Source organism: Cynocephalus volans, chromosome X (assembly GCF_027409185.1).
Source record: "Cynocephalus volans isolate mCynVol1 chromosome X, mCynVol1.pri, whole genome shotgun sequence".
Taxonomy (NCBI): domain Eukaryota; kingdom Metazoa; phylum Chordata; class Mammalia; order Dermoptera; family Cynocephalidae; genus Cynocephalus; species Cynocephalus volans.
This window is the reverse complement of record NC_084478.1, coordinates 35,501,064-35,645,242: the sequence shown is the minus strand read 5'-3', so window position 1 is coordinate 35,645,242 and position 144,179 is coordinate 35,501,064.

The window sequence follows — 144,179 nt, the reverse complement described above, 5'->3', positions numbered from 1 at the left end:
TTCCTTCAGTTCATGACTTACTGGATCAGCTGAAGACTCAGCTGGAAACTTGTCATTGTGGACTGGACCTTGCAAATACTTTATTTTCTCTTTCCCAGTCTCAGCTGATAGCCAGGATCAGCTTGCCTTTGTCTGGGAAGGAAGACAATGAACTTTTCAAGTGTTGCTCCAAGGTTATCTGAATAGCCCAACTATCTGTCATGGTTTGGTGGCTGGGGACCTAGCCAAGTGGACTGGGCCCAGCATGGTTACAATGTTTCATTACATTGATGATGTCTTACTAACCTTATTCCTTACTAACTTACTAACCTGAATTCCTTGCAAGTTTAACCCAAGCAGTTCTAGTGCTACTAGGCCATTTGGGACAATGTGGGTGGGCTGTGAACACAACCAAAGTGCAAGGACCTGGGCTGTCTATCAAAATCTTGGGAGCCGTTTGTTCCAGTAAGACAGGAGTCATCCCAGGAGCCATTATAGATAAGACACAGGCATACCCTCGGCCCACAACAGTAGCTCAGTTACAAGCTTATTTGGGACCTTTGGCGTATTGGAGAGTTTTTGTATCTCATATAGGCCAAGTGGCATGCCCACTGTATGCATTAATAAAGAATGAGTTCCTTGGGATTGGACTGAAGAAGTAGAACAAGCTTATCGTGTTACTAAGAGGGAAATATAGCAAGTACAGGCTGACCACACTAGGCCTTTTGAATTAGATGTGCATATAACTCAAGAAGGGTCAGGATGGGATTTGTGGCAGAGACAAGACTGATTCTGAATGTCTATAGGATTCTGGTCTCAGCTCTGGAAGGGCATTGAAGTACATTACTCTCTGATAGAGAAACAGTTAGCAGCTGTGTATTCTGCCCCGATGGCCACTGAAGCTATTATAGGAACTTCCAAGGTCCTAGCTAGGACAGCATACCCCATTCTAGGATGGCCACACATGTGGACAACCACCCCTAAAACTGGTGTAGCTCAGACTCCCACTCTGTCTATATGGGGAGCGTATACGAGAAGTACTGTGTCTACAAGTCCTTTGTGTAATGAATTTCAAACTGTGTTAGGTCTAGTAGATGTTGTGGAGGAAACTTTAACATGACCTGTACCCATGGAGGTGGAGACCACACCTTTCCATGAGGGACAGGGACCTATTGTGGAGCAAGCCTGGTATACAGGTGGCCCTAGCATGGGACCCTAAGCATTGTGGACAGCTGTTGCTGTCCAGCCCTTAACCAATACCTTGTGGTATGAGAATGGTATAGGGAAAGTAGCCAATGTGCTGAATTAAGAGGAGTATGGATGGTGATAAAAAATGAGCCTTGGCCATTAACCATCTGTACTGACAGCTGGGCTGTATTCAAGGGTTTGACCCTTTGGATCTCAATTTGGAAGTATCAATTGTGGCTGGTAAGTCACCGGCCCTTGTTGGGGCAAGCCATGTGGCAAGAGTTATGTGAGTTAAGACAGGAAAAGGAAGTAACTCTTTTCCATGTCACATGGCATTCCCCCTTAGCCAGTCTAGGCAATGATGAAGCTGATGTGCTGGCTAAGGTAAGGTGGCTGGAGAAAGCTCCAGAAGTTGATGTAGCTAGGTGGCTACATCAAAGAATGCAGCATGCTGGCTGCATGACCATGTGGTCGATGGCCCACCAAGTGCTGCATAAACCCAAGAAGGAATGCCTCTGATAGGCAGATGTACTGTTGATGGCTTGCCAGGTGCCACATGCAGATAGGCGGAAAACCTGAGGAGGATTCTCCTGACATGGTGGCAGGTGGGTTTTGTAGGACCACTGCCAAAGTCAGAGAATTACTGGTCTGCTTGTATGGCCTTGTGGCGCCCCAGACCAGGTAAGCACTGTGAAGTCATTGAGTAGCCTTATGGCCATGTGTGGTCTTTTGAAAAGGAGATCAAGGCTGTCTGCCAGCTCCCTGTCTTTGAAGGGATGGACATTTTGTTTGTGTCCAACAGTCAGAATGATGAATGAGAGACCCTGCAAGGAGAGTCCTCTCCAGTAGAGGCTCTGTTGCAGAGCTGCAGCACCTATTCAATTGCAGGTTACTTCTAAAGATGATCTCCTGAATCCTGGATATGGTAAGAAGGGAAATATTCTCTTACTGGCCCCAACCTGTTTACAACAGGAGCAGATACTACAATGACGATGGCCTTGGAAAGTAGAAGCCCCCCCATGTAAGCTGGGTAAGCCTGATTGGACCTTGGGGGAGAGGATTAGAAGAAGAGTTGCGAGTCTCACCTTGTGTAAAGAGTACTTGGCCTCCCCAAGTGAAAGTAGCATGGCCTGGAACAGATAAACCTTCTATTTTAAAGGGTACATTTGTACTATCATTTTGGCCAATTATGAGTTCCCCTATACTGTTAAATGTAGAGCCTACAGATCCAACAGTGTTAGCTGATAATGTGTGGTATTGTAGACCAGGTAAGACACCTGTTCCTGCAACTATTCTTTCTCAAGATGGTAAATCAGCTGTACTGGGAGGCAGCACTTGTGTTTTAGCAGTATGTTGATACAGTCAATATTGCTGCTGTGGCCTATGGATGCAAGGGCCATCTATTCTTGCTAAGGGAGCATGCAGAAGATCAAATGCATAGATTGTACCTTGAGTGACCCTGAAGGGGTGGACTGTGAGGAAAGTAGAAAAATTTAGTCAGGATTTCTCACCTTGCATCTGTTACAAATGGGCAAGATTCAGCACATTCACTAGAAACAAGTTATAAAAGTAGTGTAACTCTGCATGGGTGCCCATTTACTGATTCAGCATGATTGTTGTGATTCAAGAATGGCCACCTCTGCTGGTTTCCTTGAACATACTGCTTTAGGAACACACAAAGCAGGGGCATCTTGGGACTCTGTTATGTGGGAGCTTGTCTAAATTATAACTTGTGATATTAACTTTACTCTTGACCAGTCCTGATTCATCCTTTTGCTGACTTGAGGCTGCCCCCCTGCAGACCAGGCTTTTTACACCATAGATTCCAAGAGGAAGTAAGGGTCATTAAGCCTAACAGCTGTGCTTTGAGTCAACCATGGTTAGTAGTGGAGGGAGGGCAGGAAAAAGGAGGGTGGGCCTCTGTTAAGCCACCTATGTTCTGGGGGGAGTGTGCCCCCACAGTTCCAACAAAGGATACTTAACCTTAACATCTGTCCAATCCTAGGACTCCTCCCTCTGGCCACACCTCTCAGACCAAGGCCTGCTCCCTCACAGCCTGGTGAGGCAGAAGTCACAGTTATCCACTTCTGGCCACGCCCACCTGCCCCTCCCAGCTTAACAGCAGGAGTTGCACTCTGGCTGTTTCCATTTGTTCTAAGGGAAGGGGGATTTCCAGAGAACCCACATAAAGTTCTTTTTTCGATGTTTTTCCTTTCTGCTGAGCTGACTCAGCAAGACTCAGACCAATTGCCTCATTTTCCTAAGAATCCAGAGTAGGAAGTAAGGTGGAGCCCAAACCCAAATGCAGTGCCTGGGCCTTCCCAAGATTGACAGTGGGAGCTGCGCTCTGTGAGACCTCCTATTCTGGGGTGGATGCTGCCCTCAGTCCTCATTCATTGTCTCACCTTGGCTCCCTATAGGTGCTGGGCCACCACCCCTGTACTGACTTGAGGCCAACCACATCAGGTAAGACACTAAATCTGTAAATTAAGGAGAATTGACATCTGTACAATATTCTGTTCACCATGAATAAACAGTATATTGCTCTATTTGGGACATCTTTTACCTAAGTCTATCAGTAAGTTTTTATATTTGATCTGATAAAGATTGTGTATATTTTTGTTAATTCTCTTTTTAAGTATATTTTGGAGGTTGTTGCTGTTTCAAATGGTATATTTTTCTTTACATATTCTAATTAGTTATTTATTTTGTGTGGCTAGATTCCTGATTTTGATATAATGATCTTCTACACATGCTTTTTGAAGTTCCTTATACATCTGAATTTTTTGTGGGCTGATTTGTTTATAATTATTAATTAGAAGATCATTTTATTTCTTTCCTTATTTTTCATAAGTTTTATTTTGGTATTTTTGTGGATGACTGTATACTGAATATACAATCCAGTCCAAGTTTAACAAGTAGAATTGGTGCTATAACTCGGTGTCTTTTTCTGGACTTTATTGGGAAAGCTTTTAAAATTTCACACTTACATAAGTTTGCTGTTGATTTTATGATATGATCAAGAAAGTTTTCTTCTTTTTTTTTTTGGCAGCTGGCTGGTACAGGAATCTGAACCCATGACCTTAGTGTTATAAGGCTGAGCTCTAACCATTGAGCAATTTGCCAGTCCTTGATTTTATGATATGGAAATTTCATTCTAATGTATGCTTGCTAAAAGTTATTACTATGAACTTGTGCTGAATTTTCACCAAAGGTTTTTTCTTTATCCCTGCACACAATCTTTTTTTCCTTCTGTTAACATACTAAATACCAATTCACATTTTTTCTGATGTGGTATGATCCTTGCATTCCTTGGACACAGCCTGTTTCCTTATTTCTTCGTTTAATTTACTGTTGTATTAGATATGCTATACATTTTTTTTGGAATTTTTGTCAGTCTCTATGAAGGAGTTTGGCCCAAGTGTTCTTTCCTTGGGGCATCCTCATCTAGTTTTTCTGTCAAGGAGAGCTAGCTTGTTAAAGTGGTCGAATAATTTCCAATCTTTCTGTATGGTTTGGAAGAGTTTACTTTTATAGTGATGAATTTTTTCTTCAACATTTGGTGTAATAGGCTTCCAAGCCTGGCTGGTCCTGGAAGATTTGTGGGTGCCTAGGGCTGGACTATAGTTTTAGTTTGCATTGTTTGATTAAAGTTTTCTTTTTTGATGGATCTATTTAGTGATTTATATTTTTTAAAAAATTGTTCTGTTTTACATGGGTTTTCAAATTTAAAGATACAATATTTATAACAAAATCATTTGATTATAGAAATTCTCAATTATATGCAACATTACAGAGAATAGAATAATGACCCAATGTACCTGACACTCAGCACGATAACCTTTAATAGTTATAGGAAGAAGTTTTACAGGTTAAGGTTTCCTTATTTATTTGTCTGTTCGCTGGCAAGACCACTCCAGAGGTGGTGTTGTACACTTCCATTAGGAGAAGTACGGCCTGTGCTGTCTCCTTTATGGTGATGTTGCAGTCACTCACAATCATCATCCTCATCCATTAGTAGCTGCACAACTAGTTCTCTAATCCTATCATTTCTTTTGAGATTATTAGCTGAAATATAGCTATAGATAAAATCTGTTGTTACTCTCCATTTGGTTTTCTTGACGTGAGCCTTACAATTGCCCCATTTTACTGCCTAGACAGATAAACATTAAATCTCTCCTTCTGTAATTACTATTAGAATGCTCTTTAGTTCAAAATTTTATTATTTTTTGTAATTTCAAATAAAAAAAGTATTGCTTGAGAACTAAACCAGTTGATAACTGGTTGAATAATTCATCTGTTATTAAAGATTTCTAATGAGTAGTATTGGAATAATCAACGTCCAGGCCCTAGTCTTTTTCAATGACATGTTACTTTTACCTATAAATAGTTATAACTTTGGAAAATATAGAACATTTTACTATGATTTATTTAAAGCTACTTTTCTTTGAAAGAATATATTTTCTATATTCTTTCTACATAGCTAATCAGTGTGCCAGTTGTGTTTTACTTTTTTTTTTTTTTATAATTTCTAATGTGGATATGGTAAGTGACATGAGCATTATTTTTGTCTTAGCTTGTATGCATGAAGACCTAAAAAATAAATTGTGGCACTCTTTCCTCTAGGTTCACAAACTTATTCAATTTAAGGCTGTTCTAATAGGCTTTACATCAAGACTCTATTCATTAATGTGGAGAATGCAGAAATATTTGTTTGAATAAATATGCTAATATGTTCTCAGCTTATTAAAAGAAATTTTCCAACTTTTCACTTCACTTATTAGTAAAGTCAATATTTAGACTCTTCAATGAATATTTACTTCTTGAGCACATAACTTTTGGGACATGTTTCTAGGTTACTAAACCTGGGGATATAGAATGATGTAGAGCAAAGATACTAAAATGCGGATAAGGAGTCTTAGAATATAAACCCAGGTTTATCACCATTGAGTCATTAGAGCTAATTTTAGAGCATTTTATCTTTATTTAGAGCATATAACTTCCCTCTCTTCCTGTCTCCCTACCCATCCTGCTCCTTCCTGAATAATATAATAACACCTTCTCAAGCAGAAGGAGGCATCTAGAGTGATCTGGCAACAACTTAAGCCTTTTAGTGGTTGAAGACCTTGTTCACATTTACCCTGATACCGCTTCAGTGCAACTTGGACTAATTGTCCATCCTTAAACCTGCTGTTTCCAATGTCATTTTAACCATTTCAGTGGCCACACTGCCAATGAACGACTGAGATTCTGATGGCTTCCTCATCCTCATGCCTCATTCTCTTGATTACCGAGTTTTTTGTCTTCCCTTACCTTAAATTTTGAGCTCAACTTTAAGAAAGTACTAAGGAAAGTTTTACATGTATTTTGGGATACCGAGTGTCTGAGTTTTCTATTGCTGCATGACAAATTATTACAAACTTAGTAGCTTAAAATAATACCTGTTTATTGTCATACAGTTTGGGTACAGCTCATCTGTGTTCTCTGCTCAGGTCCTCAGTCTTAAAGTGTCTTGTTGGCTGGGCAGCATTCTTATCAGGACTCTCCGGGCAAGGATCTACTTCAAGGATTCAGGTTGTCAGCAAAATCAAGTTCCTTATGGTTGTAGGACCAAGGTCACTATTTTCTTGTTGGATGTCAGACAGGGGCCACTTTTAGCTCCTAGAAGTTGCCTACATTCCTTGCCATGTGGCCCTCTGCATTTTCGAAGCCAGCAATGAAGAATCTACTTCATGCAGAATCCCCAACAATTTGAATCCCTTTCACCAGGAAGAGTTTTGTCCCTTTTAAGGGTTCACCTGATTAGGTCAGGTCCACTAAGGATAGTTTCACTTCTTAAAGTCAACTGTGCCATGTAACATAACCTAATTGAGGGAATGAAAGCCCATCATATTCACAGGTCCTTCCTTCATTCAGTGGGAGGTGATTTTACAGGGGTGTGGGTCATTAGGGAGAATCTTAAAATTCTGCCTATTACACTTAGTAAACACAAATCATTGCAGAACTTCTGACCATAACAGTAGCTGGAATTCCTAAGTTGCATATACTGTACTAAATTTAGAATGAGAAGTTTTAAAGTCTCTAATACTATAGATTTATTTTCACCCTCCGTGAAACAGTTGTGCCTGATGGCTGCTATCATCTATCAAGCAACAGTTATAATGGAATATGTGCCCCAGTAGCTAAAATTCGGGCCTCTGATTTTGCAACTGAAAGTAAACAGTCAAATATTGAACTTCACAATGTCTGTCGTTTATCACTAATGTCTTCATGGTGTTTCATAAACTCAGGAGCTACTTTCTTTCTGTTTATCATTTATTTAACAAATACATATACCAAGCACCATGCCAAGAGTGGGTATGCAGTATGAATGAGCCCACATATGTTTTCAGTGTACTAAATGGAAATCAGTAGGATTTATAGCTCATTCATTCTTTCCATTACAGTAATTTGAAATGTAAAAAATAATAAATTACTCTTACATCCCAGTATTTTCAAAGGCATAGCAATGGTAATATAACACAATGAAGAGTGATGCACAGAATACTAAACTGGAATCAGGACACCTGGGTTTCAGTGATGGCTGAGCTTCAGCATGCTTCTGAACTTGACCATATTTTTACCTGCATATGCCTCAGTTACCATTGGACTAGCCTGTTTTGAGTATTTACTTTTTGTCACTAGTGCTTACTGAAAACAAAAAAGAAATTTAGATTCTGTAGGAAATCCATAAATAATATGAAATAAATTTCAAGTGAAAGGGCATTAATTCATTAAATATAATAACAATATATAAATAATAATAATATGGTAAGTTGCTACTAGATAGTTGCTAAAATTTTCCTGGGATGAAAAGGGGAAAATTAAAGGGAGAAAAAAGGATGCCAACCGAACAAACAGACAAATTTAATTAACGTAAGCACTGGGGGCTTGCATATTTTACCTATGAAAGAAGTATTATTAGAAAACTCTGAAAGAATTTTTTTAAAAATTAAAGGGCTCCTATCAAGCACAGATAAAAGTTTGGTTAATTTTGAAAGTATTGTTTGAAAACTCTGAATGGATACGAGGGCATTTGTTTTTTTTTTTTTTTTTTTTTAATTTTAATTTTAATTTTAATTTTTATTTTTGTTTTGTCGATATACAATGTGGTTGATTATTGTGGCCCTTTACCGAAACCCCTCTCCCTCCTCCCTCTCCCCGCTCCCACCCAACAATGTCCTTTCTGTTTGCTTGCCATGTCAACTTCAAGGAATTGTAGTTGTTATGTCTTCTTCCCCCCCCACCCCGGTTTGTGTGTGTGTGTGTGTGTGTGTGTGTGTGTGTGTGTGTGTGTGTGAATTTACTTATATATTTTTAGCTCCCACCAATAAGTGAAAACATGTGGAGCATTTAAAATCTGATCAGCTAAGACCGTTTGGTTTGGTGTTTATTTGTTTTCTTTTTATTTTGACTCAGTGGAATGTTAGATCTAACCCTCTAAGGGTACGAATGTGCACTCATGGAGCAAGTAAAAGAGATTGAGAATACAAGTTAGCAACTGCTACAAAACAAATGAGATGTGTCTTAAGAAAGAGAAAATTTTAATTAGCCTAGTATCCCAGACTGCTTTGTAGATCTAAGGTATGGCTAAATTATGGAGTAGACCCACAGGTATCCTCACCCCATTCTCTAAAACATTTGTCTGTTATTGGGATACGGGAATATGAGGAAAAAGAGTAAGGAGGCATGACAAATATTTTAAAAAATAAAAATAATAATAGCTTATTTATTGAGGACCTATGATGTACAAGGAATTGTGTTATGTGCATTGCCCTACTTAGCCTGTAGTGTGGGTTTTATTAACGATTATACAGACAAAAACTGAGGCCTATAAAAATTAGGGAGCTTCCACTCATGCATATAGTTTATATTTACTATAACTAAGAACTTGACCAAAGTCATGAAAATAGCACAGGCTTAGCCTGAACAAGAGATAGAGAAGTGGGTTGTCAGAAATGATTTTTTGGTCAGAAGTGAGAAAGATTCCTTGACAATGTATAAGCACCTTTATTTACTTTCATATATGGCAATCACCCTTTTCAGTACTTTCTGTTTAGGCCTTTTCTTTTCCCTGTTTTTTTGGGAATATTACTCATTATTTTAATTATCACAATGATGGTTAAAAATTAGTCCCAACTGTAAACAGTATAAAAAACATTATAAGGAAAAAATTAACATGATATTTATTGTGAAGATGTTGTTCATGATAAAATCATCTTAAGCATTCATTTGAAAGGGACTTGGAGGAAATGTGGTCTTAGCTCTTTTATTTAACAGAAACTGTACTGTATTTATCTGGTAGAAGATAAGTTGTCTTTTGTCCTCAAGTCGAATGGCAATCTCAAAGTCATATTTATGCATTCTTTTAGTAAGTGAACATGATTTGACTCTACACACTTTGAATACCAACTCAAGTTCATATATTTCATTCCCATTTTAATATTTTTTATGAATACTAAATAAATAAATAAATAATACTTAATTCAACAATTATTTATTAGTAATATAGTTTGGCCATGCACTGGGCTAGGAGCTAAGGATAAAATGGTGAATAAAGTGTGAGCAGATCCTGCCCTCACAGAACTTATCAGCTTATCATCTATTGGAAAAGACAGATATAAATCCAATAGACACACACATTCATATTACAAATTGTTAAAGGTTATGAAATAATAGGACAGGGACATATAATCATGGGATATTACCAGATTCAACAAGTTTGGGAAGGCTGTCCTAAAAAAATTACTATTTGAACCTAGAAGAATGGGTGTATATGAGTTAGATTGCCAAGGGTGGCATAAGATTTGAAGACTATTCCTTTAAGGAACTGCCTGTGTGAAGGTCTGAGTGAAGAATAAGCCTGGTCCACTCAACAGGGGAGGGTGTAGTAAAGAGTTGGGTTTCTTGGATACAAAATAAAACCACTGAAGGTTTTAAAGCAGGGGAAAGACCTGATCAGATATGCATTTTGTGAAGAGCACTGTAGCTGCAATGTAGAAACCAGATTTAAGGGAAAAAAAATAAAGTAAAAAATGAAAAACCACCCCCAAGAAAACACACACACGCAAAATGATGTAGGAAAAATAATTTAGATGCTTTTATAGTATTCCAGGATGGTAATATTGGAGATGGAGAAATTTGGATAGATTAGAAAGCCATGTATGAGTAGAAGTTTTCGGACTTACATGCCACTTTCAATATGGATAGTATGGGGGAGAACAGTGTCAAAGATGCCTGCTTATACCCTTAGCATATGCAAGTACATTCAAAGTTGCATAACCTACAAAAATTGGGAATTCTGCAAGTGTACAATTTACTGAGAGTGGGAATATGAATGGATATAATTTGGAGGTATGATTATGAGTTCAATTTTAAAAGGGTTGTATTTGAAGCACCCTTGATTTTTTGATAAATATTCAAATAAAGATATCAAGTAAGAAGAAATAAATATGCAGCTGAATATTAAAGGAGATGTCTGGGTATGAGATGCACATGTGAATTCATGTGCAGGTAATTGAAAATGGAAGCGATAGACATGAGCAATATTGGCAAGGAAGACAGTACAGAGTGAGATAAAAATATGAAGGAAATCTAATATTTAAAGAATAAGTAGAGAAGTGTGCTCATGTAGAAGACTTAAAATGTATAAAAAAGAATTTAATCACCCATAGCACTATTGCACATACGTAGAAATCATTAACATTCTTCTTCCAGAGCTTGCAGCCCCTGTGACTATCCAAAAAATATTTTTTCTCTTAATTAGCAGACAGTAAGTTCTCATTTAATGTCAATGAATAAATTAATCCACTTAGGGTATTGTTAAAGTACAAGCATAATAATGTTATGAATAAATAAATACATTATATAAATAATTAAGCCTATATAATAAATACCTCTAGTTATGGCATCTGGAGAATTTGGCTAAGTACAAGGAAACGTGGAGTTCTGTACTGTATTTGTTTCAGAAAAAACTGATTATCATCATTTGAAAAACAGCACAAAACATGTTCTGTTGATGGTGGCATCATCTTGCTGTGTGAAGGACAACACATTAAATGCACATTAGAATAGAGTAGAGTATTAGAGTAGAGTGAGTAGAATAACTCACTATCGGCTTTTCCTAGACTAAGTCATTTGTGTTTCTATTAAAACGAACATTAACTTGTTCTAATTTGATTTCAACTTGAACAGCTTTTAAAAATGTCAATGTCTACAGGCATAATATGTTTTTTAACACATGTAAAGTTCATAGAAAAGAAAATGGTTGTGTGCATTGTACTTATATGTAAATGCAAGACATGACAAATATTCTTATTAATGTGTAATATTTGGCATTCACATTAAAGAATTACTTTTCTACTTTCAGTGGTACATAGTTTATGGGGTCTGTTGGAATCATATTACATATGATGTAAGACACAAGCTGAGCCTCAGAATGAGTATGATATTTAAAAATTTATTTTCTCAGAATGAATAAACAAGCTTTGAAGTAATTAACTTCTTCATTGCTTAGTTACAGTTATGTTTTTCCAGAATTTAAAAACCCCTTTTTAGCATTATTAATTTCAGGTTCCATTGCATGTGCATTTAATGTTAATTGTGATAACTATTGAGGCATGTGTACATTTATTGTTATTTTAATTTGTTGTTAATAAAGGACCTTGGATTTTTAAGAAAAAGTAAATATTTCCTACTAAACTAGATTTAATCTAGGTCTTTAAATATAGATTTTGTCTTAGCAACTAGATAATGTTTTAACTCGATTTTTATTATTTTACATTTTTAAAGGTATATGTGAATTTGACAACAATGTAAGAAATTTCTGAGATACTCATGGCAGTGAGGTATAGGATATATAGATAACAAAATATACACAGAGAAGTATATAATACAGAGATAATATTTTAAAATATCAAAAATAGTTTTAACCAACCTTTCCTTTTCATGCTACTACTATGCCAAACAATTTACTATTTATTTTTTGTTAGTTTTTCCAAATTATGCTTTATTAATATCATTTTTTTACATTCTATGATGTTGTTTCAGAGCAGTTTGGAGGAAGGGGAGAGGAGAAATGGGAAGGAAATGGGACAAAAGAAGGAGGACAAAGGAGGGGTGGGATTGAGGCCTGTGGCAAACCCCTCATTCCCACAGGGGAGACCAGGGGGCTTCCAGCAGTGGCTTGGTCCTTGCTGGGCTGGGTGCAGATGTCAGGGGGTGTGGCAGAAGCCCTTGCCCTCCACCACCCCAGCTCAGGAACCTGGGGCTCTTCTTTCTGTGGCTTGGTGGTCATCACTGGGCTGGTTGCACATGTTGGGAGGGCACGGCCAAGGCCTGCAGCTCAGGAGAGCATGGGGCACTTCCTGAAGTGGCTCAGTTAAACTATTTACTATTTAAATGAAACTATTTTTTTTCTCTTTCTCTGGTTCTTGGATTGATGACTGGATTACTGGCCAAAAGACAAACATCAAGAAAGCAAGGTCATGTAACAATAACCAAGCTATAGCTAAATCAGACACATTCAATTCAAACAAAAACGTCATGGAGAAAAAAAAATGAACAAAACCGAATAAAACAAACAAACAAAAAGCCATTTACATATTTTATGAAACATTTACAACCCTCGTGCAATAAAAAAACCCAAGATCATAATAGAAATATGCTCATTGACAGGATTTATTTGGGGCCATTTGGACAATTATGTAGTGATAAACTCACTTTCAAGCATGTGCTAATATCAGTATTAGAATAGAAAAATTTTAAAAAGTTTTACCATGTAAGGATTCTCTCTTGCTTTTGTAAAGAGTACTTTTTAAAAAAATTTAGTGGAAGAATCTGTAAAAGAGATGCATTATTGAAATAGTAAAAGCCAGGATTTTTGTTAGGAGAAAATTTGATATGGCTGAAAAGTGCCTCTAAGTAAAAAGGAGAACAAATGATAAAGTACTCAAGTGTCTTCAGACACATCATTTGATCATCTTAATGCTGAGGAGCTTGGGAATATACTGTTATTTCCCCATCTTGTAGATGAGGAAGGAAATTGAGGCACAGAGAAGCTAAGTCACGTGCCTGAATTGGATAGAACATACAATTCATCAAGTATAGTGGTAAAAGTTAGAATATTTTACCATTGTTTTCTCCTTTTTTCAGAAACAAAATCACTTAGAAAGATGAGTTTTCAATTTGAAAGATGAGTTTTCTAAGAGAAATTTCTTTTTAATGACACTTTATTTAAAATGCTGTAAAAACACAAAGTAGTAATGAAGAGGTAGAGAAATGAACAGTAATAGTATAACTTCTGGAGATAGCCAAGTCAGCAGTAAAGAGTATAGTAACCTACTGAGACAACATGAGATAAAGGTGATGGGGACAATGTGTCAGAAAGCTCCCAGATGGATCTTCTTTTCTGTGCCTACTGGCCTATTGAATTGTTGACAATTCCTTGTCCACATCTGGTTTTGGGTCCTAAATGATGCTTACGTGTTCCTGGTAACTTATGACAGATATTACTAAATATTTGTTGAATATCAGGATAAACATATAGTTGTTGGTTACATTAATCAGTATTCTCCAGAGAAACAAAACCAAAAGGAGACATAAAGAGAGAGGGAGAGAGGCAAGGGGGACAGTGGGAAAGAAGGAGGTGGGAGAGAGAGTGACATAAAGAGAGAGAGAGAAAGAGAATGGGAATTGGATCATGTGATTATGGAGGCCTAAAAGTCCCACAATGGCAGGTTGGAGAGCCAGGAAAGCTGGTAGTTCAATTTAGTCTAAGACTTAAGTCTTGAGAATGAGTAAAGGGTGGAGGGCTGATGGTGCAAGTCTTGATTCAAGTCCGGAAGCCCAAGAACCGGGAGTGCCACTGTACAAGGTCAGGAAAAGATGGATATCTCACTTCAAACAGAGAAAGTGAGCAAATCCACCCTTCCTCTGCCTTTTTTATTCTACTTGGGCCCTCAGTGGATTAATGACACCCACTCACAATCTTCCTTTTAGTGTGTGTGTGTGTGTGTGTGTGTGTGTGTGTGTGTGTGTGTGTGTTTTGAGAACAATCTTCTTTACTCAGTCTACTGATGCAAATGCTAATTTTTTCTGGAAACTCCCTCACTGATAATTCCAGAAATAATGTTTTACCTGGAATCCCATAGCCCAGTTAAGTTGACACATAAAATTAACCATCACAGTAGTATGCAATAAATTTAGGTGTATTTTAATACAAATGCTTAGTAATTTTGCATAAATAATATTTTCAGAGAATGTTATTTTCAAGTAATCCCACATTGTTATAAGGTCTCAGTTTAACAATTCAAGCAATAAATCTAATATGCGTTGCCCCAGTAGATTTTAAATAAGATATTACCCTGGAAGAGTTTAAAAATACCTGTGTAGTTCTTTGAAAAGTTCACTGACTTCAGTTAGCTGTTGCCACAATTGTACTGTGTAAAACAATTCCCAAATTCAATGCACACAGCAAGTATTCATTTCTTTCTGCTGTTATGTATGTTGGATGGTGTTTAGTGATTTGGACTGAGTTTGTTCTGACTTGACCCCATACTGCAGTAAGGGTCCATGTCTGCTACATGTGTCTCTCATTCTCCATGCACCAGGGGTTACCTGTGCATTGGCATCTACTTTTTTTTTTTTTTTTTGCTTATAATAATTGTTCTTTTCTTTTCTTTTCTTTTGATGTTCAAATCAGGATAATTAGTATATTTATCATTATACAATGTAATTGATTTTTGTGGCCCTATAACAATTCCTCCCTTCCTCCCCTCTCTCCCTCCTCTTCCCACCCCCTGCAGCCTCAGTTCTGTTCTCCTCTCTTAAAAAGCTTAATATTATTGTGATTGTTGTATCTCTCCCTTTTCTTTCCTTTTTTTTATTAGCTCCCACATATAAAAGAGGACATGTGGCATTTCTCGTTCTGTGTCTGGCTTATTTCACTTAACATAATTTTCTCTAAGTTCATTGATATTGCTGTGAATGGCAGCATTTCATTCCTTTTTATGGCAGAGTAGTATTCTATTGTATAGATATACGACATTTTCACTATTCACTCATCCAATGACAGACATTTAGGTTGGTTCTAACTCATGGCTACTGTAAACAGAGCTGCAACAAACATGGGAGTACAGGTGTCCCTTCAACATGATGATTTCCATTACTTTGGGTATGCACATAGAAGTGGGATCGCTGGGTCATATGGCGGTTGTATTTCTTGTTGTCTGAGGAACTTCCATACCACTTACCATAATGGCTGCTACCATTATACAATGCCACCAACAGTGTAGAAGTGTTTCCCTTTCTCCACATCCTTTCCAGAATTTGTTATTCTCTGTATTTGCGATGATACCCAGTCTAACTGGAGTGAGATGATATCTCAATGTGATTTTGATTTGCATTTCCTGGATAATGACTGATGCTGAGAATTTTTTTCCTAAGTCTGTTGGCCACTCATATATCTTCCTTTGAGAAATGCCTATTCAGCTCCTTTGCCTATATTTTAATAGGGTTACTTGTTTTTTTACTGTTAAGTTGTTTGAGTTCCTTGTATGTTCTTGATATTAACCTTTGTGGGAAGCATATTTTGCAAATATTTTCTACCACTCTGTTGGTTGTCTTTTAGATCTGTTAATATTTCTTTTGCTGTGCAGAAGTTTTTTAGTTTGGTATAATCCGATTTGTTTATTTTTCCTTTTGTTGCCTGTTCTTTTGGGGTCATATTCATGAAGTCTATGCACAGTCTTTTGTTTTCTTTTAGAAGTTTTATAGTTTCAGGACATTCATTTAATTATTTGACCCATTTTGAGTTGATTTTCATGTATGGTGAATGGAATGGGTCTAGTTTTATTCTTCTACATATGCATGTGCAATTTTCCCAGTGCCATTTATTGAAGAGGCAGTCTTTTCCCCAGAGCATGTAGTTGGTGCCTTTGTCAAAGATCAGTTGGCTGTAGGTATATGGGTTGATTTCTGGGTTCTCTACTATGTTCCATTGGTCCATGTGTCTGTTTTTATGCCAGTACACTGCTGTTTTGGTTAGATAGCTTTGCAGTATTATTTGAATTCAGGTAGTGTTTTGCCTCCAGCTTTATTTATTTATTTATTTATTTATTTGCTCAGGTTTGCTTTGGGTATTCTGGGTCTTTTGTTGTTCCATGTGAATATTAGGATTATTTTTTTCTATTTCTTTGAAGAATGTCATTGGTATTTTGATGGGGATTGAACTGAATCTGCAGATCACTTTGGGTAGTATGGACATTTTCATAATGTTAGTTCTTCCAATCCAGTAGCATGGAATATCTTTCCATCTTCCTGTGTCCTCTTTAATCTCTTTCAACAGCAATTTGTATTTCTCATCATAGAGTTCTTCCACATTTTTGGTTAACATTATTCCCAGGTATTTTATTTGTTTGGTGACTATTGTTATTGGGCTAGCACTCTTTTTATTTTTTATTTTTTGGCATTTAGAATTTTCACTTTTTTTTTAGTTTTATTTTATTTTATCAATATATTGCAGCACTCTTAACAATAGCTAAGAGTTGGAACCAGCCCAAATGTCCATCATCAGATGAGTGGATACGGAAAATATGGTACATCTACACAATGGAATACTACTCTGCTATAAAAAAAGAATGAAGTACTGCCATTTGCAACAACATGGATGGACCTAGATAGAATTATATTAAGTGAAACTAGTCAGGCACAGAAAGATAAATATCACATGTTCTCACTTATTTGTGGGAGCTAAAAATAAATAAATAAATACACAAACAACCTGGCGGGGGGTGGGGGAGGAAGAAGATACAACAATTACAATTCCTTGAAGTTGGGCTAGCACTCTTGATTTCTTTTTCTGCTAGTTCATTGTTGGAGTATACAAATGCTACTGATTTTTGCATGTTGATTTTCTACCTTGCAACTTTGCTGAAATTGTCTGTCAACTCAAAGAGTTCATTTGGGTAGAGTGTTTAGGTTTTTCAGTATATAGGATCATGCCATCTGCAAACAGGGACAATTTGACTTCATCTTTTCCAATCTGGATGCCCTTTATTTCTTTATCTTCCCTGTTTGCTCTGGCCAGTACCTCCACTACTATGTTAAACAGGAGTGGTGAGACTGGGCATCCTTGTCTTGTTCCCCATTCTTAAGGTAAAATTTTTCAACTGTTCCCTGTTCAGGATGATATTGGCAGTGGGTTTGTCATATATGGCTTATCTCAAATGTGTTGAGATAGTTTCCTTCTATACCTAATTTGCTGACAGTCTTTATCATGAAGAGATGTTGAATTTGTTCAAGTGCTTTTTCTGTGTCTATTGAGATAATTGTATGGTTTTTGTCTTTGATTTTCTTGATGTGGTGTATTACATTTATTGACTCATGTAAGTTAAACCATCCTTGCATCCCCAAGGCTGAATCCCACTCAACCATGGTATATGACTTTTTTGATGTGTTGCCATATTCTATTTGTTAATATTTTATGGAGAGTATTTCCATCTATATTTGTTGTGAGGCACCCTCTTGCAAGAATGCACTTACATGCCATTTGTGAAGAAAAGGGGAGTTTATTCACTCCAGCTGGCCACTGACCATCTCTCAAGGAGCAACCAAGGGAGAATGGCCCCGGGTCTTGGTCTTGTGGGGTTTTTAAGATAAAAACTACATCCCATTGACACACGTGTTTGTCCAGGTGCACAAAGCAAGCTAAGGAGCTAGGTTACAGAAGCCAAGAATGAGCCATTAGAGTAATCAAGCATACAGATTTTCATTGTGTATGGTACCTTTTCCCATGTAATAGTTCACTGTGTATGGCTCCTGTTTCTATGTAACAGCTTTTGTTTCTATGAGAAGGCCAATGGTTTCTCATGCAGAAGGCGGGGTAGTCTACAGGTCAGACAGGGAGTAAAATGGAGTTACTTAGGTTACATTATGAGGGTGTAGGGAGCTCTATTTCATACTCATCAAAGATATTGGCCTGTAGTTTTCTTTTTTCTTTTTTTTTTTTTTTTTGTTGCATCTTTGTCTGGCTTTGGTATCAAAGTGATGTTTGCCTCACAGAATGAATTTGGGAGAATGGCCTCTGTTTCAATTTTTTGGAATAGTTTGAAGGAAATTGGTATTTATTCTTCTTTAAAGGTTTGGTAGAATTTGGCAGTAAAGCCATCTGGTCCTGGGCTTTTCTTTGCTCAGAGACTGCTCATTACTGCTTGAATCTCATTGCTTGTTATTGGTCTGTTTAGGTTTTCTATTTCTGCTTGGTTGAGTCTTGGTAGTTTGTATGAGTCCAGAAGTTTGTCCATTTACTCCAGTTTTTCAAATTTATTGGCTTACACTTGTTTATAATATTCTCTAATTATTCTTTGTATTTATGTGACATCAGTTATAATGTCTCCTTTTTTCTTTCTAATGTTTGTTACTTGTGTCTCTTTACCTCTTTTTTTTTTTTTTTGTTAGCCTAGCTAATGGCTTGTCTGTTTGTTTATCTTATCAAAAAAAACAAAAAAACAAAAAAAGACTTTTCATTGCATCAATCTCTTGTGGGTTTTTTTTTTTGGTTTCTATTTCATTTAATTCTGCTCTGATCTTAATTACTTCTTTCTGTCTAGTAACTTTGCTATTGAATTGTTTTTCTAGTTCTTTGAGGTGTAGCATTAGGCTGTTTATTTGTGATCTTTCTATTCTTCTGATGTAAGCATTTATTGTGAAAAACTTCCCTCTTTTTACTGCTTTTTCAGTATCCCACAGGTTTCATTGTGACACAGTATTATTTTCGTTAGTTTCAATAAATATTTTGATTTACTGTTTAATTTATTATTGGACCCATAAGTCTTTTTGGAGAATATTGTTTAATTTCCTAGTATTTGTATAATTTCCAGAGTTTTTTGCATTATTGATTTCTAGTTTTAAACCATTGTGGTATGAAAAAATATGTGAAATACTTTTAATTTCTTAAAATTTGTTTAGACTTGTTTTGTTACCTAATGTGTGGTCTGTCCTGAAGAATGTTCCATGTGCTGGTGAGAAGAATGTATATTCTGTAGTTGTTGAGTGAAATGGATGTCTGCCAAATCCAATTGGTCCAAAGTGCAGTTTAAATCTTGTGTTTTTCTGTTGTTTTGCCTAGATGATCTGTACAATGTTGAGAGAGGAGTGTTCAGTCTCCCACTATTATGGTATTGGGGTCTATCTCTTTCTCTTGGTCTAATAGTGCTTGATTTATGTATCTGTCTGCTCTGATGTTGGGTGCATATATATTTATGATTGTTATGTCATTTTGCTGGATAGATACCTTTACCATTATATAGTGGCCTTCTTTGTCTCTTTTTTTCGTTTTTGCTTTAAAGTCTATTTTTATCCGGTATAAGAATAGCTACTCTTGCTCGTTTTGGGTTTCTATTTGCATGGTAATCTTTTTCCATTCCTTCACTCTTAGACTGTGAGTGTCTGTGGAGGTGAGGTGAGACTCCTGAAGACAGCATATAGTTGGGCCTGTCTTTTTAATCCAGTCAGTCAGTTTGTGTCTTTTGAGTGGAGAATTTAATCCTTTTACATTGGTGTTATTATTGAAAGGTGTTGATTTACTCCTGACATTTTATTGACTTTTGTTTGGATGTTTACAATATCTTTTGTTCCTTTCTTTTCATTTAATTGTTTATTTGCTGTGTTTGTTGGTTTCTGGAGGTGGTTAGAAGTTGCTTTCTCTTTATCATTTGAATTTTTTTTCCTGGATGGTTATGTTCTTTCCTGTGTATTCATGGTAGTGATGGTTGTTTTTCAGATATCAGTACTCTCTTGAAGATTTCCTGTAGGGCCGGTAGTGTGGTGGTGAACTCCAGCAGTTTTTGTTGTCTGGGAAATATGCTATTTCTCCTTCATTTCTGAAGGATAGCTTTGCTGGGTATAGTATTCGTGGCTGGCAATTTTTGTCTTTTACTAATTTGAATATATCATCCCATTCTCTTCTGGCCTTTAGGGTTTCTGATTAAAAGTCTGCTGTTAGTCTGATAGGGCATCCCTTATAGGTATCTTGAAAATTTTCTCTTCCAGCTTTTTTGGACTCTCTGTTTTTGAGCTTTGTCAATTTGAGTAAAACATATCTTGAAGAGGACAATTTCAGGTTGTATCTGTCTGGGGATCTTTTAGCCTCCTGGGTCTGAAGGTTCACATCTCTCTCTATACCTGGGAAATTTTTCACTATTATTTTTTTGAATATGTTTTCAATGCTTTTTCATTTCTTCTCCCCTCTGGAACACCCATGATTCTAATATTTGCACCGTTAATGTTGTCTGCTATCTATTGTAGATTTTCTTCATTTTTAAAAACTTCTTCCTTTTTTGTGTGTGTGTCTACCTTGATTATTTTGAAAAGGCCATTTTCAAGAGCAGACTTTCTCTCTTTTGCTTTTCTAGATTGCTTTTTACTCTCTCTGTTTTGTTTTCTATTTCACTGAATGAATCCTTCAGCTCCACAGGCTATGGTACATTTCTTTTTAGTGCCTTATTTTCTTTAAGCCTTTCTTCCTTCAGGTACTTGATACTTTTTCTCATTTTGTTGTGTTATCTAACTTAGTCTTCCTGTAGCTCATTGAGTTTCCTTAGTATTGTTACTCAAAATTCCTTTTCAGTCATTTCAAGAACTTCTTGTTCTATAGGCTCTGGTATTTAAGAATTATTGTGTTCCTTTGGTCAAGTCATATTTTCTTTCTTTTTTTTCATATTTTCAGTATCGCTACATAATTGTTTAGATATATGGTAGAACAGTTGTTTTTTCTAGTAATCCGGAGTGGGGTTTGAGGAGAGGGAGTTCCTTTTGTACATGTGTTTTATAATGATTGTTGACTGGAGTGTTTTAGTATTGTTTTGAGGTATATACAGTCATGTAGCCTCTGTTTAGATACTTTGTCCAAATTAAGTGCTGGAGTTATGTGAGAGTGCCTCTGTGGCCTAGTCCCTAGGGCACTTAGTATTTCCTTGCTGAGGTTGATGACACTATATTAGTTCATCAGGACCTGGGTAAGCTCTTGAATTTTGGGGGGTAGTCCTTGGAATCTTGTCATTCTTAGGTTATGGTGGGTATTCTTGGGCAGGCATGTTCACACCCTGGCTAATTCCTCCTGACCCTGATGGGTGCACTGGTTTATACTAGTGCTCCTCAATTTGAATTGGTGACCCTTGGTGTTTTTTCTTTTTTCTTTCCAATTTCTCTGGGTGCCACTGGTGACTTGCCTTCTCTCTATGTTGATGAGTAGTCAGCAACCATATCTCAAGGTAGTGACAATTGCTGGTGTGGCAGTAAGCTGCCTTTGTGGTGGGAGCTGCTGTGGCAGTAGCTCACATGGCCCAGTCATTTAGCACTGGTGTCTTCAGCCATTACAGGCCATGTAGCCAATGGCACAGCTGCCTGTCATGCTGGCACCCTTGTCAGCAGCTTGGTTGGACTTTCACAAGGGGAGCCTGCTTACTGGGGTCCCATGTGGCTGCCTGTCATGTTGGTGTCCTTTGAAGCAGCTGGGTCAGGCTCTCAGGTGTGGAGCCCGCTAACCAGGGTCCTGCATGGCTACTTGTCACACTGGCACCCTCTGTGGTGGGTGGGTTAGGCCCTCAGGGGTGGGGCTCACTTCAGAAAAACGAATTTCTGGTAGTTTCTGAGACTGGGAAGTCCAAAGTCCAGGGAACCCATCTGGTGAGGGTCTTCTTTGGTGGTGGCTGTACAGCAATGCAGGGGTCTCACATGGCAGAAAATAGTGGAGCAGAGAGAGACTGTGGCATATACGTCTTATGTCAATGGTAAGTTATGCATGAGAACAAACCCAAGTCCACACTCACATCATCATATTTCAAGTCTCATGCCATGTCCACTAACATTGCATTGGCCAAACCCAACATCAGTGGCTTGTGGATATATATTTTTCCCATATAGGTGGGGGCATAGAAGCTAGGGAGTGACTATTCACTCAACAATAGTGTAATCTACCATCAATACCTTAAACAAAATGCAATCTGCCTTTAAGCTTTTATTACCGATACCCAGAACACAAACTATTTTCTACTTTTTGTTGCACTAAAAAAATAGTGAAGTAGCTAAAAGTGTTTTAATGGCAAAAGAGCTTCAAGTTTTTTTTTTTTTATTCATAAATAATAAAAAAAAAAACTTGACTGCATATGTACACCACAGGCCTATGTAATCACAGTTGTCTCAAATATATACAGACATTTTGTTTTCTGGAATTCTTTATCAACATTTATAAAAGGTGGACAGGACTCTCTAGATGCTGGAATTTCATATTAATATTTAGAAACAAGAAGTTATAAACTGTAATCCACTGCCTTAATATCATAGTCGAACCACTGACTTTTTAATTAGAGATTTGTCAGAGAAATGAAAAAAATAGAATTCAAACTGTAGGTTTCTTGTCTGGGATTAACAAAGACTTGATATTTTTGAATAAGTTGAATATTGGCAATTTTGCTACTGGGGCTATCATTACGTACATGAAAACATTCGGTAATCTGTTTTATGATGGAGAATTAACTATCAAAGACACAATGAAATTTGATTTACTAATTCATATTTTCGAAGTCTATTGGGAACCATGAGACCTTCCTTACTATTACAGCCTCTATTGATTTGCTTAATTTGATCACTTGCTTATATTTTACCTTTTTAAGTTTCAAAATATGAAAGTTTTTAGTAGTCCCCTGATGTTCTATATCAATATGTTTCTACATCAAGAATTACTCTAATTTGTTAGCCGAAGGAATTCTAAAACCACGTACAAAAATAAAAGAGAATTTCATCATTTCTACAACTCAAATACTGCTATTATACTTCATTTTATTTGTACAAAAGTGAAAAAAAACTGTTGTTTTTTTGTCATGAAGATTGCTTTTGGCAGTAGAATCATTTTATTTTGCATAATCAAAATGATTTTTCTGACAGAAAAAGTACTGATCTTGGCTGCCGGAGCACATGGAGAACTGAGTTGGCCACAAAATGAAAAAAAGAGACACTTCAGGGTTGACACTTAGGGAGAACACTTCTACATGTTCCTGGTCTCCTATGAATAGTTAATAAGGAGCTTTATAGTGAAAAGCATTCTTTGGTATATGTGTCTGAGGAATCACAAAACTTCTTGATCTTTCTCTCCTCCTGAGAAAATTATATACAATAATATAATAACTAAATAATAAACTTATAAAATAAAGTAATAGCATAATATATCATAATATATCATAATAAAGCAATAGCATAATATATCATAATAAAGATATAAATCTGCCCTTAATATTTCTTTGCTGAATTATTCAATGGCATTTTGTTTATGAATATTTTATATATGTGTATATTTACTCATATGCACATACAAATAAACATATTAAACTTTTATAATCAGAATTAATACAGTTCAGTAGTTATTGTTTGAATGTATCTCCCAAAAAGCATGTGTTGGAAACTTAGTCTCTCATGCAGTAGTGTTGGGAGGTAGGGACTAATGGAAGGTGTTTAGGTTATGAGGGTTCCACCCTCATGAATGGATTAATGCCAATTATAAAAGGACTTGAGGTTGCAAGTTTGCTCTTTTGGTCTCTAGCTCTCTTTTGCCCTTCCACCTTCTGCCATAAAGTGACTCAGAAAGAAAGCCCTCACCAGATGTGAGCCCCTTGATCTTGGACTTCCCAGCCTCCAGAACTGTGAGCCAAATAAATGTATTTTATTTATAAGTTAAAGATTCTCAGGTATTCTGTTATAGCAGCAGAAAATAGGTTAAGACAGAATATTGTTACTGAGTATTGGTAATGAGAAGTGGAGATGTCACTATAACAAATACCTGAATATGTGGAAGTGCCTTTAAAATTAGGTAATGAATAGAGGCTGAAAGAATTTGGAAGAGAAGGCTAGAAAAAGCCTAAATTTCTGTGAATAGAGCATTAAGGGTAATTCTGGTGAGAAGAGAAGAAATGTAGAGAAATTCTGGAATTTCTTAGAGATTACTTAAGTGTTTGTAATCTGGATATTGGTAGAAATATGGATGGTAAAGGCTATTCTGATGAGGTCTCAGATAGAAGTGAGGAACAAGGTATTGGAAACTGGAGTAAAGGCAATCCTTGTCAAACAGTTGCAAAGAATTTGGCAGAATTGTGTCTGTGTCCTAGGATTTTGTGGAAGGCACAATTTAAGAGTTATAAACTAGGATATCTGGTGAAAATAATTTTAAAGCAAAATAATGATGGGGTTGTGTGGCTACTTTTAACTGCATGCAGTAAGCTGTGAGAAGAAAGAAATGATTGAAAGACAAAACTTGCAATTAAAAAGAAAGCGGAACCAAAAGTTTTGGAAAACTCTCCATCTGGCCAGTTATAGAATAAAAAAGCATGTTGGGGAGAGAATACAAAGGGTGTGGCTAAGTAACCAAGCAATCATTTGCTAAAGAGATTAGAACAGATAGAAGGGAGCCAGGTGATATTCATTAAGACAATGGTAGAATTACCCCCAAGACATTTCAGAGATCTTTGAGGCAAGGTAGGCAAGTCAAGGGCAAGGGTTCTACAGAGGCACCCACAGGACCTCAGCATTCACTGCCAAGGATGCCTCAGGACTTTGCTCCCCACATTACAGCACAGTGCTCTTCTGACTCCCCACCTGTGGCTCAAGAAGGCCCAGGTGTGGCTTGGGTTGTTGCTCTGGAAGGTGAAAGTTGTAAGCCTTGGCAACATTTACATGGTACTGATTTTGCAGACACACAGAATGCACAAGCTGTCAGGGCATGGCAGCCTCCACCTAGATTTCAGAAATGTCATGTACAGCCTGGGGTGTTAGGCAGAGACTTGCATAAGATGGAATCACTGCAGAGAGCCCCACTAGGGCAGTGCCTAGTGGAGCCATGGAAGTGGGACAGCCCCAGAGACCACAGATTTGTAGGGCAACCATCGGGCAACTCCAGCCTGGGAAAGTTGTAGGCATGACACTCTAACCCTTGACAGCTGCTGGGGAACCTGAGCCCAGCAGAGCCATAGGTGCAGGACTGCCTGAGGCCTTGGGGGCTCAACCCTCACCCTATCATGCCTAGGATGCAGGGCATGGAGACAAAGTAGTTTATTCTCCAGAATTAAGACTTAATGCTGTCTACCCTGTTGGGTTTTGGATTTTTTTTTTTGGGGGGGGGCTTCTACTCCTTTCTTTTTGACTCTTTTTCCCTTTGGAGATGATAACTTCTAACCTATGCCTATCCCGTCATTGTATTTTTGAAGTAGATCATTTGTTTGGATTTCACAGGCTCACAGCTGAAGAGAATTTGACTCATGTCTTTTGTCTTACCCATATATGATTTAGATGATACTCTTGACTTTTGAGTTGGTGCTAGAATGAGTTAAAACTTTGGGGCTATTGGGATAAAATCAATGTATTTTACATGTGAGAAAGACATGAATTTTGGAGGCCAGGGGTGGAATTCTGTGGTTTGAATTCATTCTCCAAAAATAGTATAATGGAAACTTAATCCCAGTGCAGCAGTATTGGGAGGTGGTGCCTAATGGGAAGTGTTTAGGTCATGAAGGCTCCACTGTCATGAATAGACTAATGCCAGATACAAAAGAGCTTGAGACTGTGAGTTTCATCTCTCTCATGCATTGGCATGCTCTCATGCCCTTCTGCCTTCCACCATTGATGACACAGCAAGAAGTCCCTTGCCAGCTGAAGGCACCTGGATCGTGGACTTAGACTCCAAAACTCTAAGAAATCAATTTATTTTTTATAAGTTACCCAGTCTGTATTATTCTGTTATAGCAGCACAAAATGTATTGAGACAATAATTAAAAGTATGTTGAAGTCAGAACAAGTTGCATAACTTTCCAGGCCCAGTGAAAAATAAAAATGTAGGACCCCTTATTCAAAAATTATTAGGGATTTCAAGTTGGTGACAGCAGATCTTAAAGCAAGCATGGGACCTTCTAAATATAGGTCCCTGTTCGACACCACAGGTAGCATGCCCATAAAGCTGGTCCTGATCAAAGTATGTGCTATGTGAAAGCTACTTTTAAAATGTTCTTCCTTATATAGAATAAAAATAATAGACCATTATCTTTTGGAATGTTAATAGAATGAATCATTTTTAACATATGTATACACTAGTTCCCCCCTTATCTGTGGGGGATACATTTCAAGACCTCCAGTGGATGCCTGAAACTTCAAATAGTACCCAAACCTATATGGACTGTTTATTCCTATACATATGTACCTGTGATTAAGTTTAATTTATAAATTAGCATAGTAACAGATTAACAATAGTAGCTAATAATGAGAATAATCATAGCAATATATTGGAATAAAAGCTCTGTGAATGTGGTCTCTCTCTCCCTTTACATCAAAATACTGTAATATTTTTGGACTGGGGTTGACTGCAGATAATTAAGATAATGGAAAGCAAAACCCTGAATAAGGGGGGACTACTGTATGTATATGCATATGTATGTTGTGTATCAGATAAGAATATATACACATACTTATGTATTTATATCATATATATAATATTTCCACATGGAGAATCTTTTTATATAATTATATTACTATATTAATATATTATATCACTATTATGTAACCAAAGCATTTGTTAAGAGTTTTGTAGTATACTGTGCTACATTTTTCCTTTTAAGATTTGTCTGATTTCTATGTAGAAGGGACGTGAAGACTAGCAATCAGGATCAGCCTGAAATTCTGAGTGTGTGGTTTATTCTTAATTCTCCAAGATTTCCTCCCATTTAAGAGTCCTCTCACCTTAGAAGACCAGATAGTCTCACAGTCATTTGAAATCTTTCAGAAAAGCATCACAGTTTTCTTCTACTCTTTCAATCCCCTTTCTAAGTAGAAAGGATTCTAGCCAGAAGTAAATATGACACATTGCTAGAAAGCTATTCTCCATCACTCATATAATTAATAATAATAATAGCAAAAAGCATATATAAGCACATGATACATGCTAGTCTCTTTATACATATCTCTAATTCCTATAACTTCCCAAGGTAATAATATTATTCCAAACTCATAGATTTGGAAACCAATGCCAAGGTGGGCTTTTACTACACTGTATTACTTAATGTAGAAGAGATAGGACTGTGATTCAACTCCAAATATGTTTAACTATAAATTTCCACATTGTCTATATTTGCTTATAATGAATTAAGGGGAAGGTGGTATACAAAGGCATGATCCATTAGGTGTAATCTTAGAGCGCATCTCTCTATGGTCAAGGCAAATCCAGATTTGGGGGCCCCAAAACTTATTAAATTTGGGAGATTTCCTGAAGAAAACAAGAGTAATATAAATATACAAATGTAAGTCAAGAAAGTACCTCTGAAGCTTAAGCTTCATTAGTTTTGTGGCAAATCAACTTATACTTGAGAAACAATAGCTTCATGGACCTTACATCCCAAAGGGAGCCACAAAAATTAGACAAGTGAACAAATAAGCAGAATATATACAAAAAGTATCAGTAATACAAGGGGGGAAACAAATGTGATGAGAATAATGTGGGTGGGTGTCAACAATGAATCAGAGAAGGCTTCTAGTAAGTGTATGTCATTTAATTCAAGACCTGAGGACAAGAATGAGTGGGCTAAAACACTCTAGGCAGAGGAAAAAGCATTTGCAAACATCCTAAATCTGGAAGGTGCATGAGGTATTCAAAAAAAAAAAAAACAACCAGTGTGTTTTCCATCGTGCTTAAAAAATTAATAAAATCAGTTATGGAAGCTTTCTGAATAAGAGATATGAATGCTTGTCTTTTTATTAATTTCTTAAAGTTTGTGAAAATTGTTCTGGGCTGCACACTTGCATGGCCTTGGGACTAAATACATTTATTTTCTGATTTGATTATGAATAACATTTTAATATATAATTTTAAATTCTCAGAAATATAAAGAGCACTGACACAAAATATTGCCCTCATTTTAACTTTTAGTTGATAATGGTTATTTTTTTCGGGGAGGGATCCGATTACTGCAAGAACTAAATTATTTAAATAATGGCTACATAGCTATTCCTGGGCTTTCTCTAACCACAGTCATATCAAAGAGGATTAAAAAGATTCAACTCTTTGCACACTTTGAAGTATATGTTTTTAATTGTCCTCTTGACTCTTTTATTCTTACTAGTGATTCATAAGCCAAAAAGCAAATCGATAACTCTTCAAGGCAGACTGATTTTATGGGAAAATTGAAACTCAGAAAAATAATCTGTTCATTCAGGCGAGAGTGTTCTTTTCTGTCAACACCAAATTTTTAGGAAAGATTCTCTGTTAAAATGATGCCTAACAGAAAACACTTCATAACTCACTTCTATGTAAAATAAATCTCTTGTAATCCTCTTTGTGATGAAACCTGGGAGTTTCCGAAGGTCTCTGGCTTCTCAGAAGAGCACTACAGCACCAGTTAAGTATTATATATCCAATCATACCTTCACAGTAGAAAACGCAGGAAAATGGGAATTCAGAAACGAAATTTTACCTCATGAAAACTTTGTATTATATAAGTAGGTTATCAAGAACTTGGGGGCAACAGAATTGCTTTGGTCCTCTACTGAAAAAGAATTGTCTAAAGTTGCAATGCCTGAGTGACTCAGAAAATTTGCCATGGAAAAAATATCTTTGCAAAGTAAAGTTTATCTATTAGGACTACTAAGCTTGTTGCCAAGTCTAAATTATTGTTCTTTTGTCAATTTCTGTTTGTGAAGCAACATGAAGTTGTCAAAAATAAAAACAACAGAATTGTGTCTGAACACTTTTGAATATATATTGTCAAACTAACTATGTTCTAATGAGCTGGAGATCATGTTTCTCACTTATGGAATTACTGAGGCAGATACCACAGGGAACAGACAGACATAGCTCCCATAGCCTGATGACACTGGACTTGATCATACTTGAGATCTACTTAATCCTAAGTGGTTACACCTTGGCTGCTTAATCACTCTCTCTTTCCTTGAACCCTCACTCCAAGTAAGCAGCATACTATATAAATTGAAGCTCTCCTCTTTCAGGTAGTCAGGACATTTTAGAATCTGAGATCCAGAAGGTACTTTTGGGACCGGTTAGGTGGCAGGAATTAGTGGAGAGAGCATGGCCTTTGGAATCAAGACACCTGGGTTTAAATCCAGGCTGGGTAACGTCCTGAAGTCTGTTAGTCAAGGCCCTTTACGAAGTCTTGATTTTATAATCTATAAAATAAGGATTTTAATGTCTGTCATAAGAGGTAGACATCTTGAAAAGTAAAAACATTTCTTCCTTATATGTGTGTTTTGTTTTTACGTATATGAAAACACGTGTGTTTGCTTAAGTGTGCTTGTGTGTTTGTCCTTATAAAACCAGCAATGCTCATTATAAATTGCAAGGATGGTTCTGAAATTTGGAGAAAAGATGTTTAAGTCTTTAGGGAGCTTTACTGGAAGCATTATATATCAAATTGCAGTTATAAGATGATGGATTTGTAAATTAGCTTGATTTAATCATTCTACATTGTAAACATATCAAATTGTCACATTGTACCACATAAACATATAATATACACAATTATTTGTTAATTAAAAATAAAATAAAAAAGAATTCACGTGACTACATAATACTAGTCCAAATTTTAATACAAAAGAAATACTTTTCTCCGTGGGAACTGCTTATCATGCTTTGTGTGTAGAACTTGATTTTTGTCAGTTTGCACCTGCTCACTATTACCCCACTGGGTTAAAGAAGTGAGCATGTGAGAATCCAGTGCACTTCATGGGAAAAACAAAACTAAAGTGTGAGCGTGGCTGCACGTGGTACATCCCGTGCTTTTAACACTAATTAATGTGTACAAGTTTCTTTTAATTCTCTGACAATACATCTTTGCATTTTATATTCCTAGTGTGAATATGTTCTAGAAGGTCTTTTTGCTCAGATGAGACAACTCACAAGTTATTTTGATGGTCAAACTAGATATTATTTGTGAACAGCCTTGAAAACCACAAAATAAACAAAAGAGTTCAAGAAAATGTTAATGTATTAATTTACAATCTGTTCTAACTTCTGCATTTTAATTTGTCTCTTTCCTTCGTTGCTTTATTTTTACACATTAAATGTTAATTCTAAGTTTAAAAAAACAGAAAAAATATGGGGTAATGAAAATAATTTCTGTCTAATTAAAAATCACCACCTGGGAAAAACACCATTTTTTAGGCATTTATTTAGTTTTTGTGCAAATAAAATGCTATACATATTAGTCTGAACACTTTTGCATAGGTAAAATAGTTTTACATCACGGTTTGTAATTGTGCATAGTACTCCATTATAAAGGTATAGCATAATTCACTTAACCCATCTGCCTTTGTTGGTTATTTACATTGTTTTGGTTTTTTGCAATTTTAAGCAATGCTATGATAAGAGCCCTTGTCTATATCTACTTTTATATATGTATGTATGCACACATATACATATATTACTAAATAAATCTAAAAATTTTTGACAAATTACATCCCAAAAGTTGCCAACAGATTACAAATGCCTATTTCCCAACATGCAAGTTAACACTGGCTTTCTTTGTTTGTCATTGGCAATTTGATCAGTTGAAAATCATATGTTATGGCTGTTTTCATCTGCATTTCTTAGGCTAAATGTAAGATTGGATTTTTTTTTATATTTATCAATCACAATTATTTCCAATAAATTGTAAACTTTCTATAGGCTTCCAATAAACGGTAAGCTTCAGATAGTCTGCATTATTCCCAATGCTTAGCATTACACCAGACACAGAATAGCACTCAAAGATTGATACTTGTGTTCCAAAGTGCTTGTTCACGTCTCCTTTTTTTCTATTGGAGAATTTATGTTTTTTTCATTAATTCTCAAGGAATTAATATATGAAATATATTAACATTATATAAATATAATGTATCTCATGTTTTCATGTACTGAATATATTAACCTTTTACTATATGTATATGTGGATATTATATATAAATATATATATATATATATCTTTCTACCTAAATACAGATATATTCCTACTATACCAAAAAATAATGTACTATTTTTTCATTTGTCTCCTGCCTTTGAACTTTCTACATGCTGGGTTTTTGTCCAAAATATTTCTAATTATTTAGTATAAACTTTTTGCAAATATATCAGCTTTTTATTTCGGTGGACTGCTTTGAAAAGTTTTCTCCAACCCCAAATTATGTAAATATTTATTCAAGTTTTATCCTAGTAGTTGCATCTTTTAACTTTTTATATGAATGAAATCCATCTGGTACTTGGTCTAAGATGTGAGGAAGGTTTTTGAGTTAGTTGAGAATAACTCATCTGTTGTTTTTTGCTTTCCACAGCAAGAGCACATCTGCCCCTCGGTTCTAATGAGCATATAGACTATTTTTAGAAAGAAAGTGAGCTTTTTTTCTGCACCAAAGGTAAGACAAACACCCATCGTCAACTCACTATGCACTGGTACGATGATCACCAGCAACATGGTCTCTTTGTTTTAATCTGACCTCTTGTGACAATCCAGGCAAGGAAGGACTGTGCTGTCAATGCTTGATATTTGTTGCCAGCTGGGTTTCTTGCTCCCACTCTGATTTCATCCAAAGATGCATCATCAGTCATTAACATCACTGTATGTTTGTTGCCTTTCAGTGGAAAAATAACCCAGATAGTTGCCAAAACCTTCCAGTGAGCAAGTTGCATCATCCCTCTAAATGCACGATGGAGAAAGTGTCACTTCACATATAAACTAGAAAATTGAGCTGCGTCAAGCTCTTTCAGAGTGTCTCTGGATAAGAATGTGGCCTTACGTGACTCTTAATCCATAGATATGGCTACCTTTGGTCTGGCTTCTTTTCACAGAGATACACAGAATAGAGCCCAGTGATGGCAATAGCAAATATTACAAAGGAACATCCAAGGAGAGCCAAAACAACTAGCCAGGTGAAAGATAATACCAGCTTGACATTGGTGACACACATTGTACAGTATTGTACTGTATTTTTGCTGTTAAAAAAGCATATATACTGTATGATTCTATTTATATAACATCCTTGAAATGACAAAATTATAAACATGGAAAATATACTAATGGTTGCCAAAGGTTAGGCACAGGGAATATACTACTATAAAGGGGTAGCGCAAGACAGTTCCTTTTTGATGAAACAGTTTGATATCTTGACCATGGTTGTGGTGGTGATATCTATAAATCTGATAAAATTGCACAGAACTAAAGACACACACACATACACACACACACACACACACACACACACACAAGTGTATGAATAAACTGTCAACATCTGAATAAGCTCTGTAGTCCTGGTTTTGATATTGTACTGTAGTTATATAAGATGTTACTATTGGAGGAAGCTGGAAGAAGGGTGCATGAGACCTTTCTGTACTATTTTTGCAAATTTATGTGACTCTATTTCAGAATTTTAAAAAGTCTGAAAAATCTAATAAAAAGCCCTTTCTAATGAAAGGATGGTACTTGGTCGTTATATCTAGCTTTGTAAGTGACAAGGCATAGTTTTTATATTGTTTGAGAAAGAGAATAAACCAAACACCACAGCATCTGCAGGGTGAAGAGAAAGCACTTAGTATTTACAAAATCCTGCATGCCTTAAAAACATACTGGACTACAATACTAGAAGTCAGTAGACCTTTAATATTCAGTTAATTTTTTACATCATCTGGGAAACCCTCCTGAAATCCCCAGCATTAAAAAGTATTTTTTACTTTATTCTCTCATAAGACTTCGTTCCTTTCTCTACTATTGGATACCCTGTGGTGGTATTTATTTCCATACATGTCTGACTTCACACTGTATTGAGAACAAGGGGAGATTCTACTCTTCTTTTTCTCCCTCATGATATGGCACTCCTGCAAAGTTTAGGTACTTATAAAATTCTGATTAAAAACACTAATGAAATAACGTGGGCTAAAGTATAAAAGAGCAAAGACAAGAACTGACAAATTCTATATTAACTTATAATATATACAGCTGTGTCCTGTAGTCCCATGACATTACAATGTGAATATTGCCTCCAATTTCATTTGTTAATTTGCTATATATTTTCAGTGTTTTTTTGTTTGTTTGTTTTTTGGTGTGTGTGTGTGTGTATGTTTTGTGACACTTTCAGAAAACAATGTGGGTAGGGTTAAGGTCAGGGTTTAGATTAAAGCAGTGAGTGGGGGTAGAGTGTCAGTGAAGAAAATCAAATAACTAAATTGTACTAGTTAGGACTCAACTTTTTAATAGGGTGAAGATAGATTAGATCAAATTAAGTGAGGTAGAAGTTTATTTCTCTGTCACATGACAAACAGGCCAAAGGTGAGTTGTTCAGACTGGCAGGACAGAACTGCTCCACAAGCATTCAGAAACCAGGTTCCTTCTATCTTGCTACACCCTTTGCTGGGCTGGGTTCCTCTTCTGCATGGTAGAGCTGTCCCCCCTACCCCTGCCACATCCAAATTTCACCTGAGAGCACAGAAAAAAGAGAAAGCGTAGGGCAAGCAGCTTTTCCTCTAAGGAGATGAAATGAATAGTTTCACGGCAATGTCTTGAGCTTACCTAGATGCCAGGGGGTCTAGGAAATGTAGTCTGTTCCTGCAGCACATGATGCCCAGCTCAAATTTTGGAGTTTCTAGACAGATATGAAATAACACACAACTGTGCATTTTCTACAACATTTAAATATTAATTAAATATATTTACTGAATAACATATTTTATATTACTCATTTTTATATGAGACCATATTTGAATTCAATTCCTAGCTCCACAGCTTACTGGGTGTGTTGACCTTGACTCTAAACTTCATTTGTTTTTCATCATTAAGTGGTTATACTGACACCATGCAGGATTTTTGTGTGGCAACCGTGATTAAATGAGATACTTTTTGTGACAGTTACATGCGATAATAAATGTAAATTGATTATCACAGTTTCTGTGCTCAGAAATGATAGCTATTATTTGTAGGTGGTCATATTTCACTCTAATCATTTAAAATGTCTACTATATTTCCTTATTTACAAGACCATTCCTGTGGCAAATAATCTGTGCAGTTTGAAAAAACTTGTATTTTTGGCTTGTAGTTTTAGTAGAAGGTTATGGGTTAAATTTTTTAAACCCACTGCAGAAAAAATAACTAACTCACATGTCAGTTACTAGATGCAAAACCAAATGTTTCAGCAATCAGTATCTATCACATACAGTAAAGCAGCCCCATCTTAGAAATGTTTTCCAGTAACTTTCAATGCCTAATATATTCTTTGATTTTTGTTTATCTGTTTGAATATATATGAGAAAGAAAATGTATTCTGGGAAATTTTTAAACTATACATTAATCATGTTGATGACTTTGCATTCTGCATTTTTGTAAGTATATGAGATTACATAAAGAAGGAAAATATGGACATATTTGGGATATAACCTATAAATCAGGACACAGAGGACTACTATAGTACAGTATTGCTCATGTGATTACTATGCTTTAAATGAAACTTGTGTATTTCTGGATTTAAATAAGAGCTTTGAATTATACAATAAAAATCTATAATCTTCACATTTATATTAAGGTTAAATTCTGGCATATACACAGCACACTAGATAAGGGATGATAAATAGACTATGTCTTGCATGCCAAATTCTGATCAATAGCTAATGGTGGCCTGTTGGGCTGTGTGAGTAATGATTCTGAGGTCATCTCTGGCATGACTGGAAAAGAGGTCTGGAATCAATTGGTGATGTCTGTTACAGTCATTAAAGGGGGAGCATAGGCATTTGTTTAGGTTCCTGTCACCTTGCTTATAATGCAGGCTGGCTCTTCAATGATTAGTGGAGCACCTATAACAAATGTGCTAATTGATAGCTTAATGAATGGACAAAGGAATACCCTTCCACTGATTTCATTTTTCTCCCAAATAATTTATCAGTATGATTTCATCTTAATTGTAAGCCCTCCATTTCTTTTCCTTAACCCCTGAGATAATGCATGTCAAATTTGACTTAAAAAATAAATATGCTGATTTAGAGGAATGAATGCATATTTAGAATTGGCAGTAGAATTAACTCTTGTTTAGTGGTTCAGTTAGTAAGTCAGAGCATAAGGTGCAATTTAAGCATAGTTAAAAGTACACCTGTAACTAAATACCTATTACACGGTATTGAGTATAGAGTCCTGAACATCAAGGCTGTTTTCTCCTGCTAATGAAGCTTTGAGAATTTCTGAGTTAGACTACAGAAAAAAATATAGAGAGAGTATTTTGGTATTCAAACAGTTCTATCTTTAAGATAATGATAAAATCTCTAATAGCAAATGAAGGAAAGGAAGAAAATGCTCAATTATTAAAGCTCACTTGCAGGGTTTACTACATTCCATATTAATTTTAAGCCTCTATCATTTTAATTCATATAAAAAAAACTTGGATACTATCCTGAGGATCAAGTGAGTTAGTGGAGTTGTATTTTTTTTTAATTTTATTTTGTCGATATACATTGTGGTTGATTATTGTTGCCCCTTACCAAAACCTCCCTCCCTCCTCCCTCTCCTCCCTTCCCCCCAACAATGTCCTTTCTGTTTGCTTGTCGTATCAACTTCAAGTAATTGTAGTTGTTATATCTTCTCCCCTCCCCCAGTTTTTTTTTTTGTGCGTGTGTGTGTGTGTGTGTGTGTGTGAATTTATATATTAATTTTTAGCTCCCACCAATAAGTGAGAACATGTGGTATTTCTCTTTCTGTGCCTGACTCGTTTCACTCAACATAATTCTCTCAAGGACGTGGAGTAGTATTTTATGCAAGCATTAGGTTACAAAGTCAATTTAGACTCAGGCTGGTGCGTGGTGATGGGAAATGTCATATACTTCCATAGAATGGTATGTCTACAAATTTATGAATGCACACTTCAACTGAGACCTCAAAACTACTCCCAAATCTACTAGTCAGCTTTCTCTTTCTCACTTCTTTTCACCGCAGAAGCCATTTCAAACCTTCCCACCACATGTCTTAAATCTTCCTAGCCACTATCTCATTAACAGATGTCATTTCCTACCTAACAAAGGCAAGCCATCATAAGAAGCCATCTAAATGTATACATCTCATCTCTCTTTGTCCCATGTCATACATGAGATGTCCCTTCCCCTGTCTCCCTTTCACAGTCTTTTGGCCTCTGTTATCCTCCACTTCCTCAGAAGCTTCACTCCATCAGCCATCCAATTTCAACTGAATGTTCAGCATATCCCTCTTTATGGCTTCTTTCCCAAGCAAGCTTAAAAAATGCTCACTTCTTTTCAATGTTAAAAACAGATACCTTGATCCCGATTCCCTTGCTAGCTTCCACCCTGTTCATTTCCTTACCTCCACAGAGCAAACTCCAAGAAAGTTTTTGCTGCACCCACTATCCCCAATTTCTCACCTTCCATTCATGTATTAGCTCAGGTAATCTGGCTTCCATTGCTACAAAGTCACTGAAGCTGCTTTATCTAATATCATTAATGTCACCAGTGTTGAAATCTGATGGAAAGTTTCCCAGCTTTTTTCTAGTTGATTTCTAGGCATCGTTTGATACCGATGAGAAGTCCTTTCTTAATGTTCTCTCTTCCTTCAGCCTTCATGGCTTCAGTTTTCCAGGTTTTCTTCTTAATTCTCTGACAATTCCTTATAAGTCTGCTTTGTAAACTGTATTTTCTCTGTCAAACCTTTAAATATTGGTGTTTAGTCTTTAAATATTGATGTTCCCTGTAGTCCTTGCTCCATAGACTTCTAACTCTACATGCTTTCTCTGGACCTAATGACATATATTAAAATGCAATCTACATTTTGGGGGCTGATTGTATTGCTTCACAAACCTAGCTGCTATTCCCAATCTTTTTTTATTTCTTAGCACCTCTCACTTTAAAGGCAATGAAATATAAGAGACATCTGCTGGGCAGCTTTTGGATAAAAGCAGAGGAAATCTTGTTGGAGCCATCCCTTCCCTTTTCACCCTTTGAACACAGACATGATACCTGGATCTGTGACACTCACCTTACCATTAAGAGGGGACATATAAAACAAAAATCCCCAAAAACTTCTATAAGTATAGGAGGGAAGAAACCTAAAAAGAGGTAAGATCTTGATGGTATTTTTGAAAAAATGTCTGAAGGTGCCTGTCTCTGGAGTTGTTCTTATATAAGAAAAATAAACCTGTGTTCTACAAGCCACTATTAGTCCCATTTTCTGTAATGTGGTGTCAAAATCCTTCATAAGATAGAAGATCTGCATTGCTCCCTTGAACATCAGAATCAAGCTATCCACCCAGCATCTGCATTTGGATGTCTCAGAAATACCCGAAATCCACTAAGTCCAGAATGGCTATTATCATCTTCTCCATGCAAAACTGCTTTTCCTCCTGTATCCTCTCCTTAGTGAATGAATGGCACAGATACTTTGGTGTCATCCTTGATGTCTCACTCCTATTTTCGCACTCCCATCAAGATCAGTAGAGATGGTTGAAGCTACCTCCTAAATATCTCTGACATTTGTATCCTCATCCCTACTTCTGCTATCTTATTTTAGAACATTTTGTTGTATTTTTTAAAAATGTGAAATAAAAAAAATATACAGACGAAAGCATATAAATACCTGTGCAATAGAATATATTATAAAGCAAACACAGGTCTCCCAATCCCCTCTCCAATGCATAGTCTCTCCTTTTGGCAGCCAGAGTGGTAGTTCTAAACTGTGAGTAAGATTATGCTGTTACCCATTTTAATGTTTCAAAAGCTTCCTATTGTACTCAGAATAAAGTTCAAACTCCTGAGCACTCCTTACATTGCACTTCTTGCATCCTGCTCTGATTAACTTCTCTTGCCTTGTCTGTGGAAGTGAACTTTCTGTCTGCCTGGTATCTTGTACTTAGTCCTTTGACAAATAGAACTTAACGAACTTGGCTTTATTTTATATCCTCCACCAGACTCTGATCTCCACAGGACCAGAGATAATATCTCATTTACTACTCCTTACTAATACTTCCTGGTCCATAATAAGCATAAATATACGTTTATTATATATTCATATAAAATATATGGAGAATCCTGAATGAATAAGGAAATACCACACTTCTTTAAAATTAGGTCTCCATTATTGGCTGTATACTTTAAAATCACTTGTAAAATACTATATTAATTTATGAATTTATCTTCATTGTGCAAAAAATTTAAATAAAGTATATAAAGAAAAAATAAATAATCCTTTTCTTCTCCTCAACACTTGTCCAATTCAAAGTAACCACTTATGTCAGTTTTGTGTGCAAAAGTGTAGCTTTTTGTGCATTATTCATAAATAGGTTTTGTATTAGTTTTATATTGCTACCATAATAAATTACTATAGATAAACTTAATGGGTTGAAATAACTCCCATTCATTAGCTCACATTTCTATAGGTTACCAATCTGGCATGTCATGGTTAGATTCTCTTTAGGGCTTCCCAAGTCCAAAGTCAAGGTGTTGGCCAGGTGTGTTCCCACCTGGAACTCAGGGTTTTCTTCCAGGTTTACTTCCGTCATTGGCAGAATTTAGTTCCTTGCAGTCATAGGATTGAGGTCCCTGTTTACTTGCTGGATGTTGGCTGGAGACCATTATCAGCTCTTTAAGGCTGCCTGCATTCCATCTCATGTGGTCCCTCCATCTTCAAATTAGCAATGGTACTGTTGAGTCCTTACCATGCTTCAAATCTCTTTAACAACTTCTGCCATCAACTGGAGAAAGTTCTCAAGTGATTAGAAGACCCATCTGGATAATCTCCTTATCTTAACATTAACTGTGCCATATAACATAACTGCAGTAGTGATATTTCATAATATTCATTGGTTCTGGGGATTAGGGCAGGATAAATTTGTAGGATTATATGTTCTGTTTACCAAGGGCTCACTGGTTCACAATGCATACCGTTCTCCGTATTTTTTTCCGCTCACAAAGTATTTTAGAGATATTCCCATTTTAATTCCTACAAAATATTTCATAGTCTATATATGATATAGTCCACTTAATAATTTTCATGTTGATGGAAATTTCAGCTTCTAAGTTTGCATTATCCATAAAAATAGCATAGTCATTGAGACCACGGACTCTGGAATTGCGTATTCAAAGTACATTGAAGCATATAGTTTATGGAAGATACTTTAAGACTATTTTCATCATTTAGGAAGCAAAGTAAATTGTTGACTTTAGGAAAATTATCAGAAAAGTGCTTCATAGATACAGACAACAATATATAGATAGTGGTAGGGATACAGAACTAAACATAGAACACTTTAAAATTTAAAATTTAGTTCTTTAAGGTGAAGTGTTAGGTTGTTCACTTGCCATCTTTCCATTCTTCTGAAGTGAGCATTTAATGCAATAAATTTTTTTTTTTTTTTTTTTTTTTGCCCCAATCCTAAAGTTAGCAGACGGAAAGAAATCATTAAGATCAGAGCAGAACTGAATGAAATTGAAAACCAAAAAACAATTCAAAAGATCAACGAATCAAAAAGTTGGTTTTTTGAAAAGATAAATAAAATTGACAAACCATTAGCATGGCTAACAAAAAAAAGAAGAGAGAAGACTCAAATAACAAAAATTAGAAATGAAAAAGGCGATATTACAACTGATTCATCTGAAATACAAGGAATCATTCGAGACTACTATAAACAACTGTACGCCAACAAATTTGAAAATCTGGAGGAAATGGATAAATTTCTGGACACACACAAGCTCCCAAAACTGAACCGTGAAGACGTAGAAAATCTGAACAGACCAATAACAATAAAGGAGATTGAAGCTGTTATCAGAAGGCTCCCAACAAAGAAAAGCCCAGGACCAGATGGATTCACAGCAGAATTTTACCAAACATTCAAAGAGGAATTGACACCGATTCTTTACAAACTATTCCAAAAGATTGAAACGGACGCAAATCTCCCAAACTCATTCTATGAAGCAAACATCATCCTGATACCAAAACCAGGTAAAGATATAACCAAAAAAGAAAACTACAGGCCGATATCCTTGATGAATATAGATGCAAAAATCCTCACTAAAATACTAGCAAACAGAATACAGCAACACATACGAAAAATTATTCATCACGATCAAGTGGGATTCATCCCAGGGATGCAAGGTTGGTTCAACATACGCAAATCAATAAATGTGATACACCATATTAATAAACTCAAACACAAGGACCATATGATCATCTCTATAGATGCTGAAAAAGCATTTGATAAAGTTCAGCACTCATTCATGACAAAGACCCTCTATAAGTTAGGTATAGAGGGAAAGTATCTCAACATAATTAAAGCCATATATGACAAACCCACTGCCAATATCATCCTGAATGGGGAAAAGCTGAAAGCTTTTCCTTTAAGAACAGGCACTAGACAAGGATGCCCACTCTCACCACTCCTATTCAACATAGTGTTGGAAGTACTAGCCAGAGCAATCAGAGAAGAGAAGGAAATAAAGGGCATCCAGATTGGAAAAGATGAAGTCAAACTGTCCCTGTTTGCAGATGACATGATCCTATATATCGAACAGCCTAAAACCTCTACAAAAAAACTGTTGGAATTGATAAATGATTTCAGCACAGTAGCAGGATACAAAATCAACACACAAAAATCAGTAGCATTTCTTTTCTCCAATAGTGAACATGCAGAAGGAGAAATCAAGAAAGCCTGCCCATTTACAATAGCCACCAAAAAAATAAAATACTTAGGAATTGAGTTAACCAAGGAGGTGAAAAATCTCTATAATGAGAACTACAAACCACTGCTGAGAGAAATTAGAGAGGATACAAGAAGATGGAAAGATATTCCATGCTCTTGGATTGGAAGAATCAACATAGTGAAAATGTCCATACTACCCAAAGTGATATACAAATTCAATGCAATCCCCATCAAAATTCCAAAGACATTTTTCTCAGAAATGGAAAAAACTATTCAGACATTTATATGGAACAATAAAAGACCACGAATAGCCAAAGCAATGCTCAGCAAAAAAAATAAAGCTGGAGGCATAACACTACCTGACTTTAAGCTATACTACAAAGCTATAATAACCAAAACAGTATGGTACTGGCATAAAAACAGACACACTGACCAATGGAATAGAATAGAGAATCCAGAAATCAACCCACACACTTACTGCCATCTGATCTTTGACAAAGGCACCAAACCTATTCACTGGGGAAGGGACTGCCTCTTCAGCAAGTGGTGCTGGGATAACTGGATATCGATATGCAGGAGAATGAAACTAGATCCATACCTCTCACCGTATACTAAAATCAACTCAAAATGGATTAAGGATTTAAATATACACCCTGAGACAATAAAACTTCTTAAAGAAAACATAGGGGAAACACTTCAGGAAATAGGACTGGGCACAGACTTCATGAATACGACCCCAAAAGCACGGGCAACCAAAGGAAAAATAAACAAATGGGATTATATCAAACTAAAAAGCTTCTGCACAGCAAAAGAAACAATTAAAAGAGTTAAAAGACAACCAACAGAGTGGGAGAAAATATTTGCAAAATATACATCTGACAAAGGATTAATATCCAGAATATATAAGGAACTCAAACAACTTTACAAGAAGAAAACAAGCAACCCAATTAAAAAATGGGCAAAAGAGCTAAGTAGGCATTTCTCTAAGGAAGATATACAAATGGCCAACAGACATATGAAAAAATGCTCAACATCACTCAGCATCCGGGAAATGCAAATCAAAACCACATTGAGATACCATCTAACCCCAGTTAGGATGGCTAAAATCCAAAAGACTATGAACGATAAATGCTGGCGAGGCTGCGGAGAAAAAGGAACTCTCATACATTGTTGGTGGGACTGCAAAATGGTGCAGCCTCTATGGAAAATGGTATGGAGGTTCCTTAAACAATTGCAAATAGATCTACCATACGACCCAGCCATCCCACTGTTGGGAATATACCCAGAGGAATGGAAATCATCAAGTCGAAGGTATACCTGTTCCCCAATGTTCATCGCAGCACTCTTTACAATAGCCAAGAGTTGGAACCAGCCCAAATGCCCATCATCAGATGAGTGGATACGGAAAATGTGGTACATCTACACAATGGAATACTACTCAGCTATAAAAACGAATGAAATACTGCCATTTGCAACAACATGGATGGACCTTGAGAGAATTATATTAAGTGAAACAAGTCAGGCACAGAAAGAGAAATACCACATGTTCTCACTTATTGGAGGGAGCTAAAAATTAATATATAAATTCACACACACACATACACACATACACACACAAACCGGGGGGCGGGGAGGAAGAAGATATAACAACCACAATTATTTGAAGTTGATACAACAAACAAACAGAAAGGACATTGTTGGGGGGGAGGGGGGGAGGGAGAAGGGAGGGAGGTTTTGGTGATGGGGAGCATTAATCAGCTACAATGTATATCGACAAAATAAAATTAAAAAAAAAAAAAATTTAAAATTTAAAAATCTAACATGGCTGTTTTTAATTTTGATTATCTAGTCAAGATGTGGGATTAAAAGTCAGAATATTAGAAATCTATGATACGAAGCTCCTGGTGATATCTTCCATAAACTTCAAGGAATAATTCATTTAAAAAACTTGTTGTAGTTATTTCTTACATGTCTAAATGTGTAACCACAGCTTAGTGATTTACTTAAAAATAAGTACTGTCTCATTTGTTTTTATTGCTTTCACAGCTTCTGGCACATAGGAAGTGTGCATTATACGTTTATTCAAAATTCAATGAAAACAACTTAACAGGAGGAATCCAGTTTTTATAGAGATGGAGGCAGTCAAAGGGAGCTATATGAAGACAAAAGATGAGAGTAACAAATTCTGCTATTTGCATTTGACCAACCTATCTGACTGTAGTCTCCAAACACTGTGTGCTAGTTTTACTCTCCATGGTTTTGCTCTCCTACTATCCCAACTAGCTCTGCCACTTATTAGCTGTGGGATATTAAGGATATTTGTAAAAACTTTTTATTTCTAGAAACGAATGTGGATTTACAAACAAGTTGCAAAGATAGTACAGTCTTTGCATACCCTTCATCCAACTTCCTCTAATGTTAAAATCATACAAAAACACGGTACATTTATCAGAACTAAGAAATTATAATTGGTTCAATATTATTAACTCTAGATTTGATTCAGATTTCACTAGTTTTTCCACTAATGGCCTTTTTACATTCCAGGATCCAATTTAAGATTCCACATTGTATTTAGTCTTTATATGTTATTATGTTAAAACAATATTTTAACATAAATTGGGGATAGCATTTATACAAAGTTATAGGTTTCTTGTGAGAGGTAGGTAAATGAACATAAACCAAGCACATAGAACAGGTTATGGCATATAATACTTGCTGTAAGTCTTACAAATACAGAGGCTATAAATATTATTTTACTTGATTATTTGTGGGAAAATTCATTATTTTCTGGATTAGATACTTAGAAATGGAATTAATGAATAAAAAGACACTTACATTTTAAATTTTGATGGTTACAAATAGATCTCCAAAATGATACACTAATGTAGAGTAGAATATTCATTTTTCCATGCCCTTTCCAATAGCAGATAGTAATCAGTTGTTTTTATTTTTGCCAACTTCACGGGTGAAAAAGGATGTTACCTACTTTTTAAAAATCAAGGATATCTGATTCCCAGTGAGATCATGCATTCTTTTAAGAGTTTATTCATTGTCTGTATTGCTCCTTCTGTGAACTGTCTGTTCCTGCCCTTTATACATTTCTCTATTGGGATCTCTATGTGTTTCTTACTGATTTACAGTTATTTTTATATTCTGGAAATTTATGTATGTCATATGCTTTGCAAATATTTTCTTTCAGCCTGAATCTTTTTTTTTTTTTTTTTTGTCGTTTTTTCGTGACCGGCACTCAGCCAGTGAGTGCACCGGTCATTCTTATATAGGATCTGAACCCGGCGGCGCAAGCGTCGCCGCGCTCCCAGCGCAGCACTCTACCTAGTGCGCCACGGGCTCGGCCCTCAGCCTGAATCTTGAATGTTAACTTCATAGTGCATTTTTAAAACTATGGTATTATTTATGCAATCAAATCTACTAATATTAATATTTTAATGTATGGGTTCTGGATCTCATGTTTTATTTAAGTTATTCCTTACCTCAAAATTATGTAATTTTAACAACTTTATAGATATTTTAAACAAAGTGATCATATCAATTGATCTGAAATTAATTTTTGTATATGCTACAAAGGAAGATTGCTTCATTACATGTAAGTAAACTCTTACATATTCCATGCATTCTACCTAATTTCAATATAATCATAATTTTTATTGGTTATGAATATTCATGGCGTACAAAGCTGATCGTCACCACTCCTGCCCCAGATATGATGGCCAGATCCATACTGGCAGCACGTCCATTACCACAAATTGTGATTATTCCCCATGTCCCGCACCCAATTATCCCCGACCTCCCTCCCCATTCCCTTCCCCCCCACTCCACTTTATATCCCTAGGTGTGTTCTCTCCCTCTGCAAGTCCAACACACCACTGTGGTCTGTTTTTCTTTCCTTCTTTCTCTCTTAGCCCCCACATATGAGTGAGCACATGCGGTATTTATCCCTCTGTGCTTTGCTTATTTCACTCAACTTAAGTTTCTCCAGGCTCATCCATGTTGTCGCAAATGGGAAAATTTCATTCTTTTTAATGGCAGAGTAGTATTCCATAGTGTATATATACCACAGTTTCCTTATCCAATCATCCATCGATGGACATTTAAGTCAGTTCCATATGTTGAGTATTGTGAACAGAGCTGTGATGAACATGGGAGTGCACGTATCCCTTAGACATGATGATTTCCATTCTTTAAGTATATACCCAGAAGTGAGATTGCTGGATTGTATAGAAGACTTATTTGTAGTTGTTTGAGAAAATTTCATACTGTTTCCCATTGTGGTTATACTAATTTACAGTCAGATCAACAGTTTAGGAGCATACCCTACTCAACACATCCTCACTGGCATTTTTTATTCTCTATCTTTTTTACTATAGCTGTCTAACTGGGGTGAGGTAATCTCATTGTGATTTTGATTTGCATTTCCCTGATGATTAGGGATGTTGAGCATTTCTTCATGTACTTGTTTGCCATTTCTATGTCTTCCTTTGAAAAATGCCTATTCACCTCCTTTGTCCATTTTTTATTTGGGTTATTTGGTTTTTTTACTGTATAATCGCTTGAGTTCCTTACATATTATGGATATTAATCCCTTGTCAGATGCACAGTTAGCAAAAATCTTCTCCCACTCTGTAGGTTGTTGTTTCACTCCCTTGATTATTTCCTTTGCTGTGCAGAAGCTTTTTTTTTTTTTTTAATTTTATTTTGTCGATATACATTGTGGCTGATTATTGCTCCCCATCACCAAAACCTCTCTCCCTCCTCCCTCCCCCCTCCCCCACAACAATGTCCTTTCTGTTTGCTTGTCGTATCAACTTCAAGTAATTGTGGTTGTTATAGTGCAGAAGCTTTTTAGTTTGATATAATCCCATTTGCTTATTTCTTCTTTTTTGCATGTGCTTTCAGGTTCATGACATAAAGTCTGCACATGGACCTAGTTCCTAAAGTGTTTCACCTATATTTTCCCATAATAATTTTACAGTTTCAGGTCTTATACTTAAGTCTTTAATCCCTTTTGAGTTGATTTTAGTATATGGTGAGAGGTGCATGTCTAGTTTCATTATTCTTCCTATGGATTTCGAGTTTTCACAGCACCACATATTGAAGAGGTAGTCTTTTCCCAAAGGTAGTTTTTGTTGTCTTTGTCAAATATCAGATGGCTGTAAACCTGAAGGATGATTTCTGGGTTCTCTATTTTGCTCCACTGGTCCAAGTGTCTATTTTTATGCCAATACCACATTGTTTTGGTTACTAAAACTTTGTAGTATAATTTGAAGTCAGGTAGTGTTATGCCTCCCAGTTTATTTTTTTGCTCAAGATTCCTTTGGCTATTTGGGGTCTTTTGTTGCTCCATGTGAAAGTTAAGATTGTTTTCTCCATTTTTGTGAAGAACGCCATCGGTATTTTCATGGGGATTGCATTGAATCTATAGATCACTTTGGGTAGTATAGACATTTTCACAATGTTAATTCTTCCAATCCAAGAGGATGGAATGTCTTTCCATCTTTCTCTGTCTTCTGTAATTTCTTTCAGTAGTGGTTTGCAGTTCTTATTGTAGACATCTTTCACTGCCTTGGTTAAATTGATTCCTAGGTATTTTATTATTTTCATGACAATTGTAAATGGGCTTACTTTCTTGATTTCTCTTTCTATTAGCTCATTATTGGAGATTATAAATGCAACTGATTTGGGGGCATTTATTTTGTATCCTGCAATATTACTGATATTATTAACCAGCCCTAGGAGATTTTTGATAGAGTCTTTAGGTTCTTCTATACATATAGTATCATGTCATCTGCAAATAGGGACAGTTTGACTTCATCTTTTCCAGTCTGGATGCCCTTTATTTCTTTCTCTTGCCTAATTGCTCTGGCTGGTACCTCCTGTACTATGTTAAATAGAAGTGGTGAGAGTCGGCATCCTTGCCTTATTCCTGTTCTTAAGGGAAAAGCCTTCAGTTTTTCCCCACTCAGAACGATACTGGTGGTGGGCTTGCTAATAGATGGCTTTTATTGGGTTGAGATACTTTCCTTCCATACCTAATTTGTTGACAGTCTTTATCAAGAAGGGATGTTGAATTTTGTCAAATACATTTCCACCACCTATTGTGATAACTATATGTTTTTTGTCCATGATTTTGTTGATGTGATGTATCACATTTATTGACTTTCATATGCTGAACCATCCTTGCATCCCTAGGATGAATCCCACTTGATCATTGTGTAAAATTTATTTGATGTGTTGCTGTATTCTGATTGCTAATATTTTGTTGAGGATTTTTGCATCTATACTCGTCATGGATATTGGCCTGTAAGTTTCATTTTTTGTTGTGTCTGTATCTGGTTTTAGAATCAGAGTGATGTTGGCCTCATTGAATGATTTTGGGAGAATGGCTCCTGTTTCAATTTTTTGGTACGGTTTGAGGAGAATTAGTATTAATTCCTCTTTAAGTGCTTGATAGAATTAAGTTGTAAAGCCATCCGAACCAGGAATTTTCATTGTTGGAAAGTTGCTGATTACCACTTCAATCTCATTCCCTTTTATTGGCCTGATCAGGTTTTCTGTCTCTTCTTTGTTCAGTCTGAGTAGTTTGTATTTGTCTAGAAATTTATCCATATCTTCCAGGTTTTCATATTTGTTGTCATGCAATTGTTTATAATACACTCTAATGATTCTTTGTATTTCTTTTTTTTTTTTTAATTTTATTTTGTCGATATACATCGTGGCTGATTATTGCTCCCCATCACCAAAACCTCCCTCCCTTCTCCCTCCCCCCTCCCCCCAACAGTGTCCTTTCTGTTTGCTTGTCATATCAACTTCAAGTAATTGTGGTTGTTATATCTTCTTCCCCCCCCCCCCGGTTTTTTTCTTTTTTGTATGTGTGTGTGTGTGTGTGTGTGTGTGTGTGTGTGTGTGTGTGAATTTATATATTAATTTTTAGCTCCCCAAAAGCATGGGCAACCAAAGAAAAAATAAACAAATGGGATTATATCAAACTAAAAAGCTTCTGCACAGCAAAAGAAACAATTAAAAGAGTTAAAAGACAACCAACAGAGTGGGAGAAAATATTTGCAAAATATACATCTGACAAAGGATTAATATCCAGAATATATAAGGAACTCAAACAACTTTACAAGAAGAAAACAAGCAACCCAATTAAAAAATGGGCAAAAGAGCTAAGTAGGCATTTCTCTAAGGAAGATATACAAATGACCAACAGACATATGAAAAAATGCTCAACATCACTCAGCATCCGGGAAATGCAAATCAAAACCACATTGAGATACCATCTAACCCCAGTTAGGATGGCTAAAATCCAAAAGACTATGAACGATAAATGCTGGCGAGGCTGCGGAGAAAAAGGAACTCTCATACATTGTTGGTGGGACTGCAAAATGGTGCAGCCTCTATGGAAAATGGTATGGAGGTTCCTCAAACAATTGCAGATAGATCTACCATATGACCCAGCCATCCCACTGTTGGGAATATACCCAGAGGAATGGAAATCATCAAGTCGAAGGTATACCTGTTCCCCAATGTTTATCGCAGCACTCTTTACAATAGCCAAGAGTTGGAACCAGCCCAAATGCCCATCATCAGATGAGTGGATACGGAAAATGTGGTACATCTACACAATGGAATACTACTCAGCTATAAAAACGAATGAAATACTGCCATTTGCAACAACATGGATGGACCTTGAGAGAATTATATTAAGTGAAACAAGTCAGGCACAGAAAGAGAAATACCACATGTTCTCACTTATTGATTCTTTGTATTTCTATGATATCAGTTGTAATGTCTCCCTTTTCATTTCTGATTTTTGTTATGTGAGTCTTCTCTCTTTATCTTTCTTTCTTTTTTTCTTTCTTTTTTTTTTCTTTTTTTTTTTGTTAACCTAACTAATGGATGGTCTACTTTATCCTCTCAAAAAAACCAACTTTTTGTCTCGTTGATCTTTTCTATTGTTTTTGGGGGTCTCTTTTTCATTTTGTTCTTACCTGATCTTAGTTATTTCTTTCCATCTACTATTTTTAGGACTGGGTTGTTGTTTTTCAGTTTCTTTGAGGGACAGTGTTAGATCATTTATTTGAAGTATTTCTGTTCTTTTCATGTAAGCATTTATTGCAATGAATTTGCCTCTTAGTATTGCTTTTGCAGTATCCCACATTTTGGTATGATGTATCTTTATTTTCATTAGTTTCAAGAAATTTTTTTTTTTTTTGTCTTTTTCATGACCGGCACTCAGCCAGTGAGTGCACCGGCCATTCCTATATAGGATCCAAACCCACAGTGGGAACGTCACTGCACTCACAGTGCCGCACTCTCCCGAGTGCGCCACAGGCTCGGCCCTCAAGAAACTTTTTAATTTCCTGTTTAATTTCTTCTGGGACCCATAGGTCATTCAGGACCCTATTGTTTAGTTTCCATGTATTTGTGTAGTTTCTAGGGTTTTGTTTGTTAATAATTTCCAGTTTTAGTCCATCGTGGTTTGAAAACATAATTAGAATGACTTCTAATTTTTTTTTGAAATTTGGGGAGACTAGATTTGTGAACTAATATATAGTCTATCCTGGAGAATGTTCCATGTGCCAATGATAAGAAAATATATTCTTCAGTTGTTGGGTGAAATGTTCTGTACATATCTGCCAGGTCCAGTTGGTCAAAGGTGGAGTTTAAATCCTGTGTCTCTTTGTTGATTTGTTGCCTGGAAGATGAGTCCCATACAGAGAGAGTGGTGTCCAGGTCACCCATGATTAACATCTCAGGGCCTATTTCCTTATTTAGTTGTTTTTTAATATTTTATTTTATTTTATTTTGTTGATATAGAATGTGGTTGATTATTGTGGCCAATTACTGAAACTTCCCTCCCTCCTCCCTCTCCCCCTCCCTCCCAACAGTGTCCTTTCTGTATGCTTGTCGTATCAATTTAAAGGAATTGCAATTATTATGTCTTCTTCCCCCCACCCTCGGGTTTTGTGTGTGTATTTATTTGTTTATTTTTAGCTCCCACAAATAAGTGAGAACATGTGATATTTCTCTTTCTGTGCCTGACTTGTTTCACTTAATATAATTCTCTCTAGGTCCATCCATGTTGTTGCAAATGGCAGTATTTCATTCTTTTTTATACCTGAGTAGTATTCCATTATGTAGATATACCACATTTTCTGTATCCACTCATCTGATGATGGACATTTAGGTTTAAGAGTGTTTGCTTTATATACCTGAGTGCTCTAGTATTGGGTGCATGCATATTTATGATTGTTATGTCTTCTAGCTGGACTGATCCTTTTATCAATATATACTGGTTCTCTTTGTCTCTTTTTATGTTTTTTTGGTTTAAAGTCTATTTTAACCAATATAAGAATAGCTACTTCTGCTTGTTCTTGGTTTCCCTTTGTGTAGTATATCTATGTCCGTCCCTTCTCTTTTAGTCTGTGTGTGTCTCTGCAGGTGCAGTGGGTCTCCTTAAAACAGCATATACTTTGCTATAGCTTTTTAATCCACTCAGTCAGTCTGTGTCTTTTGAAGGGGGAGTTTAATCCATTTACATTGAGGGTAATTATTGACTGTTATTCATTAATTCAAGTCATTTAATGCTTTTTGTTTAGGTGGATTTTTTTAATTAAATTTTATTTTATCAATATACAATATGGTTGATTATTGTGATCCATTACCAAACCACCCCTATCCCATCCCTCCCCCCATCCCAACAATCTCATATCTATTTGCTTGTCATAACAACTTCAAGGAATTGCTATTATTGTGGCTTCTTCATTCCTGCCCCCTAGTTTAATGGTGCATTTATTTGTTTTTAGCTGACACAAATAAGTGAGAACATGTGGCTTTTCTCTTTCTGTGCCTGACTCAATTCACTTAATATTATTTTCTACAGGTCCATCCATGTTGTTGCAAATGGCAGTATTTCATTCTTTTTTATAGCACAGTAGTATTACATTGTATAGATATACCACAGTTTTCATATCCACTCATCTGATGATGGACATTTGGGCTAGTTTGAATGCTTAGCTATTGTAAATAGTACTGCAATGAATATTGGAGTAGAGGTATACATCTGACTTGATGATTTCCACTCCTCTGGGTATATTCCCAGCACTGGGATAGCTAGGTCATATAGTAGATCTATCTGCAATTGTTTGAGGAAACTCCATACCATTTTCCATAAAGGCTGCACCATTTTGCAGTCCTAATAACAGTGTATGAGCATTCCATTTTCTCCACAACCTTGACAGCATTTATCATTCACAGTCTTTTGGATATTAGCCATCCTAACTGGGGTGAGATGTTGTCTCAGTGTGGTTTTGATTTGCTTTTCCGAAATGCCAAATGATGTTGAGCATTTTTCATGGGTCTGTTGGCCATTCGTATATCTTCCTTTGAGAAATGCCTATTTAGCTCTTTTGCCCGTTTTTTAATTGGGTTACTTGTTTTTTGCTGTAAAGTTGTTTCAGTTCCTTGTATATTCTGGATATTAATCCTTTTATAGATGTATATTTTGCAAATATTTTCTCCCACTCTGTTGGTTGTCTTTTAAATCTGTTAATTGTTTCTTTTGCTGTGCAGAAGCTTTTTAGTTTGATATAATCCCATTTGTTTATTTTTCCTTTGTTTGCCTGCTCTTTTCAGGTCATGTTCATGAAGTCTGCCCATTCCCACTTCCTGGAGTGTTTCTCGTATGTTTTCTTTAAGGAGTTTTTTCTTTGCAGATGTATTTTAATTTTTTAATCCATTTTGAGTTGATTTTGGTATATGATGAGAGGTATGGGTCTAGTTTCATTCTCCTGTATGTGGATATCCAGTTATCCAAGCACCATTTGCTGAGGAGGCAGTCTCTTCCCCAGTGTATACGCTTGGTGCCTTTGTCAACGATCAGATGGCCTTCAGGTGTGTGGGTTGATTTCTGGATTCTCTGTTCTATTCCATTGATCCATGTGTCTTATTATATGCCAGTACCATGTGGTTTTGGTTATTATTGCTTTGTAGTATTCTTTAAAGTCAGGTACTGTTATGCCTCCAGCTTTATTTTTATTTTTATTTTTTTTTGCTCAGAATTGCTTTGTCTATCCATGATCTTTTGTTTTTCCATATAAATGTCTGGATAGTTTTATCCAATTCTGAAAAAATTGTCAGTGGAATTTTGTTGGGGATTGTATTGAATTTTTATATCACTTTGGGTAGTATGGACATTTTCACAGTGGAATTCTTCCAATCTAAGGGCATTGGATATCTTTCCATCTTCTTGTCTCCTCTTTAATTTTTCTCAACAGTGGTTTGTAGTTCTGATTATACAGATTTTTCACATCCCTTATTAACTCTATTCTTAAGTATTTTTTTTGTTGGTGGTGGTGGTGATAGCAATTGTAAAAGGGCAAGCTTTCTTGATTTCTCTTTCTGCATGTTCACTATTAGAGAATAGAAATGCTACTGAATTTTGTGTGTTGATTTCGTATCCTGCAACTTTGCTGAATTCATTTATCAACTCCAAAAGTTTTTTTGTAGAGGCTTTAGGCTGTTCGGTATATAGGATCATGTCATCTGCAAACAGGGACAGTTTGACTTCATCTTTTTCAGTCTGGATACCCTTTATTTCCTTCTCTTCTCTGATTGCTCTGGGAGTACTTCCAATGCTATGTTGAATAGGAGTGCTGAGAGTGGGCATCCATGTCTAGTTCCTACTCTTAAGGGAAAAGCTTTCAGGTTTTCCCCATTCAGGATGATATTGGCAGTGGGTTTTCCATATATGGCCTTAATTATGTTGAGATACTTTCCATCTATACCTAACTTATAGAGTCTTTATCATGAACGAGTGTTTAATTTTATGAAATGCTTTTTCAGCATCTATAGAGATGGTCATCTGGTTCTTGTGTTTGATTTTATTGATATGGTGTATCACATTTATTGATTTGTGTATGTTTAACCAACCTTGCATCCCGGGGATGAATCCCACTTGATCATCATCGATAATTTGGTGTATGTGTTGCTGTATTCTGTTAGCTAGTATTTTATTGAGAATTTTTGCATCTATAGTCATCAAAGATATTGGCCTGTAGTTTTCTTTATTTGTGGTATCTTTATCTGGTTTTGGTATCAGGGTGATGTTTGCTTCATAGAATGAGTTTGGGAGAATTGCCTCTATTTCACTGTTTTGAAATAGTTTTAGAGAATTGGTATCAATTCCTCTTTGAATGTTGGGTAGAATTCTTCTCTGAACTCTTATGGTCTTGGGCTTTTCTTTGTTGGGAGCCTTCTGATAACAGCTTCAATCTCTTTTATTGTCTTTGGTCTGTTCTTATTTTCTACATCTTCTTGGCTCACTGTTTTTGGTTTGCATGTGTCCAGAAATTTTTCCGTTTCCTCCAGATTTTCAAATTTGTTGGTATATAGATGTTTATAGTGGTCACTAATGATTCCTTGTAGCTTAGAGTTATCAGTTGTAATATCACCTCTTTTATTTCTAATTTTTGTTATTTGGGTCTTCTCTCTTCCTTTATTAGTTAGCTGTGCTAATGGTTTGTCAATTCTATTTATTTTTTCAAAGAAACAACTTTTTGAGTCATTGATCTTTTGTATCATTTTTGGGGTTTCAATTTCATTAAGTTTTGCTCTGATCTTAATGATTTATTTCCATCTGCTAATGTTGGGTTTGGATTGTTCTTGTTTTTCTAGTTCTTTAAGGTGAAGTACTGGGTTCTTAACTTTCCACCCTTCCATTCTTCTGAAGTAAACATTTAATGCAATAAATTTCCCCCTGCTTTTACAATATCCCACAGGTTTTGGTATGATGTGTCATTGTTTTCATTAGTTTCAAGTAATTATTTGATTTCCCGTTTGATTTCTTCTTGGACCCGTATATGATAAAGTAGAATGCTGCTTAGTTTTCATGTGTTTGTATAGTTTCCAGAATTTCTTTTGGTATTGATTTATTTTAATCCATTGTCATCTGAAAAAATGCATGGATAATTCCAATATCTTTGAATTTGTTGAGACTTGATTCGTGACCTAATATGTGATCTATCCCGGAGAACGATTCATGTGCTAATGAGAAGAATGAATATTCTGAGGTTGTTGGGTGGAATGTTCTGTGGGTATCTGACAAGTCCATTTGGTCTAGAGGGTTGTTTAAATCATGTGTTTCTCTGCTAATTGTTTGCCTAGATGTACTGCCCATCATTTATAGTGGGTTGTCCAGGTCCCTTGCTATTACAGTTTTAGTGTCTAGCTCCTTCTTTAGGTCTAATAAAGTTTGCTTTATAAATGAGAGTGATCCAATATTGGGTGCACATATATTTATGATTGTTATGTCGTCTTGATGGATAAATCCTTTTTTCATTATGCTGTGGCCCTTTTTATGGTTTTTAGCTTAAAGTCTATTTTATCAGATATAAAAATAGCTACTCCAGCTCATTTTTTATTTCTATTTACAAGGTATATATTTTTCCATCCTTTTGCTTTTAGTATATGCATTTCTTTATAGGTGAGGTGAGTCTCTTGAAGGCAGCATTTAGTTGGGTCCATCATTTTAATCCAGTTAGTCAGTCTGTGTCTTTTGAGGGGGAATTTAATCCTTTTACATTAAGAGTTGTTATTGAAAAGTGTTGATTTACTTCTAGCATTTTATTGATTTTGGTTTAGATGTCTTAAGTGTCTTTTGTTCCTTTCTTTTGATGTACTGTTTGTCTTCCATATTTTTTCATTTCTTGTGTGGTAGGTAAACTTTTTCTTTTTTCTTTTTCTTCATTGTTAGCATTTTTATTTTCCTAGTAGGTTTTGATTTTTCTTGACTTTTTATGGCAATCGTAGTTATTTTTCATGTACCAAACCCAGTACTCCCTTCAGAATTTCTTTTAAGGGTTGTCATGTGGTAGTGAACTCCCACAGTTTTTGTTTGTCTGAGAAATATACTATTTGCCCTACATTCACAAGGATAGCCTTGTGGAGTAAAGTATTCTTGGGTGGGAATCTCTGTCTTTTAGTATTTTAAATATATCATCCCATTCCATTCTGGCTTTTAGGCTTTTTGATGAAAAGGCTGACGTTAGTTTGATTGGAGTTCTCTTTTAGGTGATTTGACACTTCTCTCTTGCAACTTTTAAGATTCTCTCCTTGTCTTTGAGTTTTGCCAACTTAACTGTAACATGTCTTGGAGAAGACCTTTTTGTGTTGAATACATTTGGGGATCTTTGAGCTTCCTGAATCAGAAGATCTGTGTCTTTTCCTGTACCTGGGAATTTTTCTGCCACTATTTTGTTGAATATGTTTTCAATGCAATCTCCTTTTTCCTCCCCTTCTGGAATAACCATGTCTTGGATATTTTAGTGCTTAAGGCTGTCTGATATTTCTCTTAGATTTTCTTCAGTGTCTTTAATTCTTTCTTCTTCTTTTTCTTTTTCTTTTTCTTTTTTTTTTGTCTGCCTGTGTCATTTCAAACAGTCCATCTTCAAGGTCAGAAGTTCTCTCTTCTGCTTCTATAAGCCTGCTGGTTAAACTCTCTATTGTGTTTTTTATTTGGGTGAATGAATTTTTCAACTTGACAAGCTCTGCTACATTCTTTTTCAGGGCATTGATTTCCCTGTACATTTCTTCTTTCAGGTCCTGTGTACTTTTCCTCATTTCATCGTGTTTTCTAGCTGAGTTTTCTTGTATTTCATTTTGTTTTCTTAGAATTATTGCTCAAAATTCCTTGTCACTCATTTCAAGGGGTTCTTGTTGTATAGGATCTAGAGCTTGAGAGTTATTACCCTTTGGTGGTATACTTTCTTGATTTTTCATATTTCTGGTATCTTTCCTTTGGTGTTTTTTTTCATTGTGGCAAGGGATTTCGTGGTCCACTGGATTGACACTATTGTCTGGCTATGATCCTACTGGGATTGCCAATTTGGCATGGCTGCCTCAGTGCCTGTCGGTGGAAAGTTTGGGCCTCTCTGGGCTGCTGGGGATTGGATTGGGCTGGGAGTCCAGCAGCAGCACCTGTTCCAACATGGGAGCCTTGGGATGCATGGTCACCATGTGTCTCCTGGGCCTCTCCGGGGGTGCCTTCCTGGTTGGCACACACTCGCCCAGAGTGGGGGTGGGGTCTGGTGGCAGTGCCTTGGTTCTCTGTGGGGTTGCCTCTCTGGCCAGCATGCACTTGCCTGTTGAGGGGGTCTGTTTATACATTTTAAACATCTTTTGATCATTACTTCCTCTTTTATTTCTCTTCTTCAATGTTAGTTGGAAATTTAAGGGGCATGATTTAGCTTCTTTGTCTTTCTTGCTGGCATTTTTGTTTTAATGGCTGTCTTTCCTCTTGTTTATCCATGAAAATGGTCATCATTATTCAGTTTCCAGATGAAGGACTCCCTTGAGAATTTCTTGTAGGTCTGGTCGTGTGGTTGTGAACTCCCACAATTTATGTTTGTCTGGGAAATACACTATTTCTCCCTCATTCTGAAGGAGAGCCTTGTTGGGTAAAGAATTCTTGGCTGGCAATTTTTTTTCTCTTTTTTAGTATTTTGAATATGTCATTCCATTTTCTTCTGGCCTGTAGGGTTTCAGATGAGAATTCTGCTTTTAGTCTGATGGGGGTTCCTTTATAGGTGACTTGATGCTTTTCTCATGCTGCTTTAGGAATTCTCACTTTGTCTTTGAACTTTGCAATTTTGACTATAATGTGTCTTGCAAAGGATCTTTTCTAATTGAGTCTGTTTGGGGACCTTTGAGCTTCCTGGATCTGAAAGTCTGCATGTCTCCTTACATCAGGGAAATTTTCTGTTATTATTTCCTTGAATAGTTTTTAATACCTTTTACTTTCTCCTCCCCTACTAGAACATCCACAATTTGGATGTTAGAGAGCTTGAGATTGATATCTCTCTTAGATTTTCTTCATTATGTTCAATTCTGTTTTCCTTTTTTTTTTTTTTTTTTTTTTTTTTGTCGTCTACGTGGATTATTTTGAAAAGACCATCTTAGACATCTGAAATTCTTTCTTCTGTCTGCTTTAGTCTGCTGCTCAAGCTCTCTGTTGTGTTTTTTATTTCTTTGAGTGAATCTTTCATTTCTACTAGTTCCACTGTACTGTTTTTTAAGGTATTAATCTCTTTGTAAATTTCCTTCTTCATATTCTGGATATTTTTTCTTGTTTCATTGTGTTCTCTAATTCAGTCTTCTTTTATCTCTTCAAGTTTTCTTAAGATCATTGCTCAGAATTATTTTTTAGACATTTCAAGGATTTCCTGTTCTATGGGATCTGGAATTTGAGCATTGCTGTATTCCTTCTGTGGTGTCATATCTTTTTGTTTGTTGTTCTAGTATTTATTCATTGATGTTTCGTCATCTGGTAGAGAACTTGCTTCTTCTATCACTCTGGGTTTTGGTATGAGAATAAAGATTTCCTGATCTATTTGCAGGTTCTACTGGTGACTCTTCTTATATCAGTGTAGTTGAGTGAGTGGCAGGTTGCCTGCAGAGTGGCCCTTGCTGCTACTGTGGTGTTGACCTGCCCTTGCAGTGACAGTAGGTGTGGCAGTGGCTATAATACACCACCCTGGCTCCTGTTCCAGCTTTCCATGGCCATAGACTCAGCCCCCTGTGCATCACAGGTCTTTGCCGGCCTCAATCGCTGCTGGGGTTTGGGTGCCTCCCTTCCCTCTGGGGCCTTAGACTGGACCCCTAGTGCCACGTGGGTCTTAGCTCACCTCAGCAGCCGTTGGGCTGTGGGCGTTTCCCTTCCCTCAGTCATATGTCTTAAAATTCAGTCAAATTTGTCTTTATATCAGATCATCTGAATCACCATTCTCTTCTATTAACCTTGACCATCAGGGTAGCTACATTTTTAATGTGTTATTATTATCATCAATATCCAAGGATAAACACGCTGAGAAACAGAGAGAATGAGAAAGTGAAAAGGTGAGGAGCACATTCTGAAGGAAAAACAATTACAGCAAAATTTTGACCATGTGCCAAATAATTATTTTCCATTGATATGTGGATAATTGTGTGTTATATCATTCTCTGTCTCTGACTCTTTCTGTCTCTTTCTCTCTCTCACACACACACTCACACAAACATACACACAGACCCATATACATACACATTTACACTCTCAGAATAACAAATAAAATTAGGTGCTCTGATTTATAATGCATAAGGTAATTTTTAATGATAGAAATGTGTGATCAGTGAATAGAATTAATCATCTATTAGTCATGAATAGAATTTTCTAAAATTTGTAACGTTAGAAAATTCAACATACTTCTGAGTAAGGCAGAAGTTTAAAGTGGCTTCTGATACACAAGCATCCTTATTTATACTACATTAAGATATAAAATGCAAAAACAAAGCAGATTTTACAAAAACTCAACTTTATATGAAAGTGGTAACACTTCACATGACAGTCCTATTGTGAAGGGAGGCCACTGTCAGGGCCTCCTATATCCTACTCAGCACCATTTTAGAATTTTTTGAAGTCTCCTTGTGGGCAGTCCCCTTACGCTTTGGGTATGGACAACACTGTTTTCTAGGAAGAAAGTGCCCCATCTTTTGTCCATCTCAGTTCCACTCAGTGATGCAGGGAGTGGCAATCATGGGCTGAATTTGCAATCCAGCTGTATTAGTCCATTTCTGTTGCTTATAACAAAATACCTGGAACTGGATACTTTGTAAGAAAATGAAAATTTATTGTTTACAGTTTGGGGGCTGGGATGTCCAAAGTCCGGGAAACACATCTTGTGATGATTTTCTTTGATGGCAACTTTACAGCAATGCAGAGGCCTCACATGGCAGAAAACAGCAGAGCAGAGAAAAAGAGAGGCTCACTGCTCTCCTTTTAAAGCCCCAAGAACCATACCCATGACCACCATCATTAATCCATTCACTGTGGCATGGTCCTCAGAATCTAATCACCTCTTCAAGGCCCCATGTTTCAATTAATGTAATAGTATTTCCCACCCTCAATAGTTACAGTGGGAATACAAGTATCAGTGAGGCTGGAGGGCATCCAGTCTACAGCATTCTGCCCTTGACAGCCCAAAACTCATGTCCTTTTCACATATAAATACATTGTTTTGTACCCAAAGTCTTGTTTTAATTCAAAACTCCAAAGCTCAAAGTCCCATCTATGAAATCAATACAAGTTATCTACTGCCAAGATATAATGTTGGGACAAGCATAAGGTATATATTCCAGCTCAAAAAGACAGAAATAAGCCAAAAGTAGGGAAACAGGTTCTAAACAAGTCCAAAAGCCAGCAGGACTGGCATCAAATTTTACAGCTGGTGAATCATGTACCTTGACTCCATGTTCAACGTCCTTTACACACTAGTGTGAAGATGGGGCCTCAAAGTCTTTGGGCAGCCCCATTCTTCTGGCTTTTCTGGTCTCAGGCCAAACTTCCGCTCTCACAGGCTGGTGTTTCATGCTAGTAGCTCTAGTAGTTCTGAAACTACCTTCCCGAGATGGTCCTAGGCATCAAGTCTGTGGTGGGCTCCTCGGGCCTGTTCCCCAAAACCATTCTGTCTCCCTAGGCCTCTGGGCCTGTAATGGAAGGGTTGGTCCCAGAGGCTTTTGAAATGCCTTCAGGGCCTTTTCTCCCTTCTCTTGATGATCCCTTCCTTTTGTACTAATCTTCTTAGCACCATTGCATTTTTTCTCCTGAAAATGCTCTCTGTTTCTCTACCACATGGACAGGCTGCAAATTTTCTAAATCTTTACACTCTGCTTCCCTTTTCAATTCTGACTTTATGTCATGCCTTTGTCACCATAACTCAGAGTAGACTGTTACAAGTAGCCATGCAACTTCCTTGATGCTTTGCTGCTTAGAAATTTCCGCTGCCAAATATCATGGTTCAGCACCTTGAAGTTCCACATTCCATAAAGCTTTTGGAAATGAACAGAATGCAGCTAAGTTCCTTTCCAGTTCATACCAAGCATGATCTTTGCTCCAGTTTCCAATAAACTTCCTATTTCTTTCTGAGAATTCGTCAGAATGGTTGTTACTGTGCATATTTCCATAAGCATTCTGGTCACCACCATTTATCCAGTCTTTAAAAAGTTCCAAACTTTCCCTAATTTTTTTGTCTTCTAAACTCCCACCAGCAGCTCGGCTTTTTATAGCCTGCTCCTTCAAATTCTTCCAGCCTCTGCTCAACATCCGGTTCCAAATCCATTTCCACATTTTCAAGTGTTTGTTATAAACATCACCCCATTTCTCTGGTACCAATTTTCTGTATTAGTCTGTTTCTGTTCCTTATAACAAAATACCTAGAACTGGGTACTTTGTAAGAAGATTTATTGCTTATAGTTGCAGAGACTGGGAAGCCCAAAGTCCAGGGAACATATCTGGTGAGGGATTTCTTTGGTGGTGGCATTATAGCAATGCAGGGTCTCACATGGAAGAAAATGGCAGAGCAGCAAGAGAAAGTCTCACTGCTCTCTTTTTAAAGCCCTCAGAACCATGCCCATGATCACTATTATTAATCCAATCACTAGGCATGCTCCTCAGAATCTAACCACCTCTTCAAGGCCCACCTTTAAATTGCCATAATAAGATTTCCCACCCTCAACATTTGCAGTGGGGATTTAAGCTTCAGTGAGGTTGGGGGGCATCCAATCTACAGCACCAACTCACCCCCCCCAAGTTCAGGGAAAAACTGCACAATCATATAGAGTAGTTCTGACATCTCTAACCTTAGAATCTCATCATAATTCTGTCGGTTTGAAGGTCAAGACACTAGTAAGATATGATCGCTCTCAAAATAAAATATAGAAAAGCTGCAAAAACTGGTAATGAAGGGAAAAGGTCTCAATCATCCTCAGTCAAGAAAACCTGACACTGAATTATCAGGATTTGATAAATTATTGTTGATCATTAATAATGTAGTTACTCTTAATGCTGATAGAAATACAGCTTTTATAAAAACCAAACTTATGTTCTCCCCTATAGAAATATTGCCCTATAATTACATGTGACTTTGTATTTCTTTCCAGATACGTTTAAGTTCACTAGTCCTTTGGGTAGGTTTTGTAATGCCTTATTATATGGTGCCCAAAACGTTGTGGCCGAAGAATCATTTGGCTTAGATATAGGCATGGAATAGAAAAGAAGAGAAATGGGAAATTTATTCTGAGTCAACATAAATAGTGCCTCAGCAGGTCACTAAAGAAAGAGGGAGATTTGTTAATCAGAATTAGGATTTAGAATTGGTCCTTTAAGATTTAAAGCAGATCTCAAGGGCCCAGAAGCTCCTCTGTTGTTGATTTAATATCTGTACTGAAGCAGGATTCTAATCAGCTTTCTACAGGACTGTGTAAGATAGAGCACCACAAAAAAGTGAAGACAACAACCCAACAGGATCATTAGTCAGCCTTTCCATTATCCTTTCAAAACATCCCCTGAGATACCCATCAGTAAATGTTTGTTTACTATGGACTTTAGCAGGCAGAGGAAATATGTTCTTCTTGTTTCCAATGTTGATACTAAAATGCAGGAAAACTGTTAGTACATTAAATAGATATTAACTTTTGATGATCATAAGCCAGAAGTATATTTCTAAATATGTTACATAGATATAGATTATCAGTCTCTATGTATTATATACAAAGTTATTGTTTTAAAACTAACAGTGCTCTTTCATCTGCTCCCTTATAACAGTGCTTTGCTTCTATGAAAAAATAATTGAGTAATTGCATTGCACAAAGCTGAAAGCCTCTATAAAAGAATTTTTTATGAAAACATATTGATTATATATATTTGTGGTGTACACAGTTATATTTCAATACATGTATACAGTGTGTGATGATCAAATCAGGGTAATTAACATATTCATAATTACAAAACTTAATCATTTCTTTGTGACAAGGACATTCAATCTCCTCTCTTCTGCCATTTGATAACATGTAGTAAATTATTGTTAATTATAGATGCCTAGCTTGATTGTACAGCAATAGAACTTATCTCTCCTATCTAGTTGTTTTGTAACCATTAACCAATCTCTCACTTTTCCCCCTTCCCTTTCCCACTTCTAGTAACCACAATTCTGCTTTCTCTTTTTGAAAGTTCAACATATTATTATCATTATTATAATTGTTTATTAATTTAAAGAATGGTTAAGATAATAAATAGCCATAGAGAATACTGGGCACTGCAGTGTAGAGTGGTAGTGGGCCAAAGGGAAGTTGGGCTCATCTACTCCAGTGCATTTTGTTAATGGAGTAAATTTTCAAGATTCCAGAGTTCTCTCCTAATGTAATATTCTCCAGCAAGGACTTCTCTCATGCAAATGGTCATTGGTCTAAAAAATATAAATTTATTTTACTCTTTTCTTCTAATTTGGACCCATCACTATGTTTCATGTATAAATTAAAGACCTCTACACATTTTTTTTTTTTTTTTTTTTTTTTTGCTTACTTTCTCTATGGGCTCTGTGATGTTTGGGGCAAATGCATTTCCACTATCAATTATTTATTGGAAATTTTAGTAAAAATACACAATAAGGTCATATTTATTTCTGTAACTGTTACTTTAGTATTAATAGATTTGTTTCTTTTATGTTTTACAATTCAGTAGCAGAAGAAAACTTTAATATTATACTCCTGCAGTAGGGATCACTCTCTCACTTAAGATATATAACAATGTGTAATTCTGTCACTGAAAAAGTGTCAAAAGCAATGGGAAAATGAGATTGGGTGTCCAGCAGGTCAAGAAACGGTTTATATATGATGGCATATATGTGATGGTAAAGAGTTTATTTTTATGGCAAGTGAAAGCCTTTTTATTGTTTTAAGGAGAAGAGGAGGAGGAGTAGGGAAGTAGTATTTTTAAAACTAACTATGGGCCATTAATTGTGCTTTTGATATACATATATTATGTAATCCAACAATTTACTTCATAATGGAGAAAGTATTGACCTGATGTTACAAATAAGGAACTGTCTCAGAGAGGTCAATACATTGCCAGGATTGTCAAACAGAATCGGTCTGATACCAAAACTATTCTCTTCCCCTACCTCCAGGTCATTTGGGATTGATGCAGAAGATGCAAATGGAGGGGAAGAGAATCTTTAAGGTGCTGTTTCTGTAGATGATAGCAAGGGATGCCGAGCTCCTCAATATTAGCTGTAGAGGTAGATATTGAGAGGAGAGGACAGATTCAAGAAATGTCTAAGAGTGCTTATTCTTCCTATCTAAAGTTTAAATATGACCAGACATACAGAATATTTGGCTATTGGAGAACAGGGAGTAAAGAAAAAATGACATCAATTTTCAGCTTGGGTGATGGAATGAAAGGTTATTGTTATCAAGATTTTAGACAAAAAAGAAAAATTCCCCATCTTTGGTAGGGAGGAGGGATGATGATTTGATTAGTGTTAATTTGTGTTGAATTTGAAGTGCCTATTTGACAACCAGATAGAGATATCTAGCATGAAGTTGGATAAAAGTATCTCAAGATGATGAAAAATATATGATCTCTTACACTGGTGGTAATTGATCATGTATGATGTGTGTGTAGATTACCCTGAGGAACATATATTTAAGGCAAGAATCCGTGAATGTACTCTCAAGGATGTACAAACCCTCTGATGTTTTTAATATTTGTGTGTGGGGAGGGGTCTGTTTCCCATTTTATAAACAGTGTTCCCAGATTAGTTTCTCAAATGGGTGTTAGGAGAAATTAATCCTCTACATACCCGGACTGTTTTCGCACATTCTTTCCAGGAATGCCAAGAATGCAAGGCCCTGACTGCTCTTTACCAAGGCCATTTGTTACATGTTAACATAAATAATATATTATTACAAAAATATATATTTTCCAAAGAAAAAATAGTGAAAATAGTGGCATTGCATTTCTGTAGATCTCTTTAATATCTGGCTTAACAGAAGACAACAGAATTATCATAGTCGTTTCTACATTTAGTGTGCAGTGATTTCACATGTCTTGTCTGGAAAAGTCCAATGTACATTCATGAGAGAGTGAGTGAAAAGGTGAATAATGTTTTAGTATTATTATGAAAATAGTTTTGACCTTGTGGAACCCCTGAAAGATTTTTAGGCATCTCCCCAGTGTCCCTAGCTCACATTGAAAAACTGTTGGAGTAGAATAAATCTAGATATTCATATCTGGTACATTTTAGTAGCTATGCCAGACTATCCAAAGCATAAAGACACTGCCACTGGTGCAAATGAGCATGTTGTTCAAAGAAAGCTTAATTAATTTGTTTTCTTTGATTTTCTATTTAAAAATTGTTTTTTGTGCAGCATAAAATAAAGTGAAACTATGTTGTCAGAAGACAAGATAGTGGTTATTATTGAATGTGAGGGGTTGGTGAGTAAAAATTAGAAGGGGACAAAAAAGGCTTCTGGGGTATTGCTACTAGTATTGTTTTTTGATCTGAGTGTTAATTACATGACTATTTAGCAAAAATAAATGAGTTATATACACTTATTTCCACTTTTACTTTATGTATGCTACACTATAGTAAAAAGTTAAAAATGTAGAAAAAAGGAAATCATAAGTGTCAGTCTTATTACCTCTACTAAAGTTTAAAACACAAGACTTTGGTCTATCCAAAAGATAAGATTGACACGTAGTTTGATTGACAGACAATGAATGCAGAAGCATGTATGTACTGAGTTAAAATTTATATTTGTAATATAGTACAAAAAACATAACTTTCTAAATTGTGACCAATCTATATATTCATAACAGTTATGTTTACACTTCCATTTGTTTACAAAATGAATACTTTTTAGTTGATGATAGTCATTATTGCATGCCTGAGAGGTAAAGTGATTTCATTTCCCAGATCTGTTAGTATGGTATTGCACTCATCCTTTAATTTCCAGTAAACTCCTCAACTCATTCAATGTTTCTACTCTATGAAAGTTTCTTAAAAGGTAGATTCTTAGCTGGCTTAATGATTTTCTTCATTTTACTGTTGTGAAAAGATATTAATTAATAGCTCTTATCTGTTTGCCTCTATTAATTTTAATCTCAGTATAAATGTGTTGTTGCTGCACTCTAAAGAGGTGCTGAAAATCATTTTTAATATGACAAAAATAAAAGCTCCCAGAGGGATGGTTTCTTTGATATGTATGATTCTCACTTAGTTTGGACAATTTGCAGGAAAGTTGCAACACATCTTCAGTGCACATATAAAGCTGTAGGTCTGCAGTACTTACACTAATGTGCTCCCCTCTTAAAGATAGCAAATTTGTCCTAACTAATAGGCTATTGCTGTGGGTTAGTGAGGTTGAATATGCTTAACACTTTAGTAAATATGCCAAAGAAGCGATCACTTCAGTTATCTTGGTCATCAAGACTAACTTCTTAACACCTACACATATGGCATAATGAATAATTCATGGTTTAAAACAAAATAAGCACTGTTGAAAGCAAAAGGAACTTATTTAATGCGACAATAGTGAAACGAACTAAGAGTCATAATGTTAAGGTATTTCAGCCAAGAGTAATTTTCTCCTGTTTAACACTGGCAAAATGCTTTAAATAATAGCAGAAAAGTTATTTGAATAGTGTAGAATCTTCTTGCCTAGCCATTTTCTTAATCCATTGTTTACTCATAGAAGAACACTAGAGGCTATCTAAAATTAATAAAAAATATCATAACTGCTTTCACTGTAGTAAAGTGCTTCATTCTACAATGTGACCACTACCAAGGGCAATTATTCACACTTTCTCGTACTTCATGTTTACTTCGGAGTTCAAACTACATTAATCACGACTCCTTCTTGAATTGGAAATGACATTAAAACCAGTGAAGAACACTTCTTGTAGTGCACAGTGTGCTCCGTTCCTCAGGGAGTCCTATGTTATGTGGAGAGAAAGAAATGGAGTCATTGTTCACCTGTTGAAATCTAAAAGAGCTTCACAAAACCAATTTTTAGAAATGAGTTGTGAAAACCAGGTTCTCATTTTAAAGAGCCAGTCACTTGAGAGATAAAAGTAGAAACGCAGCTTGGTTAAAGATGGGACCTTAGCCAGGGGGGACCTGTGACTAATTTCCAATGTTGAGCTCTGATACTGCACAAGGTTCTATTTCTAGGGTCATGATTGGGTTGCTTTGGAAGAGAAATAGTAACAGAGTATATGCAGGCAAAGAATGTCACTTTGTAAATAATTTTCCACATGCCCCAAATGAACACACAAACACTGTGATGGCTAGTGAATAGTAGGAAACCAAGGATTGGGATAAGGGTAACCCTTAAACCAGAAATCATGGTAAGGATTAGGAAAATTCAAAGTAGGTACTGTCCAAATGCAGTGCAAGAACAGGTGTGACTTCTGTGAAAATCAATACTCACAGACCAAATGGCAAAAGACCTTTCAGTGCAGTCCACTGGGGTACAGCTCTCAGTCTGTTCACCTCTGATGTCATATGCTTCCCATTGTCTCAGATATGACCCTTAGAAAGGGGGAAGGAGAAATCTTGGAATTTGTGTATTTGCTCAACAGAGATAACATTAAACCAAAAGAGACTCACATATAAATTAGAGATGATTAAATGTCAAAGCAGAAATCAAGACTAGTTAGATGTAAAGGCAAGCACTTGATTCAGAATTACTGTAGTAGGGAACCCTCAAAAGGAACTGATTTCTTAATTTAGAGTTATTTGGTGTTCTTATGGGGGCAAGAACAAGAATAAAAAAGTACTGGGAGACCAAGTTCAATGATTGAGGGGTGGTCATACATCTTGTCATTTTTCAACATTCCTGTACTTTTTTTTAAATGATCAGCTCCAGTTTAGGGTGGTCCATGGAATATATTTGCTGCCACCTCCTCCTTGGTATTTATTACTCTTCAGAATTTGTAGTAATAATCTGCTTTTCATAATTCCTAAAGCTGCTTTTAGGACAGAAGTTTAATTCAAAGTTTATGAGTGAGAAATCACATTTTTTTATAAACATAACTGTTAGTGGAAATATTACAATTTTTCCCACTTACAGGTTAGAAATAAGAACTAGTGAGTAAAGTGAATTATACTAAAGAAATTTATTTTAAAATTTACATTTCTTTCACTTCTGAGTCAATGTAATCTTAAATCTTAAAATACTGCCACAATTTAAATTAGTGATAATCACATTTTAGTCAAGAATGCTTTTGCTTTACTTTTTAGGGATAGTGAAGCATTCATAATGATATCCATGCATCATGCATACCACCAATTGTGTGTGCAAATTATGGGATCTAGTGCTAGAGTAAACTAACTACTTGATAAGTAAAGTTTTATGAAAACTTTATAAATACATCACTTTTGCAATGACTTTATAGAAGAAATAGTTTTAGACCACAATTTAAAAATATATACATACGTATATACAACTGTGTATATGTATGTATACACAAATACACATACCCAAGCATAAGAGAAAGCCTGGAAGAGATTACAGAATAAAATTCTCAACTATGTTCCCACTGGAAAAATTGAGAGATCTTTTTTTCATATATGAGGGTACTTCAAAAAGTTTGTGGAAGAACTAGTATTATCTTTCAATTTTATTTTTCTAAGAACTTTTTGAAGTACCCTTGTGCAATTCTATATTTTGCCTATGATAGAAGATTTGTTGTTTCCAAAAATAAGTACTATAGACAAAACTTCTGGCATTTTTAAATACTTTGATATCTATCTATGTATTTATTCATTTGTGTGGCTGGCTGGTACAGAATTGGACCATGCTCTAACCAACTGAGCTAACCAGCCAGCACCTAAGATTTATGATGTTTCTTTGCTTTTTTAAATTCTTATTCTGTAAGAATAATAAAAGAAATAAGAATAATTTCTTATTCTATCATTCAGATATTTCAAAATATTTTAGATGAAAAATTTATATATCCATAAAGATCATTAATTGCTACACTGAATAAAAATATTAGGTCTCAGAATAACATATATTTTAAAATGCTATTTTTATATGGACCAAAAATATGCAAAACTAAACAGCATACTTTTAAGGATACAAAAAAATGTGACCAAACTATTTTTAAAAAGTAAAGGATTTGAGGCCATCTGGTGACTTCTCCTGGAATGAAGAGCTAGAGAATTTTTGCAAATCTTTCTGCTGAGGACAATTAAAATAGTTGGATGAACTTTTAAAAGTAAATTCCTAAGTGCATCAAATAGCTAATAAGAGAGTAAGAAATTACCATACAAAGATATAGGGTGGGGGCAGGATTGCAAGAATCAAGAGAGGTGAGCTTAGCACTGAAGTGATTGTTTTCCCTCAAGATATTTGCTTCTTGTAAAGGAACAACTGTAAAACTAAGCTGTCATTTTTAGTGCCTTTGTGGGAACATAAGGAAGTGCCTAAGAAAATAAGAGATAAAAAGAAAGAACCAATAGAACAAACAAACCACAAAAATTTGAATGATCTTGGAGTGATCAGAGTATAAAATAACTGCTTTCTTTAATGCACCAAAAGAAAGGCTTGAAAATATATTCAGGAAACAAATAACTATAAACACAACATAGATATATGAAAACAAACAAAATACAGTTACTAGAATAGAAAAATAAAATAATTAAAATTAAGAATTGTTTTTCTATATGTGGTTAAGAGCAGATTAACATAGCTGAAGACAGAATTAGTGAACTGGAAGCAAGTCAGAAAACATTTACAAAGATAATTAAGTCAGAAAAATACCTAGAATAAAACATGGTGAAACAAAAATCCAAGAATACAAAACAGAAGATAAAAGTCATAGAGGATATGGTAAGAATATATAATATACAGTTAATATCAGTTAGTAGGAGAAGAGAGAATTAAAGGGAAAGAGGCAATATTTGAAGAGATAAAAGCTGAAAAAAATTTCTAAAACTGATGAAAGATACCACGCCACAAGTAACCCAACAAATCTCCAACATGAAATACACACATGCATATATACACATAAAGACACACACTCACACATGTACTCACTAAACACATTATAGTGAAACAGAAATAAAAGCAAAAAGAAAAGAAAAAAAAGAAAAAACTTTAAAACTCTTCTAATGCAAATAAGATAGATAACCCTTAAAGGTGAGACAGACTGTAAGTCACAATGGTATTCAGAAGAAAATAGAATGATTTGTTCAATTTGCTTTTTTAAAAAGTAAATTAATCTCATATCCAGGGAAAGCTCTTCTCCAGAACTAATATTAAGGAGACAAAACAAAATAAAGATAAAACTAGAATTAGACCCAATCTAAAAGAAATGGTAAAGGTAGTGACACAGCAGTAGAGAAAGAAATCTCTGAAAGGCAGAGATTTATGAAGAAATGAAAAGTAAAGAAACTGAATACAACAAAAATAATAATGTATGATCTTAAAAAATAGAATCAAAACACACAATAAAATAAGTCAAAGAGTAGCTTAATGATATTAAGGTGTTCTTGTTTTATTTCTAATTGTCTGGGAGAAGGGTAAAGGTATCAATTAAAATTATTTTGATAATATTTTAAAAACAAAGGAATAATAAACATAGCATTTAGAATAGTGGTTACTTCTGACAAGAAGGTAGGACAAAGATATAAAATAGGACCCACAGATAAACGCAGGATATCATAGTTCTTAAATTGAATGGTGGGTTCTTGGGTACTTGTGTTATCATGTTTCTTTAATTTATATGTAAATTACATACATTTTAGTATCCGTCAAATACTACATAATTGCATTAAAAAGAGATTACCTACAATATGGGCAAACAATTGGAAATCATATCTCATAAAATGATGGTCTAGCATACAAAAGAATTAATAATATTTTTGATAACTTGTCAACAGAATATTTAAATTATTTGTATACACTTAAAAATCAAGCTAACTCATGATATTTTGATGATTATATGAGTGGTATCAGTACATTTTGTTCAATTATCATTTCTCCAACAGATTGTGATCACCTTTGCCTTAAACAAACATACATCATGGTACTTTTTTTCTGTTCCTTTCAGGATACACCACAATTCTCAGAAAGCATTACATATCATAAATACTTAGATAATTCTGGATTTATCCCTCACTAATGCTGCAAACTTAGCACTAAGAAAAATCACCAAATATATGTCCTACTTTAGTTTGAATGAAGGCATTGGTATAAATGTTCTTATTTGTGGGTAGACATGCTTATGCCAAACAGATTTCTTTTATCATTTCATAAATAAATGTGGACAGGTGGATTTTATACCATGTCTATATTAAGAATTTACGAGTGATTTATATACAAAATAATCCTTTTGGGTTTATTTTTGTTTGTTATTGTTTATACTTACTGCATATTATTATTTGTTACTTATTATTTTAGAGTTTGCTTTCTCATATTTTTATTTAATCTTATTTTTGAACATATATAAAATATTTATAGGGCCCCAAAATGTTTTATATTACAAGGGGTCTTCAAAAAGTTCTTGGAAAGATTCATATTATCTTTTAATTCCATTTTTCCATGAACTTTTTGAAGTACTCTCGTATATGTATACACACAAACAAAAATGAACTCTACTATATAATTGTGTGTGTGTATAGTACTTTGTTGATATCAACAGTTTATTGTAATGTGCAGCAATCAATGTATGTGATTTTTAAGTAATTACTTTCCAGGTTTTCAAGATAATCCTTTGTACTCTACCTTGTTCATCATCCTAATAAAAATTATGATCCCCTTACAGGACATTTTAACATTTCATAGTAATATGCCAGTATTTCATGATTTGATAACCACTCATCTCAGAATCTCCATAATTTTGAATATAGCAGAAGATACAGAGATATTTAAAAAACTTTCTATGTTAAAGAAATTACTTCACAAGTAATATTTTTTTTAAAACACATGCCATTTGGAGAATAACACCTCTGGCTCTCATATAGAGCCTGTTTATTCAGAGTTTAATGTTTATTTTAACAAATTTGGATATTTTGTTTCCCAGAAGGAAGGACATTAAAAGTAGAAAATAATAATGTTTGTGGGAATAAAGGAGCTATGAAGGATGCAGTCGTGGCACCTCTCTGAAATAACTGATAGTCTAACATAGGGAAGACACAGAGTTAGCAAGTCTTTAAAAAGTACAATCCAGGGCCGAGCCCGTGGCGCACTCGGTAGAGTGCTGCGCTGGGAGCGCAGCAACGCTCCCGCCGCGGGGTTCGGATCCTATATAGGAATGACCGGTGCACTCACTGGCTGAGTGCCGGTCATGAAAAAAAAAAAAAAAAAAAGTACAATCCACTTTTGAACTAGTGAATATTTTACATTTCAAGAAGACCAAAGAAATAATTAAACAGACCCTAAAGTTGAAAACATATATAAACGATCATAAAATCTATATCAGACTGAGTATATAACTAGACAGAAAAAAATAAAATAAATTAATTTTTGTACTCAGGATTATGACTAAATACATAGTGGCTATATTTTAAGGATAAAAATCTACAAATAAATATTGAATCTTACATAGTAATTTTGTTGTTGGTAGTAGTATTGGCATAGTGATTCTAAACTATATTGTGTGTATAATAGGATAATGTAATACCCTATTCATATCAGTGCAAATTATTAATATATTGATGTTATTATGAACCATGTTTCTCACTGTAGGAAAGGGAAATAAAACTATAAAGAGGGGGAAAGTGAGAAACAGACTGTGGGGTAGCATCTCAATTAGAGATATCTTTGTGAATTCTTTATATATGTGTTCTATTTCCCCACTGATCATAATTTCTTTGAGCCTAGAAACAATCACACTCATTTCAGTGTGCACCTTATACAGTCTAAGCCCAATTAGGATGTAGAAACCACAGTGTGGGTATAAGAAGTGAAGTTTACTAGAAAATAGAATTATTAAACAGTGATAATAGAGTGACTATAAGATGTACAGAAACTCTATATGGTGCCCTTTGGCTGAAGGAGAGTAGCCAAGGAAGGAAAATTTTGGAAGGGGGCCCTGCCTCAAGGCTGGGTTTCAGACCTCCTTGATGAAAAGGTAGTTCAGTCCACTAGACAGCAGAGAAGTTACCTATTTTGCCCAGGCCACAGCTGGTCTGCCATCAACTGGATAAGCAGAAAGCAACCCTTCAGAGTACAGGCCAAGGGCAGACAATCTGAAGGCAATTGACAACCTGTGGTGTGTGTGAGTGGAGGAAGTTAAAGTCCTCTGGGGCACAGGTGAGCAGCGCGAGGCTTGCAGAGGTTAATCAGCTGGTGTAAGGACGAAGCCTTCGAGGCACCAGTTTTGCTAGGCCAAAGATACGTAGAAGTTTGCCTAGGACCGCACACTCTGTGTACATGGATGGCACAGAGTTCCACCCTGTATTCTCCCACCCATATTACTGTTCCACCATGCCACAGGAGGATCCTTTCATCCTGCAGTGACACTACTGTGTCTTCTTTTTTTTTTTTTTTTTTTTTTTTACTTTCTAAATCTGTCCGTTTTTTTTCTTTTTTTTTTCTTTTAATTTTATTTTGTCGATATACATTGTAGCTGATTAATGCTCCCCATCACCAAAACCTCCCTCCCTTCTCCCTCCCCCCCTCCCCCCCAACAATGTCCTTTCTGTTTGTTTGTTGTATCAACTTCAAATAATTGTGGTTGTTATATCTTCTTCCCCCCCCCCGTTTGTGTGTGTGTGTGTGTGTATGTGTGTGTGTGAATTTATATATTAATTTTTAGCTCCCTCCAATAAGTGAGAACATGTGGTATTTCTCTTTCTGTGCCTGACTTGTTTCACTTAATATAATTCTCTCAAGGTCCATCCATGTTGTTGCAAATGGCAGTATTTCATTCGTTTTTATAGCTGAGTAGTATTCCATTGTGTAGATGTACCACATTTTCCGTATCCACTCATCTGATGATGGGCATTTGGGCTGGTTCCAACTCTTGGCTATTGTAAAGAGTGCTGCGATGAACATTGGGGAACAGGTATACCTTCGACTTGATGATTTCCATTCCTCTGGGTATATTCCCAACAGTGGGATGGCTGGGTCGTATGGTAGATCTATCTGCAATTGTTTAAGGAACCTCCATACCATTTTCCATAGAGGCTGCACCATTTTGCAGTCCCACCAACAATGTATGAGAGTTCCTTTTTCTCCGCAGCCTCGCCAGCATTTATCGTTCATAGTCTTTTGGATTTTAGCCATCCTAACTGGGGTTAGATGGTATCTCAATGTGGTTTTGATTTGCATTTCCCGGATGCTGAGTGATGTTGAGCATTTTTTCATATGTCTGTTGGCCATTTGGATATCTTCCTTAGAGAAATGCCTACTTAGCTCTTTTGCCCATTTTTTAATTGGGTTGCTTGTTTTCTTCTTGTAAAGTTGTTTGAGTTCCTTATATATTCTGGATATTAATCCTTTGTCAGATGTATATTTTGCAAATATTTTCTCCCACTCTGTTGGTTGTCTTTTAACTCTTTTAATTGTTTCTTTTGCTGTGCAGAAGCTTTTTAGTTTGATATAATCCCATTTGTTTATTTTTCCTTTGGTTGCCCGTGCTTTTGGGGTCGTATTCATGAATTCTGTGCCCAGTCCTATTTCCTGAAGTGTTTCCCCTATGTTTTCTTTAAGAAGTTTTATTGTCTTAGGGTGTATATTTAAATCCTTAATCCATTTTGAGTTGATTTTAGTATACGGTGAGAGGTATGGATCTAGTTTCATTCTCCTGCATATCGATATCCAGTTATCCCAGCACCACTTGCTGAAGAGGCAATCCCTTCCCCAGTGAATAGGCTTGGTGCCTTTGTCAAAGATCAGATGGCAGTAAGTGTGTGGGTTGATTTCTGGATTCTCTATTCTATTCCATTGGTCAGTGTGTCTGTTTTTATGCCAGTACCATACTGTTTTGGTTATTATAGCTTTGTAGTATAGCTTAAAGTCAGGTAGTGTTATGCCTCCAGCTTTATTTTTTTTGCTCAGCATTGCTTTGGCTATGCGTGGTCTTTTATTGTTCCATATAAATGTCTGAATAGCTTTTTCCATTTCTGAGAAAAATGTCTTTGGAATTTTGATGGGGATTGCATTGAATTTGTATATCACTTTGGGTAGTATGGACATTTTCACTATGTTGATTCTTCCAATCCAAGAGCATGGAATATCTTTCCATCTTCTTGTATCCTCTCTAATTTCTCTCAGCAGTGGTTTGTAGTTCTCATTATAGAGATTTTTCACCTCCTTGGTTAACTCAATTCCTAAGTATTTTATTTTTTGGTGGCTATTGTAAATGGGCAGGCTTTCTTGATTTCTCCTTCTGCATGTTCACTATTGGAGAAAAGAAATGCTACTGATTTTTGTGTGTTGATTTTGTATCCTGCTACTGTGCTGAAATCATTTATCAATTCCAACAGTTTTTTTGTAGAGGTTTTAGGCTGTTCGATATATAGGATCATGTCATCTGCAAACAGGGACAGTTTGACTTCATCTTTTCCAATCTGGATGCCCTTTATTTCCTTCTCTTCTCTGATTGCTCTGGCTAGTACTTCCAACACTATGTTGAATAGCAGTGGTGAGAGTGGGCATCCTTGTCTAGTGCCTGTTCTTAAAGGAAAAGCTTTCAGCTTTTCCCCATTCAGGATGATATTGGCTGTGGGTTTGTCATATATGGCTTTAATTATGTTGAGATACTTTCCCTCTATACCTAACTTATAGAGGGTCTTTGTCATGAATGAGTGGTGAACTTTATCAAATGCTTTTTCAGCATCTATAGAGATGATCATATGGTCCTTGTGTTTGAGTTTATTAATATGGTGTATCACATTTATTGATTTGCGTATGTTGAACCAACCTTGCATCCCTGGGACTACTGTGTCTTCTATTGAGAAAGTTTAACATCATTCTCACTTTATAGAAGGAATACTTAAAGGAATTTTGTGTATTACCACAGAGTATATATTGAACTGCACAACTGGAACTGAGAGGCAATGAATCAATTACTGTCACAACATTTAACACCCAAGTATTTGTTTCTAAATACCAGTACTCACAAAAAAGAACTAGGGCTCCTTGGATAAAAGACTGATTCTAGGTCTGAATATGGAAAAAATCAAGTGAGCCTGAAACTTTTTGCCAAAGACTTACTCAAATATCAATGGGGACATGTCAACTTGACAGGGCTTCAACTGACCAAATTTGGCTCAACTGAGCATCAAAAAGGAAAGTGACGTCTTCTTTGAGAAATGCTTATTCAGCTCCTTTGCCCATTTTTAAATCAGGTTACATGTTTGCTTACCGTTAAGTTGTTCGAGTTCCTTGTGTATTCTGGATATTAATCCCTTGTTGGATGGATAGTTTGAACATATTTTCTCCAATTCTGTGGGTTGTCTTTTCACTCTGTCAATTGTTTCTTTTGCTGTGCAGAAGTTTTTAGTTTGATATAATACCATTTGTTGTTTTTTTTTCTTTTGTTTATGTTTTTGAAGTCTTCTGCATAAAGTCTTTGCCCTGTCCTACATCTGAACTGTCTCCTCTCTGTTTTCTTTTGGAAGATTTATAGTTTCAGGTCTTATATTTGTCTTTAATCCATTGTGAGTTGATTTTGGTATACAGTGAGATGAATGATCTAGTTTAATTCTTCTGCATATGGATGTCCAGTTTTCCCAGCACTATTTATTGAAGAGGCAATCTTTTCCCCAGTGTATGTTCTTGTTGCTTTTGTCAAAGATCTGTTGCCTGTAAGTATGTGGGTTGATTTCTGGGTTTTCTATTCTGTTCCATTGGTCCATGTGTCTGTTTTTACACCAGTACCAAGCTGTTTTGGTTACTATAGCTTTGTAGTATAATATGAAGTCAGGGGGTGTTATGCCTCCAGTTTTATTTTTTTTGCTCAGGGTTGCTTTGGCTATTTGGGGTCTCTTGGTATTCCATATGAATGTTTGGGTTGTATTTTTGATTTCTGTAAAGAATGTCATTGGTATTTTGATTGGGATTTTATTGAAATTGTAGATTGCTTTGTGTAGTAAGGACATTTTTACAATGTTAATTCTTCCAATCCAAGGACATGGAATGTCTTTTCATCTTTTTGTGTCCTCTTTTATTTCTTTCAGCAGTGATTTGTAGGTCTCATTGTAGAGATCTTTCATCTCCTTGGTTAAATTAATTCTTAGGTATTCTACTTTTTTGCTGACTATTGTAAATGGGCTTGCTTTCTTGATTTCTTTTTCTGCTATTTCATTATTGGAGTATAAAAATGCTACTGATATTTGCATGTTGATTTTGTATCCTGCAACCTTACTGAAATTGTTCATCAATTCTGAGAGCTTTTTGGTTTTTTGTAGAATCTTTAGTTTTTCTGCATGTAGGATCATGTCATCTTCAAACAGGGACAGTTTTACTTTGTCTTTTCCAATCTGGATGCCCTTTATTTATTTCTCTTACCTGATTACTCTGGCGAGTACTTCCAATACTATGTTAAATAGGAGTGGTTGGAGTGGGCATCCTTGTCTTGTTCCTATTATAACATGCAAGATTGGCAGTGAGTTTGTCATATATGTTTTACTGCTATTACCAAAAAGACAGAGAATAACAAATACTGGCAAGGATGCTGAGAAAAAGGAATGCTCCTACACCATTGGTGGGGCTGTAAATTAGTGCAGCCATTATGAAAAATGCTATGGAGGTTCCTCAAACAACTACAGGTAAAACTACCATATAATCTATTATTCCCAGTGCTGAGTATATACCCAAAGGAATGGAAGTCATCATGTTGAAGGGATACCTGCACTTCCATGTTTACCACAGCTCTATTTAAAGTAGCCAAGATTTGGAGCCAACCTAAATGTCCATGGACAGATGACTGGATAACAAGTACTACTTGGCCATAAAAAGAATGAAATTGTGCCATTTGCAGAAACATGGATGAACGTAGAAAAAATTTTGTTAAGTGAAATAAGCCAGGCACAGAAACAGAAATGCTGCATGTCCTCACTCATAAGTGGGAGCAAAAAAAATAATGAAAATAAATAAATAAACAAACAAACAGCAATCACAATAATGCTTTGAACTTTAAAAAAAAGAGAAGAGAACTATGGTTGTTAGAGGTGGGAAAGGGGGAGGGGGAAGGGATGTTATTGAGAAATTGGTTAAGAGTCACAAATATTGATTACATTTTATAAACATGAGTATACTAATTACCCTGATTTGGTCACCACATATTGTACACAGGTATTGATATCAAAACCTATATCCCACAAATATGTATAATCAATTGTTTCATTAAAAAACTGTCAAAAATAAAATAAAATAATTTTTTAAAAGGATAATTACAATAAAAGCTATAACATAGACAAGTGGGGTAAAATCCATTGAGTCCTAACTAATACTCAAAAAGAGTGAACAGTGAAGGAAGTGAAAGTTCTTTATAGAAGAATGAGAGCTAAAAATAGATGAAATAAAACAATTAGAAAGCTACAATTAGAAATTAACAAAATGATTATTGATTTAGGGAGGATCATCAATTGATGCTAAAACCACTGGGTGACAGTTCTTGAGGACCTAAATATCTACTTCATTGAAAACTGTCACCCCACTGATTATGTATAACTGCAAAAGAAAAGGGTAGCTATCAAAATGGTAATGTGGAGGACCCAAACTTAACTAAGTTATCCCCAGTAATGGGGCAAATTGACATTATGTGTCTCCATTATGTGATGCAAAAGAAGCACACCTCATCTCTATAGAAATCTTACCAAACATGTTTATTCTGAATCTAATCATGTGGGAACAATTAGAGTAATCTGATGGTAGGGCATTCTATAAAACTAGTGACCTGGGTGCTTTCAATATTTCAATATCATGATTAAATGACATCTTAGAACATGACAACTAAATGCAGTTCAGAATTCTGGATTTTTTTTTTTAATGTATAAAATTATTTGGAATATTGGGGAAAGTGAATATAGTAATATTGCTACATCAATTTGAGTGTTTTTCTTAATGATATTATGGTTATATATTTTGTTCTTAGGCTATCTATGGTGATATATGAAGGTACTTCCAAAAGCTTGCGGAAAATGGAGTTAAAAGTTAATACTAACCTTTCCATGCACTTTTTGAAGACCCCTCACAACTTACTTTCAAATGATTCAGGAAAGAAATATGTATATGCAGGGAGAGAGAGAGGAGGGTGGGGAGAGGCAGAGAGAGGCAGAAAGAGGGAGGTAATCCCATGACTTCTGTTTCTGAGGGGGGCACCAGAATTTAAAACACAATGTAATAATTGATTTACTTAATAGTAAACTTATCTCTAAAAAGTTTAAATTATATCACAAGTTAATTTAAAGATAATATAAGCCATCTAATATAATTTAGAGAAATTCTTAACCTGGTCACTGAAAGTGGGAAAGTTTTAGTTCTTGGAGAATTCGGTTATTTGATATCTGTTTATTATTCTTGACATAAAAAAATGAATTATTTCGTTATTTTTTATCTACAATTGTGTAAATTTAAGAAACTTTAGCACCTTTAAGGAAGCTCAATGAAAATATCATTATCTCCAATGAACCCTTGGTTATCTCACCTCATCCTTGTTTATAGACAGGTTTTTATGTATTTCTTTTCTTTCCTCATAAACTGTATGGCTTTTGTGGGCACACACCATCATTATACTTTATTTTTATAAATCACAAGGCATAGTATATTTTCTGGCCCTCTAAGAGTCCCAGAAACAAAGCACAATAAAGCAAAAACATAAAAATTCTAGAATTGGCAAATTTACATTCTGAGACAATGGTAATTTCCACAGCTCTCTATAGCTACCGAAATAAACTATTATCACTTTAAAGCAATTTTAAATTCAGATTTTTAATCTTTCCCAAACTTTATACATCAAAATGTCACAATCAGTGATGTTAGATAACTTAGCAATGGCTGCCAAATTCTTACTGGTATTGACAGAGGGAGGAGACATGGTTTTATAACATATATGTCTCCCTCAGTAAGAATTTGCTTTGACTGATGTAATATCTGCAGAAATGCTTTCACAGTAGTTGAATTAAGACTGCTATACTACAGCATATGTCTTTTCCATTTACTTCCTTTGTTACAAAATATAACTTACTCAGGAGATAGCTTCCTGTTCAAATTGTTGTTCTCATTGAAATGAAAAGCTTTCCTAATTTGTCTTTGTAAGACGTTCACAAATTTATTGGCATTTCTCCCATCGAGAAATGAGATATATGTAAGTCCCGTTGCCTTGAATCTGTACTGGACATAATAGCTCACTCATAAACAATAGAATGTGGTGAATCTGACACTTCATGACTTCTCAGACTAGGTAATTAAAGACAATGCTGCTTCTGCTATGTTCAGTGGGACATTTAGTTTTGGAGCCTTGAACTGTCATTAAGAAATCTGACTACCCTGAGTTCAGCATGCACTGAGGAAGCCCTGCAGACATGGATAGGTCCTGTTTAGGTTTCTTGATCAACAAACACAGCTGAAGTCCCAGATGACAGCTAGCATCAAGCACCAAAAACGGTAGCAAAAGCACACACAGATAATTTCAGACCCCAGCAATTGACTTATCTCCACTGTGGAGTCGTCCTCAGTGAGGCCCTGGACATTTTGGAATACAGACTAGACAAGCCATTCTCACTGCACTCTTTCTGAATCCCTGAATGCAGAATCCGTAAGCATATTATTATGATCATTTTAAGCTGCTAAATTGATGGATGATTGGATAAGTAAACTGTGGTATATATACACCTTGGAATACTACTCTGCCATAAAAAAGAACGAAATACTCCCATTTGCAACAACATGGATGAACCTGGAGAAATTTATGTTGAGTGAAATAAGCAAAGCACAGAGGGATAAATACCACATTTGCTCACTGATATGTGGGAGCTAAGAGAGAAAGAAGGAAGGAAAGAAAGACCACAGTAGTGCATTGGCCTTACAGAGGGAGGGAACATTCCTAGGGCTACAAAGTGGAGTGGGGGGGAAAGGGGGAGGGAGAGGGAGGTTGGGGGATAATTTGATGGGGGAGAGGGGGTGCAGAAGTAATTTCTGGTAATGGGTGTCCTCCCAGTATGAAACTGGCCCTCATATCATTGGCACTAGGGGTGACAATTAGCTTTGTATCACATGAATATTCATAATAAAAATAAACAAATAAATAAATAAATTTTGTGATACTTTGTCACATATTAACAGTACCAAGAAGAGAGGATGAAGTTGATAATTTATCATGCTGGAGGAATTAGAGATGAGGCTCTCATTTTGTGCAATATTTTTATCATATAGCCTAGGCAAGCTACAAAATTACACAAAAGCAAACTAGATATTTCAGGCAAGGCCATATGAATCACAAAGATCTTTAGATATTTTTGTGAGTAAGAGTACTGATTTGTCAGCCAAGTTAATATAGGTGTATAAGCAGCTTCATGGCAACCAAGTGATAGGTGGTTGACCACTCATACATGTGCCTATGCTTGGAGAGTCAGCATTGCTCAGTGGAATTTACCAATCCCCAAAGCATACTGCACTCCCTTTGTTATTAGATATCAGCACTTTCCAATTGTAAAGGCAAACATGACTTTTTATTTTTTTTAATTTTTTAAAATTTATCAATGTACAGTGTAGTTGGGCCGAGCCCGTGGCACACTCGGGAGAGTGCAGTGCTGGGAGCCCAGCGACGCTCTCGCCGCGGGTTCGGATCCTATATAGGAATGGCCGGTGCACTCACTGGCTGAGTGCCCGTCACGAAAAAGACAAAAAAAAAAAAAAAAAGAATACAGTGTAGTTAATTTTCTTGTCTCTTTAACAATACCTCTTTCCCCCTCCCTCCCCCGATCAGCATCATATCTATTCATTTGACTTAACACGTTCAAGAAATTGATGTGATTGCTGTGTCTTCTTCACCCCCCCCCATTTATTTTTTGCATATTTATTGATTTATTTTTAGCTCCCACAAATAAGTAAGAACATGTGGAATTTCTCTTTCCGTACCTGGCTTATTTCACTTAACATAGTTTTCTCTAAGTCCATCAATGTTGCTGCAAATGGTAGTATTTCATTCTTTTTTATAGCAGAGGAGTATTACATTATGTAGCTATACAATATTTTCCTAATCCACTCATCTGATGATGGACATTTGGGCTGATTCCAACTCTTGGCTATTATAAATAGGACTGCAATAATTATGGGAGTACAGGCATCCCTTCAACATAATGATTTCCATTCCTCTGGGAATATTCCAGGAATACCTGGGTCATATGGTAGATCTATCTGTAATTGTTTAAAGATCTTCCATACCATTTTCCATAAAGGATGCACCATTTTGAAGTCCCACCAACAGTGTAAGAGGGTTCCTTTTTCTCTGCAACCTCATCAGTACTTATCACTCTCAGTCTTTTGGATTTTAGCCTTCCTAACTAGATTGAGATGGTATCTCAAAGTGGTTTAGATTTGTTTTTTCTAAGGATTTTTTTCATAAGTCTGTTGGCCATTCATATCTTCCTTTGAGAATTGCCTATTCAGCTCCTTTGCCCATTTTTAATTGGGTTACTTGTTTTTTTGCTGTTAAATTATTTGAGTTCCTTGTATTTTCCGGATATTAATCCTCAGTCAGATGCATATTTTGCAAATAATTTCTCCCAACATGTTGGTTGACTTTTCACTCTGTGAATTATTTCTTTTGCTGTGCAGAAGCTTTTTAGTTTGATATAATCCCATTTGTTTATTTTTCCTTTGGTTGCCTGTGCTTTTGGGGTCATATTCATGAAGTCTGTACCCACTACTACTTCCTGGAGTGTTTCCCCTATGTTTTCTTTAAGAAGTTTTATTGTTTCCAGACGTATATTTAATTCTTTAGTGCCTTTTGAGTTGATTTTGTTATATGGTGAGAGGTATGGGTCTAGTTTCATTCTCCTAAATGCAAATATCCAATTTCCCAACACCATTTGCTGACGAGGCATTGTCTTACCCAGTGGGTAGACTTGGTGCCTTTGTCAAAGATTAGATGGCTGTAGGTGTATGGATTGCTTTCTGGATTCTCTATTCTATTCTTTGGATCCATGTGTCTGCTTTTATGCCAATACCATGCTGTTTTGATTATTATAGCTTTGTAGTATAGTTTAAAGTCTGGTTGTGTTATGCCTCCAGCTTTATTTTTTTTGCTCAGAATTGCTTTGGCTATGTGTAGTCTTTTGTTATCCATATAAATGTCGGGATAGTTTTTTTCCATTTCAGAGAAAAATGTCATTGGAATTTTGATAGGTCTTGCATTGAATCTGTAGATCATTTGGGGTAGTATGGACAATTTCACAATGCTAATTCTCCCAATCAAGAGCATGGGGTATCTTTCCATCTTCTTGTGTCCTCTTTAATTTCACTCAACAGTGGTTTGTAGGTCTCGTCATAGAGATTTATCACATTCATGGTTAACTATACTCCTAAGCATTTTTTTTGGGGGGGGTGACTATTGTAAATGGCTAGATTTCTTGAATTTTTTTCCTGCGTATTCAATATTGGAGTATAGAAATGCTACTGATTTTTGTTTGTTGATTTTGTATCCTGCAACTTTGCTGAAATCATTTATTAAGTCTAAGAATTTTTTTGTAGAGGCTTTAGGCTGCTCGATACATAGGATCATATCATCTGCAAACAGGGACAGTTTGACTTCATCTTTTCCAATCTGGATGCCCTTTATTTCCTTCTCTTCTCTGATTGCTCTGGCTAGTACTTTCAACACCAAGTAGAATAGGAGTGGTGAGACTGGGCATCTTTCTTTTGTTTCTGTTTTAAGGGAAAAGCTTTCACCTTTTCCTCATTTAGGATGATATTGGCAGTGGGCTTATCATGTAAGGCTTTAATTATGTTGAGATACTTTCCATGTATACCCAACTCATAGAGAGAGTTTATCATTAACAAGTGTTGGATTTTCTCAAATGCTTTTCCAGCATCTATAGAGATGTTCATGTTGTTTCTGTCTTTGATTTTCTTGATGTAGTGTATCACATTTATTGATTTGTGTATATTTAACCAACTTTGCATCCGTGGGATGAATCCCACTTGATGATGTTGTATAATTTTGTGTATGTGTTGCTTTATTCTGTTAGCTAGTATTTTATTGAGGATTTTTGCATCTATATTCATCAAGGATATTGGCCTGTAGCTTTCTTTTTCTGTTCTATCTTTGTCAAGTTTTAGTATCAGGGTAATTTTTGCCTCATAGAATGAGTTTGGGAGAATGGTCTCTGTTTCAATATTTTGGAATAGTTTTTAGTGAATTGGTATCAATTCCTCTTAGAAGGTTTGTTAGAACTCTGCATTGAACCTGTCCAGTCCTGGGCTTTTCTTTGTTGGGAGACTTCTGGTGACAGCTTCAATTTCCTTTATTGTTATTGGTCTGTTCAGATTTTCTATATCTTCTTGGCTCAGTCTTCGTACTTTGTGTGTGTCCAGAAATTTATCCATTTCCTTCAGATTTTCAAATTTGTTGCCATATAGTTGTTTATAGTAGTTGCTAATGATTCCTTGTATTTTGGAGGCATCATTTGTAATGTCACCTTTTTCATTACTAATTTTTGTTACTTGGATCTTCTCTCTTATTTTCTTCATTAGCCTTGCTAAAGTTTTATCAATTTTATTCATCTTTTCAAAAACCCAACTTTTTGTTTCATTGACCTTTTGCATCATTTTTCATGTTTCTATTTCATTTAGTTCTGCTCTGATCTCAATTATTTCTACAAACTTTGGGTTTGGATATGTCTTGTTTTTCTAGTTCTTTAAGGTGAAATGTTAGGTTGTTTAGTTGCCATCCCTCCATTCATCTGAAGTAAGCATTTATTGTAATACATTTTCCCCTTAGAGCTGCTTTTGCACTCTCCCACAGGTTTTTGTATGATGTGTCATTATTTTCATTAGTTTCCAGAATTTTTTTGATTGCCTGTTTAATTTCTTCTTGGACCTATATGTCATTAAGAAGAATGTTGTTTAATTTCCATGTGTTTGTATAGATTCCAGAGTTTTATTTGTTATTGATTTCTAATTTTAATCCATTGTGATCTGAAAAAAAAACATGGAATAATTCCAACTTTTTAAAATTTGTTGAGAATTGATTTGTGACCTAACATGTGGTGTATCCTGGAGAATATTCCATGTGCTTATGAGAAGAATGAATATTCTGAGATTGTTGGATGGAACGTTCTATTGATAACTGCCTAGCCCAGTTAATCTACAGTACTGTTTAGATCCCGTGTTTCTCTTTTGCTTTTCGGACTAGATGATCTGTCCAATATTGAGAGTGGGGTTCTCAGGTCCCTTGCTTTTATGGTATTGGTGTCTATCTCATACTTTAGGTCTAATGGTATTTGCTTTATAAATCTGGTTGTTCTCATGTTGAGTACATATATATTTATGATTGTTATGTCTTCTTGATGGATAGATCCTCTTATCATTATATAATGGCCTTCTTTATCTCTTTTTATAGTTTTTGCTTTAAAGTCTATATTATCAGATATAAGAATAGCTGCCCGAGCTTCTTTTTTGTTTCTATTTGTATGGTATATCTTTTTCCATCCTTTCACTCAATCTATGTGTGTCTTCACACATGAGGTTAATCTCTCAAAGGCAGCATATTGTTGTGTCCATCCTTTTAATCTAGTCAGTTAGTCTGTGTGTTTTCAGTGGGGAATTTAATCCTTTTATGCTAAGAGTTATTACTAAAAGGTGTTGATTTACTCCTGGCATTTTGTTGATTTTTGTTTGGATATCTTCAGTATCTTCCGTTCCTTTCATTCTGATTTATTGTTTGTCTTCTTTGTTGGTTTTGTGAGATGGTAGACATTTTTTTATCTCTTTATTATTAGCATTTTTATTTTAATGGTGTGATTTTTCCTCTCTTGATTATTCATGGTAGTGATGGTTGTTTTTCACGAACCAGACCCAGTACTTCCTTGAGAATTTTTTGAAGGCTGTTCATGTGGTAGTGAACTCCCACAGTTTTTGTTTGTCTGAGACATATACCATTTTTCCTTCATTTCTGAAGGTTAGCCTTGCTGGATAAAGTATTCCTGGTTGACAATTTTTGTCTGTTTGTATTGTGAATATGTCATCCCATTCTTTTCTGGCTTTTAGGATTTCCAGTGAAAAGTCTGATGTTAGTCTGATTGGAGCTCCCTTATAGGTGACTTGACACTTCTCTCTTGCAGCTTTTAAGATTCTCTCTTCTATGAATTTTGCCAATTTGACTATAACATGTCTTGGAGAGGACCTTTTTGGGTTTAATATGTTTGGGGGTCTTTGAGCCTCCTCAATCTAAAGGTCTGTGTCTTTCTGTATACCTGGGAAGTTTTCTGCTATTATTTAATTGAATATGTTTTCAATGCTATTTCCTTTTTCCTCCCTTTCTGGAATACATATGATTCGGATATTTGAGCACATAAAGTTGCCTGTTAGCTCTCTTACATTTTCTTCAATTTTTTAAATTATTTTTTTCCTTTTTCCTTTTCTTTTCTTTTTTTTTTTTTTTTTTTTTTTGTCCTCCTGTGTTCTTTTGAACAGACCATCTTGAAGTTCAGAAATTCTCCCTTCTGCTTTTTCTACCTTGCTGGTTAAACTGTCTGTTGTGTTTTTTATTTTGTTGAATGAACTCTTCAGCTCCACAAGCTCTGCTACCTTCTTTTTCAGGGCATTGATTTCTTTGTACATTTCTTCTTTCAGGTCCTATATATGTTTTCTCATTTTTTTGTGCTATCTGAGTTTTCTTGAATCTCTTTGAGTTTCCTTAGAATTGTTGCTCGAAATTCCTTGTCAGTCATTTCAAGGGCTTCCTGTTCTATAGGATCTAGAACTTGAGAGTTATTATTTTCCTTTGATGGTGTCATACTTTCTTGGTTTTTCATATTCCTGGTATCTCTTTTGGTGTTTAGTCATTGTGGCAGAGAGTTTCATGGTTCACTTTTTCCAACCTGGTATCTGCCCTGGAGCCCACAGTGACTGCCCGTTCATTGGGATTGCCCATTCGGTGTGGCTGCCTTGGGGCCTGTGCGGCTGGAAGCTCAGGCCTCTCTGGGGACCAGGACTCACCTAGGCTGAGGGTCCCACAGCATGGCTGCTGCTGGTTATAGAACAGCTGCCTTGTGACCTGTGGGGCAAGCAGCTTGGGCCTTTCTGTGGGGTGGGGACTCTCCTGGGCTGAGAGTTCCACAGCACGGTGGCTGCCAGTTCCAGCACAGCCGCCTCGGGGCCTCCAACCATGATTTTTTAAATTTGTCAATGCTTAGAATATGTAGGCTGGAATTTTCAAAGTAATTCAAAATAACTCTTTCTCTATAGTATTTGACTTATTTCCCTGTATCAAAGTCATTTCTTGTCTTGTTCTTCATAATTAGATTGCACACTCCTTAAAAGCAGAGCCTCTGCCTTTTTTTTTTTTATTATAAATCTACAGTGACGTCTAGCTTAGCTCAGCCTTTTCCTTTAGGGGATCAAGACATACTTTCTTTGTGAAAGTAAAGTAAATTCAAAACAAAGATATCATTTGCTGTTGTGTGTATGTCTGGAAGTGCAAGAGCAAATCTGTATCTCACATGGTATACTAAAAAATGATTGTTTTTTGTTTATCTACAGGAGAATCCTAACAATTTGTGCTCATGAACGAATGCATCCAAAATTTTAAAGGTGATCACTCTTGTGGAGTGGAATTTTTTGAGTGCATCACTGAGAAAGGGAGAGATTCACTTTGCAATTTATGCTTTTGGTATACAGGCATACCTTGACAATATTGTGGTTTCAGTTCCAAACCAATGTAATAAATTGAATGTCATAATAAAGCAAGTCACATGAATTATTATTTATTATATGTTATCTTTACACTATAATGTAGTCTATTAAATGTGTAATAGCATTATGTCTAAAAAACCATGTAAATGTCTAGATTAAAAATACTTGATTGATAAAAAGTGCTAATAATCATCTGCGCCTTCAGTGAGTAAAAATCTTATTTGCTGGTGGACGTTTTTTCCTCAATGTTAATGACTGCTGACTGATCAGGGTGGTGGTTGCTGAAGGTTGGGGTGGTTGTAGCCATTTCTTAAGAGACAACAGTAAAGTTTGCTACATTGATTTTTCCTTTCACAAAAAATATATTTGTAGAATATGATTTTGTTTCAGAGTGTTTTATCCACAGTAGAACTTCTTCCCAAATTGGAGTCAATCTTCTGAAACACTGCTCCTTCTTTATGAACTAAGTTTATGTGATATTCTAAATCCTTTGTTGTCATTTCAACAGTGTTCATAGCATCTTCACCATGAGTAGATTTCGTCTCAAGAAAACACTTTCTTTTCTCATCCAGAAGAAACAACTCCTTGTTTGTTAAAGTTTTATCATGATATTGCAGCAATTCAGTCCCTTCTTAAGGCTGTAATTCTAATTCTAGTTCTCTTGCTATTTCTATCACATCTGCAATTACATCTGCCACTGAAGTCTTGAGCCCCTCAAAGTCGTCCATGAGGGTTGGAATCAACTTCTTCCAAACTCCTGGTACCGTTGATATTTTGACCTTTACCCTTGAATAACAAATGTTCTTAATGGCATCTGGAATAGTGAATCCTTTCCAGAGGTTTTCAATTTACTTTGCCCAGGTCCATCAGCAGAATCACTATCTACGGTAGCTATAACCTTAGAAAATGTATGTAATAATATTTGAAAGTCAAAATTCTCCTTGATCCATGGGCTGCAGAATGGATGTTGTGTTAGCAGGCATGAAAACAACATTAATCTCCTTGCACATCCTCACCAGTGAACACACAAATGATAAGAAAGCAAAACAATGTTACTGCTGATATAGGGAAAGTTTTAGGGGTCTGGATAGAAGATCAAACCAACCACAGCATTTCCTTCAGCTAAAGCCTAATCCAGAGCAAGGACCTAACTCTCTCTATTTCTATAAAGGCTGAGAGAGGTGAGGAAGCTGCAGAAGGAAAGTTTAAAGCTAGCAGAGGTTGGTTTATGAGGTTTAAGGAAAGAAGCCATCTCCATAACATGAGAGTGCACAGTGAAGCTGCAAGTGCTGATGTAGAAGCTGCAGCAAGTGATCCAGAAGATCTAGCTAGGATCATTGATTGAGGTAGCTACACTAAACAACAGATTTTCAACGCAGACAAAACAACTTTCTGTTGGAAGAGATGCCATCTAGTACTTTCATAGATAGAGAAGTAGTCAATGCCTGGTTTCCAAACTTCAAAGAACAGGCCAACTCATTCGTTAGTGGCTAATGCGCCTAGTGACTTTAAGTTGAAGTCAGCACTCACTTACCATCCCCCAAATCCTAGGGCACTCAAGACTTACTCTAAATCTACTCTGCCTGCGCAGTATAAATGGAACAACAAAGCCTGGATAACAGTACATCTGTTTACAGCATGGTTTACTGAATATTTTTAGCCTACTGCTGAGACTACTGCTCAGGAAGAAAAAAGATTCCTTTCAAAATATATTACTGCTCATTGACAATGCACCTGTTCACCCACATGCTATGATGAAGATGAGGAAGGAGGTGAATATTGTTTTCACGCATGCTAAAACAATATCCATTCTGCAGTCCAAGGATCAAGGAGTAATTTTAATTTTCTGGTCTTATTATTTCAGAAGTACATTTTGTAAGGCTATAGCTGCCATAGATAGTGATTTCTCTGATTGAACTGGGAAAAGTAAATTGAGAGGTTTGACTCCAATTTGGAAAGAAGTTCCATTGTGAATAGAATGCTACCAAACAGTGTCATATGGTGGTCTGGAATTGAACCCTCAATGTCTCGAAGGTATGCCAGAGAAGACTTATTCTGGCTGGAGCTTTTCAGGATTCTAATACATCATGTCATCTCAATCATAGTCATTATAAGTTTGTTAAAAATCTGACTGTTTTTTTTCCCTTACTCCATCTATGGCAGATATCTTCTCCTACCACTGCTCCATCAGGGTGAAAGCAAGCAGGTACCTCTTCTTCTAAAAAGAGCTTTCTGGAATTTAGTCTATCTGGATTTATTTGCATTGTCATCTCCCCAATAGGCTTAAAAAGTGTGCATGTCTAATTTAGTCAGCTTGTTTCTATTGTTAAAACAGGAGCAATTGTGTTTTTTAAGGATTTCTATATACTGTACTACCCAGAAATGGAAGTCTCCGGTTCTTTTATGAAACATCTGTAAAATATAGCTTACTGCTTCTGTCAAACAAACAGCTATGTCCTATTCCAATAGCTGTCACTCATATAAGTACCAAGTCTGTCCAAGTACTAATATTCGTCCTTTGTGCATAAACTTAAAATGAAGTTTCTTGTACATATTTCTAACTAAGTGGCTAACAGAGAGCAGAATAATGGTATCTTTTTGAAGAATAACACTCCTGCGTTGATTTTCCATTGTGCTGCAACAAATTATCACAAACTTGGTGGCTTAAAAATAACAGGAATTTACCATCTTACAGTTCTTTAAGTCATATGTCTGACACAGGTCTCATAGGGCTAAAATCAAGATTTTAGCAGGGTTCTTTCCTGAATCTCTAGGGGTAACCCTGTTTCCTACCCTTTTCCAGATTCTAGAGGCAACCCATATTTCCTGGCCCTCGGTCTGTTTCCTCTATCTTCCGAGCAAGCAGTGCTGCATCTCTCTGGCCCTGCCTCACATAGGCACATTTCCTTCTCTGACTCTCCTCTCCCGCCTCCCTCTTTCACTTATGAACACCCTTGTGATTACACTGGGCCCTCCTGGATAATACAGAATAATCTTTCTATCTTAAGGTCAGCTGATTAACAACTTTAATTCCACCTGAAGCCTCAATTCCCTTCCACCATGTAACACACATGTTGACAGGTTCTGGGATTAAAACTTGGATGTCTTTGGGAGTGGTAATTATTTTGCCTACTGTAACACTCCTCACTTCTGGTATCTCACAATTCTTAGAAATTCATTAGTGTTCTGTCTTCAAAAAGACCATTCAAATTCTTCAGGAATTATACATACTATGATTAACCTTAATTCTACTCTTATACAGACCATTATGAAGATTTTTAAAATATACTGTATTGCAAGGGCAATTGTTGGAATCCTACCTACGTAGCTAATAGTATTGTCAGGCTAGGGCTAGGGCTCGCAAACCCTTCAAACCCATTGTACAGACAGGGTCACAGACCTCTCACATGCCAGGCTGGGTCACCAGACGCCTCATATGTCTGGCTGGGCCACCAGACCCCTCACACAAAGGTCCACAAGCTAGGTAATTGGAAAAGAATCCGGGAGCAGTTGGCAGACAACATGAGCTCAGTCCTCAGCATCCTCAGCAGCAGTAGCTTACAGATCCAGCAGCAGCAGTGGCCTCAGTGGTGGTGGCAGCTGTGGTGGTGGTGGCGGCAGGAGAGGTGGCAGTGACCACCTCTTGGGGCATCCTGGGAGCCCTGGCAGCAACAGACTCCAGCTGCAGTAGTGGCCTCCCTGTGGGACCTCCCGAGGGCATCTCAGCGGTGGGGGGCACTGTGGATAAGAGTCATTTGTCCTTTATACTCAAGTCTGATAACCCAGGACTCCTGGGTGTGAGTCAGACAACCCAGGAACACCTAGGTGCCCAAACACATCCACAGACAATACCCAAGGAACACCTGGGTGCACATGCACAGTTACATATTCACATCAATTGCTCAGCAAAATTCTGAAAATCCATGGGAGCCCTGATCATTTTCCTACATTTTCCATGCATATATCTACCCAACAAATATAGCAGTACCTTCAACCACTAATATTTAAAATCATTTTTAGCAATGTTAATAAATTTTACTGACTAGACCTGTTTTCTATACTTTTATAACACCCAAATTTATAAGTAAAATGCATATAGAAATTTAATCTTAAATGTATTTCCTTAAATGAAAAATTAAAAGTAAATTATGTGTTAAAGTGCTTATTGTATCAAATATTTTATTGGCATGTCATCACTAGCTTTAGGCATTATCACATATCCTTCTGATAAGAGAAAAAATATCTATGTCTTGTTCTGGAGACAACATATTATGGGATAAATAATATGCTGAGAATTGGCTGGCAGAAAGCAAATCATTTTTTTTATAATATCCCAAGCATTTTAAGGGAGAGCCATTCATCACACTTTCCTACTATCACTTGGTATTTCAACCATAAATGTAATTAACTAGAAATAAGTGAACCAAATAATATGCCTACACCTGTCCATCCTTTATCAGCATGACTTTATGATGTACAGTGGTAGGAAAAATGTTCTAGCTGGGAGGCAAAAAAAATAACATTAATGCTTTTAATATTGAATGCCTTTATGCCTTTGGAACAATGATTCAATAATGTGAGCCAAGCCTTGGGATTTAAAGGTGTTAGGGTCACACCTGAACAGCGTAGTAGTTCTTTTGCCAGCCCCAAGCATTCTGTCTCAAAACTTCCACCTGAATTTATCACTAAAATTTCTCACATGTTTGAATGATACCTAGCATTACTTAGCAATATTGCAATGCTCACTGGCTGTAAGGACTGATAAATAGAATTTAATTTATAAGATATTATCTGTGATATCCTTTCACATTTATAGAATGCTTAATTATAAATAATAATACAAAATAAAAAATAACAAAACTCTCAAAACTAGCAACAGGCTTTTGTTTGTCTGTTTTGCAAATTTTGAGACCATAGAACATCCAGGGGATTATTGTATTTTGAGATGCAGCAAAATACTCTAAAGAACAAAAAAAAATTTTTTTGAGGATGGGGAACTGAAAGTTGGAAGAATGACATACAGGTGTTACCCACGGAAAGAAAGTAGAAACTGAAACCCAAATAAATTAACCAAATAATTTAACTAAGGCCCAAACAAGTAAATGGTATCCCATCTAAACTCAGGGATATTAAGCATAGAGCCTGTGTCTAAAGTTAAAGGTCAAATATTGGGGGATAGGGAGATAAAGGAGGAAACAGAACAAAAAAAAAATACAAGTCTAAAGTCATCTTTCAGTCGTGGGTACATACCTGATACACCTGTGGAGCTTTATACCATGGTCAAATCCCTGTTTTTTGTTTGTTTGTTTGTTTGGGGGTTTTTTGTAAGTCAGGGAGAAATTCAGGCAAATTTATTTCTTGTGATTCCAATGTATAACCTGTCTTAAAAACTACAATTCCTTGAAGTCGATACAACAAGCAAACAGATATGAGGTTGTTGGGAGGGAGGGGGGATAGAGAGGAGGGAGGAAGGTTTCAGTAATGGGCCACAATAATCAACCACATTGTATATTGACAAAATAAAATAAAATTTTAAAAATATAAATAAATAAATAAATCCATAATGTGAAACTTCAGAGTCTAAGTCACAGAATGCAAAATCAAGTATTTTCAATGAGTTTTAACAGGAGTCAAATATATAAGGGTTTAATTAAACTACCTGTGACTTTTCAGGCTGTATCTCTAATGTTCCACACAGGCCAGTCGTTCGCAAGGTAGTATTTGGAGAAGTAGATGCATATCCAGTCAGAGGTTTCAGTGATGAAGAAAGAGCATCCTGACAAGTCAGCTTATAGAACATTTTAAGGGTGAAATACTTAACTTAACATCCTGGAGAAGAATCAGGAAGTTGATGGATTAACTATTTTTCATTTAAATCTTTTTTTGGCCTTTTCCATATCTAGAACCTAAGAAAATGCTTGCACATCAAGAGTCAGCTAGCAGAACAAATATGGAAACAACTGCTATGAAAATTCCACCATTCAGAATTCGGGGTACTGTGTTATACATAAAAAATAAGGCCATATGGTTGTTTACTCACACCTCTACAATAAATCGTATATAACTACAATAATAATGGTTATCACATAGTTGTAATATATAACTAGAGCTTGCCCCATTCCATGAACTGTCTTAATGGTTTTATTCAAATTATTTATGATACAATGATGAATATGTATAAATTAAAATGAATGCTACACAAAAGACATATACATGAATTAGCAAAAAGAAAAACGATACTGTAAATTCTTGTGTTGCTATAAAGAGTTGTTCTGCACTTTAAAAGGCAGTTTTTAAGTTACAAAATCTATACAGTAAAATTATTAGGTGTTTATTCACATTTTAAAATAATATGTTTTTGAACAGATATAAGTGGTTTTTAGACCTCTGCTAATTTATTTAAAATATTTAATCTCTCTCTTTGTCTCATGCACACACATACACACACACACACCAGTCAATACCCAATCTTTACAAAAGCAGTAATATTGTACACAATAAAGATACTCCTTTAATAATTATCTGGAATTGCGTAGTATATTTTTGGAAAACTCCTTTAGTCTCTAGAAATGTTTTCCTACTTTAAATAAAAGTAATGTGTATTCCAAATAGCATAATACAATTAAAAGTGTAAAGTTATTGCCATTCTACTCAGCAAGCATAATTGTCCTTTGTTTTCTAACATCTCATCCACTTCAAGGTCACCTGTGGTTCTGTTTTTTCTCAGGGACATACACAAGAGGAGATAGAGCTCATATTTTCTAATATATAAGGAAGACATTGCATATATAGCCATTCAGAATTATTTTTTTATCGGTAAATAACATATTCTGCATTTACTTAGTTTTTGAGTATTATTTGCTTTTTGATTGTAATCCTCAGCTTTCTTCTCTGTCATTATTTTGCATGCCAAATATTAGGATTATCCATCCTCTTTTATTGTGTTGGGGCTTTTGATGTTTTAATCACATTTAATTTAAAAACAAACTTGTACACATTTTTACCTTTGTTGATTTTTATCACTCTCTCATAGCATTTTCTAATGCTAGTGGTAAAAACATCACTTTGTGAATACAATCTGATTTGATGTTTAAACAAAAGAGACAATTTTATTTTTATTGCTTCTACTTCCAGTGGAACTATGCAATTGTAAATATTTTTAAACTCTGTTCTGTTATTTCCCTCCCTTAAAATATTAAATTTTCTACCACATCAAGCATAATGTCCTCTACTTTTGGCATTTCTGGCTTGACATGAGAAGCAATGTAGTGTGCAGAAAAAGCATGAATCAGACAGACTTAGGTAAAATCCTTGCCTGTGACAATCAAGTTTATTAACTTCTCTAGACCCGCATAGCCTCCTCTCTAAGCTGGGGAAACATGCCCACTCTCTGAAGTCTCATGAGGTTTATATGAAAGAATGAATATAAAGGACTTAGTAACAGCAAAGTTTTATCATATTGTAATGAGTAAGGTCCAAGAAATTCAATCCACATTGAATCCACATAATGAAGTAATTGTGAATTTAAAAGAATGACTACCGATACAAATCTGTACACCTAGCTGGTGGGAGTTTTTGAATTTTAGTTGCCAGATCCAAATCCACCTGGTCCTATTTGCATGTTGATGTCATCTGATCAGGTTTGCATATTTTGGCTTCAATACCCATGGGGAAATTTCTGAGTCCTATGACTAAAGTGCTGTGGATTGACTTGTGGCCCCCACAGTCCATGTATTAGAAACTTAACCCTCACTGTGACAGTATCAAAAGGTTGGGAAATCCTGTTGTGGTAGTTGAAAGGTGGGATCTTGAAAGGTAATTGGATTGTGAAGACTGTATACTCATGAATGGATTGATCAATTCTTGGAATAATGGGAGTGGTTCTGGTGGCTTTAAAAGGAGAGTGAGTGAGGTGGTTAGTCTCTCTGATATGGATTGAATTGTGTCCCCCATGTTTTATGTGTTAGAAGCTTGATCCCCTCTGTGACTGTTAAGAGGGTGGGAAAATTTATTTTGGTAATTGAAAGGTGGGGCCTTGCAGAGGTGATTAGATTCCAGGACCATACCCTAATGAATGGATTAATAATGGTGGTCATGGGCATAGTTCTGAGGGCTTTAAAAGGAGACCTCATGAGAGTTTATTTCTTTCTCTGTCTGCTCCACCATTCTGCCATGTGAGACCCTACATTGCTATAGAGATACTACACCAGATGTGTTCCCTGGACTGTGGACTTCTCAGCCTCTGAAACTATAAGCAATAAATATTATTTCTTATAAATTACCCAGTTTCAGATATTTTAATATAAGCAACATAAACAGACTAATACACTCTCTCTGCTCCACCATTCTGCCATGGTAGACTCCTACGTCACCATCACCACCAAAAAGGTCTCCACCAGATATGTTTCCTGGACTTTGGACTTCCCAGCCTCTGAAACTGTATGGAATAAATTTTGTTTTCTTTACAAATTGCCCAGTTGCAGGTATTTTGTTATAGTCAACAGAAACGGACTAATACCTAAGGTGACCAGGTGAAATACGAGATGCCCAGTTAAATTTCAATTTTAGATAAATCATTTTTTTAGTATATGGGTACTTCAAAAGTTTGTGGAAAAATAGAATTAAAAAATAACATAAACCTCTCCATGAACTTTGTGAAGACCCCTCGTATAATATTCCTCCCAAGTACTGCACGGGGACAAGAGACAGAAAGTGACAAAGTGAAAAGTTCTATGTCTAGTCATACTACTGGGTTTGAACAATAAGATGGCAGGTCCTTAGGGCTTAGGATGGTCATTTCCAGGCCTAGACTGAGGGATGTTTCAAATCTTCCTTAGAAGTCCCACATCCTACGTGGTGCCACATTTGACATGGCACAGAAATGATAGAAGAGCATGGTAGAGGATCTACCGGGATTTTAACTTTTTCACGTGTGCCACACAGACAGTCTGGTGCCTATGGATTCCTTCTCAAAATAGTGTTTTTAAATACATAAAACATAGTATATGGGATTGCAGAGGAAAACAATTATATTAAACTACAGTTATTACAGTAACTTAAAACAAATTGTGATCTCGAAATATATTTCCTTTTATTAAGACATTAAATAATAACTAGTGGTGAATCTGAAATTCCTATGATTTCAAAATAGTGATCAATATAAACAGTAATTCAGATTATATGAAACAATTGTAGTGTGATGTCTAAGTTATTTCTACTGGTGAAAATCTCACAAGTACTGAGAAAACTACTGTGATATGTTGCCTAAATTCATAATTATAGAAAATACCAAATTTCAGTTGCACATCGTGAAAATATAGTTGTAGGGTTTTTTCCAATCCCAGTGCATGGACCCCATGAATTCTGACCATGAACCCCTTAACCCCTATGGTTAGCCCAAGGTAAAAAATCCCTGAGATCATGCACTAACTTTCCATGGATTAGCAACCCCCTCCAACATTTTGTAATGAAAACTTTCTTTTTTTGTCTTTTTCGTGACCGGCACTCAGCCAGTGAGTGCACCGGCCATTCCTATATAGGATCCGAACCTGCGGCGGGAGCATAGCCGGGCTCCCAGCACCGCACTCTCCCGAGTGTGCCATGGGCTTGGCCCATGAAAACTTTCAAATTTAGTATAAAGTCAGAATACCTTATGGTCGACACCTGTATACACCTTAATGGATTGTACCATTAACATTTGACTACATTTATCATCTACTTATACCCTTATCCATCCATTAGCTCATCTTATTCATTGATACATTGCAAAGTAAATTGCAGACTTTTGTACAATTTTCCTCTAAAAATTTCAGCATAAATAACCTTATTTTTTGCAGTTAATTTTTGTTTTTATGTAAAAGTCACACACAATGAAGTGCACAAATTTTAAGTGCACACTTCCTAAATTTTAACAAATGCATACACTTGTGTAACTCAAATTCCTATCAGGATATAGGACAAATTCTTTCATTTTCCTTTATAGTGCATTCCTGACTTGGGTCATTTTTTTGTATATTGGTGATTAAGAGGCTCCTGTGACTCACCTCCCTGCCCACTAAGAAACAACAGAAAGAAGCTGAAAGGGTAGGTGAACCATCAAGGAACTGGAATTTTAACAATAACTGTATAATAGGTGAAGATCTTGAGACAATATGTGACCATAGGTCTACAGTCAGCAGCACTAAATGACAGAGTTTGCCAAAGAGGAAGTGTTTCCAATTCAAGGAAGCATAAGGCACTACCATCTTTAGGCAAGCAGGTAAGTCTAACATGGCTATATGAAACTAAAGTAGTTGGTGGATTGGAGTAGTGGTAAATATTAGACACTGTTATTAATACACCTTTCAATCGAGACTTATTAAGTAACAAGGATATTTCAAATACAGATGTGACTTTCCTAATTACTCAAGTAAAATTGACCCCCTCTTTCATGGTACCTCTCACCACATGGCATGCATTCTTATTTGTTTAGTTTCTGTGTGTTAGGCCCCACTAGGGTAAGTTTTGTTTATTTTAGTCACTGCTATTTTTTCCAGTGTTGGTTGAATGAATTTACAGCTGACTAAAGAGACAAAGACTTTATTTGAATAAAGCATATTTATTTTCCTTCCTGTAATACTTAATTAGAGTTTTTCCCTATTAAAATATAAAATTTATCTGCTAGTTGTAGTGTGTCTAATAAATACTTATCCATAAGCCCTTAAGTAGTAGTTTGGGCTAGTGATTAATATGTGTGACCTTTGAAGACTGCCTGACTGAATATGAATTTGTTTGTCCTCGCAGTAGTGGCGTGATCTTAGTCAACTTATTTAATCTCCTTACTATGCCTCAGTTTCCTCATCTACAAAAAGGGAGTAATAATAGCCCCAATTGGGATGATTAAATGAGTTAATGCATGAAAGTAACTCAAGACACATATGAAGTGCCTGACGATCTAGCTTTATTATTATAAGTGATTTTGCATTTTAAATTAGAAACTCTGGTCTTTGCAGGGTGAAAGAATCAATAAAAAGTCTGACTAGTTATGCCACTTCAGAGATGTAGCCTTGAATTAAATAAAACCGAGAAGTCTAGTCCAGTCTCATCTGGAGTAGGTGAAAAGTACTTCATCCAATTCAGAGAAATGAAGCTCTTATTCCAGAGAAAACAAAGAGTCTACTTCTATGGCTATCTTAACCTTGTGGACCCATATCAACTTGATCTATTTTTTCAAAGATTTATGTTTCTCTTAGAATAATAGTCAAAGAGAAAAAAAAATAGACTGGAAATGGAGAATTTACATTTGAGCTCCAGAGTTGATCATATTAATGGTAAAAGCATGAAAACATATCCTTAGCTCTCTGGATCTTTTTCCTCATGTATAGAAAGAGAGGGTTGCACTAGAAAGCATGTAGAAATATCACTAAATGATTCTATACCATCTACCATATCAGAGAATAAAGGATACAAACCACATGCCATTTGGCAAAAAAAACAAAGAGGATAGTTTTAAAAGACTTTGATATTTTTGTTTGCTATGTGTGGAAGACAAAGATATGAGGATTAAAGCATTTCTAAACTACTGATATTGCTTCCAAGGGTACTGCTATTTCACAGAATACTCCTTTAGTGCACTATATCTAACATATGTAATGATATTATCCTGCATCATTTCTCAGCTAAAACTAGGAAACATGAAATGGTCCATAATATCAAACCCACAAGGAAGGAAGTGATTCCATTTGGGGCTAAGTGAACTTTTTAGTTAATTGAAGTTTGTCCTCTACTAAAATCTCAGATTTTTTAAAAAAATCTTCCTTAGAGATATTTTTGACAATATGATGAGGACTTCAACAAAATATTTCAAAATGAACTGTAGCCCTTTCATTAAAAATTGGAGGTTATCAGACTGTGTGCCTTGTGGTGAAACTGCGCAACCCAGCAGGTGGGCCTCCTCGCCGCCGCCTGACTCCATCCCCAGCCACACTGAGTGCACGCCAATCAGAGAGGTGCTGAGATCTGTGGGGACCACGTGCCTGTGGTGTCAGCATGTGACCAAGCAGGTGGGCCTAGCCGATGCTGCCCAACTCCATCCCTAGCCCCACCAAGTGCATGCTGATCAGAGTGGCACCCAGACAGTGAGGTCCATGATCCTCAGAGACAACACACCCTGTGGTGCCAGCATGCAGCCCAGCAGGTAGGCCTTGCCACAACTGCCCGACTCCATTCCCAGCCAGGCCAATGCGTGCTGACCAGAGAGGTGCATCCCCTGAGAGGCCCAAGATCTGAGGTGACCACGCACCCGAGGCACTAGTAGGCAACCTAGCAGATACTGAGGCAGCCATACAAAATTGGCAGCCCCAGCAGCATCCTAGCCAGACAATAGTGTCAAATCAGTGGACTGTGAAATCCCCTGCCACAATGACTAAACATCAAAAGAAAGATACCATATATATGAAAAATCAAGAAAGTGCACCACCACAGGGTAATAACTCTCAGGACCTAGATCCTATAGAACAAGAAGCCCTTGAAATGTCTGAAAAGGAATTTCGAATGATAATTCTAAGGAAACTAAATGAGATAAAATAAAACTCAGCTAGACAGCATAATGAAATGAGGGAAAGTATGCAGGACCTGAAAGAAGAAATGTACAAGGAAATCAACGCCCTGAGAAAGAATGTAGCAGAGCTTGCTGAGCTGAAGAATTCATTCAATGAAATAAAAAACACGACAGAGAATTTAACCACCAGGCTTGTAGAAGCAGAAGAGAGAACTTTTGACCTTGAAGATGGGCTGTTTGAAATAACACAGGCAGACAAAAAAGAAAAAAGAATTAAAAACATTGAAGAAAATCTAAGAGAGATATCAGAAAACCTTACTCACTCAAATATCTGGGTCATGAGTATTCCAGAAGGGGAGGAAACAGGAGATTGCATTGAAAACATAATCAACAAAATAGTGGCAGAAAACTTCCCAGGTATATGAAAAGACACAGATCTTAAGATTCAGGAAGCTCAAAGATCCCCAAATGTATTCAACCTGAAAAGGTCTTCTCCAACACATATTATAGTCAAATTGGCAAAACTCAAAGACAAAGAAAGAATCTCAAAAGCTGCAAGAGAGAAACATCAAATCACCTTTAAGGGACTCCCAATCAGACTAACATCAGACTTTTCATCACAAACTCTAAAAGCCAGAAGGGAATGGGATGATATATTCAAAATACTAAAAGACAGAGATTGCCAGCCAAGAATACTCTATGCTGCAAGGCTATCCTTCCGAAATGAAGGGCAAATAGTATATTTCTCAGACTAACAAAAACTGTGGGAGTTCACTACCACACGACCACTCTTACAGGAAATTCTCAAGGGAGTACTGGGTTTGGTACCTGAAAAATAACTACCGCTGCCATAAAAACCCAAGAAAAATCAAAGCCACTAGTAAAATAAAAATGGCAACAATGAGGAGAAAAAAGAAAATTTACCCACAACCCAAGGAACCAAGAAATACAGAACACAAACAGTAAATCAGAAAGAAAGGAACAAAAGACACTTGAGACATGCAAAAAAAAAAAATCTATAAATTACTAGGGGAAATCAATGCTTTTCAACAGCAAGTCTTAATATAAAATTGCACAATCAAAAGACACAGACAGGATGACTGGATTAAAAAGGAGGACCAAATTATATGCTGCCTTCAAGAGACCCACCTCACCTATAAAGACTCACATAGACTAAGAGTGAAAGGATGGAAAAGATTTACCATGCAAACAGAAATGAAAAACGAGCTGGAGTAGCTATTCTTATATCTAATAAAATAGACTTTAAACTAAAAATCATAAAAAGAGATAATGAGGGCCACAACATAATGATAAAAGGATTGATCCATCAAGACGACAGAACAATCATAAATATATATGCACCCAATGTCAGAGCAGCCAGATTTATAAAGCAAACTCTATTAGACCTAAAGAAGGAAATAGACACTAATACCATAATAGCAGAGGACCTGAACACCTGACTATCAATATTGGACAGATCATCTAGGCAAAGAATCAGCAGAGAAACACAAGATCTAAACAATACTCTAGACCAATTGGAATTGGCAGATATCTACAGAACATTCCATCCAACAACCTAAGAATATACATTCTTCTCATCAGCACATGGATTATTCTCCAGGATAGATCACATGTTAGGTCACGAAGCAACTCTCAACAAATTGAAAGAAATTGGAATTGTCCCATGTATTTTTTCAGACCACAATGGATTAAAATTAGAAATCAATAACAAACAAAATTCTGGAAACTATAGAAACACATGGAAATTAAAAAGCATTCTACTTAATGACATATGTGTCCAAGAAGAAATCAAAAAGGAAATCAAAAAAAAAATTAAAACTAATGAAAACAATGATACATCATACCAAAACATATTAGATTCTGCAAAAGCAGTATGAAGGGGGAAATCTGTCACATTAAATGCTTATTTTAGAAGAATGGAAAGATGGCAAGTGAATAACCTAATACTTCACCTTAAAGAACTAGAAAAAGAAGAACAATCCAAACCCAAAGTTTGTAGATGGAAAGAAACCATTAAGATGAGAGCAGAACTTAATTAAATTGAAACCCAAAAAACAATACAAAATATCAATGAATCAAAAAGTTGATTATGAACAGATAAATAAAATTGACAAACCATTAGCATGGCTAACTAAAAATAGGAGAAGATCCAAATAACAAAAATTAGAAATGAAAAAGGTGATATTACAACTGATACATCTGAAATACAAGGAATCATTCGAGACTACTATAAACAACGATATGCCAATAAATTTGAAAATCTGGAGGAAATGGATACATTTCTGGACACACTCAAGCTACCAAAACTGAGCCAAGAAGATGTAGAAAATGTGAACCAACCAATAACAATAAAGGAGTTTGAAGCTGTTATCAGAAGGCTCCCAACAAAGAAAAGCCCAGGACCAGATGGATTCACAGCAGAATTTTACCAAACATTCAAAGAGTAATTGAAACCAATTCTCTACAAACTATTCCAAAAGATTGAAACAGAGGCATTACACCCAAACTCATTCTATGAAGCAAAAGTCACCTTGATACCAAAACCAGGTAAAGATACAACTAAAAAAGAAAACTATAGGCCAATATCCTTGATGAATATAGATGCAATAATCCTCAATAAAATAGTAGCTAACAGAATACAGCAACACATATGCAAAGTTACAGACCATGATCAACTGGTATTCAGCCCAGGGATGCAAGGTTGGTTCAATATATGCAAATCAATAAATGTGATACATCATATCAATAAAATCAAACACAAGGACCATATGGTAATCTGTATAGATGCTGAAAAGGCATTTGATAAAAATCAACACTCATTCATGATAAAGACTCTCTATAAGTTAGGTATACATGGAAAGTATCTCATCATAATTAAAGTCATATATGATGAACCCACTGCCAATATCATCTTGATTGGGGAAAAGCTGAAAGCTTTTCCTTTAAGAACAGGAACTAGACACGGATGCCCACTCTCACCATCACTATTCAACATGGTGTTGGAAGTACTAGGCAGAGCAATCAGAGAAGACAAGGAAATAAAGGGTATTCAGATTGGAAAATATGAATCAAGCTGTCCCTGTTTGCAGATGACATGATCCTATATATCGAACAGCCTAAAGCCTCTACAAAAAAACTCTTGGAGTTGATAAATGATTTCAGCAAAGTAGCAGGATACAAAATCAACACACAAAAGTCAGTAACATTTCTATTCTGCAATAGTGAGCATGCAGAAAGAGAAATCAAGAAAGCTTGCCCATTTACAATAGGCACCAAATAAATAAAATGGCCAAAAGACACATGAAACAAATGCTCAACATCACTCAGCATTTGGGAAATGCAAATAAAAACCACACTGAAATACCATTCCACCTCATTTAACATTGAAAATATCCAAAAGACTGTGAATGATAACTACTCGCGAGGTTGCAGAGAAAAAGGAACTCTCCTAGGTTGTTGGCAGGACTGCAAAATGGTGCAGCCTCTATGGAAAATGGTATCGAGGTTCCTCAAACAATTGCAGATAGATCTACCATATGACCCAGCTATCCCACTGCTGGGAATATACCCAGAGGAATGGAAATCATCAAGTAGAAGGTATACCTGTTCCCCAATATTTATCACAGCACTCTTTACAATAGCCAGGAGCAGGAACCAGCCCAAATGTCCATCATCAGATGAGTGGATACGGAAAATGTGGTATATCTACACAATGGAATACTACTCTGCCATACAAATGAATGAAATACTGCCATTTGCAACAACATGGATTGACCTAGAGAGAATTATATTAAGTGAAACTAGTCAGGCACAGAAAGAGAAATATCACATGATCTCACTTATTTGTGGGAGCTAAAAAGAAATAAATAAATACACAAGCAACATGGAGGGGGAGGGAAGAAGACGCAACAATTACAAATCCTTGAAGTTGATATGACAAGCAAACAGAAAGGTGTTTGTTGGGAGGCAGGGGGGAGAGGGAGGAGGGAGGGAGGTTTCGGTAATGGGCTACAATATTCAACCACATTGTATATTGACAAAATAAAATAAAACAAAAAAAAAGTTGAAGGTTATAAGAATGTGCATCAATTATTTTATCATTGTAAATTAAGGCAGCTATAACCTCGGGTATTTTGGAAAATGTGTGAATCATTACGTGCACCATACATTTACCCAAATTGCTTCTGTTTCGTTTATTTCTTGTAATGTAAGAATTGTTTTTTTAATTTCTCATGCACTTTAATTTAGCAATTATTATTTTTGACAATTATCAATGTGCCCATTTAGAGCGGCATTTTCATGCTTCCCTATGTTTCCTAAGTTAAAAAATCAGAAAACCAACTATTACAGAAAAATATTTAAAGAAAGAGAGAATAAGGTGAGTGCTGGCCTGAGAGAATTTTTCTTATGTAAAGGATATTGAATGCCTGACATTGACTTCAAATGCTCATAAGCTTTACAAATATTTTTTTATATTTCTAAGCTACATTCTGGATAGGTGAGCTTCTTGGAAAAATAAGCCTTGCATAAGCAAATTGTTAGTGTAATGTGCTATAGTGTTAATAGGCATTTGTTTCCTTTAGGTTCTGTGTATGAATGGAATAAGAACATTCTAATTCATATTTTATAACATTCAGACATTAGACATTGGGTAATCTAAACGTGAAGAGTGAGAGCAGATCAGATATTTTATTTTTTAAGCAAAAGATCACAAAATCACTTAAGAGCATGAGCCATTACAAAAATAATAGGCAGTAGAATGAAAAAGAAGTTGAATTTATGAGCATTGAAAATAATGACAAAACTGCTTTTTACTCCTCTGACTTCTTCATCTATGAAACTCAGTGACCCGATGTCCTGATTGATGATTCAGACTTTGTGTGTGTGTGTGTGTGTGTGTGTGTGTTTGTAGGTGTGTAAGTATAGGTGTCTGTGTGTATATATGAAGAAATACATATATAGGAGGAATATTTATCTTTAAGATTATATTCAAATGATGTGCAAATACACATTAATTTTTTTGTATTTATTTTTAAAGAACTAGACATAAAAATTGTATAGATGCACACTGATAGATTGAATACAAAAAAATCTTACTTACCTTTTTTTGTGAAAAGAATATGCCTTTTTGTCCTCGTTTTCTCACTTCTATCATCCCTTATTGTTGATATCTTTTAGGGGAGGGAGAGAAGTCTTTATTTTTTAGGATTTGAGAAAAATTAGGAAAACAAAATCATTTCAAAGTATTACTATGCTGTAATGACGATATGAAGCAACTCAACTAATACCTAAATTGAAGGTCATATCCCAGAATGCAATCTGTTTTCATATTTACATGTTATTTAATTTTTTCATCAAATTCCAGATCATTTTAACATGCAGCTTATCAGAAATACTATTATCTATATTATTTCTATTATTACAAGTATCTAAAAGTATTTATTGCCCCAAAATTAAAATCAAAAAGACAATTTTAGTTTATTTGCTATTTCATCTTTTGGTAAGATAATGTGATTGCAAGACTCCTAGAAACCTTTGTTTTCTGTGATAACAGAGTTTTCTTGGACCTATTGAGTCAAAGCTGACGATTTTGTGTGTCTTTAGGATTCTGTCTTCATGAAGAAATGACTCATTAGTAGTTCCAAAACTTTAATAGATGGTTTCCAAAGCTCCCACATGTGATCCAAACACATATCATTCTAATTCAAACTAGTGAAGCACAGTAATCCTATGAAAATTGTACTTTGATATATCCAAATCTCTAGGAGTTAATTTAAAAAAAAAAAAAACTTTTAAAATTTGACAGCAAAAGATATTACAATGTGAATATCTTTATGCCAAAAACAAAGTTGAAACATTCAGTAAATGAAATGTAATATTGAGAGTTGGAGAGATATAATAACTATCCTCAAGCTAGTTGATTTTGTTCGGGTCACAGCCAGTTTTATTATACTATATCTTTTTTTTAATTAATGCATAATTCATTATACATATTTTGGGGGTACAGTATTGACTGTCATTTGTGTACAATACGTGAAACTCAGATCAATACTATTAGCATATTCATTATTAGAAATTGTAATTATTCTTTGTTCCACTTATGCAATTTCTCCTTTACCCCTATCTCTCTCCCTCTTTCCCACCTCTAATAACAAGAGATTTGTTCTTTCCTGAAAGTTCAACATATTATTGTGGTCTTTTCTTTCTTTCTTTCTTTTTTCCTTTCTTTCTTCCTCTCTTTCTCTTTCTTTCTTTCCTTCCTCACACTCTTCCTCCTTTCCTTTTTTCCTTTCTTAACTTCTTTCTTAGCACCCACTTACGAGTGACGACATGTAGTATTTCTCTTTCTGTGTCTGCCTTATTTCACTTAGCATAATACTCTCCAAGCTCATCCATGTTGCTGTGAATGTCAGAATTGCATTCTTTTTTGTTGCTGAGTAGTATTGCATTGTGTGTATATACCACATTTTCCTTATCCAGTTATCCGTTTGCTGGACATTTAGTTTGGTTCCATCTCTTGACTATTGTAAATAGAGCTACAATGAACATGGGAGTGCAGGTATCCCTTCGACACGATGACTTCTATTCCTTTTTTTATATACTCAGCAGTGGGATTGATGGATTATATGGTAGTTCTATCTGTACTTTGTTTGAGAAACCTCCATTCTGTTTTCCATAATTGCTGTACTACTTTATAGTCCCTCCAACAGTGCAGAAGGGTTCCCCTTTCTCCTCATCCTTGTCAGCATTTGTTATTCTCAGTCTTTTCAATAATAGGCAGTCTAACTGGGGTGAGATGATATCTCAACGTGCTTTTGATTTGCATTTCCCTGATGATTAGTGATGTTGAACATTTTTTTCTTGTACCTGTTGGCTGCTTGTATGTCTTCCTTTTAAACATGTCTATTCAACACCTTTGCCCATGTTTTAATTGGAATATTTGTGGCTATTTTTACTGTGAAGTTGTTTCTGTTCCTTTTATATTCTGGATATTGATCCTTGCCAGTTGTATATTTTGCAAGTATTTTCTTCCTTTGTGTAGGCTGTCTTTCTGCTCTGTTAATTGTTTTCTCTGTTGTGCAGAAGATTTTTAATTTCATACAATCCCATTTATTTATTTTTTCTTTTGTTGCTTATATTTTTGAGGTCTTATTCATTGTCTTTGACCAGCCATACTTCTTGAAGATTTCCCCTATTTTTTTTTAGTAGCTTTATATTTTCATGTCTTAAACTAAGTCTTTAATGCATTTTCAGTTGATCCTGGTATATGGGAAGAGGAGCAGGTCTAGTTTCATTCTTCTGCATATGGATGTCCAATTTTCCCAGCACCATTTATTCAAGAGGAAGTATTTTCCCCAATGGATGTTCTGTAGCCTTTGCCAAAGATCAGGTGGCTGTAAGTATGTGGGTTGATTTTTGGGTTCTCTATTCTGCCCCATTGGTCCAAGTGTCTATTTTTATGCCAGTACCATGCTGTTTTGGTTACTATAGTGTTGTAGTATAATTTGAAGTCTGGTAGTGTTATGCCTCCAGTTTTTTTTTGTTTGTTTGTTTGTCTGTTTTTTTTTTTTTTTGCTTGGGATTGTTTTGTCAGTGTGGGGTCTTTTGTTTTTCCATATGAATGGTAGGATTGTTTTTCCTATTTCTGTGGAGAATGTCATTGGTATTTTAATGAGAATTGCATTAAATCTGTAGATCACTTTGGGTAGTAGGGATGTTTTCACTATGCTGATTAATCTAGTCCAAGAGCTTGGAATGTTTTTCCACCTTTAATGTCCTCTTTAATTTCTTTCAGTAGTGATTGGTAGTTATCTTTGTAGAGATCTTTCACTTCCTTGTTTAACTTGATTACTAAGTATTTTATATTTTGGTGACTATTAAAAATGGGAATTCTTTCTTGATTTCATTTTTTGCTAGTTTGTTATTGGAAGCATTACTGATTTTTGCATGTTGATTTTGTATCCTGCAACATTATTGAAATTGTTAATCAGCTCTAAGATATTTTTTGGTAGAGTCTTTAGGTTTTTCTATATATAGGATTGTGTTATCTGCAGACAGAGACAGTTTGACTTCATTTTTTCCAATCTGGATGCACTTTATTTCTTTTTCTTGCTTCATTGTTCTGGCTAGTGCTTCCAATACTGTGTTAAATAGGTGTGGTGAGAGTGGACATACTTGTCTTTGTCCTGTTCTTAAGGGAAAACCTTTCAGCTTTCCCCCTTCAGGATGATCTAGGTGGTGGGTTTGTCATGTCTGACTTTTATTGTGTTGAGATACTTTCCTTCTATAACTAATTTGCTGAGACCCTTTATCATGAAGCAATGTTGAATTTTGTCAAATGCTTTTTCTGCATCTATCGAGATAATCATATGGTTTTTGTCTTTTATTCTGTTAGTATGGTGTATCACGTTTATTGACTTGCATGTATTTTTTTTTTTTTTTTTTTTTTTTTTTTTTTTTTTTTTTTTTTTTTTTTTGTCCTTTTCGTGACCGGCACTCAGCCAGTGAGTGCACCGGCCAGTCCTATATAGGATCCGAACCCGCGGTGGGAGCGTCGCAGCGCTCCCAGCGCCGCACTCTACCAAGTGCGCCACGGGCTCGGCCCTGACTTGCATGTATTGAACCATCCTTGCCTCCATAGGATGAGTCCCACTTGTCCATGATGTATAATTTTGTTGATGTGTTGCTGTATTCTCATTGCTAGTATTTGGTTGAGGATTTTTGCTTCTATCTTCATCAGAGATACTGGCATTTGATTTTCTTTTTGTTCTATCTTTGTCTGGTTTTTGTATCGAACTGATGCTGGCTTCGTAGTATGAGTTTGGGATAATGGCATCTATTTAGGGTTTTTGGAGTAGTTTGAAGAGAATCAGTATGAATTCCCCAATGAAGGTTTGGTAGAATTGAGCAATAAAGCCATCCGTCTGGTCCTGGGCTTTTCTTTGTTGGGGGATTGCTTATTACTGCTTCAATCTTGTTGCTTGTTATTGGTCTGTTCAGTTTTTCTATTTTGTCTTGGTTCATTCTTGGTAGTTGAATGTGTACAGAAATTTACTCATTTCCTCCAGGGCTTCAAATACATTGGTGTATAATTGTTTATAATAGTCTGTAATGATTTTTTTTTTATTTCTGTGATATTGCTTGTAATGTTTCCTTTTTCATTCCTGATTTTCGTTATTTGGGTTTTTTCTTCTTTTTTTGTTAACTTAGCCAATGGTTTGTCTATTTGTTTATCTTCTCAAAACCTAACTTTTTGTTTCATTGACCTTTTGTACCATTTTTGTGTCTTTATATCATTTAATTCTGTTCTGATTTTAACTATTTCTTTCCATCTACTAACTTTGGGATTGGATTGTTCTTATTTTTCTAGTTCTTTGAGGTGTTGTGTTAGGTTGTTTACATGAAATCTTTCTATTTTTTGTGTGTATGCATTTATTGCTATAAACTACCTTCTTAGTACAGATTTTGCAGTTTACCACAGGTTCTGATATAATGTGTCTGTATTTTTGTTGGTTTCAAGAAATTTTTTGATTTTTTCTTTAATTTCTTCTTGGACCAATAGGTCATTCTGGAGCCTTTTGCATAATTTCCAGTTATTTCTATAGTTTCCAGTGCTTTGTTTGTTGTTGATTTGTAGTTTTAATCTATTGTGGTCTGAAAAAATACAAGAAATAATTTCAAAATTATTATTTTTAAAAATTTCTTTAGACTTGATTTGTTATCCAACATGTGGTCTATCCTGAAGAATGTTCCATGTGCTGATGAGAAGAATGTATATTCTATAGTTGTTGGATGAACTGTTCTTTGAATATCTGCCAGGTCCAACTGGTCTAAAATATGATATAAATCCTGTGTTCCTCTGTTGATTTGTTGCTTGGATGATCTGTCCTGTACTGAGAGATAGGTATTCTGGTCCCATACTATCATGTATTGGGATTTATCTCTTTCTTTAAGTCTAATAATATTTGCTTTATACATCTGGATGCTCTGATGTTGGTGCGTATACTTTTGTGACTAGTATGTCTTCCTGCTGAGTAGATCACTTTATCATTATATAGTGGGCTTCCTTGTATTTTTTTTTAAGTTTTTGGTTTAAAGTCTACTTTATCCAAATAAGAATAGCTACTCCTACTCGTTTTTGGTTTCTATTTGCATGGCATATCTTTTTCCATCCCTTCAATATTAGTCTGTGTTTGTCTTTACAGGTGAGAGGAGTCTCCTGAAGACAGCATATATTTGCATCTAGCTTTTTAAACCAGTCCTTGAATCTGTGTCTTTTGAGTGGGGAGTTTAGTCCATTTACATTTAGGGTTGCTATTGAGAGGTATTGTCTTACTCCTGGCATTTTATCACTTTTTGTTTAGATGTTTTAAATATCTTTTGTTCCCTTCTTCCACTTTTATTATTTGTCCTCAATGTTTGATATTTTTCTGAGGAGATAATATTTACTTTCTTTTATATTTCTCATTTGCATTTGCATTTTACCAGTGGGTTTTGTTCTTTCTTGTGTATTTGTGGTGGTAATTAACGTTTTTCAGATTCCAGATGCAGGGCACCCTTGAGAATTTCTTTCGTGGCTGGTCATGTGGTTTGAACTCCCACAGCTTTTGTTTGTCTGGGAAGTACACTATTTCTCACTCATTTCTAAAGGATAGTCTTGCTGGGTGAATTAGACTGTTTCTGTTGCTTACAACAGAATACCTGAAACTATGTAATTTATAAAGAAAAGAGGTTTATTTGGCTTAAGATTCTAGGACATCTGCATCTGGAATCTGCCTTAGGCTGCTTCTACTCTTGGCAGAAAGTGGCAGGTAGCTGGTAGGTGCAATATCACACAGAGAGAGGAAGTGAGAGAGAGAACGAGCAGGAGGTGTCAAGGTCCTTTAAACAACATGCTCTCACAGGAACTAAGAGTGCAAGAACTCATTCACTACCTTCACCCCAGGGAGGGCCTTAATGTATTCATGAGAGATCTACTCCCAATGACCTAACAGCTCCCAATACTTCCACACTGGTGATCAGATTTTGACATGAGCTTTGGAGGTACAACATATCCAAATTCTATCACTGGCTGGAGTATATTTGGCTGTCAATTTTTTTTCTTTTACTATTTTAAATATTTTATACCATTTTCTTCTCACCTGTAAACTTTGAGGATTTGAGAAGTCTGCTGTTAGTCTGATGGGGGCTCCCTCATAAGAGACTTGACACTTTTTTCTTGATGCTTTATGGATTCTCTCTTTATCTTTGAGCTTTGCCAGTTTGACTCTAGTGTGTCTGAGAGAGGATCTTTTTGTGTTGTTTTCTTTTTTTATTTTAAATTCTCAATATACATTGTAGTTGATTTTCTTGTCCCTTTACCTGTTGCTCTATCCTCCCTCCTTTACTCCCTTCCCCCCGACTACATCATATCTGTTCACTTGTCTTAACAAGTTCAAGGAATTGTTGTGATTGTTGCATCTTCTTCCCCCCCACACCCTTTATTTGTTTGTTTATTTGTTTATTTATTTATTTATTTATAGCTTCCACAGTTCAGTGAGAACATGTGGTATTTCTCTTTCTGTGCCTGACTTGTTTCACTTAATATAATGTTCTTTGGACTGAATCTGTCTGGGGGTGTTTGAGCTTCCTGGATCTGAAGGTCTGTGTCTCACTGTATCCATGGACAGTTTTCCATTATTATTTCCTTTAATATATATTCAATGCCTTTACCTTTCTCCTCCCCTTTTATAACACCCAAGAATTGGATGTTTTTGTGCTTAGTCTTGTCTACTAACTCTTAGACTTTTTCACTTTAAAAATTCTTTTTTTTTGGTCTGCATGGGTTATTTTGTAAAGACCATCTCCAAGACCAAAATTCTTTCTTCTTCTTATTCTAGTTATCTGCTTGAGTTATTCATTGTATTTTTTATTTCATTGAATGAATCCTTCAGTTCCAGGAGTTCTGCAGCATTCTTTTTAAGATATTAATCTCTTTGTAAATTTCTTCCTTTGTATCCTGCATAATTTTCTTCATTTTATTGCATTGCCTAGCTGAGTCTTCTCTTATGTCATTGAGTTTCCTTAAGATTGTCACTTGGAATTCCTGTTTAGTCATTTCAAGGATTTCTTGTTTTGTAGGGTCTGGTACTTGAGAATTACTATATTCCTTTGGCAGTGTCATATTTTCTTGTTTTTTCATATCTCTACAGTGATTTCTGGTCATCTAGCTGATCCGTTGCTTCTTCCATTACTGTGGAATGGACTTTGAGGAGAAAGACTTCCTCTTCTTTTTCTACGCACCTCTGGTGACTCTCCTTTTGTTAGTCAGTCGAGTATGCAGCAGGCCACCTGCATAGTGATTGTGGCTGCTACTGTGGTGGCAAGCTATTCTTTCAGAGGTAGAAGCTGTGGTGGCTGTTGTGGACCACCTCCCCGGGAGTGGTTTGGTGTCTCCCTGTCCTGGTGGTGGTGCTTCTCCTGCTTTCTGTGCAGGTGGGGGTGTTGGGGATGTCCAGGACTTTTCTCTGACTTGGGCCTCCCTCTACAAGCAGTGGTGCTCCTTCTGCTTTTGCGTGGGGGGGGGGGGGTCCCTGTCTTATTTCTTTTCATTTCTGTTTATTTTATTCTTAGATTTAAAATCAATGAATTTATCATCATAATTCTGTCCTTTACTTGTCTATCAAAAGTAGAAGATAGGATAGAGGTGAAAGATTATTTACAGAATGGAAGGACAAATAACTTTATATATCACATAATACTATTTCCAAAGTCTGGCATATGGAATTCCTAACTGGCAGGGGTTTCTTTTTTGTTTGCTTGTTTTGTTTTGTTTTATTGTTAGCCTTGGCTTCCTATATCAGAACTCTTTTCCTAAAAATCAAGATATAGCTAATAATTTCTCTCATATCTTCTTTGATCCATTTCCAGATTCTTTCAATAAGCTGGTCTCTCAGACACCAAAGAAAATTAAAAATATTTTTTTAAAAGTCTTAAAATGAAATAGCTATGTTACATTAGTATTCAGAACAATGTATGCTCCCTATTGTTTGGAAATTTGCCATTTTTTTTTTCTTTAGCTTGATCTGACTCAAAGCCCTTTCAACTGTATTTTCCAACAGAAAAGTACTTTCTATCCTCTAAAGTTATTTTGAAACTCCATCTTTAGCAATAAACAGAGCCTTTGAAATAGGTGTTTTTCTTGCCGATCCTTTCAGGTCTCAGATCAAGTCCTTAGGCAGGGTTGAAGGTCAAGGCCCCTCTGCTTCTTTCTGTACATGTATGTGTGTGTTGGCCATGGTTGAAGAGAAGATTTATCTTTCTCTTTCCTGAGGAAATATTCAGGAATAGAAGTTTTGGACTTTTTTTTTCCTCCCATAACATTATATTACATTAAATCTCCACTTTGGCTGGGAAATGAAAAATTGACAAGTTCTTTGTATAAATACAGCTTTTAAAATAATAGGATATTATTGCACTTTTGACAACTTGCCAAATATATTTACTTAAAAGATAAATCACCTATTAAACAATAGGATATGTGGTATAGCAGTATAAATAGCTAGGTATACTATTTTCTGATCAACATGTGTTTTCTCTCACACTGAGAGTAAATAATAAGCTCTGTGTGTTTGAAAATAAACCCAGCTGTCAAATAATTAAACTTTAGCACAATTAGAAACCAAATAAGCATGTCATCATTATATTCGAGAATTTTTGATTTTTACGTGATTATTACTATTTACACATTAATTTCAATTTCAAGAAACCTTTAGAAAAATATGTAAGGCCCTCAATTTTTATGAGTATTTATTATAAATACAAATTTTGATCAAAAATTTCTACAAATGTACTATTTCCAATTTCTAAAAAAAAAAACTGGTTTTGTGTATTCTGCAATTTTTCTTGAACACTAAATGTGAGTCTAATCAAGCGTTCTGTCTTCAGCTTTTCTCCTCTCATTTAGTGACCTTATCTACTTTGACATGAACTGTGACCTCTTTTTCTCCAGAGGTTTTGATTCAAGTTTCCAAAGGTTTATTTTATGTCTCTATTTCTCGAACATTCCAAATGTTAAAACTCATTATCTTTTCTACTAAAGTTGCTTTTCCTCTTGGCTTTCTTAAATAAATAAGTAAATAAAAGCATTATCATTGTTGCTGTTACCCAGGTTTAAAAATTTAGAATCAGTGGTGATTTTGTTCTTCACAGTTGCTCCATACACACTATTAGTTATCTCTTCACATGGAATTTAGTTCCCCAGTTTCTTTTCAATCTACTACCTTCTTTCCTCTCTCACTCATCCTTGTGCTACAAGACCTTATTTTTCCCTTAATTATTAAAATAAACTTTTTACTGTTTTCCATATTCAATCTGTATTAAATTAACTTGATAAGCTAATTATCCTTTGCTACTGCTCTACTGTTATTGTAAATATGTTCAAGATATAAAGGAAAACAGGAACATAAAGAGGAGGGGACAGAAGATATACATAAAGACTCAAGTTAAATTTTAAAAAGTGAAAATTACAATATTTAAAATAAAAAATCCACTGCCTGAAATTACATGAGAACAGACCTGCACAGGAAAAGATCAAGGAGATGAAGACATAGCAATACAAATTATCCAAAATGAAGCACAGGGAGAGGAGGAAAAGGCTCAGTGAACTGTATGGGAGTATCAAGTGGTATAGAATATGTGTAGTTAAAGTTCCAGGCAAACAAGAAGGTCAGGATGAGAGATAAAAAAATAATTTTAAAGAAACAGTATCAAAACAGTCACAGATTTGAGAAATTATAAACTGATAGACCCCAGAACCTCAGTGAACCACAAATACATACATATGAACACATACACACACACACACACACACACACACACACACAAGCTCATCATAATAAAATTTCAGAAAGCAGTGATACAAAATGTTAAAGTAGCCAGAAATTCCACTCCTAGGAATTTCCCCAAGACAACTCAGACAGGAAGTAATTTTGCATTATTAGATCAAAAGTGCATGATACTGGGTTGATGGAGGTTTGCAATTGCTTGACCTCAGGGAAATAAGAGAGGGCCTCAAAGATAAGGCAACTGGGAAGATTAAAAGAATGTGGATCTTTTTTTTTTTTTTTTTTTTTTTTTTTTGTCTTTTTGTGACCGGCCACACCATGCTCAGCCAGTGAGTGCACCGGCCATCCTTATATAGGATCTGAACCCATGGCGGAAGCACTGCCGCGCTCCCAGCGCCACACTCTCCCAAGTGCGCCATGGGGTCAGCCCAGAATGTGGATCTTGTTACTGGAAAAGAGATAGAAGATAGAAACCTGTTTTCATGGACTAGGCAACAATCCATACTAAAAGCAAGATTGACTTAATGTTGAGTGACCTAAGTGATAGTCCCATAAGTTCTTCCCAGCATAGGATGCAAGAGAGGAATTAATTATATTGCATTAGGTTTCACCTAAATTTTTCATATCTCCCAGCATTTCTGGATCTGAGCTGGTAAATTGTTGGGAAAGGAGAAGAAGACAAAGAGTTGGAACCGGGTTGAGTAGTCTGGGAAGTTCTTTGAGACTAAGAATAGTTTTTTGGTTATCTTGAGTCAGTTATTCCTAAAGTGCTGTCTGGTGCAGTATATATTTGCAGAGTATGAGAAATATATAATTACTATTCTGGCTGAAGGGATGATGAGAGGACCATAGATTGTGAAGCATTAGGCAATTGACTAATAGATTGTTACTTCTCAGGGGATCGTTCCCATGTAAAGCAGGACACCAGAAAGTGACTGGAGTTAACAGAAAGGAGAGGCCAATTTTCTCTCTAAATAGTTAGGTTTTTTAAAAAGTCCACTTCAAAAATCACAGGAAGGTGAGCAAACTGTTACCTGACATGAAACCATGACAAAAGTCCTGCTAAAAGAACCAAAAAAGTAAAGTGAGAGTTTGAGAGCTGGAGCTTGGTGGGTGTGGTATGTTTCAGGATCATAACATGCCAGATACTAGTTTGAGGACAATGAAACTAACCGCAAAGTTCATTTGTTTCTGAGTATACAGCTCTTGCTCACTCAGGAAAGATTGACTGAGGCCTGAGTGATGAAGATGTATTTTTATTTTATTTTATTTTATGTTTCATTTTTTTTTTGAAACATAATTGATTACATACATTTGTAGGGTACATATGTGACTATTAGTACATGTGTACAAAATGTGATCAAATCAGGATAATTAGTACACTCATGTTTACAAAATGTAATCAATCATTGTGACCCTGAACTAATTTCTCACTAACCCTCTCCCCCTCCCCCTTGCATACCTCTAATAATCACATTTATGTTCTCTTTTTTTGAAAGTTCACTGTATTATTGTGATTCTTTCTTTCTTTCTTTTCTTTCTTTCTTTCTTTCTTTATTTTAGATCTCACTTATGAGTGAAGATATGCAGTGTTTCCCTTTTTGTCTCTCTTCTATTCTATTCTATTTCACTTAAAATAATTTTCTCTAAATTGATCCACATTGTTGTGAATGGCAGAATTTCATTCTTTTTTATGGCAAAGTAATATTCCACTGAGTATATATACAACATTTTTCTCATCCAGTTGTCCATCCATGGACATTTAAGTATGTTACAACTCTTGGCTATTGTAAATAGAGCTGCAGTAAACATGGGAGTACAGGTATCCCTTTGACATGATGATTTCCATTCCCTTGGGTATATCCCTAGCAATGAGATTGCCAGATAGTATGGCAGTTCTATCTGTAGTTGTTTTAGGAAACTCCATACTGTTTTTCATAATTGATGCACTAATTTACAGTCCAACCAACAGTGTAGGAAGGTTCCCCTTTCTCCACATCCTCGCCAACATTTGTTGTTCACTGTATTTTTGATAATGGCCAGTCTAACTGGCATGAGATGATATCTCAGTGTGGTTTTGATTTGCAGTTCTCTGATGATTAGTTATGTTGAGCATTTTTTCATGTGTCTGTTGGCCATTTGTATATCTGCTTTTGAGAAATGTTTATTCAGTTCCTTTGCGCATTTTTTAATTGGGTTACTTATTTTCTTACTGTTGAGTTGTTGGAGTTCTTTGTATATTCTGGATATTAATCCTTTGCTGGATGCATAGTTCACAAATATTTTCTGCCATTTTGTAGGTTGTCTTTTCACTCTGTTAATTGTTTCTTCTGCTGTGCAGAAGCTTTGTGCTTTCATATAATCTCATTTGTTAATTTTTTCTTTTGTTTATGTTTTTGAAGTCATATGTGTAAAGTCTTTGCCCAGTCCTACATCCTGAAGTGTTCCACCTATGGTTTTTTTTAGGAGTTTTATAGTTTCAGGTCTTATATTTAAGTTTTTAATCCATTGTGAGTTGATTTTGGTATATAGTGAGATGTACAAATGTAGCTTCATTTTTCTTTATATGGATGTCCAGTTTTCCCAGCACCAGGTATTGAAGAGGCAGTCTTTTCCCCAAAGTATATTCTTGTTGCCTTTGTCAAAGATCAGGTGGCTGTTAAGTATGTTGGTTGAGTTTTGGGTTCTCCATTCTGTTCCATAGGTCCAAGTGTCTGTTTTTATGCCAGTACCATGTTGTTTGGGTTATTATGGCTTTGTAGTACAATTTGATGTCAGTGAGTGTTATGCCTCCAGTTTTATTTATTTATTTACTCAAGATTGCTTTGTTTTCTAAGTCTTTTGTTGTTCCACATGAATGTTAGGTTTTTTTTTTCTATTTCTGTGAGGAATGTCATTGGTATTTGATGAGGATTGCATTGAACCTGTACATTGCTTTGGGTAGTAAGGACTTTTTCACAAGGTTAATTTTTCCAATCCAAGAGCATGGAATGTCTTACCATCTTTTTGTGTCCTTTTTAATTTCTTTCAGCAGTGTTTTGTAGTTCTCATTATAGAGATCTTTCACTTCCTTGGTTAAATTGATTCCTTGGTATTTCATTTAGGGGGGTGACTATTGTAAATGAGCTTGCTTTCTTGATTTCTTTTTCTGCTAGTTTGTTATTGGAGTATGTGGAAGATTCATAAAGCAAATGTACCTCACAGGGCCTGGTTTTCCAAAGCCTTGCAGTTTCAAATATTGACATTGTGGAGGACAGGAAATTTTCCTCAGGCTATAAAGTCTCCGGTCTAAGATAAATATTTGTGGCACAGAAAGGTTGCTGGCTCATGGACAGACTAGTTACTGATTGATATGAAAAGATACTGAGAAATTGCTGTAAGAAGGGAATGTTTGCTAAGATCAAGCTTTTGTTGGTGGACCACTTAATTGCCTTAATGGAATGTCATCTGACTTGTTTCTCTGAAAGTTACCAGCCTATATTGTTAAACTATAACCCCATCTATGTTCTCTTCCTGTAACTTCCTGGTCTGGAGAATAAATGCAGGAAGAGAACCCCAATTCGTGGTTAATTTCCCAAGGAAGTAATGCCTCTCACTTGAGGGTTCCAGGGGAGATTAACCACTTTGGGGTCTCTCACTGCTCAGAAGAGATGGGCTTTGAGTAATCCTTTGTGGCTGCATCACCCAGGGGAAGTTGGGTGACAAATCCATGGGGGGCAAAGCAACAGGAGTATCAAAAGCAACTGATTTTTGGTTGTTGATTATGTATCCTGCAACTTTACTGAAATTGTTTATCAGCTCTAAGAATTTTTTGGTAGAGTCTTTAGAGTTTTCTGCATATAGGATGATGTCATCTGCAAACAGAAACAGTTTGACTTCATCTTTTCCAGTCTGGATACCCTTTATTTCTTTTTCTTGCCTAATTGCTTTGGCTAGTACTTCCAATACTGCGTTACATAAGAGTGGTGAGAATTGGCATCCTTGTCTTCTTCCAGAATGAAATTGGCAATGTGTTTGCCATATATGGCTTTTTTGTGTGTTGTAATACTTTCGTTCTATACCTAATTTGCTAAGAATCTTTATCATGAAGGGATGTTGAATTTTGTCAAATATTTTTCTTCATCTATTGAGATAAACATATGGTTTTTGTTCTTGATTTTGTTAAATTTTTAGATTAGAGTTCTACAAACCCTGAAAGGAAGAGTGGAGTCCAAACTTTGGGCAGGATTGAACTGGAGAGGACAAATATTGCCATGATTTGGGATAGCTTGGAAACTTTGTGATATCATTGTTTAATGTGACCTCAATAACTTTTGCTTTTCTTCATTAGTTCCTCTTATTCAGTCATTACCTATGTTTTGGATGCTTATTCTATGCAAAATGATTCCTTACAGTCTGCACTTAAATAACCTCTCCCACCCCCTTTTTAAATTCTGACACTTTTGGCCAATGTCTCCTCTTGAGTAAATAATTCATCTCTTGATATTTGCTTAAAGTGACACAAATTATCAAAATTCTCCCCCATCTCAACAGATGAATCCCATGTTGCCACCTAATGTCCATTAATTGAGTCTTTATTTCAGTGTCTCTGGAAGTCTCCCTAGCTCAGGGGATCTCTACATCTTTTCATATGTGTATATGTGAAGTTGCCATGGCATACTTTGTATGTCTTCTCTTCCATAATAAATTCATACTGGGTTATGATTTATACTCTAAGTTCACAGAGCATGAACTATATCCATTTAGTTTCTTAATTTATTTTAATGGATTGTAAATTATAAACATGTATAATCCTTGGTATTCCTTTTGAAAAAATTTTTTACTTCAATATATTTTCAAAAATTACTAATCTTGTTACAACCTTCATTTTCTTCTTTGTTACTATCACGAATGAAGTAGAAAATTGTCTTAATCTGCCTATGTATATATGTTTAGTGATAAGTATGAAGAAATTCTTAGAGAGAATTAAAATGCAGGCCTTGATAAAGTTGTTTAAATTGCAAAGTCTATATTCGCCATAAGGAAATATTAACATAAATATATATAATTTCATGCAACTTGATAACAGCTATGGTTTTTTACTGTACAGGAACAAATCTCTAGTAAGATTTACTCATCTTGAAGTTTTATGAGACATGTAACTGTCTTATATTTTTGCTTGGATGTTAAAGTGATTTACTACCATGTCAAGCTGCATATTATTCCAACCCAGTTGTGTCTGACATTTCAGACTGATGATCGAGAATCATGAGTTCAATTGAGCTGACTTTTCAACAGACCTTTTGATTTCAAGACTAGAATTCAATGTGGTTATAGGACCTAATCTTTAAGGATCTAGACATCTGTTTGCGTAGGCTTAGGACTTTCTAAACTTTATTCCTGAATTCTAAAATTAATGATGCAAAAACAAGATGTACTGTTATTTGGATACGTTTTAAATATAATGACGATAACAGTAGTACTAGTAGCCATGGTAGTAGTAGGAGAAGTAATATTGATAATTTAAAAACTGATATATGTAGAATACTTTCTTTTCCAGGTCAAAACACATTATGTGAATTATCTTACTTAACCCACATAATAACCCTATGAGGAGGTATTGTGATGACCATCACTTTGGTTTTTAAAAAAGCAGCATTTGAAGTAATTTGCTTAGGGCACACAGTTAGTAAATGACTATTCAATACTCCATCCAAGTTTTATCAATTCTGATATTGAGCTCTCAAAAACATCTTTTTTACTATGGTAAGAACATTTAATATGAGATCTACCTTCCTAAAAATGTTAAAGTTATGGTATATGCCTTGGGTTGAATAGTCCCCCAAAACTTAATCCCCATTATAACTGGTGAGGGTGGGAAATCCTATTATGGTAATTGAAAGGGGGGGCCTTGAAGAAGTGATTAGATTGTAAGACCATGCCATGGTGATAATGGTGGTCAGGGGCATGGTTGTGAGGGCTTTAGACAGGGAGCACAAGGAGTCTCTTTTTCTCTCTCTGCTTCCACCGTCTTGCAATGTGAGATCCCTGGGCCACTGTCACCACCATTAGATGTGTTCCTTGGACTTTGGACTTCCCAGCCTCAGAAACCATAAGCAATAAATTTTGTTTTCTTTATAAATCGCCTAGTTCCAGGTATTTTGTTATAAGCAACATATATGGACTAATACAGTACATATTGTTAACTATAGATATGATGTTTTACAGCAGATCTCTAGAACTTATCTGGCATAACTGAAACTTTCTACCTGTTGAATAGCAATTTTCCATTTCCCCCTCCCCAGCCCCTGGAAGCCATTATTCTATGCTCTGTTTCCATGAGTTTGACTGTTTTAGTTACTTATAAAAATGTAACCATGCAGTGTTTGTCCTTTTGTACTGGTTTATTTCATTTAGCATAATGTTCTCAAGGTTTATCCATGATGTTGCATGTGGCAGGATCACCTTTCTTAAGGCTGAATATTATTCCATTGTATGTATATACCACATTTTCTTTACCCATTCATCTGTTGATGGACACTTAGGTTGTTTCAATACCTTAGCTATTGTGAATAATGCTGCAATGAACATGAGAGTACATATACCTCTTTGAGATCCTGATTTCAGTTCTTTTGGATATTTACCCAGAAGTGGGATTGATGGATCAAATGGTAGTTCTGTTTTTAATTTTTTGAGAAATCTTCATATTGTTTTTCATAGTAGTTGCACCATTTCACATTCCTACCAACAGTGTACAAGGGTTCTAATTTCTCCACATCCTTGCCAACCCTTACTATCTTTTGCTATTTTGATAATAGCCAGCCTAAGAGGTGCTAGGTGATATTTCACTGTGGTTTTGATTGGCATTTCCCTGATAATTCATGATGTTTAGCATCTTTTCACATACCTGTTCGGCCATTTGTATGTCTTTTCTGGAGAAATGTCTGTTCAAGTCTTTTGCTCATTTCTGAATCAGGTTATTTGGTTTTTCACTATTGAGTTGTGTGAGTTCCTTATATAATTTGTATATTAACCCTTATAAGCTATACGGTTTGAAAATATTTTCCCACTTGGCAGGTTGCTTTTCACTTTGTTAATTGTTTCCTTTGCTGTGCAGAAGCTTTTTGATTTGATGTAGTCCCACTTGTCTAGTTTTTGCTTTTGTTGACTGCTTTTGGTGTCATATCCAAAAATAATTGCCAAGAGCAATGTCATGAAGTATTTCCCTATGTTTTATTTCAAGGAGTTTTATATTTTCAGGTCTCAAATTTAAGTCTTTAAAATGTATATTGAGTTGATGTTTGTGTGTGGTGTAAGATGAGGGTCTGATTTTATTCTTTTGCATGTGGATAGCTAATTTTCCTAACATCATTTGTTGAAGAAACTGTCTTTCCCCACTGTGTATTCTTAGCACCCTTGTTGAAAATCAGTTGAATGTATATGCATGGGTTTATTTCTAAATAGGATCTCTACTTTGTTCAATTGGTCTATATATGTCTTTATTCAAGTACTATACTGTTTTAATTATTACAGCTTTGGAACATATATTGAAATCAGGAAGTGTGATACATCCAAATTTGTTCTTCTTTCTCAAGATTGTTTTGGCTATTCAGGGTCCTTTCAGAAATGTCTTCTTTATTTATAGTATATTCTTATTTAGCAGTTTGAAGAATGTGAGCAAAATAAAGAAGATATAAGCGATCTCTTTTAATTTTAATTACATTAATTCTAACAGGCAATGTTTACATCAGTTAATCAATAAAGGTTTATTGTGCCTTGGCAACTGCTTGCTAAATACTTGAAATATGAAGTTTAATAAGATAAAAATTGCTTTAGAAGGAATTATTTTCAATTAATTATTTTCAGTTAAGCAAATCACTAAACACTATTTAAAATAGCATTACTTAAATGCTATTTAAACTTAAATAACAATTTAAAATAGTTGTTATAATATTCTGGTTTGGACATTAAAATATAAATTCAGAAAAAGGAATGCTCCATTTCAGAAATTAAATTAAAAAAAGAGTTAGGCTTGTATGAAAGTTCTTAATGGTAGATAAAATGGTTGAACCTCAACAGCAAATTGCAGTGATTAGAAAACAATGTTGAGAGTTACAGAAATTGCAAACAACAAAAATTAGTTGGTTATATGGACATGGAAGAAATCTTGGAGGAATATAACATGAAGTTTTGGAATTAATAAGTGTAAAGAAAGATGAAACTGAACATATTTAGATAAGGTCAAACTTCAGGAACACTTTAAAATCTGAGAGAAAATATTGGAACTGATAGAAATTCCAACAGAGGAAAAGTCTAAAATGAGTGAGAGGCTAAAAATAAATTTTGATTTCAGTTCTAAATAATATCATTAAGAAAGAAAGACCATTTAAAAATAACTACTTTGGATTCACATTTTAGCTCAGGAATATAAACAAGACTGAAAAAGACAAAACACAAACATGTATGTGATTTATTAATACTATATTTCTGTGAATCAAAGATACTTTGCATACTTTTGCATATTTGGGGGACAGAGTGTTATATTGTTAACAAATGACAAAATATGTGGTAGCAATTAAGTAATAAAAAGGAATAAATTACTGATACAAGAACATGAATGAATCTTTAGAAGATTATTCTGAGCAATGAAGGCAGTTAAATAAAAGCACATATTGTATGATTCAATTTACATGAAGTTTTAGAATAGGAAAAATCAATATATGGTGATAGAAATGAAAAAAAAACAGTGGTTGTCTGTGGAGAGAGTGGAGGTAGACTAGAAAGAGTAGCTAGAAAAATTCTTTAAATGATTGAAATACTCTATGTCTTCTCAGGGGTATGTGTCCAACATGTGTGTATGCATTTGTCAAAATTTGTTGAAATGTACATTTAAGAACTGCATGTCTCTTTGTATTTAAATTATACAAAATAAAGTCATTATTAATTTCTAGGAACTCTATTTGATACTTTATATTATTTAATTTCAAGTCTTGCATGCAGCTTTCTGGGAAAGAAACTATTATAATTTCTATTTAACAAAGGAAAAGATAGAAGTTAAAAGTGGTGTCCAGGCAGAGTTGGAATCCAGAATAAGCTGCTTGCTGGAAATGAAATGTTAATCACCCTCCACTCTTTTATTTTTGTCTTCTTTGAGACACAAGTTAATTGCAATTATATTGGTGAAAGTATTATACTGTGTGAAGGTGATTTCAGAAAACAGAATATTGTTATATAATAATGTATCAGAATCATCAAATAAGTTTAAATTCAAAGTTAAAATAATGAGCACTAAAGTATAATTGAGTGGAGAGTCATTAAGATAAATAAAATTATCCAGTAGGAAGAAATTTATTTACAAGAAAAAACTTGGTAATTATGTTTAGTTTGTGACTGAGTACCTTGGTAAATATGCTAAAAATGGATTTATTAGAGAGGGAAAAAAGTCGAGGAATATGTCTTGTTCAATTTTTTGTGTCAATAACAGAATAAAAATAATAAAAACAATAAATAATAAATTAAGTAATAATGAAAATAATAATAAATATTATTATTTATTAAATATATTATGTTATACATTATATATTTATTACAAAATATATAATGTATAACAAAATAAATATATTATTTTATGTTATAATATGATAAATATATTAATAATTAATAATACATAAATAATTACTATATAATATTTATGATACTGTATTAATTGCAAAATGTATTATTTATAAAATACTAAAATAAAAATAATAAAAATAAACATAGCGGTAAAATTCAGAAATACAAATATTTAGACGTCTCTGTGAATATAAAGGAATATGATGGAAATATTATGTAAGGACTCAGAGAAATAGACATTTAAGCCTTGAAAGAAAGTGAGCCGAGATGCCAGGTGCCATTCAAGTTTTATTAAAGGAAAAGAATCTGCCAGGCTGTGCTGAAACTGAGGAACAGCCCAGAGCTGCCCTCAAAAGGGAAGACAGCAGCTAACCTAGGGCAGTGGGAGCTTGTATTGGTATGTTGGCATCAAGAAATGGGTGATGTAATTCCGGGGTGGGGATTGAGTTAGGTCATGGGGGTGGAGGATTCTCTGCATGCAGAAATGCCAAAAGTTTCATTTTCTCCAAAACCATGAGGGTACTTGTAAAAGAGAATTGGGAGGGGATGTGAGGAGGTGGACAGCGCCATTTTGTGCTTGGGCTTGTTTAAAATGTCGCTGGTTATGTTGCAGACCTATTATTCCTGCCTTTTTAAGTATAGGGAAAAAGGAAAAAGGGCAGTTGTCTCATTCTTCTGAAGCTGCTTCCTGCTGGAGGTGGGCAGAGAGGAAAAATCAGTCAGAAAAAATCAGGCCAAACAAAAACAACATGTTGGTTTCCTGGGGGGAAGACACATTCTTCCGGGGAAGGGTCGCTGATTCTGAGGGGCTGATATCCTCCTGGCAGGAACAATTCGGTGACCTTTTGGTTGGTGAAAGCCTATGTACATTTCTGCAAGAAATTACAGAAACACCAAAAGAGACAGGGACCAAAAAGTAGGATGAGGCACAGTTAGGGGTCCTAGCAGGGGCATAAGCCAGGGTATCCAAGGGTTTGGTGAAATGCTTTAAGTTGTTTTGGATCACCCTGGACTCATTTAAGTAATAACAGCATTCCTCCCCCAAGAAGAGGCAGGTGCCTCCCTTCTTGGCTATAAGGAAGTCAAGGGCCCAACGATTCTGTAAAGTGACTGTCATGAGTGAGGTGACCTGTCACTAGAGGAAGGAGATGCTGTCTATACTTAGTTCTTCTGAGAGTTTTTGATAGAATTGAGAGGAAGTAGGAAGGTCTGCTATGTCAGTTCACGTTGCAGGAAGGGTCCCTGCCCCAATTAGAAGGTACAATTAGTGGCCTATGGGAGCATGGGCACTTCCTGAGAGGGAGGACTGAAGTTGATCCCAGTCCCATCTCCATCCCTCCATCTGTCTGGACGGTGATGTCGTGATGTTGGGATAAGCTCAACAAATATGGAAGAAATCACGTTAGGGGGCAGACAACAGGATAACGTAGTTTTACAAATGAAATATATTCCAGTTTTAGGGCATGGATGAGGAGGGAGTAAGTGAGTCGTAGCATTTGGTGGTGTTAGTAATGCAGAGTGTGGGCAGACCCCACACAACACTGACAGTCCCCACTGAGGTGAGATTAGAGGAAAGTGAAGAGACATTTGTGGAAACATTGCGGGCTGCATCGACAGGGAGGGGGTGACCATAAAATGTTTCTTGTGAAATGGGAGACAGATGAGCCACTCGGGGACCAATCTGATTCACTGAGGACTGCATCATCCTTGTGGACCTGGAACCTCCATGTTCCAGGTAAGGGGGAGCATTGAGATAGGGGGAAAATCATGGGATGGATGCAAAAGGTTAGGGAGCCAAAAGAATTTAAAGGGCACATTGCCACAATGAAATTGCTAAGAAGCATCCTGCTGATAGGAGGTAAGGGAGTGCCAGGAGAAATCTTCCCATAATGTTACAATCTTTTGGGGCAGCACTGGCTAATCCTGTAGCAAGTACTAGAACAGGTAGTATAACAAAAGGTTAGGGACACGGGATGACATATACTTATCATGTCCCACAATGGCAAACCTGTGATAGCAGGTCGGGACCAGTCTTGGAGTAGCTCTTGTGTGAAGGATGTGAAGTGTGCCTGCAAGAGTGAGAGGATAATCTCCGGGGGAAAGATCATTCTTTTTCGGGGATTGGGGGAAGAGCGGAGGTCCTGGGGATTTTCAATTTTGTGAGTCCTAAAATGGATGAAGTGTAAGGAGATGTTGGGTTGTGGGTTGAGCAGAGGGACCCCTCTGGCTTGGTGTTAACAGATTTTTTGGGTAAAGTCTCAGGTGCTAGTTTTACCAAGGATAAGTGATACCAAGGGACCTTTCTTAGTACTGTTACTGCTGTGGGGGTGGTGAGAAATACTGTATAAGGCCCTTCCCAGCATGGTTAGAGGGGCTTCGGGTTCGGGTTTTAACATACACTTGCTGTCCCAGGCTCAGTTTAAAGTCTGAGAGGGTGTTGGGGAAAAGATGATGTAATAGATGGTTGGCCTGTTCCCTAAGAAGATCCCTAATGAGTGAAAGAGTAGGGAGATACTGGCCTAAAGGCAATGAGCTAGAAGAGAGAGATGTGAGGGTGAAGGGTCTACCGTACATTAGCTCGAGGGGGCTGTGGCCTGTAGGCTTGCAGGGGGCAGCCCGTAGGCAATGAGTACTAAAGGAAGAAGTTAGGACCAAGGGAGGTAAAGTTCCATGGACAGCTTGGTAAGGTGTGTTTTTATGAGGTGATTGGGGCAAGCCAAAACGAGGGATGATTTCTGAGGTGAGAGCATGCGTTACTGCTGTAGCATCCTCTGAAGTGCAGGGAAAAGCCTCAAACCAACCTGAAAAGGTATCTACCAAGATTAGAAGATAGCATGTCCTTTTGCGGGGACACATGTGAGTAAAGTCAATTTGCCAATCCTGGCCAGGAGTGTACCCTCTGGCCTGGTGGGCGAGAAAGGTTTGGAGCAATGAGTACACAAATGACAATTTTGAGTGATTTTTTTAGTAACTTGGCCATGTGGGGAGAGTAATATAAGGGCTGAGGAAAATGTAGTAGGGATTCATAGCCTATATGAACGGAATCATGGAAATCTAAAAGGATTTGCTCAGCTTGAATGGTAGGCAGGACATAGCAACTGGAGACAGTATACCAGTTGTCCTTTCTCTGTGCTCTCAACTCTTAGAGGTGTTGTATTTTGGTAAGGGCGTAGGGGCCATGAGAAGGACCTGAGCAGGAGAGGAAGGGTGGAGGCCGGGTGATTGAGCAGCCTGTTTTGTGGTTAGATCCACCAGTTTGTTTCCGTGGGCTTTGGGGTTGTTGGAAGTTTGGTATCCTCTTCAGTGTATAACCCCAACCTATTTGGGAGCTGTGGAGCCTCAATAGTTTGCGTTAGATTTACTATGGCATAACCCACATGGGGGGTGGGCATGGAGGTGGCACTCCCATCTATGAACCATGTAATGGGATGCGGGGAGATGTGTGGAAAGGGATTGAGAAAGAGGTCTAAAGCCTCCATGCAATTGTGTTCTAAGGGTTGTGAGTGTTTGGGGATGAGAGTGGCTGGATTTAAGGGAGAGCAAGGTTTAAAGTAGAACTGGAAATTTTCAATGAAAGTACGGTGAATAAGTTGTAGGTGGGAAGAGGAGAGAAATGACTTAGCCTTATGGCTGAGAAGGTCTTGACTGTTGTCCAAAAGTGAGTTTAGAGCTTTCTTGTGCTAAAAGGGTGGCTGCTGCCAAGGCCCATAAACAGGGGGCCCATTCTCAAGCTGTGGTGTCTGGTTGTTTAGAGAGGTATGTAACCAGAGAGAAAATATCTCCTGCCTCTTGTTCCAAAACCCTGACTGCCAATCCTTGGGTTTTGATAATGTATAGGATAAAAGGATGAGATAGGTTTGAGAGAGATAGAGCTGGGGCTGTGAGGAGAGTGGCTTTTAATTGCTGGAAGGGAGAATGAATGGCTTTGTGGGATCTAAGGGAATGGCAAGATTGCCTTTGGCTGCCTCATAAAGAGGTTTTGCTAGCTGCCAAAGTTGGGGATCCACACGCAGAGATATCCTGCCAGCCCCAGGAAAGAGAGAATGTCACTCTTTGTGGTAGGAGTAGGGAGTTCACAAACTAGACTTTTGTGATCCACAATTATTTGTCTGGTGTTGGGGGTGAGGTGGACTCCCAAGTAGGTGACTGAAGGAGAAGAAATTTGGGCCTTTCTGGGGAATACTTGACATCCCCTGGAGGCCAGGTAATTAAGGAGGCAACAGTGTGGGCCTGTGAATCCTCATAGGACGGGCTACAAAGGAGGAGGCCATCCACATATTGTATTAAAGTGCTAGAGGTTGGGGAAGTTCAGATAAGTCTTGAGCTAAGGCCTGGCTGGAAAAATGGGGGCTATTCTGAAACCCCTGAGGTAGTACTGTCCAGGTAAGTTGTTGGGAATGATGCATGTCAGGATTAGTCCTGTACTAAACGGTATGAGCTGTTAGGCTTTATAACCAGAAAGATGGGTGTATTAAAAGGCGAGTGGGTAGGCTATGAGAGATGAGAAGAAAGGAGTTTGTGCACAACAGGTTTTAAGCCTATCAGGTGTTTGTTAGTGATGGGGTACTGTGGGACATCAGGGAACAAAGAGGGGTTCTACAATTTAACAAGGATAGGGGAATGGTGCATAGCAATGGAGGGAGAAGAAGTGTCCTGTACTAGGGATTAAGCTTGTCTGAGGGGGAGGGGAATGTGGAAGCCTCAGGGGCAGGTCTGGGCAGCCTGTAACAGGAGTATTGTAGCTGGAGTTGAAGTGTTTAGGGTAAGGGTAGCTTTGACTTTGAAAGGGTGTCCTATCCCATTAAGGGGGTTAGGCATTGAGGTGTTATTAAAATTTTGTGTGAATTGGGTGTGATGTAGGGTGCAGGAAATGGGTTGAGTGATTCGTGGGCATTATTCTGATCCTGTGACCCCTACTATTGTGAAAGAGGATGGGGTTATTGGTCCTGTATATTCAGGAAGGGTAGAGTAAATGGCCCCTGTATCGATGACAAAAGAGATCGGCTTACCTGCCACAGGCAAGTTACCCTGAGCTCTTGCGTAGTGATCTCCATGGGGGCCTCAGGCCCTGAGCATTGTCAGCCCCCCCAGTGACCTGGGTGTTTGCAATGAGCACAGGGCTCCACAGAGGGCTATGGACTGGGTCTTGCTCATGCCCAGTGGCCCGGTTGACTGCATTTGAAGCAGTTGCCGGGAGGTTTGCCCCTTGAGGCAGCTGGCTTTGGAGTATGTGATCCTCAGATGGCATTAGCCAGGAGCTGGTATTTAGCCTGATTTCCTTTAAAATGGTCCTTTTTCTCTTCCTCTTCCTCCCTGTTGTTAAAAACCTTGAAAGCTGTATTGAGGAGGTAGTGTAAAAGGGCCATGCCTGCAGGGGAGTTTGGATCTACACATGTGTATTCATGTAAAGCCTCAGAGAGGCGGGTTAGGGACTCACTGGGATTTTCAGTGGATCTCTGTGTGATCTCTCTAAGCTTGTCATAATTGACTGACTTGTGAGTAGCTTTTTAGAGGCCGTGAAGTAGGCCTGTGATCATATTGTCTGGGAGGTCCCGTGTTTCAAGTTGAGAAAGGTATGAAAGAGAAAAGGGGACATGAACTCAGACAATTCCTCCATCCCAGCCACTTCACGGAAGGGTTCTAAAAAGCCAGAGCTGAGGCAGGGTTGTTACATGATGAAGGGGGAGAAAAAGAGGGGTTGAGTGGCTGAGAACGAGTTTCTCGAGATCAGGTGTGGGGAAGAGAGGGAAAAGGTGTAGGGGCTGGTGAAGGATCTGGAGCATACGGAGATAGTCGAGGTGGCCAGTACGGGTAGCAGAGTAGTCTGACAGATCAGAAGATTGATCCAAATCCGGAAGGGGAGGTCGAGCATGAGCTAGGAGAATTTGAGACATAGGACAGTTTTGACAGAGAGAACACATTCATTCAGCGATAGGAGAAGGCCTGAACGTAAAGGAATCTCTACAGCTTTTGCCCTTCTAGTGAGTGTCTAAATCGAGAGTGCCATCTTTTGGCCACTGGGATCCATTGTAATGAGGCGTTCAAGTTTTAATTTCTCCCTGGAGGCCGAGAAATTGGCCAGGAGAAAGCCTGGAGGCATAGAGCGCAGAGTACAGTACAGCATGGAGGTTTGGACTGTGGGGATCCCATGTAGAGGGTGAGAAAGAGAATGGGCAGTCCTCGTAGGAGAAGAATGCTGCCAAGGAGTGTCCTCCTTGGTGTGCATCCTCTTTTTGAGTGAGAAGCCGTGGACCAGCTAATGGAGCATCCTCCAATAGCTGGGGGGCATGAGAAAGGGTTCCCTCAGCCAGGTGCCTGGGTTCAAGAACGAGAGAGAGAGCAAGTCGGGGGAACCTGAGATGAGACAGGACTGACCCACTGACTCATCCTGAATTGAGGGCAATGTTGGATGCATTGGTCTGAAGCAACAAAAGTAGGGAGTCCCAGAGGCACCCCGTTTTGGCAGGTCAAGGCAGGGTGGCCAGGAGCCAATCAAACCAAGAGAGGGGATCGGCTGATGGCCTGGCCGAGACACTTCCTGGGTTTTAGCACTATAATGAAAGAAAGTGAGCCAAGATGCCAGGTACCATTCAAGCTTTGTTAAAGGAAAAGAATCTGCCAGGCTGTGCTGAAAGTGGGGAACAGCCCAGGGCTGCCCTGAAAATGGAGGACTGCACCTAACACAGGGCCGTGGGAGCTTATTTTGGTTCGTTGGCACCAAGAGCTGGGTGATGTAACTCCAGCGTTGGTATTGAGTTAGGTCATGGGGATGGAGTGTTCTGTGCATGTGGAAATGCCAAAAGTTTCATTTTCTCCAAAACCATGAGGCTACTTGTAAAAGAGAACAGGGGAGGGGAGAGGTAGAGGTGGATGGTGACATTTTTACTTGGACTTGTCTAAAACGGTGCTGGTTATGTTGCAGATTTATTAAGCCTAACTCCCCATGAAATGTGGCTTCAGGTACACGCTGAAATTTTCCTTTCTGAAGTATTACCCAAAGAGTTGTTACACTTAATGTTAAATATACAAAAGAAAGGTTATGCTATCACTTCGAAATTCTAGGTTCAACAATACTTCTTAGAAATGATAGCATATTAAGGTGAAATATGAATCTCCTACACTGGAATATACAGTGAAGGTTTTCAAAATATATTTGAATGTAAAACCTTTTGTGGAATATCTTAGTGCAGGGGCGTTTATGGAATATACTTTAGAAGTTTAAAAGATTTGGCTGCTCTTATAATAACCATGTGTAGTAACTAAGAGAACTAAGAATGAATAAATTGTACTGAATGATCAAGCCTGTTTATATTTATCTAAAAGAATAATATCTATTGAATATTTGAACCCCAGAATTAAGAAGCTTCATAATTCAGCTTCAGCTGCTCACTTTGAGTTATTGCCCCATAAAAGGTAATCTTTTGTGTTTACTTTTATTCAACACTGAATTTATACTTTCTAATAGATAACATTATATTTAATTTGTAAAGACAGATAATTCAGTAGAAACTCAAAATCAATAAAGGTTAAAAGATAAAAGAATAGCAACTACCTGCTATGAATGAGATTTATTTTAATAAATTATGTCCTAAGCACATTAGAGATAATCACAGAAACATAACAAAATTTTTTTTTGAGAAATGAGACAATGGAAGCTATGCATGAGAGTGAAGGAGAAAATATCCTGATTTTCAGAAAAGGAAAAACAGATTATGGAAACCTAAATAAGGAAGTTCAATGTATAATCTCAGCATAATGGTTGCATAGGTTATTACTTACTTAATAATGAACAACTAAGCTGGAGAATAATGGCATTAAACAGGAGCCAAGTAGATGATGGCAAACATTGTTGTTTTTTTTTTTGGTAAATTTACTAGATTGATAACTATAGGAATATTGCACGTGTTAGATTTTAATTTCAGGAAGACTTTTATTTTCAAAATCTCTAATGAGATGGTGTGGATGAGATTTAAAACAGGATAGATAGTTTGCTTGTCACATGTATAGTCACGATATAGATTAATGGCTCATTGTTACTTGTGCAGTACGCTGTAAGACATGCCCCAGATTTTTTTTCACTCAAGGCATTCTGCTTGAATTTATAACAGTGACTTGACTGAAAGCAGAAAAACACATGAAACAACATTCAGGAAGAATAAAAGCTAAGAGTAATAATAATATTGCAGGAAAAGCAACATTTAAAACATTCTAAACATACTGGAATTATATACCAAAGCCCCAAAATAAAATTTAACTCAGATAAATGCATTGTCCTGTAATCTGGTGTTCAAACAGTGTTTAAATAACATACAAGGTAAGTAAGATGTGGATTGACAATAGTCAAAAAACCAAAGAACTTAAAAGTTTCAATTCTCAAGAAGTTCAGTGTAACTCAGTTAAAAAAATCAAACCAAAAAAAAAAAAATTAAAACAAAACAAAACAAAACAAAAAACAAGAAACGAAAGCTAGCACGTTATAAGGCTACACTAGTAGAACTAGAGTATCTGGAACAAGTGAACTGGTATCTCACTGTTTCATATTGATCAGACTAGATCATGAGTTTTGTGTTCATTTCCAGTACCATATTCTAAAAGGGTCTTTGAAAAGCCATATTTACAGAGAAGGGAGAGCATAAAACAGTGTAAATACATGTGAGGATCATTAAAAGATCATAATTCAAGATACTGAATGTGTAATGAATTTAAGAACTAGTTATGAAGTACCATGAAAAGAGGACAGAAAGAATGCCAATTATGGAATAACACTTTTTTGTATAAATGAAGACACTTTGCCCTAAACATCTTGTCAAAATCATAAGGAGCCTGTCTTAAACCTATTTTACCACTTCCAGAGTAGTGATTTCCACTGCAGCATATTCTATTTTCAAATAACTTTAGAATTGTTGTGTTGAAGCAAAATCGGACAAATATAACTGACAGACGACAAACTGGAAAAAGATATCTAATTTTTTCCTGAATAATACACAAATGCTTTGGCTCTGCAATTCAACTGCTAACATTTTATCTAATGGTTATATTTGCCCAAGTAGACAATGGAAGCAGATGATCACTGCAAAACTATCATAACAAAATAATGATGATAATAATAATAAACTAAAGAAAACAGCCATCAATAGAGTTATATCAGCATTTTATACCTATACTAATGGAATAATATTCAGTAACTAGAAAGCCTGAGTTTGAAGAATGTGGAGCCCTTTGCAGAGAGAAAAGGTAATTCCAGCCAGACATAATAGTTTCATCTTGGATATCTAGGAAGCGTGACTAAAGGACAGGGCAGGGGCTAAATAAAGTTTTTAAAGGCATGAATAAAATATGCAAAAGTCATGTGAAAGCGTAAGGCTTGTTCCCCTTAGTTCCAATGGGTCAAAAGGGGACCAAGAAATGGAATGTGCCGAAAAATAAATTTCAGGTGAATGGTAAAAAATACTTCAATCCGTAAAACTGGCCAAAACTACTTTGGTTGCCCCCAAATCGAGTGTTCCCTCCCTGGATTTTTTAAGCATAAGCTGAGTATGCTTATTATGAAACACATAGTAGACGCGCTTTAAAAATTAATTGTTAGACTAAGGTATGTATGATTATAGTATATTGTTCTACCTTGGAGACATGGCCCCATCCTAATCAGTTATGCCATCTTGGACAAGTCACAATTTTTGGAATTCAAAATCTTCATATCTGAAATGACAGTTCTAAAAATAGAAGAGGGAAGGAACAAAATAGAAGATTGGTTTTGTCCTTTTCTGTAGTAAGCTTTTTTTAAAAAAAAAATATTCTTCAGTATTAAATTAGTGGTAGCTCAACTGATTACATTTCCTTAGTGCCTGTTATCTCAATACACATGGAACTCAACTATGTCAAAAGAGACAACGATTCAACCTAATATGTTCACCCTAGAAGTAATATAATGATAAACTATTTAGTTGCTAGCACAACTGCACAAACAATTTTAGGAACCTTAGGGAAGAGTGTTGTTCTCAGTGAAATTTGGCAGGGGAGAAAAGATGCGTTAGGGCAGGCATCAGATCCAGAAGTAAAGATGGCAAAATTGGCATCCCTGGCCCTCTCAGTGTCACTTTTATACAAGTCCAGAAACCTTGGCTCTGCTGGTATTTCACAGTGGCATTCCACCCTGGCTTTGTCTTGATGTGTCCCTCTTGCCTCCTTCAGATTTTGCATACAAGTACTTTGTATGAGAAAATGATTTTGTAGTGCCAGTGAGAATACTTACTAACTGCTGTGACTGGAAGCAGAACTGATGTCCTCTTGGTGGTAGTGTGAGAACACCTATCACAGACTTGGAAATGAGCCATTAAGGAGGAGTGAGTGAAGGAAGCAGCAAGATCTTGGGTCTTTAATCATCCAGTGCCCTTGGTTGGCTGTGGCTCAAAGTGTATAATTTTCTGTGGTTTAGATCCGATGATTGTTGTGGTTGTGTAAAGAAAAACAGAGAGGGAGAAAAATCTGCAGAAAACAGGGAAGGCCTCCACGTTGCTATAGTTCCCTTGAAAGTAATTTCCTTGTTTCATGGGCTATAAAATCTTTGAATACTTCATTCTTTCACAGATTTCTCTTTAGATTTACGTGTGAGCTCACAACAATGAAATGTTTAACAACAAAATGTCTTTTAATGGGTCAACTCACTGGAGGGTCTGTAGCATTCTGCATACCTAATTAGAGACTGGTAAAGGAAAGGGAATATGCAAAGAGCAGAGGGCAGCGTGTTCAGGAACCTCTTCTGGTCTCATCCAAAGTCAGAGGATTACTTTTCAGGCTTCTCTAGGATTAATATACGGAAGGTGAGTGGATGAGAAAGAGTTGCTCTGTTTCCTAGGCTCCGGGGTGGGAAGGAAGGGGTTTTCATGGCATTTGTTGACTTTAACTGTTTTTAATGTGTTTGATGAGAACATGCAAATACAAAATAACCTAAAATATTAAGACATTGACCTTGACATACTTTTATGACAGTGATTAACACTCTGGTTAGCATAGGAAATGTAGTATACTGTACAGGATTTAAAATAAGAAGGCCTGCCTTCTAATACAGGCGTTGATGCTTAATTACTTGTTTGAAGGGAGACAAGCCACTCAATTACTCTATGCCTAATTTATTCGTCTCTGAATGGATAGCATCCCTTTATTTGTCTCAGGAAGTTTGTATAAGACTTTTTAACAAATGTTCATTTGAAAACACTTTTTAAACTTTGTAAAATTTACACAGACTTGTCATAGTTTTTGAGCCCCTCTGTAGTAAAATAAATCTAGGAACTAAATAAAAATAATTGGTTAATTCTTACAGCTTATATGGGTTTAAACCTTTGGATATGTTAGCCACTTGAATAACTGGTTTAAGTTTTTTTCTTTTTTTGAATCTGAATGTTTTTTCTTAGTAAATTATTTTGCCTAAACAATATTGATAATTTCCTTTATATTTTGTTTCTTGTACTATGTTTTTTTTTTCCTTAAATATTAACAGTATCAAAAACATATTGTTAACTTTTGATTATTTGGGACAGATCTTAAAGAAAATCATAATTAAATGGTCCTAATTATTAAAGAAAAAAAGAATTTCTACAAAAATGTAACTGCAGTGCATATTATCTCCATTTGTAAACAGAGGCTAAGCCTTATTCATTGTCCCAAGCCCCCATGATGATATTTCTCTTACAGGGTAGTTTCTGAAGAAGTGGCTGATAAATGAAATTGCCCATGGTTCTTCTTAATTTACAAAGCTCCTTTGTATTTAGTACTTAAATTCATAATCACCACAACCCAAAAACTCACAAAATAGAAAGATTTAAAGGGCTTTATATATCACCTAACACCTATTTTCAACCTATCATTAGATTTTCCCTTACAGTCTTATCAATTGCTCATCCAATTTATCTCTAATCACTCATTATAGAGGGAAACTTCCTATTTCCTGTAACATATCATTAACTTTTTGTGGATCTTTATGTATTCCCTTATTAGACATAAAAATATGGTCAATAGTTTAATCTCTATGAACTTCTGTTTATTCCACTGGAAAAAAGCATGGAATTAAAGCTCAAATCATGCATTTATCGAAGCAATCAAATCAAACAAAATTTCATAAAGAAAGTTATTTGAAAATGGGCAGTTCTTTATAAATGAAAGTTTCATCATCACATCATGTTTTCATTTTAGCTTTTTACTATCAATTTTTTAAAACACAATGTCACATCTGCTGTGAACCCTTCCTTTAACCTCCCAGGCATAGTAACATCTTTGTTTCATGTAACATTTTGTTACTGTTTCTGCTATAGCCCATGTTATCCTATATTGAGTATTAGTTCATGTTTATGTCTCTAAAAATAGATCCTGAAAGCCTAAATATCAAAACTTGTGTCTCATTCGTATTCGTATCTCCAGCACTTAAAATAGTGCCTATCGCTCAGTATGTATTTAATATATAAATGAATGATTCAATGAATAACTGGTGTAAAAAATTTTCTCCTTGTACCTTCTACCCACTAATCCAGTTTAACCTCTAATTTTAGACAATTTTGAATTTGAGGATTCTGGAAGATTTTGTAGTGTTTTTTCAACAATACTATCTCAGAATTCCATTCTCTACTTTTTGGTGTAAGTTTACAATAAAATTGATAGGTTGGCCAAAACAAACCTCTCAGTAAATTTGCTGTGCAGCTATCATAGTGTCTTAGCCCATTTGGGTTGCCATAATGACTTGTATCTCTTTTTCATGTAATATTCCTAAGAACTTGATATATTTTGTTGCTATTTTAATTATTTTATGTCCTGGGTTTTCCCAAATGCAGAATTCTCATACATCAGTCATTTATTCGGAAATTGTTTTTCCAGGAAACAGGAGTATAGCATAATTTGAGAGGAAAAGGAAAGGAAGGAAAGCCATTAAAAGGATGTGTTATCAAGGTAACCACAACAGTAGAAAAGTGGTGTTTAATCCTACTCAGACTCTCTGAAGATCCTTATGAAATGCCTTCCAGAACTACTCCTCTGAGGGGTGAAAGGAGACAGCATTTACTCATTGGCCCCATCCCTTGTTGTTAATGGGTGACCCCATGGGCATCAACTTCTCCATACATCTGAGTTGCATGTAGGAATACAGAATAAGTTTAGAGAAGCACCAGTGCAAGAAATAAGAAGGATGCACAACCTCACTGACAGATGGCAGTTATACAAAACTAGTCAAAGCCTGAGTGAAACTGGTAATGTCAGCAGCAGAAAGAATAAGATTGGAAGCCAAGAAAATTTTGAAGTGGTATGAAAGAGGTACCCAATAGTTTCTTGAAATTTATAGTTTTATTTGAGTTTTTCTGGGGCATGGATATGCAATTGACTTTATATTTCACTTTTCTATACAGAAATCATGCTAAGCTCTCCTACTAACTCTATTAATTTGTATTTAGATTTTTGTTTTTGTTTAACATTCAGATGTCACTAAGAGTTTTACTTTGTTTTGTTTGTGAGAGAATATTGAAAAAACATTTAACAAATGCTTTTAAGGTGATCATACTTTTATTTTCTCATTCTTTTTCTGCTACAATATGGTGACTTGCATTACTTAATTTTGCCAATATTTTATTCCTCAGATTAACCAAATGTTGTCATGCCAAATTGTATTTTTTAACATTGTTGAGTAAACTTTTCTAGTTTTGGTTTGTTTCAAATTTTTGCATCTCCGTTCCTGAGATTTGTTTAATGTTCTTTCTTCCGCTGAAAACTGACTCTGCTATTCTATTTCATGGATAATTTTATACAAACTTGGAGTTATCTCTTCTTTAAATTGGCTAGGAAAGTTGTCCTCTAAAGCAATCCAGGTGTAATGCTTTCATTGTGGAAAACATTTGCTCTGTCTTCAAGTTCATTATCTTTTCTTTGTCATCTCCATTCTACAGGTAATTAAAGTTTTCCTCAAATTTGCCAGTAACTAGTAATTTTTCAAATATTTGCAATAAAATTTGTCAACATGTTTTCTTATAACTTTTTAAATCTCTGTTGTAATTTATGTTCCGCTTTTTATTTCTATTTTATCACCTATTCTTATTTTTGCCTTGACTATGCTTGACATAAACTTATCAATTTCCTTAGCCTTAATTACAAAGGAGATTTGTAATACCCTGGGACTAATGAGAGCACCTCTAGGCCCAATGAACAAAGGGGTTTCCAAACCTAGAAGGAGGAAGTCATATAGAGGACCAGTGACCTTCAATCAAGGGACAACATCCATAGGAAGGGAGCAGGGAAATAAATTCTGTAACCCCAGAGGAAAAGTAACCCATTGATGTAGTCCATGTAAATTAGTCATGTAAACAAGGAACCTGTTTTTGGCTCTGTTGATTATTTTTATCTTGTTTTTTTCTATTTCATTAATTTCTGTTCTTTATTTTTTTTTCTAAAATTTGACAGCTAGTTATGCTATTTATTTCTGAGCTTCGTATGTTGGGTGTTTGGGTTATTAACATTTAACTTATCTTTTCTAACATTAATTTAAGGATCTAAATTTCTAAATGCTGCTTTACAAGCATCTCACAAGTTTGATATGTACTATTATATTAAATTTAATTCTGAATTTTTTCTAATACCCATTATTATTTTTATTTGGTTCATGGGTTGTTTAAAAGTATATTTTTTTAATTGTACATCTTTATTATTAAAAAATTTTAGATACAGTTCCAATACACATGCATTTATATGGATTGTTCACACATATTGCTTTCACTATATGTAATTTTTTTAAATTTTATTTTGTCGATATACATTGTGGTTGATTATTGTTGCTCCTTACCAAAACCTCCCTCCCTTCTCCCTCTCCTCCCTCCCCCGCAACAATGTCCTTTCTGTTTGCTTGTCGTATCAACTTCAAGTAATTGTGGTTGTTATATCTTCTTCCCCCCCCTCGTTTTTTTTTTGTGTGTGTGTGTGTGTGTGTGTGTGTGTGTGTGTGTGTGTGAATTTATATATTAATTTTTAGCTCCCACCAGTAAGTGAGAACATGTGGTATTTCTCTTTCTGTGAATGGAAATCATCAAGTAAAAGTGTATTTTTAAAGTTTCTTTGGATATGGGTATTTTAAATATTTTTATTTTATTAATTATAAGGCAAGTGTATTATTGTTAAAGAGTAAGACCAGTATTATATCATTCCCTGGAAATTTATTGGGATTTCCTTTATCTCTTAGCACATAATCAATTTCCTTAAATAGTCCATGTGTTCTTGAAGACACATGGGGATACATTTTTGGTTTAGTGTCCTATATATGTCCAGTAGATCAAGCATGATATTCTCCTGTATTCTGACTGATTTTTATACCCTTCATCTATCAATTACTGAGAAAAGTGTGATGAAATCTTACATCATATTGATGCAATTGTCTATTTCCTCTTGCATGTCTGTAAATTTTTAGTAAAGTTGTTTTGAGACCCTGTATTATGTACACAAAAGTTTAGAATTTATATGTCTTTTTGGGGAACTGTAACTTCTATTATTATGACATGATCCTCTTTATTTAAAGTAATACTTTTTTTGTGTTTGAGTCTTTTTCGTTTGTTGTTAGTTTATTTTTTGTTGCTTTGGCTGGTATGCATGATTCTACCCTTTGATTTTCAACTTATGTATTCTTATTTTGGGGGAATGTCTTCTATGGAAAGATGTAGTAAATTAGGGACTGAATTTCTTTTACTTTGAGATGAATACTTTTGGCCATTGTATATATTAGGATTATCTGCTCATTTTAACTTATTTCTACTCTTAATTATGTTTTCAATATTTCCTGCTTTTACTCATTCTTTTTATCCTTTCCTCTCTGCCTTGTTTTTGATTGAGTGAGGTGTTTTTTCCATCATTTGATTATTTCCTTCTCGCAGGATGCAATTTACCTTCTTTACATGTAATCTTTTAGTGTTTATCTTAGATATTTTAAACACCACAGTCGAAATAGATAAATTTCTTTGCTGTTGTCTTGCTGTTCTTTTCTGTGTGATTCGTTTATTTCCCACTTATCATAGTGAAGATATAGCCCTCTTATTAGACTCTCTGACTTGGGCAAGTCATAGCTTTTCTCTTGTTTCCTAATCCTGGTCAGGTGACAAAAAAGAACCTCAGGGTCACCATATTTCTGCTTTACCCTCACCTCAAAACTTATTTCAACACTCATCTTCCACTTTTACCACTTTCACTTTGCTTTGAAATTGATTTTTTTTTTAAATTTTACCAGCCCAGGGATGCATTCATTTATGTTTATGTATTTCATTCAGATTTTTTTTAACTATTCAGAGTTGTTCAGGGTATCTAATCCATTATATCAGCAGAAACTGAGTTCCCTCAAAAGAATTTTTTAACTATACCGTATTTGTGAGAATGGCGTAGACACATTTTAAATTTCAAAAATAATCTTTTCAATGATTTCTAACTCTGTTTTATTTCAACTTTGAAATATTAAGATTCACGAATTAAAATTACTTCCAGGATCTATTATAATATATTTTCTTTGAGCTGATCTAGGGATGAATAAGGTAGTGCATTTCTGAATCCATTCAGGAAACAGAATCTCCCGTTCAACTCTTCTTGGGCCATGATGCCCTTTCTGATTTCAGGGAGAGTCAGAAAAAGAAAGGCATATTTACGAAAATTAGAACTCAGAAAGTAAAATTTGACAATCTAAGAAGTAGGAGCACTGCAATTGCCACGACAAAGCCATCCTTGACAAAATTGAAAATCAACCATGTGAACTGGAGAGATTTTAATACTGTCTTTCAGACTGAGACTTACTCTGAATTTAGGAGGCTTTTGTAGACTTGCTCAATCTTTTGTGATTAAGGTCAATGTATAGCTAATCCCCTTCTGCTGAGAATGTAACAGGGACTTAGTGTAAATTTTGGGCTAGAATGATAGGAGGGTGACATTTTGTTCTAGTTACTGTTAGATGTATCCCATCATCAAACCCTGTTAATTAGAACACCTATTACATCCTACAGGATTTTAAATTCCATACAGTACCTTCCTGGAGAAATGAATTCTGTGCTGCAGAAAGAATTTTGGAGGTAAGATCTGCTGGAGTTTCAGAAATCAGTCCTAATGGACAGGTAGTTGGCCTTGAAATCTAACTGCTTTGTGATTAACAAAACCAGTTGACACAAAAAAAGAAAGTGCCAGAGAATTCTATTCCCCATAAAACCTGCTCATTAAGTCAAGCTTCATATAAAATTGATTTTGACAAGAGTTTCTTTTGCAGATTTTCTGGCACTCTCTGATGGAAGCGTATCACAATTGTGAAAGCACATATATATTCTAACCCATCTGTAGCTTCCTTTCCTATCCTGTAGACAGATATTTAAATGGAAGGCTAATTTTTCTGAGGATAGATCAGTTCCATTACACTATAAAGTGAAAAACTCAAGTTGGGGCCTTCTTGATTAATTTAGGGCCCACAAGATTGTAGAGAAGGCTTTTCAAGTACCTCATAAAAATATCTAAAGAATTTAATTAAAAATAAAATATTTGAAAAATTCATTCAGCTGCATACATAAAGAATTTTTTAAATAACTGAAGGATAAGCAGCACCAAATAAATGTTTCATACAAATGGGCTGTGAACTTTACTATATATATAGGCACACTTGCAAAAAAAGCTGCTTAATTTGCTAAAAAAATTCATTTTAAAATACTCAGATTAGATCCATATTACTAAACCAGTGTAATAAACAACACATAAGGGAGGATTTTCACCTCATTTTTTTCTATATCTCAATTTCTCCTTCTGTGTGATTGAGATGTGTTCAAGCATTTCTGTGATGTTTCCATCTTGAACGTTTCTTGAATCTGTGAATTCAGGTACTTTTTCATGTGCTAACAGGGTAATGAGTGGGCTCCTTATGCATAACTTAGATGATAACCTAACCTTTTGTTGAATACAATCCAGCAACACCCAAACAAATTTTCGTATTCACAAGGGAAAATGAGACTCGATATCATAAATTTTTGATGAATTAAATGTTTAGGCAAAAGAGATCAATCACAAAAAAAACAGCTTACTTCAGGACATTTTCTTAGTTGTTATTAGTTTTTGTTTTTCCTGGAGTTGTAGCCTATTCAATCTAAACTTTTTAAATCCTATTTCCGTATTATACAGTAAGCTTTTAATGTGTGTTTATGTGGTGAATATATAAATGTAAATAAACCCCATTTTTACTGATTTCAAGGTTTGGTGCAAAGAAAAAGGGTAAAATCCATGAGGATTATATTAAAAGGATGAAAATCTGTAGGGAAAGAAATTTCCTTTCTACCTATGAGGATGTTGCAATAAAGAACAAAAAGGAATGATACTGCAGTATTTCAGGATTTCCTCACGGACAATTCACTCATTCAAAGTCAAGTTCTTCCCCTTGGCATTTGTCTTTGCTTTTGTATATACTGTGTGTACATTTGTATGTATCTAGATAGATATAGATATAAATAAATATTTATAAATAAAATAAGTATCTCTGTTAATATATCAGAGTGGTTCAGACACTGTGTTTGCATATTTTCTATGAATCTACTTGTTCCTCTACCTATGTTTTCAATACTTTGATTGTACTGATTTTCCTTCTTCTTACTGATAGAAAAGGTCCCGGCCAGAAGGGAAGTGCATAGCCAGAAAACTCCAGCGCAAGCATTATCTCCTCTATGAAACCTATGTCCATTTTCTTAGATAATCACATTATTTTACTTTAATCATACATAATTAATCATCTATTTTAGTATGCATTGTTTTGTCTATGTGTTTCTTTTTGTTAATTGGTGCCATTTTTAAAGCTAGAAATCAGGTTTTATTTCTCTTTGCCTTGCTGGGGAGGGAGGGACAGAGGAGGAGAAATTGAGAGGAGGAGAAATCGAGCACTGTCCTCCCCTTTCTAAGTAGTTACTTCATGAGTGGGAGATTTGACTTGGTAACCCAAATGGTTACAGTCTGCTTTGCTTACAACCAAGAGGACTGCATCAGGAGTCGTCTCCAATTGTGAAAATTATTTTCTAATTACATGATATCAATGACAGGCAGCAACTTACACGGATGACACAAATGAAGCTACATATATATTCGTAAGAGTTGGAGAGAACATTAACAAAAACAGCTCTGTGTGTAGGCATGAAGTTTTCCCTACAAGCGTTGCCAAGCTACGCTAGTTAATATCTTTTGCTCTTAAAAGATTTTCATAAAAACAAACATATGCTTTTTTTTCCAAAGAAAACACGATGAAAAGGAAAAAAATAATCCACTACATTTCTCTATTTACTCTGAATAATTAGTAATTTGGCAGTAGGGGAAAGTTTCAGGGTAATGGATCAGTTTTCTCTCCCTCTGCGGGGGAATAATTATCAAACAGCACCTTGTTCTCTCTGATTCTGGCTCGTTTCAAAGAGGGTGAAGTCCAGAGAAAGGTATGTATATTCTAACAACATGATCTATGGGGGGAAAAAAGGCTTTATATGGTCATAAATCTCACAGCCTCTGAGAAGCCCAGAGCAAGTGAGTGATGCCATCCAACTGACATATATAAATGATGCATTTTCTGTTAGAGCCGCAGCTCATCTCCATAATCCACACAACTGCTGAGAAGACAACGTGAGAAATGCAATCTATCCGATGCCATAGCTAAAACAAAATAAGCTGCAGATAATCATTTTTCGACCTCCCCAAATAATAAGCCCAGAAAGTAAATACCAACAGTAGACCGCAATGATCCAGGGAATTTTGTACGAAATCTTGCATTTAAAAATAAAACCACGAACAACGACCAACACTGGCATTTACGTGAAAGCGTCAGTATTGTACACTCCTTTTATTTCACTAGAATCTTATCCTCCGTAATAAAGGTTCACCTTTTATGTGAAACTATTACAGCAGTAAAAGAAGTTTTATTTAAACCCTTAGAAGCCAAATTTTCTTGAGAGACCCCCAAAACTCCTACTTCAGTTGAATTTTTTAACCAGAAAAAAAGAGATTTGCTGTAGAATTTCAATTCATTTTCTTATTCTATAGAGTTTGTAGTTTATGGTGCACATTCACAAGTGTTATAAGATAATTTCTGGCCTATGGAAATGAGAGAGGCATGTTAATATACGGAAGAGTCTTTTTAACACCCCATCATCTCCTTCTTCCTTCTACCATTTAATCCCCACCTAGAGTCCCTGAGACAGTGTACACTCAGGAAAGCAGTGAGTAACTGTAAATGTCAGCTGTCTGCTTTTGTTCTTAGGGAAGACAGTCGTTTTTTGTCAGTAAACTATTTTTTCCACAACCTCATCCTCGTTTTTCCTTCTTTCATGCTGTTTTCCCAACCTGTCTTCTTATTATACACTATTGAGGAAATAAGGGAAGGCTGGGAATGCAAAGCAAGTTGCTAACCTCATTTTAGTCACTCATTAAATATATATGTAGATAGGGTAAACGACACAAAATGACTTTCTGATTTACCAGCCCCGTGTCTTTTAATTAACCTCTTCATATTCAAAAACATTTTGTTTCAGAGAACACAAATGTTTATGGTTTTCACTCTCTCGTCCCTACTTACCACAGAAATAGATATTTGATAAATTAAA